The following is a 144179-nucleotide window of genomic DNA, read 5'->3' as shown; positions in this document are numbered from 1 at the left end:
GAATTATTCACAGCAGTAGATGTTCCTTCTAGGGGATGTAGAACTGCATTTTTATTGTAGACTCAGTTGGATCTCTTTGCTGCATCCTGTTAGTTTTGGTATGTATTTAAATAAATGGATAGGTACAGACAGTGCAAAGTCTTTGTAATTATCTGTACTACATAAATCTTGTAGATGATATTGTCTGCGAACCCTGTTGTCAGGCATTGTAATTTATGGGAATAAATACTCTGTTACATGCTGCAGTTTTATCTCTGGCCAGCAGGGAAAAGGTGTATTTGTGGAGCGGGGGGGGGACACAAAAAACATCCTCTAAGCTAATGGGATAACTGAATAGAAATATAATAATTTTTTTCAATCAAGATAACTGTTATAGAGTAAATAATCATAGCTGCATAAAATAAATCCTCTGAGCAATCTTTTCTTTCTTTACTATGTGAATGCATAGTGCATCTTCCTAGGGGTCCTTCCCTCCTTTAGATTCATTTGTAGTCTTTTCCCTACCTGGCAAAAAATAAGCCCTAAAATGTGAGCAACCAAAATAGAAAAATACTGTAATAGAAGTAGATTAGCTTCATTAAGGCTTTCAAATACTGTCCTGGTGAGGTGAATTGATTCTAAGAAGTCTGACTTGGAGGGGAAATAAAAATCCTGCCTATTATGACATCTACTATGTCTAGTATGTATGTGACATCAACTCTGCTCATTTTTTCTTATCACTTGTATTGTTACCCTCTATTTGCATTGTCAATATTTCTCTCAAATTAAAATGAGTATTTTAGCAGAAGTAGGGAGCAAAGTCCTTGTATCTTGAAAAACCTAAATTGGATGCTGACATCCAGCTCAAAGCAGGTAGGTTGCAACAGCCTATCTAACTGCATTTTGAACTTCTCACACTCACTTACAGAATAATGAAGTGTCAGTGCAATGCCCACAGAAATCTTAAAGTAAATGTGCTTAATCATCCATAAAGAAAGGGGCCATCCTAAGGGTATCTAAAACTCCAGCTACTTTCTGTAGAACAGGTGCAAATTCCTTTCTAGGTTGGCTTAACTTGGCATTACTTTACTTCCTCATCTAGGTAGATTCTCTTAGTGACTAATAGCTTGTAGGATTAAATCCTAATTGCAGATAGTGGTAGATTCATGGAGGCAGATACATTTGTTTCCTGTTTTGTCATTTTTATTTCGTAATAGTTGGAGACAATGAATTTGTGGAAATGTTCATCAATGTATGTGTTTCAGTCAAAAGCGTTTGCGAAGCCATTTACAATGCAGATGGCCGTATGAGAAGTAACTCCAATTAAAGATGGTTGTGTAATCCTCTTCACATTAATAGCATTTATTCACATTTTCAGGGTGACTCTCATTCTTACTTTCACCTCAGCTTTAATACTTTAGCCGAGGGGTGTTTTATACTACAATTCCCAGCACACCTAGGAAGCTGACATCTGAATAGTCTCAAAATAAATCATAATCTGTCATTTTGATGCCATTGATGGATTATGACTTTCTGATGTAAAAGAATTGATTATGACTTTATGAAGCACCTTATTATACAGTTTTATAACTCATTATACAAAATTGTATATTGTAGATTATTTCCATCTTGAGGCCTAATTATTTCATGAACTCTCTGACCTTCTCTGTCAGATGTTATGGCCTCAGTGGAATCTTCCTGCAGAATGAGAAATTTATTCTCAGTGTTGAAATGTGTCCCTGCATTATCTTCATTACGTGCAAGTGGAGTCTTACTCAGTGTCTTTGGTAGGGATTGAATTTTCAGTTTCTGATAATATCACCCTGCTTGCTTGTACCACTTTGACATTTAACAAACAGAACTTCCTGCTGAGTATCAGCAGTGATGGTCTGTTTGAAGATGATTTTTTCCCTCTCTAACAAGATGAACAAATTAAAATGAAAGTGTTGTAGTTTAGGATTCAACCATATCCAGTGCAAAGCAGAACTTTAGTCTCAAAAAATAGTGTTCTAATTCTAGAAATTATGATTTCTGAGCCGGTTTATTATTTATGCAGCATGACTTTTCTCATCAATAATTTTTAGATGCTGCTAATTATCAGAATAGAATAATTTGAATATAAAATATGTAAGGTGGCACTGATATATCATTACTTAGGGCAATGTGGTTTATACTGATGAAGAGAGCAAAATAATTTTCTGTCTCAGTTGATTGGGGAAAACAAAGTATTAGATCATTGAATTCCTGAATTCTTACACTGTACAGAAGTACTGAAGTTATGTATATTAAAGTATCCCTCAAATTTTAACTCCAGCCGTGATCTGTGCTGTTCAAACAATGAATGCTTCAAACAAGTACTTGCTTCTGTCACGTTATTCTCTTTGCAGCTACCTCTAGAAATATTTGCAGGCTCTTAGCTGGACTGGAAGTCCCCTGGAACCCCAGGCCACGCAAACTGACATCATCTGATTTTCAGGATCCTACAGAGTGAAGAGAAATGGCATGGTGGTCCTGGTAGCATGCTGTTCTTCTCCCTGCTCTACTTCCATCTCTTTCCTCAGTCTTGTGTGCATATCTCTTCCTGTAGTAGTCAGGTCCCCGTGCTCTCTCATCTTTCAGGTAAGCCAGCTTGTTTTATCTTTCTTGTTTGATCTGTAGGGATCTGCATCAGGAACACTGCAGTTTCAGTTAAGGATGTGAAGTGAATACTTTCTCATGCTCTTCTTTTAGTTTCCTGTCAAGTTTTCTGTCCTTTATCTGGTGGCTCTCCCATAGGTCTTTCCTGGTTTCCTTCTCTGTGGCTATTCCATTCAGTTGCATTGAAATCTTTGAAGTGACTTTTTTCATGTGTGTCCTCCACCCACAAACTGCTCATCTGCAATGTCCTGTGTTCCTCAGATAACTTTTCAATCTCCTTTCTTATTAATAATTCAAATGTTTATAAATAACCAGACAGAATTCTACAAAACTGGAACATATCCCAGTTGTGTATAGTTGTCCTCGGCTCTTCTTGGATTAAGATTTTTTTTTTCCCCTACTCCTTTCCTGCCCTTCCTGGTTTAGTGCTATTTCCCTTGTAGCCACAAGCCTGTCTGTGCTTGTGAACTGTCAGATTAAGACCTGTATTTAAGATCTATATAGGATACCTTCTGATAAATCTATTTGCAAATCAGTGTTGTGTCTAGAGTTTCATCTGTTCATTACTCTGTTTGAGACTGTTTATAGCAAATGCCTACGTAAGGGTTTTTAAGAATAAGGCAAATGTTTGATGATACTTCTCAGCAAGACTCTTCAAAGCTTCATTGATTTGTGTTTTGGGGATTTCTTGAGACAGAGGTGGATGTCTTTGTATTTACTAGTCCGAACAGGATATATTTCCCCCCTCCCACCACCATGAGTTTGTCTACTGTGTTTTTGACTGAATGCAGATTCTTAGGGTCCACAATATCTTGGAGCAAGAAGCTCTACAGCTGAATTACACAGTGTCTGAAGTGGTATCTCCGTTATTTGTTTCTGCACTTGCCATCTGCTAATTTCATTTAATGCTGAAATTTCCTGCGCTGAAGAAGGCTATATCCATGCTATTCACAATTTTATAGATATCTCTCAGCTCCCTCTCAGAAGCTAGTCAACATTTGACTTGCTTGCTTTTATTTCACTGTCAGAAAGAATTGGGCTGATATTTTCATAGAAAACTTGGAATCTGCTGCAGCTAACTCATTTCTGAGTGATAAATTGGTTCAGAGCTCATAACTGTGTATGTATAACTTTTCTTATGTATCTCACTTTGCCTTGAGTATATACAATAAGTCAGCAACATGCCTTTGTGGTGAGGAAAGCAGAACCACGTGTTGGGTTGTATTTGCAAGCCTATGGCCAGCAGGCTGAGGGAAGTGCTTAATCTCCTGTATTTGGCACTTGTGAGACTAGATCTGGAGTCCATGCCCAGTTTTGAGCTCCCCAGTCTGAAACAGACATTGACATATTAAAGCAAGCCCAGCAAAAAGCCACTGAGGTCGTTGGGGGCTGCAGCATATGATGTTACAAGGAAAGGCTGAGAGAACTGGGTTCAGCTTGAAGAAGAAAAGGCTCAGGTGAGGCCTTACTTGCTGTCTTCAGCTACCTACTTGAAAGATATAGAGGAGACAGAGCCAGAACCTTTTTTTATACGTGTACAGTGACAGGAAGGGAGACAACAGTCTCAAACTGAAATGCAGGACATTCCAGTTCAGTATAAGACAAATTTTTTCACAATGAGGTAGTCAAACATTCAAATAGGTTGCCCAAAGTGGTTATGAAATTGCATTGAGATACTCAGCTAGGCAAGTCCTTGACCAGCCTGATCTAGTTGGCCCTGCTGTGAGCATGGAGTTGGACTGGATAATCTCCAGAGGTTCTTTCCAGTCTAAATTGTTTCATCGTTCTGTTAGTTATCTGCTGTTTTATTGCCTGCTCACATAATATTATGAGTTCCTTTAGGAACTCTCTCCTGTTGGCACTTTCCTTTACTCTCCTGATTTAAGTTAATATTGCTGGCACACTGTATTGCACCTCTTTTTAAACATTTTCTTTTTTTCTTAGATCACTTGTGAATACATGGGACTGCACAGTATTTTTTTCCTTCATTGAGGATACTAATCTTTACCCATAGGAAAAACAGAGACAACTTTGATGTTAAAGGGGGAAAAATAGCAGACCTAGACTTTCTTCCAGACTTCACCCTGTTTTATATTGATTTTTGCTCAAAGCTGAATATACTGTAGTTGCCATTTAAGTTTTTAATACCTTGCTTTGTAATCTCAGATACTTCTCTATATTATGAGCATAGCAAATTTTGATTCTTCAGTGGTGATTGGGAAAATCCACATTCTAAAGTATTATGAAATGGCAAAACTTTCCAGATCGGTTTGAAAAACTTAATTAGTGCAATAACTCTGTAAAATGTCTGTGTTCAGTTTTTTGTGTCAGATGAAGGTCTGCATTATGAGAATGTATTTGTAACTTCTAAAACTTAGAAATATTCTACCTGCCTATCAATATGCTGATAACTTAGACATGCAAACACTTTTTTTTTTTTTTTCTGTGACTTCAACCATTTGAATTTCTCTGGGTTCTTGTTGCTTTTTTCAGAATAAAATGAGTTACAAGTAAAGGCAGGGCATTCTGAGGGATAGCTCAGTTGGGCCTGCCAGGATGCTGGAAAGGTAGAGCTGGTGGAAATGAACTATTTCTGCTCTTTGTAAGTTCCAAAGTCTTGAAATACAACTTTGTCTCAAGCTCTCATGAGAAGTCAATCTTGGAATTTCTCAGAAAGATATTTTCAGAACTATCAAAGCTGGATTTAAAAAATGAAAGTCAAAATAATAGCCTACAGGACATATGTATATATTTTTAATTTTGGTGAAAATTTTGCCTATATTGATCTATTACGGTGTTTCATGGGAATGTAGTGTTATACATTTATATACATTAAAGAGAACTTAGAAAAATTTTGACCTGCTCTGCTGTGCTCTTACTGAACTGCAAAAAGAAGGTTGGACTTAGACTTAAAACTAGGATGAGTTTTTTTTCATAACACACAGATATTTGTCTGGACAATCTTTTTTTTTTTTTAATAGTAGGGAACAGCAGAGAGGGAGATAAATTGGAAGGCATCTACAAAGAAGCTGCTAATACAGATTTTAAAACATGAATGGAAATAGTTTATAGGATAGTATTTGCTTGCTTAGCTGTATTAGTGAAATTACACTTCCTTTCAAATCCTCACAGCTGGAAATAGCTTTTGGAAGAAGAAACAATTTTCTGCAGGGTATGTTTTTACCTTTAAGAGAAATTTATTATAAAATAAAAGTCTATTTTGAAAATACAAAGCATACACTTACAAAAGTGGTTGTTTAGAAAGTTACTGCCTGGCTCAGCATGTGGCTAGAATTGCCTATAGAAGCAAAATATGAAATAATCAAATAATGAATTTGCATATCTTGAATCAGTACCTACCTCCTATGGCCTTCATCAAGTACTCATTGTGATGGTAGCATCACTGCTAGGTTTAGAGTCCTTGAGCACTGTTCAAATGCAAGAGAATTATGTGAGTGAAGGGGATGTTGAAGTAGGTAGCTCTGAAGTTTGATAGTACAATAGGACTTCCTTCAGAGGTGGAAGATGATTGCTGTGAAGCAATAAATTATGCAGTAAGTGCAACACAGTAGAGTACCCTGCTAATGTTCTGTAATTCTTGATTGTAGGAGATAATTGTGTGCATGTGTAAATAGAGCAAGGATGAAGTACTAGATGTACCTTATGTGTGCATTTTCAAAGATAATGAACCTGATGTTAAATTACTGAACAAATTATTTAACTAATACCATTTCCGGAGAAAAAAAATTATGAAAATGCTTTAATTTAGGAAGGTAAACAGGTACATGAATTTCTTTGATCAGTACTGAAGTGAAGCCTACTGGTATTGCTATGTAAAAAGTGTCTTTAATGCATTCAGTAATGCACGTTTTTTGATCTTTGCCTTGTGGGGTTGTTTATACAATGACAGTAGTAAACTGGTGGTCTGATCCTCCAACGTGTGCATGCCTGTGTCTAAGCACACAGGTTGCCTGTTGAAGTTAATGGTGCTGCTTGTTTTTTGACATTACATGCGTGTTCTCTGCTGGGTGATTCCTAAATCTTTCTACACAGTGGAACCAGTAAAGTGTTGTGGTGTGAGAGGAACTGCTTCAGTCTGGCACCTGTGCAGCAAAGGAGGTGAGCCCAATGTCTGTTTGCCAAGGTGAAACAATAAAAAGAAAATCTTTCAGGCAAAAAGTTAAAATAGATAAAACTTGAAAAGTACTTAGCATCTTTTGAAAGCAGCTGTAGATCACCTCACTTATCAAGTTCGTAATAACTTCACATTTCCTATCTTCTCTGAGTATAGGGTTTTCTGAAGCTTAAAAACAAGTCGTGAGGGCTGGAGGAAGGAAGCATGAGTATTATATGTACCTTGCTCTAAAGACAGCGCTTATACTTGGAGGCTTAGTTAAACTCAGAATCTCGTGTCACTCTTGGGCTAGAAATAAGAACAGCTAATATCTGTCCTAGTTTAGTGGAGTTTCCAATGAAAACTATTTTGTGTGGGCTCAGGACAGCTGTGCATTTGCCAGGCAAGAAATAAACTAACCCTTTTCTGCTTGGATGCATTAATCAACAGATCGCTGCCAATTGGTAGAGAACATAAAAGGCACCAATGAGCTCTTAAGTCATCAAAAAAACCCACCCTAAATTATTTTTTTAGATTAGACTTTGTTGATTTTCTAATTAACAGTGCTTTGGTAGGGTGCTGTGTTTAAATTAACATTTTACTTAGTCATTTGAATTCAAATAGTTCAAAAAGCATCATTAATCATAATGAAACTTGGTCAGTCTTTATTCAGGTCCATCTATAAAAAATATGCCATACACCCCTATGTTCTGAAAGCGCTTCTTTGAGTGGAATTAATGGTTACTAGATCTTTTTGTGTTTTAAACAAAGAAAAGCCTGTCCCCAGTGGTACACAGCTGCCTGTGGTACACACTGGCTTACTGATTTTGGGGGAAAAATATCAATGTAAGGAGTATTAAAATATTTCTAGAAACTGTTGCTGTTGTTTATAGAAATATTTTTTGAAGGAAAATTTTCTCTTTAGAGCAGAGCTAGTTTATATATTTCAAACAAAATGTTTTAGTTGAGACAGATTTGATGTTTACCTGAATTATTTCTTTCCCTGATCACCACTGACAGGATCACACCACCCTGCTTTTTCCTTACAAACTAAATGGGATTAAATATGAATTAAAAGGATTTGTAACTTTTTTTTTTTGGTATCTGGATATGCTCTTCAGCAGAATTTATTTGGTAATCTGTGCCTACTATTTATCTTTTGGTTCTAAAGAAAAAGAACTTGCCAGCCCTGGAAACTGAAGCTTATTAACACAGCTTAAGGTGACCCACCTTTGTCTTCGGCCTTACCACCATTTGGAGGGGAAGGTAGTTGTCTCTCTGCTTTTCCTGTTTGTGGCTTCTTTAGCAAGTTTGCCAGCTCATTTGCCAATTATTTCCAAGTTTGATTTTTTTTTTTTTTTTGTGATGTTGGTACTTGCCTGCAGGGATTTAGTTGTAGCGAGCTCAACAATCTTGGTTCATAGAAGTTGGTTGTTAAACTATCCTGCTATCTCCTGCAACTGTTTGGGAAACTGCAGCATGGGCTGAATTTAAACTGCATTTAAAGACAAAGATGTTTGTGTTTTCCATAACATTAATTTTCAGATCTGAGGAGGGTGTGTGTGTGTGTGTGTGTGTGTGTGTGTGTGTGTGTGTGTATGTGAAGGGAGTGTATGTGAAGGGAGTGGGGTCTGCTGCTGCCCTCATACAGAATAGGGCAAGTCTTACCTGGTAACTAAAGCATGCTGCAAATGGATGTAGCTAGAGCAACACTGTGAATATTTATCTTCTGAGGTACCCCAACAGATTTTGGTCCTCTGTGAGATGGGGAGGGAAGGTAAGTGGTACTTAGTGTTGTAATTCTTTTGGGCTTTTTCCTCAACCTTGGCCTTAGGACACCAGTGACCTGAGCTTTGTATTAGGAGTATCTGATCTGTTGCAGTAAGGCTTAATTTACATCTTATAATTTAACTACTATGTGATTGAAAGCAAGTTACATGTAATAACCTATTTATTTCTGCACAAAATGTGTGAGAAGCCACAACCCCTTCCTGGAGCCTTATAGAGAATTAATTTGTGGCAGAATCTTACTGATTGTTTTCAGTGAGGCTCCTCTACCAGTAGCAATATCAGGTTTCTTGTGACAATATACATCACATTGCAGACTTGAATTCTTTTTTTTTTTTTTAAAGTAGCTGTTCTGTTATTGTTGGTTGCTTTTCTCAGTAATCTTGTGCTGGTGACAGCTTTGCTCGGATGTGTGAAGTTGTGGGGTGTTTTAAGTGCTAGGATTTGTGTGGTCAAAATGCTAACATGTTGGCATATACCTATACTACTGTTTGCAGGGCTTTTGGCCTATCATGAACGCGCAAGTGTTTTTGTTATTGGGCACTGCAGTGCAAATGATTAACAACTTATAACCTTCTGAAAAAGACTAGATGAAAAGTCCCCCAAATACTCTTTTTATATAAAGAGATTTTCTCATAAGGCAACAACCAAACATTTTTCATTGTCTTTTTAATATTAGTAGAATTAGCCTAGAATTTAGGATTTTTTTTCTGCTTGGCTATACTTTAAAACTTTACATTTCTTTCTTTAGTAGCAGCATACAGCTTCACATTGGTGGTCACAATAATGATGGCCAATGAAGTTTGTTTCTGGAGCTCTGGGGTTCTGGAGTTTTAGTCCTGCTTTGAAGACAGTTCCTTATAATACAAAACCTGACTAATTCCTCCAGGTCACTTGTTGTTCCTCCTGAAAAAGAATCCCCACAAAGAGTCCAGCCAGTTTTTCCTTCCATTAAAAAGTTCCTGCCTGCATACCTGACCTTTAGTGCTTTATTGTGAAAGAACATGGGTGAGACTAGAGAACAGTGATAAGTAATTGTTGGAAGCCATTATTCAAGAGTTACCCCAGAATTTAAGTTGATTTCAGCTGTCAAAGAAAAATGTTTTCCCTGTCAAATCCTGCATGTTGTCTTACTTTCACTGAAAGAGTGATCTTTGTTGTGCATTGGAGGCTATTAAATCTCTAACTGCTTCTCAGACTTGTTTGTAACATTGAGCAATTTCTAGGAAAGAGCATCTAAAGTACACTGCCTCCTAAATTAGAATAACTAGCTATTTGGACAAAATACATACAAATACGCATATATATATATATGTGCATGCATTTTATACAAGTGTGTGTGTGTATACACACACGCGTATATGTATACACACACAGCAGTCGATGCTTTTCAGTGGACACTTAATGATTTTATGTGCCTGGAAATTAGGTTATGAAATACTTTTTGTGAGGAAATAGAAGGAGTAGGAGATAGAGAAACTACCAATAGTGGAGGAGGGTTGAGTTACAGATGATCTGTACAAATGGGACATATACAAGTCTATGGAACCTGATGGGATGCATGTGGTTATTCTCCCCCTCAGCCCTGGTGAGGCCACATCTGGAGTGCTGGGTCCAGTTCCGGGCTCCCCAATACAAGAGGGATGTGGCACTACTGGAGCAAATTCAGCGTAGGGCTACGAAGATGATTAGGGGACTGGAGCATCTCTCTTATGAGGAAAGACTGAGAGAGCTGGGCCTGTTCAGCCTGGAGAAGAGAAGGCTGAGAGGAGATCTTATCAATGTATACAAATATCTAAAGGGAGGCTGTCAAGAGGATGGGGCCAGACTCTTTTCAGTGGTGCCCAGCGACAGGACAAGAGGCAACAGGCACAAAGTGAAACACAGGCAGTTCCATCTGAACATGAGGAAAAACTTCTTCCCTGTGAGGGTGACAGAGCACTGGCACAGGTTGCCCAGAGAGGCTGTGGAGTCTCCTTCTCTGGAGATATTGAAAACCTGCCTGGACGCGATCCTGTGCAATGTGCTCTAGGTGACCCTGCTTGAGCAGGGGGGTTGGACTAGGCGACCTCCAGAGGTCCCTTCCAACCTCAACCATTCTGTGATTCTGTGATCTGAAGGTGCTAAGAGAGTTGACTAACATCACTGCAAAGCTCTATCACCTTTGAAAAGTCATGGAAATCGGGGAAGTCCTGAATGGCTGGGAAAGGGCAAATACTAGACCATCCACAAAAAAGAATATCCAGGAAACTACACACCAGTCAGCCTCACTTCAGACCCTGGGAAAATTATGGAACAGGTCCTCATAGAAGCTGATTTCAGGCATATGAAGGACAAGGAGGTGGCTGGGAAAAGCCAGCATGGATTTACTAAGGGTAAATCTTGTTTGTTTGCCTTCTACAATGAAACAAGTTGCACAGTGGATGAGGAAGAACTGAGAGTATCATCTAGCTTGAATTTAGCAAGGCATTTGCCATGGTCTCTCCCAGCATCCTTGCTGACAAGCTGGTAAGGTATGAACTGGACAGATGGACCACAAGATAGGTGGAAAACTGGCTAAAACCTGAAAGGGTGATGGTAATAACTCAAAGTTGAACTGATAGCCAGTCATGAATGTCATGAGTGGTGATGGTCCTCACAGATCAATACTGCCTCCAGTGCTATTCAATACCTTTATAAACAATATAGATGACAGGATTGAAAACACTCTCACCACATTTGCAGTTGACACCAAACTGGGAAAAGAAGTAAATGTTCGGAAGGATACAGGGACAAGGGAGACCTCAGCAGGCTGGAAGATTGGGCCAACAGAATTTAATGAGATTTAACAAAGATAAACATGAGGTCCTACACTTGGGACCAAATAATCCCAAGCAGCATTACAGGCTGGGGACAGACTGGCAGAAGCAGCTCTGCTGAAAATGCCCTGAGGGTCGTGCTAGGCATGAGCCAGCCATGTGCCCTGGCAGCAATGAAGGCAAACTGTGTCCTGGGCTGCATCAGCAAGAGTATAGCCCTCAGATTGGGGGTGGTGGTTATTCCAATCCACTCAGCACTTGTTAGGCCATGGCTGGAGTAGTGTGTCCAGTTTGGTGCCCCCCTGTTTGAGAGAAACATTGCCAAACCCTCTCCGATTTTTTTTTTCAGAGGGCTGATGAGGTGATTAGAGGGCTAGAGAACCTGACATGAGGAAAGGTTTAAGGAATTGGGTTTGATCAGCCTAACGAAGAGAGAAGGCCTGGAGATGTCTAATCACAGCCTTCTAATTCCTAAAAAGTAATTACAGAGAAAACAGAGGTACTCTCTTCACAAGGGTGCACAGAGACAGGAAATCACCATGGGGAAAAATTAAACATTGGAACAGGCTGACCAGAGAAGTGAATATTTGCTCTCCAGAAATATTCAAGACTGAGCTTGGTAGAGCTCTGGATAACCTAATCTAAGGCCCTGCTTTTGACAGAAGGTTGGACCAGATGATCTCCAGAGGTACCTTTCAGCATAGGCTTTTCTATGATTCGGTGATTTTGCTACTACTAACTATGCATTCTATGTGCCCTACAGTCAAGAACATAAATATCACAGTATTTTATTCTGTGTGCAACTGATACCTGTGAAAGGAAGAAAACATGTATGTTGCATTATTTCAGTAGTTAATGTCTAAATTTTCTCTTGCATTTTAAGTGTGCAGCTTAAATCTTATTGCTCTGTTCTGTTAACAATTGTTCTTATTTCTGAGTGTGTTACACGTTGTTGTAAAACAGACTATTGTTATGTTTTAATGTAGTGGAATATTGTTTATATCGTGACTTTTTTTACTTCATACAAATTAATGAATAAGACTGTTGAATAAATGAGTAAATATTCCATGGAAGTCGTTCCATATTAAGATCCACTGTTTGATTCTCCACTGCCTTGCACCTTATCTTGTCCTTTTATCCTTGCATAGAAAGGATATCAAATGATATCAGTGCAAAATGTGATGGTGGTGGTGGAGGAATGGAGGAAAGCAATATGCAAGACAAGTAAGGCCCTAATTTTTTCTTCCAATAGTAAGAAATATCATGCTCATAAATGTTTGTGATAAATCATACCTTCTGCTAAACAAAACAGTGGGATGTAGGCATGATGGATCACATCTTGGGGTTACTGATGCTGCAACAAGGTAGTGATTTATAGTTTGTCGTCTATAATCAAGAGTCCCAAGTAGAGAAGTTGATTACTCTTATGTAGCATCATGGCAATATAGCAACACCTGTACACAGTGGTTGCACAAGCATATGATTGAGATTCTCAGGACAAATGAGCTGAAGATCTAGCTCATAACTGACTTTTTTTAATGCCTTCAGACTTGAGCTTGTTTTCTCTGAGTGTAGCATGCCAAGATCAAATTAACTTCCTTATGTTACATAGTTCTAAAACTCATTTATTGACACAAACCTGTATGTTTTGCTTTGTTCTTTCATTTCCATATTGAAAGGGTTGGAAAATTTTTCTTGTCTAGTAAATTGGAAAACTGCTTTAGGAATTCTGACTTCTGCAAGATGAAGTTTTACTAACTTTGTTACCTGTGGTCTGTATCTTCAAACTTGTGTGTGATTTTTTTGTTTGTTTGTTTTTGACCGTCTTCCCGCAATTACCTGGCTGAGGTAAGCAGAAAAGTTGATTTATATTGGTGGACTGCTCTCTGCAGCTACAAATCCTAAGTTGAGTGTATGAATTTAAAAATCAGAATATTTTATTGGTTTCCTTCTAGTTTGTTGTCTTTAAGTCCATTAACTTTTGCAGTGTCTTTTTTCCTTCAAGTACCATCAACCTTCTCAAATCCTGTGATTGATAGTAATAACAAAAAAAAATTGCTCACAGACAGAAAATGATATTCATCCCTGTGAGCTTTTCAATTAAAAGCTATAAAGTACCTCACAAAATAACCTGTAGGTTTTCATGTTATTCTTGGATTTTGGTTTGTTTGTTCTTATTTTTTATTCTTTTGTTTCTTAAGGTCACAATAAACAATTTCACTTAAAATAATGAAACTGTGGGGTTATGAAGGAAAAAGCTACAAGAAATATGCTATGTAATGAAAGTGTTTTAAATAAATGATGATGGTTGATGTGAGTGAAAGTTTTCCAGATTAGTAGGATAGCATACTATTTATTTGGTATAACTTGTATTCAGAATTAACAGATTGCTACTATTCTTTATTCAGAATGAATACTGAAAAAACACTGTTTCAGAATGTTTAAATTTGCCCATATATCCAGCATAAAATTAAAGGCCTGTCATGCCTAATAAAATGGATTGATATTTTTCTGTGATTATCTGTTTGAAATTGGGTATAAACATGAATTGTTGCTGTATGAGTAGGGAAAAATCTAATTTGATTTTTTTAAATACCAAATTTTCACTTTCAAGGAAGATTCAGTTATTATTCTCTCATTTATGAGGCTTATGTAAGTGGGTTTGTTTGGATTGTGACAAATTCGCCCATCATTATTTGGATTAGTTCTCACTCTTATGAAGTTCATGCTCTTTTTCTGCACTTGGAAAGCAGCCAGAACTGAGAATTGAAGAACCGAATTAGATGATACTTTTTATTTATGGGAGACTTCCTACCTTCTGAGTACCTTTTTACACTTTTCAAAGTGTCATAGTCATAACAAATACAGTCTTTTACCCTGAGGCTTTTTAAAGGTTCTCTGTGGCTGTTAGTGACTACTATTACTGCACAACACAGAAAAGATCAGTCACAACATCTTGTTTGGAAAGGTAAAAGCTGACTTTACAAGGATGCACTTTTTTTTTTTTTTTTTTTTTTAAGAGGAGAAATGTAGGGTGGGAGCATAGAGTTCATGCAGGGCACAAGATAGGCTTAGTCTTAATGCTGTTGTTTTAAGTAAGGCAGTGGTATAAACAAAAAGGCAAAAAACAGTTTGCAAACACTGAGCCTGCTCTTTCTCTGTATTCAGCGCCTACTGGTTTAGGCTTTTAAATGCTTAAATCACAGAAGTACTTCACAGATCTTTTGCTATTCCACCCCTGCTCTACAGCAGGCCCCTGGCTAGTGTTCTCAGTCTCTCATCCTAGGTTAGGGAAAGGAAAAATCTCTGATTCATGAGTATTTTGATGAATTGAGTTCTGGCTTTGAGGACTTTGGGTTTCTGGTTTATTATAAATTGTTTTACCATGTCATTCCAAATCAGCAAAACTCAAGGAGAAATTCAGGCATACAAATCTATGTGATCGCAGGCCCCAGCCCTGCTTGCCAGCTCCCTGGCAAACATCGCTGGCCCCTTGGGGCTAAAAGCTTCTACTTTGAACCATAGAAAGAGTCTCTAACAAGACTGATCTACCAAATGATTTATCAGGAAAATAAACTCCTGGAGAATAAGGCCAGTTACTGAATTTTAAGTGCCCGAATGATATTTCACAACTTATTCCGTGTTTGTGATCTCCTTTGGCCAGCCTGGGGTTAGATTTTGCCTTGCCTCCATCTTCCTCAATCTGGCAATAAGACCAGCAATCCCTCTCAGGCCCTCCAAAGTAGAAAATTGCCAAAGCTAGTTTATTGATAGAAAGATGAAGGTTGCTAATCTGGGCATGAGCACCAGACTGGTTTGGATGGGAGCGTTTTTTGCATCTTGCTGTATAAACCACAGAAAGTAATGGCTTATCAGTGCCGCCAGCCAGTACATCTGGCATATCTGTCTCACACTCTCACTTCATTAGTTCAGAAACCCACAAGAGAGACCTTGTCTCTCAAGGTGAAATGTTTCGCAATTTGGCAGGGTATATCTGGTATCTGTTTGTATTTTTTCACTGGTAAGCGTTTTCTCAATACTTACTGTACCTCCTTGATAACTGTCACTGAGAGGAAAGTTGGGAAGGAGAGGGACTCAAGGAAGCATGCTGTATTTCTTCAAGTTTTTCTGATTAGTTTGTTACAATATTAAAGCTGGTTTGATGACATTTAGGAAATTAGTTGCAAGACTCAAAGAATGAATTATCTTTGCAACTGTCTCTCCCCCACCTTGCCTCCAACTAGCATATTAGTTATGCAGCAGGTAATAGATGTGGGTTTTCAGTTCCATAAAGTGAAAATAACTGAGAAATAAGCTATTTGACCTATCCTCCACATCATGTTTTACCATGTAGCGTATGCTTTGCATTGACATCTCCAAAATGCTGACATTTTTTCTCTGAGCTGTATGTGTTCAGCCCAAATAACAGTGTTGACATTTTGAATGGTCTTTGGTAGGGCTTGTGAAATTTGCAGGAACAAAAATAACCAAAATGTCTACAACTGAGCTAATCAAAGTCAGGGAGCACAGAACATCAGGTTTATTATGGTAGAAATTGAATTCAGAGTTGCCTTTAAAGTCTCAGTAGAGCACTTTCTACTGAGAAGTGCTTATTCAAGTTCAATTTGAAACATTTTGTGGGAAGTTTTTTTTTTAAAAAACCTTTCACAGAAAACAGTCACTGTATTAACATTGATATATATTGATATGTGTATAAAATATATGTATATGAGAGAGAGAACATTAAATCCAATATATGAAAGAGGCCTTTCAACAGGATTTAGGACAGAAGGAAGAGTCAGCATTTTGGAATGACAAAAATTGCATTTATATATTTGCCAACTCTTGCTGCGCTGTTAGGGCTCTCGCAATCGCACTGTCACCACTGGGAGTGAAACATTTCACCTCTTGCATATTTAAGACCAAGAGTCCTGTAACTGTTTTGTATTATGCCTTGATGCAGTTTTCAGCAGAAGGAAGTTTTGAAACTTTCAAAAACATTTTTCTGATATACAAAAATGTTTAGGTTGGAAGGGAGCAATGAAGATCATACAGATTAATCCCCTGTTTAAAGCAGGACTGATTTCAAAGTTAAATCACGTTGCTCAGGGCCTTGTCCTGTTGAATTTAGAATGAAGATCCCCCAGACTTCTCTGAGTGACCTGTGCTAGTACTTATCTGTGCTCATCGTGAACCTTTTTCCCCTTTATATCTAGTTGTAATTTCTAATGTTGCAACTTGTGACTTGCATCTAGTCCTTCAGTGTGCACATCTGAGAAAATTGAGGCTCCATCTTCTCTATAACCACCTGTTAGGTAGCTGAAGACAGTAATTTGGTCCCCTGTTAGCCACCTTGTCTCCAGGTTAAAGACATCCAGTTCCCTCAGCATCTCCTTGTTTATGCTCTGTGCTCTAATGCCTTAACCATGTCAGTGTCCCTCATTGACCTGGCTCCAAGTTCCCAGTGTCTGTCCTGTATGGGGGGCCTCAAACTGTTCATTAAGTGCTGCGCAGAGGGAAGTAATCACTACCCTTGAATCTGCTGCCTGTAGTCTTGCTCGTACAGCCCAGTATGTGGTTAGCCTTTGCCACTGCAAGGGCAAACTGGTGACTCATGTTCAATTTTCATCCACCAGAACCTTTTCTTCAGACCTGCTCTGCAGCCAGGTGCTCCTCAGCCTCTACTGGTGCAGGGGAATGTTCTGTCCCAGGTGTAGGACTTCACATTTGCCTCTGTTGAACTTTGTGAGGTTCTTGATGCCCCATTTCTCCAGCTTGTCAAGGTCCCTCTGAACAGCAGCCCTGCCCTTCATCTAAGCAACCCCTCCTTGTAGTATGGTGGCCTCTGTGAGCTTAATGAGGGGGCATTCAGTGCCATCATCTGAGTCACTGATTAAGGTGTTGAACAGTGTTGGCCTCTGTATCAACCCCTAGAAACATCATTTACAACCGGCCACTAGTCAGGGAAAATGACATCCACTGCTTTCTCTTTGTCCACAGAGCTGGTTGTTTCATCCTAGAAAGCAATTCGATTGGTCAGGAGCAATTTTTGCTGAAGTCCATGCAGTTTGTGCTCAATCACTTTGTTGTCCTTCATGTGATTGGAAGTGGCTTCCAGGAGGTTATATTCCTCAGGCTTCCTCTGGGCTTTTCATTCCCCAGAGCCTCCTTCTTGCCATTTTGGATGATGGGTGTAAAGTTGTCTTGTAGTCCGTGGCCTTCCCCATTGCCACAACCTTTCAAAGATGACAGACAGTGGCCCTGGCCACCTCCTTCAGCACCTTTGCATGTCTCTCATCCACAGCCCTGCAACCACACTTGACCCGCTTGAGGTCTCCCTTGGTAGTATCGTTGGTACTGCCTGGAAGAACTCGGCAATCTTTCTACACGTGTCCATGGCCTGGGCCTTGGGCAAGCAGCAGACTTCTCAAGACAGCAAGTCGAGTTGTCAGGTGACTGCTCTGTCTCCTAGAGAAGGGAGTCACTGACTGTTCCTACCTGTTGCCTCCTCTTTGTGCCCAGTGCAACCTGATGCTGGAGCCTGGCCAGCCCTGATGCCTCCCTTGCCAGAACCTGCTGGGGTCAGCCTGTTCCTGGGTCTCTCTCTGGTCTGCAACTGAGCCTCTGCAGGTGGTGTAAGAACTGCTATCCTGCTGCCAGGTCACAGACTCCCTGTGCACCCCCATTGCAGGAGACCCTGTCCTCCATGGCTTGAGCATGACCTGTTGCATCTCTCCTGTGCAATGTGCATCTTGAGCTCTTGCCTTCTTTGTGAGGAGCCTGTTGCTCTGCCTATCATTGTGGTGGATGCTGCACCATTGGCTGCCTTTCTTCCTTGGCTCCTTTGGCTCGGTGGGAAGCTCAGTGGCTGGAGCAGGGTGCGCCTCCTGCCCCCGGGCCACTGGCCCTCTGCTCCAGCCTTAGCCAGAGCACCCGGACACGCTGCAGTGCGGGCAGGGGCTTCCTGTCCTCCCACGGCAGTTCCCTCTCACTGAGGCCTCTGACGTGTTGGCGTGGTTGTACATAGGGAAGAAAGACATATGGGTAACTTTTTTTCTTCTCCACGAATAACTTCTCTAATTTACAGAAAGTAAATCAAAGTGTTTGGATGATCTACTCAAGATTGTGGAAGGTATCTGTTGCAAAGTCTTATCTGTGTTTTCTGCCTTAGCAGGTATTTTAAAAATAAGAATGGACTTCATATGTAATTCAGCAGGCTCATCGGAGTCTGTATCTCTCAGTTCACTGACTGAATCGCACTGTCACAGCCCATTCATACGAGTGGCCCATATCACCCCACACCTTCCTCCACAAAATGGAAGGTCTTCTCACTATTTTGAAACATGCTTATGCTCCTCCTCTGGAAGGAGGAAGATGTATCTGTTTATATCTGTTTGTACTTTAGCACTGTTTCAGTTGATGTCGTCTGTGTTGAACTGTATTAAATCTATGTGTTTTTGTATTTAAAATGCTTGAACCCCACCAACTGACATGCAAAATTAAATGGATAATTCTCAGAAACAGTATGTGCTGATTTTAAAATTACTTTAGTAATCTTCTAACCAAAGCAGACAGATAATGAGCAAGTCCCTAGGTATGCATTAGTACAGCAAACTTTCCCATTTCTGTATGTCTGTATGTCAAAGCACTGGAATTAACAGCACTCAGTATACTTCTTATGGAGCTGGTGCAGCTCATTCAAGGGCTTCCTTCTAAAAGGACAGTACAAGTTTGAATAGGGTGAACAGGTCACATTTTTTTTCCAAATAATATAAGCTATCAAAAGGCAAAATATTCATGCAATTTCTGTATATATTTGTTCTCCTTTAGTTTAATTTTATTTATCTTTATGAATAGTGTCAAAATGACATGTATTGTAGTGGGTTTTATTCAAAGGTATCTTAATATCTAATTTTTTCCCTATTTCCAAATATTTGTCTCCACCCCTGCCCCAGGGCTGAGCTTAGTTATGCTGTACCTCTAATAATTACTCAGATATGCTTAAGCTAAAAACCCAGTGAACAGATTTGTAGGTTTGTGTGATTTGAAGGCCCAAATAGGAAACAACCCCCCCCCCAACTCCTAAACTAGGACTAATGCTGTCCTTTTCCCTTTGTGGCAATGTTAGTAATAGTAGAACCATTGCTGATGTGTACATTTGTACATATATGCATACATATCCATAAAACAGAAGAATATTGATTGCAGCTTCAGGGGTACCAGTCTCTTAGAAAGTATTGTCCATATGCTGGGATTTTTTGCCTCTTTATTAATGAGGGTTAAAGCAAATCAAAGTGAACAAATGTCTGTTGACTCATAACTTCATAAGACTTAAAGCTGAAAGTCAACAAGAACTGAGATTTTGGTAAAAAGTGGCTGTACTTCCCTACAGTTTTTCTGGGTTTATTTTGCTAATATACTGTAATTTAAATTGTAAAAAGAAGAGTTGTAGATGAGAAAACCCCTTTATCTTTCAGGCTTGCAAAGCTTTTAAATGAAAGAAAAACTGAGCTGGTTTTAAAATTCATTTTTTCCTCGTGCTAGCGCTGGAATTGCAAACTGATACTCCGAGAGTACTCCTTGGCCTGAGAACCCAATGGTGTTTTAAACTTAAGGAAAATGCAAACTAAGGAAAAGGCATCACCTAAAATATTGCAATGTTTTTCTTTTTTGGTTTGTAACAATAATATGTTTGTCTGAAGATGTGATTTATGGATCAAGGGAAAAGGTAATATAAAAAGACTGCAAAAATAACATTTTGTGCTGAGGAGAAAAAAAGTAGTTTTTAGGTAAAACCAAAGAAGAAGGAATAAGCAGTGTCTCTATCTATCTATATCTATCTATAAAAATCGTGTGTAAGTCTTAGTCTTTGCTGCAACTAATGACTCTGTTAATTTGTAATTTTTTAACAGTATCGCTTCATGCACATTATTTCTCATGGGATCAAAGCTCCTGTCTGAATGGCCTCCATAAACAAAGGTCAGTTCATAGCTGTGTGCTGTGGTTTTGTTTTAATTGAAACTAAAACGCCCAAACCTGCCATTTTTTTTCTATTATCTCCTTCTGGTTTTCAGTGGGTAAAAAAAGTGTACATAGATTTCTTTTTAAAGTTATAAGTTCCTATGGGTTATTAAGTAGTATAATGCAGACTGGGAGATATCTCACTCCTCCTGATGTAAAGTTTTCAGGTACATACAGTACATTGTCTCTGAGAACCTGGAGCTTTGACATCTCCAAGATGAAAAGTTTGCTTCTTTTTTCTCCCCAATTTGTCCTTTATTTTTTAAAAAATCTTCTATACTCACTTTCTTCACTTTAATGTTTATATACTTTACTACTTTACTACTATTTTTGAAACTTAGTTCCTGTCAAAACAGAAATAAAACATAAGAGCTTGAAAAAGGAAAAAATACAAAGAGTTGAGACTTTTGCAAACCTTGCTTTCTTTGAGGAACTTGGTGTTTGTCCTTGGCAAGGCTGTCCCTGTGATCTGAGCACTGGGAGGGCTGCAGCTGTCAAACCCACCAGGATTTCAGGCCTTGAAAGGCACAGTGTGCAAGGTAAATTAGACAAGATGTTCCAGGCTGCTTTATAAGAAGTTTATTTTTTGCTTGACACTCTTGAATAGTTTTATTTATTAGTCACTCTCAGTTGGGGGCTACAAGTGCAGCTGCTGTAGGCACGTGCCGTTTTTGTGTGTCTCTGCGCTCGGTGCCGCTCTAAGCCTCCTGCTCAGAAAAGATTCTGTAGCAGTTTCACAAAAATTTATCTTGGAGAAAGTGGAACCGGAGGTTGCTCAGATCAGATCCTTGCCTGAGCCATGCTGTGTGGATTTATATTTATCACTATGCAAGTCGTTTGGTCTTCCACTTCCATATCAGTTATTATCACACTGAAAAGCTAGAAAAGGTTAGGGTCTTTGTTATGGCTAGGTACTGAATAAAAACCAGATAATGACTGTTTCTGACTCAAAGAGGTAATGATATAAAGGGACAGGACCCTCCTGGTCTAGGCATGACACTGAAGAACAAATACAGAATATAGAGTACAGTGGTAGGAAATGCCATGTTGCAGTTTAAAATAAGACCGGAATAAGTGTGAAGGGCACGTGTGAAGTAAAGCTGAAGTGGTGAGTATGATGGAGGGGAGAAGAAATAGTTGGAATAGACTTGAACAGAGCAGAAAAAGCTCTAGTAAAACCAGAAAGATCTGAGCCGCTGCACCTAAAGTCATAAACTGTACCATAAAATTTTCTTGATCTCACTTCTTATTGTCACCTTGTGTCCTCCACTACACCGCAAATATAAATTTCATGTTTGATTGCCTGAGCTGTCTGACTCTCTCCTCTAGCCTTTTCCTTCTTTGCCCTGTTCCTAGCCATGCACAGTTGCAGTGCTCCCCTCATCACCACTTATTTATGAGCCCTTCTCTGAGCAAAACTACATTTCATGACTGCTGTGTTGGATCAGAATGAGCCCCATCTATTCCAGGGGCTGCTTCCATCAGGGGACAGCATCAGCCCCTGATTTGGAGGAGAAATCTGCATAAGGAAATCGTGTAATCTTCAAGCAATTAGAGGTTGGCTGAACTTTGCTGAAGATGGCATGAGACTGCTCTCCAGCTGCCTTTGAGTGGTGCTGCACCACAGGGCACGGTCCAACTCCAAGGCTCCCCTGGCCCAACAGGGCCTCCAGCAGCACCTGGAGGCTGCTGCTGCCGGCCAACCTGGCTGGGGCTGGAGCTGGGCAGGGGAAGCAACCTCCTTGCTTGCAGCTGGGGGTGGCCTGGCTGAGGCACTGCAGGAGGAGGGGAGCAATCCATGGAGCATCAGGGAAGAGGAAAAATAGATTGATGTGATCTGTGCAGAAACCCTGCAGAAATTAGAGCCCCATCTCCTGACCTCCCAGGAGGAGAGGCAGCCACAGACTACGCTTGTTCAGGCAGCAAATGGAGACTCCCAAGATGGAAAGGCCAAAAACTCATGGCTTCTGGCAGTAGGACAGCTCCTTCTCCACCCACAGATCTGCAGCTGCCTCGGTAGCTGATGAGGGGGTGAAAGCCATGTCTGTGGAGGCACAGGAGCTGGCGGAGCCTGAGCCACGCAACAGCACCAGGAGGAAGGAGTGAGCAGCAGCAGTGGGAGACTCTCTGCTGCAGGAGGTGGAGGCCCCCAACTGCTGACCTCACCTGCTGTTTGGGGAGGTTTGCTGCTGCCAGGGGCTTGGGTCTGGGATGTCACAGAGAGACTGCCAGGCTTGTCCAGCCCAGCTACCTGTTGCTCATCCATGCAAGCACCAATGATAATGGCAGGGGAGACATGGCTGGCCAACATGGTGAGGAGAGCTTTAAACTGGGGACAACAGGACAGGGGAGGGAGATGACCCACAGGTAAATGAGGAAACAGTGGATGTAGTAGAAAGCAAATGATTCAAGGCGACAGGTACAAGAGAGACCTCAGCAATTGTAAGACAGGGCAAATGACATCTTCATGAAGCATATGTACACAAATGCATGCAGTCTGGGAAACAGAAGGAACTAGAGCTCTGCTTGTGGTCACAAAACCCACAGCAAGGCTGCATTAACAGTAAATCAATGGAAGTGATATTTCCCCTTTACTTGTCACCCATTAGGCCACAGCTAGAATATTGCATGCAGTTTTGGACCCCCTAATACAAGAAAGACATTGATAAATTGGAGCGAGTTTGGCAGAGGGCCACCAAGATGGTCGTAGACTGGAGCACTTACCCTGTGGGTAGCAGCTGAGGGACAGGGCTTGTTCAGCCTGGAGCAGAGATGGCTTTGGGGACACTGAACAGCAGCCCCTCAGTGCCTGTGGGGAGATTATCAGGTGAATGACCAAGCCAGGCTCCTCACAGCACTGCATAGTGGGAAGATGATAGACAATGGGTAAAAGTCAAAAAAAAAAGTTCACACTGCATATGAGGAACAACTTTTCCCCCATAAGGACAGGCCGGCAGTGGAAGAGGTGGCCAAGAGAGGCTGTGCAGTTGCTATCCTTGGAGGCTTTCAAGACCCAGCTGGACAAAGCCCTGAGCAGCCAGGTCTGACCTCAGAGCTGACCCAGTTCTGAGCATGAGGTTGGACTAGAGACCTGCTGAGGTCCATCTCAGCCTGAATTTTCTGTGATTCTGCATTGCGCCCATTAATTAGTGTCATGAAGTTACGTAAGACTGAGGATGTTATGTGTGAATTTCAGAGCAAGTTTTCCATCTTGTTAGCCGTTTTGCAGTTCAAAAAAATAAGTGTAGACAGCCAACAGTGGGAAGAAGAAGAAACTGAATAAATAAAGTAGAATAAGGTACAAGAATAAAAAGAAAAGTGTAAGCTAAAAAATTACCAGTATTTTGACATCTATTTCTTCCAGTGGAGTCTGGGTACCATAAGATTGTTGTGCACCTGATGATTTCAGCAGGCCTTGCTGGAAGAAAGTAGGTATTATCTAGAGAAGGAATATTGCTGCCCTATTTCTTAACCTGTCTCCACATGTCAGTGCCACTCACTGTAGCGCACAAGACACACTCAAACTTGACAAAACTGTGTATTTTATGAATCTGTAGTGGGCCTCGCCTTACTGTGGCTCTTCAAATACCTTTCAGTATACTCTGAATGGTTTTGTGGCTAGCTCTGATGATGAATTTTTTTGTTTTGTTTTTCATTTTAGAGTAAGCTCACTCCCCAAACCTGATCGAGTAAGAGCTTATATGAGAAAGGGTAACTGAAGCCACCTTCTGAGCATAGAGTTTTGTGCCATGTGCTGAGGCTTGCTTCTCAGTATCCAGATGCTGTTATTGTTATCTGTCCTTGACTTAGGGGGAGATTGTTTTTCTATCTGGCACTATCTCTGCTATTGGTATTTCTTTTTTCCTAAGGGAAAACACAGATTGTGTTTTGTTTTTCTTTATTGCTTTTCAGTGGGAAAACTTCAGTGGTTCTGAAGAACTGTTTTCTGCACCACATGAGCTAGGTGGCTGTCTCAGGTCTCCTGCGTATAGTGCTCTGAAAGGAAAGGCTGAAATAGTCATTCAGGGCATCTGACTATTTGAATTTTTTTGAGTGCTTTGCAAAGCAGCCACAGGTATTAGGGCATTTCTTTTGTTTTTCCAAAATCCGTATAATAGGTGTTCTGATTGAAATGTACCTATTTGATACTATCTTAATGTGCATATCAAATTCTTAACTGTCATCTCATGGGCTTTGAGGAATAATGTGTCACAAATACTTTATGGTTGCTGTTACTTTCTTATTCATATATGGAATTGTCACGGAATGTAATGCTGGTCTTTCTGAGGCCATATAATTTCCATTCATAAATCCAGTGTATCTGCTGGACCTGCTGACCTCAGTTAATACTTCAGAAGTATTCCAGTTTTTCTTGTCCAGTGTTCCATATTAGAAGAAGGTCTATAGGTGTCTTGATTCAAACAGAAGTCTGTGGAAACTGGTTCAGTGGAGGGCTCTATGCATTCTACAGAAGTTAAATTTAACTTTTGTATATATAATGGGTTTTTCTAACTGATGATTTTACTCAAGTAAGTAATAATAAACTTTTTATGCAATTATGATTTGGTTGCTAAAGCTGGTTTTTCTAGTTTGCTAAACATAATTAGAATATAGGAATTCATTGGCTAAGTACCTAAATCTGCATATCTAGAGATTTTATCTTTCAAAATAAAAAGTTTTGATTTTTTAGTAAGTGACACATATATTCCTGTTCTGGAAACAGTGCCTTGATCATGCACTTCACACAATTACCATGTAGTAAATTATTTAAAAAAATTATATGTTAACATTAGAGATGTGACAGTTCTAACTAAAACAAAACATCAATACAGACAGATTTTTTTTAAACGGTGCCTAAAGCTCTAGTTTAAAAACTTGTGGTGTTTCAGCACAAATTGTATGAGCTCCACAGAGCATTCAAACTAAGAGATTAAAAGACTGACATCACAGACTGTGTAGACCAGCAGCAAATACTATTATCTATAAGCTAGGTAGAAGCTGTGTCTGAAGTCTCGATTCTTGTGAAAGCAGGAAATGAATTTGAATTTACATTGAGAAGAGCAAAGGGTACTGGGAAGACTGGATGTGGTTGGAACAAACAGATGAGTCTACCTGGGCTGTTTTGGGTTTTAGCAGCCAGTGGATGCAGTCAAGGTTCATCTGTTTCCACGTAGGAAAATTAGTGTAGTAGAACACAGGATGAAATCTTACAGAAAGGGAAGATGATACATATTTACAAAATGTCTAAGTAAATTTTACCCACTCACATGCATTCCCTCATATATAAATTCATTTATTTGCACTCTCATACCCACATGTTCACAAGCATCAAGATCATCAGGTGGTAAGCCCAGGACAGCGGACAGAGGACAGGGTTTGCTGGGTATTAAGTTTTCACTGTCTCTCTTGGGTTTCTCTTGATTGATTTTAACAAATTAGTTTTTGGGCAGTTCTTCTATATTCTTCAGGAATTATCAGTTGTTATGGGAAGTCCTTTGCTTCAGAATCTCACTTACTTCAGCTTCACAGAATCACACAATGACAGAATGGTTGAAGTTGGAAGGGACCTCTGGAGAATATCTAAGTCCAACCCCCCTGCTCAAGCAGGGTCACCTAGAGCACATTGCACAGGATCACGTCCAGGCGGGTTTTGAATATCTCCAGAGAAGGAGACTCCACAACCTCTCTGGGCAACCTGTTCCAGTGCTCTGCCACCCTCACAGTAAAGAAGTTTTTCCTCATATTAAGATGGAACTTCTAATTACTGGAAAATTGGAAAAGTTTCTAATTATTTTTGTCTTCCTGCTTTAATGGGTCAAACTATATTTTCTGCACAAATGCTCTTACTCAGAGGGAGACAGGAGCTACCTCTGCAGGACATTTCTTGTAAGATGGAAACAGAATGATACTGAAAAGTTTTTGGGAACATACATCAATTTTTCTTTCTTCTTTCTCTTCCTTGAAGAGGAATGGAGCATGTGTTTCTATTGCAAGGTTGTTACCAGTAGCAAGGGCCATTGATCTTTATTGAGCATAAGTAAAAATGGACAATATTCATTAAATCCTTAGTATGTTAATTAGATAATAAATAGAAGTGTTTACTAATAGTCTAACTACTTGCTGAAGAGACATACAAAAGATATGTATTCAAACAGAGGCATTAACCGCAACTGTGACCTAAAGGGGAAATCTGAGGTGGCCTTTCAGAGTGCTTTAGCCCACTTTTTTATATAGGTTGCACATGACTATGTATTTTGTGATTTGTTGGAAGAATTCCTTCTATATTTTTTGACTCCTTTTGGCTGCCTTTAAGTCATGTTTTGCATGAGGTAATTGCTGCTATGCTCTTCCTAGAATTATATTTAAATAAGCAGTTTTTAAAGGGATTTACACAGTGGTTCACACATCATTTCTTTTATATTTCTTTTTTATATTTTATATTTCTTTTATCTATTTGAGGCTTAGGGTAGGTTTACAGTTGTATTATTGGTATGAAGGCTGCCTATCTGTGCATAATTACATAAGTAGGATATCAGTTCACAGATATACTGTACAGAGGCATTTTTTTTACCTGCAATTCGTCTAAATCACTTTGGTCCTATTCTTTTTTTACCACAGCTTTAGTGCTGTGACTGAAATATTGCTATGGGCTAATTAAGTGGCCCAGAGTCAGTGATCAGCCTCAGGATACCATGCAGGCCAGAGGCTCCCTGAGGCTGGGGGGCTGGTGGGGGCTGGGGCTCCCAGTGGTGCAGGTTCAGGCCTGGCCACCAGGGCCTGTCCCCCCCATCCAAAGGGAGGAGGGCTCCCCTGGGCAAGCCAGGGCAGCCCCAGCCCCGGGGGGATGTCAGGCACTGCCACAGGATGCGATGGACTGAGGCTGGGCCAGGCCGGCACCCGTGGGTTGAGGCTGGGGCCAGGGTGGGGATTGGGGCACCATGGTTGGGCAGGGGCCAGGCCGTGGCGGGAGCCGTAGTGCAGGTGGGGGTCGAGTGTGAGACCAACGGCTGAAGGCAGCTCCCAGGGCCGGGGGCAGCCCTGGCCGCAGCCTCCCTCCTCGTGGGCGGTCTGGGAGCCTCTCCCCACTGTCAGCTGCGGGATGGGGGCAGCCCATGGCTGCGATGTCTAGAAGTTGGCCCTGAACCCCAGCAGCCAGACCCCAGGAGGAGGAATGCTCTCAAGGCCCTTACATTCAAGTACCATGAAAACTGAGTGCTGTGGGACACATAATAGTTGTTTTTCTTTTGTTTTATGGATGCTCTTGTATTGATGATTCACCAAAGATCATGGTGGTGTTGTGTTGGAATTCAAAGTCAACAGTGGGTAGAAAGGCAAGTACTTGGAGATGCCACTATTCTCCTAGCTTAAGATTTGTGGATCTATATTTGAGTCCTGCCTTAGAAACAGTCATGCCTATATTCAGTGTGCTGGATTACAGACTGTATGTGTTCTGCTAATAGGAAGAAATGATTCACTGGATCACAGTGATTAATTTGGTCATCAAAACGTATGATGGCTTTGAAGCTTTTCTAACGTGCCTTTCTAGAGAACCTCTGTTTGGTCAGACATTAGTTTCAAAGCACCTCATTGAATGCCATAGAAACCAATAAAACTTGAGGTGAGTGGGTCACGATGCCCAGTAGATTGAGTGGGAGCAGGATGTCTTGAAGAACCCAGGGAGGTAGAATAATGTTTATCTAAGTCAGACAAGAACCTCTCAAAGAGGTTCACTTCCACAGTTAGTCAGGTGAAGCCTTGTGGAGGACTGTGCTGCTTGAAAACCTACATGTGTTATGGATAAGGATAAAAAATTGCCCACTGTCCTGGGAATCCTTTCAGAAGTTTAGAGATTTTGGCCTAAACTCTAGACTTGAAAACGGCTAGTGATTTCCAGGAAAGTTAAGGGAAAAGGGCTCTTGGGACCAAAATACGATATTTGGCTTTTTACTGTGCTATACTGTGTGTTACCGTCATTTTGTTTGTTCAGCCATCTTGATGTTTTAATTACTGAGCTGAAGATATTTTCAGTCCATATATAAACATCGATATACACCTTCCTGAGTCCCTTGACTTTGAGTGCTGAAAGGTTAAGTGTGTGCTTCAAAATCTTCTGGCATTGTAGCAGAATATGGATGCACAACTGGACAGAACAAGGATGATGATCTCTTTCCAAGATAATAGAAGTTTGCCTGAATAAGAAAGTGAGGAAAATTAAATCTCACCTACTGGTGCATATAAAGATCTCTGGTTAGCTTTGGATGGTAAAATGTAATCTTTCTTATGTGAAAGTGGACTGATGGCTTTGGACTGGGTCCTGTAGCATTTTGTTTCCCAGATTTGCAAGAGGAATTCTAAAGTGCAAGCACTGTGTAGATTTCCGTCTGCTTCTAAATTCTGCCTTGACAAGGTAAATCTATTATCATATTTTAAATCATTTGGAATATTTAGGTATTAGTAAGAACAACTGAGTTGGTTGTATTGATTTGTGACTGATTGATTTAGCTATTAATATTTTATTGGCAAGTAATAAACCTCATGTGGCAGAATTATATGCCTGTTTATCAGCTATGTTTGTTAATACAGACTGGTTCAGTTTTTCCTTTCTAATGAAAACTAAATGTCTAGCTAGCACAGGCTGAATAATTATTTCTGTTACAACCTCTGGCTTTCTCTCAGTTCCAATATGACACTCAACATTGGTCTGATTCTTGCCATAGAGCTGTACAGCATGAAGCTGTGTAACTGGTCAATTCGTCTGTGTAACTGGAATTTTCACTTGTTTGGCAAACCCAAGAGTAGTTTTGAAACTTCAGAACTTACTTCTGAACAAAAGGTCACATTTCTGACCAGCTGTATACTGCATGGCTATTCTGTGCACATGGCCTTCATCCAGAAAACACGATGCTCATTGCTTTTGGATACGCAAGGAGACTGAGCAAGTACATTGAGGCTGCCTGTGGATTTTCTACCTATAAGTAGATGCTTCTGAGATATTTCCTCTGCTCATAGGGTCCAGATGAGATACTTGCCTGCAGCACACTGCAGCTTTTTTTCTGGCCTGTATGTTAGAGCTTCCTTTTGATGAAAAACAGGAGATTTGGTGGTCTGAATTCTGCTTTAACAGATAGTTGAAATGTTATCAGGGTATGCATCCATATGCAGGAACCAGGAAATACTCCAAAAGTCTGCAGTGCAGTCAGGAATTACCCTAATGCATGGGCTTATAAACTTTAATTATAAACTTAAAGGTCTGTTGTTACTAACACATGTGCAAGTAATTTTGCTAATGCAGCAAGTTAATCCATTTCAGTGGGACTAATCATACTGAGCAGCTGTCTACATGTTCTCCCTTCCCTTTCAATAATCAATCTTTATTGATTATAAAGATTTGATACTGCTATTACAGGAGAAAAAGGAAAAGCAGAGAAGGTAAGTTTAAACACACAGATAGTTTATATGTCTTAGCTTTTTGCCTTTGCTGTGTTACCACATACTGCGAATCTGGCGTAGCGCGTGCTCTCTGGAGTTACTCAGCCAGAGAAGTATGGGTGTGGGTGACCAACACATGCCAGTTTCCAGCCTGCTTGCGTTCCCACTGCAGAGTTTGGGCTGATTTGGTCAGAATCAACTTGCCTTAAAACAGTTTAGCTACAGAATAATTCTGCTGAAGTTATTTCTGATTTGTATCACTGCAAATGGCATGAGAATTGAGGGCACAGAAAACCTTATGTAAATATAATAGGAAGAATGCTTTCTGTTCACACAGTGGGAAAGATTTTTAGAACCATCTATTGCAGGAGCTAAAATTGCATATTGTGAGTTTAATTATGCAGGCTATGCTGAAACTTTGATGAAACTACACAGGTTTAATTTACATGAGTTCAATGATGTTTGACTTAGTTTTAGATTGCTTGAATTTGCTGATGTCTTTAGGTGCTGCTCTTAACTCTTGATGTTAAACCATCAAGGAATAATATTACTGTGTGTGTCCTCCTTCAAATCCCCAGAGCAAACTGGATGGAAAGGGTAGCTGAGACAAGCCATCTCTGATGTATCACCAGGATGGGACGCAGGGGCAACCCAGCTCCCTGAGCAAGTTGCCCTTGCTGGGGAAGGGGCAGTCAATGCAGCTTGGAAGCAAGGACAGGCCGCAGCACAGCCCCTTTCCTTTTTTTTTTTTTTTTTTTTTTTTTTTTTTTAGAGGAAGTGATGAACACTCTGAGCTGTGAAGGTTTTAAATGAGCTCAGACCGGTATCAAATAAAACCACCCGACATTCAATTATCTTCAGCCTTTTCTACTTTTTTGAAAGCAGCGTGTGCGAAGAAGCCCCCCCGAGGTAACGGCGCCTGCGCACGAGGCCGCGCGCGCGCTGCACGGGGCAACGGCGAGGGGTGGGGCCAGCTCAGCCGAGTGGGGCTCGGGCATTTCCGTAGTCTCGCGAGAAGGGCGGGGCTACTAAAGGCGGGAAGCGTCGCGCGGGCGTGGGCAGCCGTCGCCACATGCAGGGAGGGCGGTCGGCGGCGTCCGCCGGAGGGGGGGGGGGGGGGGGGGGCGCGGGCCTGGCGGTTGGGGAGAGGGGGATGGCGGGCAGGGGGGGTGCCTCGACCCGGGGACGGCAGGTGCCTGCCCTCCGCTGGGTGTTCAGCCAGCCCCCAGTGTGCCCCGGTGGCCGGGGGGGGTGGGTGGAGCCCTGTGGGCGGGTCTGTGTGGGCGGGGGGGGGGGGGGCCGAGGGAGCTGTGTGGTTGGGATGGTCAGATCTCCCATTTTTGTTTGTGTGTGTTCTGGTCGAGGCCCCTTCCTGCCCTGTATGTGTGGGTGTGCCTTCTGGGCTCATGGGTGTTTTGGGGGTGTGTGTGTGGGGGAGGGGACTTGGTGTTGCCCATGTGGAGAAGGTATGCCTTTCCTTCAGTTTAGCGGACTTAAAAACAAACTGGAGACCAATATTTTGAATCTCACCTTGTATTCTTGTTAGTGCTGACCTATCAAAACAGAGCTTGTAATAAGTGCTAGTTGTTGAACTTCATGTGCTTTGAATTGGTTCATATCTTGTGGCTTGCAAATCTAAGGAAGGTAGTGTGAAGTTTAGAGGTCTGAAAGTTTAAATGGAGCAAATCATGTATTTGCACAGTCTCTATGACACAGTTTGCAATGCCCTAATCTGGATTGTGCTGCCAGCATGGTGAACTATTACATTGCCACTATTGCCACAGTCCATGTGACTATTCCTTCTTTTCAGTCTTAACCTTTTTTTATTGACCAGACTGACTCAATATCAAACAGTTTTTTTCCTCTAAAAATAGTAGTGTTTGTGTTGCTGTCATGTGAAGGATAACAGTTTACTTTTTAGCTGGCAGAATTGATGCAAAATGAAATCTGTTAATTGACTTGTTATTGAAATAAAGGCCTTGTCAGACACTATAGAGCTGTTCAGGAAGTGCTCTTCACTAGTTGTTTGTTGAATGCGTATAGTATTATATAGTACAGCATATATTATGTGGTACTATATAACCTATGTTATTTGGTGTAGTATTATGTGCTGCTGTCTCTAATTAGCATTTGTGTGGGAAGGTGTGTTTTTTTTCTTTTGTGTGCCTGAGTTTGCATGGCACACAAAAGAAATATTGCCCACCTATGTGCTTGTCACCTTGGAATTCCCCTCATTATACAGTGTAAAACCAAGATAGGGTATTTGCTGTGTGGTGCTGTGAATCTGTGTATCATCTTGTGGATTCCTAGCTCTTACTAGGGGTTGCACCCCCCACATAGATGAGTTGATAATAGCTTTTAATACCCTAAGCTTGCTGTTAGAGAAACTCTGTAAAAAGAAGTTTTGTCAGAATGGATAATAATTTTGAAAAATGTAGTTAGTTCAGCCTGTGTCTGAAGAGATGACTTAACAAATGCTGTGTAAACTCTTCCCCTTCTGTTAAATGTTTGCCAGCTGAAACCTGTTAGCAAATTAGTACCAAAGGCATAATCTTTATGTGATTAAGCTCTGCTTTTCTGGTTGTGAAATGTATTTTTAGTGGAGGAAAGGCCAAAACCATCTTAAGAGATAACGAAATATATGCTAATGACAGAATGGAAATGCTATCTTAAACTGGCAGTGGCACTGGCAACACATGCAAATGCATGCACATGTGCACACACTTTTTTAAAGCAGGAAGATAATGATCCCTACTGTAAGTCAGGGGTAAAACTTCCCTCTAGTGCTATTCTATGTCATTTAAGTGGGACCAGGTACTGGTCCCTGTTAAGGGATAAATAAAGTTTATTAAATTTTTTTTCCATATTTTGCTATAATTTAACTTCTGTAAGAATAGCTCCAAATTTTGTACTCTTGTATCAAAGACTGACCTAAAGAGTCCTTGAGATGCATTTCTTTTGATTCCTGTGCCAACCTTTTTCTGAAAGTTCTCTGAATACTGTAAAAGACTTCTTCTGAGGGAGGGACTTGCTCCCAGTCTATGTGTTTGGCTTTCTCAGGGCCTACTAAGCTGCACTGCAAGTTTGGGAACAAATTACAGTATGTTTCTGTAGACATTTTGTCACTCATTTGAACACATTGAGACCTCTGCATTACAGAAGTGCTGACATCTTTGAAAGAAAATGGTGCATTAGAAGTGCAATGCTAAGCCTGTACTTGTGTGACAGTTTCTGTAATGTTACAATTTTAACAACCCCTTTGTTGATTCAAATTGCTGCAGAAGTGGCATAGAATAAGGAGATGTAAAAAGATCATTAGTCTAGTTACCTGTTTTTAAGGAATTAAGCTGTTTTTCATGAAATTGTATTGTTCGGGAGTGGAGGCACTTTTGTTCAATGAACACTTTGCTGAACGCTGTTTTTCAAAAGCAAGGTTGTCTCATTTTCTCCTCTTAGAAACTTCACGTAGATGTCTGATTCAAATAGCTGGTCTTCTATAAATGAAGTGAGCAATTTCATTATAAAAAAAAAGTGTAAGGTTGTCATATTTTGAGAATATATTCGAGTATTGAACTGTTAAACTTTACATTTTATTCAAGGTTTATGTTTGAAATAGTGTAGTTGATTAGTAAATGCAGGAGTCCGCAATAGCAATTTAAAGCAGCAGATTTTGATTATTTCATGCAGATAGAGTTATCCAGCTGTGATAAAGACATGGGGGAGCTGAGCAGCAATTACTGCAGTTAACATAAAGCAAATTGTTAGTGTAGACAGACAAAGGACAAATTGCACTTCACAGAATCACAGAATCACTGAGGTTGGAAGGGACCTCTGGAGATCATCTAGTCCAACCCCCCTGCTCAAGCAGGGTCACCTAGAGCATATTGCACAGGATTGCATCCAGGCAGGTTTTGAATATCTCCAGAGAAGGAGACTCCACAGCCTCTCTGGGCAACCTGTTCCAGTGCTCTGTCACCCTCACAGTGAAGAAGTTTTTTCTCATGTTCAGATGGAACTGCCTGTGTTTCACTTTGTGCCTGTTGCCTCGCGTCCTGTCACTGGGCACCACTGAGAAGAGTCTGGTCCCATCCTCTTGACACCCTCCCTTTAGATACTTGTACACATTGATAAGATCTCCTCTCAGCCTTCTCTTCTCCAGGCTAAACAGGCCCAGCTCTCTCAGTCTTTCCTCATAAGAGAGATGCTCCAGTCCCCTAATCATCTTTGTAGCCCTCCATGGCACTTGCTCCAGTAGTGCCACATCCCTCTTGTACTGGGGAGCCCAGAACTGGATGCAGTACTCCAGATGTGGCCTCAGCAGGGCTGAGGAGAGGGGGAGGATCACCTCCCTTGACCTGCTGGCAACACTCTTCCTGATGCACCCCAGGATACCATTGGCCTTCTTGGCCACAAGGGCACATTGCTGCCTCATGCTTAACTTGTTGTCCACCAGCACTCCCAGGTCCTTCTCTGCAGGGCTGCTTTCCAGCAGGTCAACCCCCAACCTGTCCTGGTGCATGGGGTTATTCCTCCCTAGGTGAAGGATCTCTTTCTGGATGTAGAGATGCCCTTCAACTTCTACTACTGTCAGTTAAATATTCCCTTTTGCAATGCTGGATTTTCTACTGACTTGAAACAACAGGCATGAGCTATAGCATCACTCTTCATTGGTGAAGTATGCAGAACTTACAGAGAACTGGGTTTGGCTTTTAGAGGATGGCTGTGATGTTAACCTTTTTTACCTGTGGCACAGGGGCAAAATGCATGAATGTGGTTTCCTGCTTCTGAGAATAAAATATATACAGATATTCTAATAATAACTATCTAGGGCAGCTGTTTTGGTGCCTTTTTGATTTGTGCAATTAAAAAGAACAAAATTCTCTATTTAAAAGCATTTTAAAAATTTCTTGTGTGATTGTTGAGCACATACAAGCTTTTTTTTTTTGTTTGTTTTAACTTGTCTCTTGTGTATATGTTGAAGTATTGCAGCTTGTTAGATATCAAAGGAAAACATTTGATGCATAGGATCCAGTATCTGTGCTGTATGTGTAGGGAGCTTATTTCGGATGTCTCTAGTCTGATCCTGTGGATTGAGTGCCCATAAGCAGTTGTGCTTCTTCTGATTGACTTTATCTGAAAGGAATCCAGCTCATCTGCTCCAAGACCACTTTGAATTAAACCAAAGCATAGGAAGTGGGGATGCCTGCATAACTGTCTTCAAAAACAAATTTCTGAACTGAATTTAGTGGTAATGTAGACTCAGTGTAGTGCAGTGTTCTCTAGGGTTATGTAGGATGCTGTCTGGAGAGAGAAAGAGAAACAAAGAAAATCCTGTCAAATGGCTGATTTGTTGTTTGGCTTATGTTTTTTCATGAAAAATTTGGAGGGAGGAAGCGACTAGGGAGGAGAAGAAATTTCCATTGATGTTGCTTTCTGAATGTCCTTAATCACCTGCAAAAGGAAGAAAGATTGCATGTTACTGTGCTGAATGTTCTAGGAGCTGATGGACAATTTGAAGTCATTTGAGCAAGTTGCTTCTAAAGTACAAGAATCTGGCTGATTAATAGCTAGGACTATCTTCAGTGAGGTCTAACAGGGATAAACATTTCATAACTGGGTGGTCTTTCAAGTTTGTATCTGTTTCATGACTGCTGTTCCACCCACTAAGCAATCCTTTTAATTCATGTTCTGTTCTTTCAGAACTGCTTGTGGGCAAATCTTTGAGTGTTTGCTTTCAGTCTGTTCTACCTGAAGCTGCTTGGAGGAAGTTGTCCAGATCTTATAGATTGTGTTTTTTTTGTTTTTTGCCTGGTGCTGGGTGGGAACAGAGTTAGGTTGGATGTGTTGTTTTCCAAATAAAACAGTTTGTAGAATTCATGAGAGTGCAGAGAAGAGGCAAATGATGAAAAACAAAAAGGGAAATAAGGGGCCATGGTAACTGTGGAACTAGAAATTAATTGGTTTTACCTAATTTGAAACCGAAAAACTGTTGTCTGTACCAGATGTTGTGCCTATATAATGATATTTCTGTTTTACTTTGCCATTTGTTACAGAATATGTGAAACCTGCCCATCAGATTATTTTGATTTTTAGATGCAGGTTAGTTTATTTCTTAAAAGTTTATGAAGAAAAATTTTGGCCAGGACATGGTTGAATAGAATAGTCATGAAAACTGATGTGCAATGCTGCTGCTTTGAGTTAGTTACTGAGAGCTATTCCTTTTGCGCCCATAGCGCAAAAGTTGAAGAGACCTGGAGTATGAAGTGCAGGTATGGGCACCTGACTAAATAACATTGCCTACTGGGGGCTTAATGAGTTGTTGTTTCTCAGCTAAGCTGCTGTACCAGACAATGGTTAGACACATCAGCTGTCCCAAGTGTGAGGTAAAGTCATCCACTTTGACCAGTGTTTAAGTGAATTCTTTTTAATGTGTCTTGGGTAGTATCTAGAAGAAAGCTCAACAATATTTTAGGGAACAGTTCAGTTTTTATCCTAATCTATTTGTGCGTGTGGGATTTTTGGTCCATTTCATACTGAGAATTTATTTCCCTTGAGATGTCTACTTGACAGAATGAGAAGGTAAGCTTCTCAAAACTGTAACTGGTGAGGAAAATAGAGGATATGATGGAAATTGGAATGAAGAAAGGCATAAAGCATGTAAAAGAAATGAAGTTGTACTTGAGTATGAATTTGAATACAAAACATGCAGATGCACAGAAAAGCTATTTTCCTTCCATCTGTGATCCCCAAAGAGCCACACAGTGCTGTTTGAGGAGACCATCTCCATACCTGATGGATGAAAGTATATCTAATTAGCTAACATTTTACAAGATGCTTTCATCACACTGCGTGACAGAATTGCTTGCTCTTGATATCTGGAAGATACAGAGGCAGCCACGCAGTTTTTCAGGTTCACTTTTCCTGTCCTCAGTGATGCCTTGAAGAGCCTTTGACAGTTTACAATGTCTATTGGTTTGCTTAGAATAACTTTTCAGAAAAAAAAATTATAAAGGCTACAACTTGCTGATTTGTAGTTACAGACTAGTTAAGATGTAACAGAACTGAGAAAAGGCTTTTTTCAGTCCCATGTTCTAGAAAAGGTGCAGTAGTCAATGAAAGGTTCATCACTATCCCACATGATGTACTCATTGATCAAAAGGTTCTTGTATAGTTCTGCTTGTTTATGAATTAGGAGCCAACAAGGTGATATACCAAATTCTGATGACCCTGAAATGTAAGACCAGTTTTATGCAGTGAAATCAAGTTCTTAGAAATATCTAAACTTTTGGCATTTATGTGGCTTTAGAGATAATCTTGCCCTGCGCGTCAGCACTTCTGGAGGTTTTCAAGAATGTTGCTTTGTCTTGTGATACGGAAAATTTGGGGTGAGTGGTGTATGTGTCCCCCCCCCGCTTGGATTATATGAGACTATTTGGAGTGGGGCTGCTTAGATGAGACAGGGAGTAGCCATAGCAAACAGCAGGGAAACTTTACTTTCTACTTTAATCCTTTCATGTATATTGATTGCCTAGACAGTTCCATGCTTCATACTGGTTTTTGGGCAAAAATTTCTCAGAGGTGGGACTTCTGGAAAAGGCAGACTAGAACAGAGCAAATGGAATCACAAACCGTTGTATATGTGTAAGTACAAAGAAGCTAGCCTTTTCTTAAAGCAGAGGGGATGTATGTGAGAGAAGTCTCCCATATCTGTTCTCTTTTGTTGGCCAGGCAGGAAAGTGATGTTTAAGTCCCTGAAACAAGCTACTTCATGGCAGAGGAATGACAACACTGCATGCATCTTCGAAACAGTAATCTTGTTTGACACTATCTTATAAGAATCGAATACATAATAATGTACATTCAGTTTTCTTACTTTGTAAGTCATAGCCTTTTGCAAAGCTTCAAGAAGAAACATGAATGCTTTTAGTCAGATGGTCAGATTAGTAGTTTTCATTGCTCTTCGGGACACTGATATGTTCTCTATTTTTTCCAAAGAATGTGTCATTTGGAAACAAAATAAAATAATCGAATCATTGTTTCTTTTTCCTCAGCATCTCATCTGCTCAGCCTTCAGAAGCAGCTCTATGATAATGAATCTGTGTGTGTGGTAAAATAGTTCCAAAACTCTAACAAGACAGTGATTAAAAACAATTGACAGAATTGTGAGTGCTCCCTTGGCAACACTCACTGGTGTTGCATCCAAGTCAGGTCATGCAGTGGAGTGCCAACTTTATGAGCTAATATGCTGCCTGTATCTCATCTGACCTTTTCCTTACAAAAAGTCTAAGAGCAGACCAATTTCAGTGTTCCATTCAAATTCAACACTTTAACCATTCTAAAAGTAACTTATTCCCTGTTCAGACTGTTTTCTTCTTGTGGTCCATCGAGTATCTCAGTTTTTGTTTGGTTTCTGAGCTGGCTGAGAATATGGGAGTGTGAACTTTGGAAAGTGCCTAACATCTTTAAATGCCTTGCACTGCAAAAGCTTTTGCAACATCTACAAATGCACTTGGAGATTTCTCTGGTCCTCCCAAACTTTTTAGAGGGAAGAAAGTCACCCCTCAATCCTTGTTTTGAAACACAGGGTAGTATGATTTGGGCAACTGTAAACAGAGCAAGTTTAGTCTGTCTTTTAACACTAGTCATTTTTTGGGATTGTTGACCTGTATTTTTTTTATGAGATCGAGCTCTGCATTATTCTTTAAATTTGGAATATGAAGGGGTGGAGGGAAGAGGAAGCCTTCTAAATAATTCATGATTTCATAGATTCCATGAGAATTTATAGACTGCCTGAAGTCAATGGCTTGAGCTTTTTGACATTCAATCCGTAAATCCTGTATCTTCCTACATGTAAACAATAAATGTGGAGTAGTTGTACTTTACTTGAAATCAAAGTGGTCTTAAAAAAAAAAAAAGGATTTTTTCTTTTTTAACTGAATCTAACATTTGAATCACAGCTTTTTGTCCTGTTGGGAGGAATGATTCATTCATAAGCACCTCTTTCATTGTAAAGTAAAAGGTACTGAAAAATTAGATGTACATTTCAAAGACCTGTTTCTTTTATTCACCTCAGCAATGCTTTGGTATGCAAACAGCTCTCCTGATTTAAATGATGTTGTTTCTGACTAATGGTAGATGAGCATATTTAGAAAGTCAAAACATGAAACGATTGTAGAATGTGGCCTTATTATGAACAGTCAGCCAGGTGATTTGTTTGGGGCTCAGCCAGTGAATGTCATCTTCCATATCTGGAGATGTCTTTTTTCAGTAATTAAACTATGTATTTTAGTGTTAGACTATCTTAGAGCAAGGTGGCTTGCAGAGCATTTCTCCTGTTGTCTGTTTGAGAAATGGACTGTTTTTACATTTACTTCAAAATTAAATTCTATGGTTTGTGTACATAAAATTCCAGGGGAAATAAAGTTGTTTCCTTTAGTTATCTTTTATGGGCCTTTTACAAGTAGCTCATGAATGTGAGCCTAGAGCACAAAACCAATGGCCTAGGATGTAAAAACCTCTTTGCTTGTCACTGGAATAGAAATCCCACTAGAGTGAAAGATGATGGGTTTATGCTGAGCTGGACACCTTTTCAGGAATAAAGCTGTCTTAGCCAGTTGAACTTGCTGGCAGAATTTTAAATGTGTGGAGTCAAATGATCGCATTTATTACCCAAATAATATCAGAGATTAGTGTAAAAATGTGATGGGGTCAGTGATGGCAGTTTGTCAGGAACTCCTTGCTCCTTTCCTAAAGGCCTTGTTTTTATTGTGTTAAATCAAGTAGTAGGGTTGCTGGCTTAGCTGTGCCTTTGGCCTAATCCAGAAAGATATGTTATGATTAATATGCATATGATTAATTTTAAGCATGAAAGCATTCTCATTAACATGTATAGAAGAACTGAAACTCTGCAGGAAAAAGTGACAGCTATTGAATAAGAACTACTGTTTCCCCAACTGGAAAACTCCCCTGAACTTTCTTCTGAGATCTCATAGCTCATTAGTGATGAGACATTACCAAGTCTGTCTTGGGAAATCATATTGTACCAAGTGTGTGACATGCTGATACCAGTGTCCTGAATGTAGATGGCAATACTGAAAACAGGCTGTGCAGTGTATCTGCTTGGAATTTGCTGGATAGCCATTACCTGGTATGATCCTTGAGAGGTGGCAGTAAATTATTTGCTTTACCCAGGGATGGTGTCTTCTCCTGGGGCTGGGGTGAGTTGAAGGCAGCCATATTTTAGGACTAGATCTGATCTATGCCTGCAATACTGACTTGTGTCAGCTGACTAAATTGGTCAGACTGCTGTTCATGGTCTGCAATACAACTATGTTAGATGTCAGTACTATGCTGTTTTACCACCATTACTTGTTTCACTCAACAGTTGTGAAATAAGCTGTAAGAACCAACACTTATGTAGTTCTGTCTATGCTATGTATAATTTCTCAGTATTGTGTTCCTCTCTTGGTAGTGTTACTATGGCAGATGTGACTTTAGAGAAGATGATGTAAATGAGCACCAAATCGCTGTTTTATCAAAAGCACCTAAGCTAACAGGACATCTTGTCAAGGTTTGTGGTTTTTTCTTCCTGTTAGCATCCCTGTTAAGGTGTATTATGAAGCTAGATTAATCACTGCAATTTCTTGCTGATTTGGAGTATGGGGATATGTGAGCATATGTGATACTCCTTTGTAATGATGTTTTTTCCTTTAAATAATCATTTAATCCCAATTAAAAAATACTGAAATAAAGTAAATTACATGAAAGGGCAAAATCATATTTGAAGCATTGCATTCAAAGGAAGTGACATGCAGAAAATTGTGCATCTAATACAAAGTGGAGTTTTTCCAATATGAAGATACATATTAGTAGAAAAATGTTCATTGCCCACAAGTAGTGAATTGGGCCAGTGAATCTGATGCAGCTGTGCTTGGCCCTTTCCAGTCAGGGCTTTGGTGAAGGTCCTATTCCAAATTTCAGCATATGGTTGAGGTGTCAGTTGAAAATGGTTCCTGTATGAGGAAGAATATCCGAACACACTTGTATGTCGTTATATTCAACCTTTTAAGAACAATATTTATGTACACTTAAAAATTTTATAACCAAAATATAATAGGTAAAGGCTTAGGTCTCTGTTCTTTTGCAGCTGTTTGATTCCTATGAAAGTAGGATGAGGTTTTTTGCAGCTGTAATAGCTGGTATTGCATGGCATCTGGTAGCCTAGATGCTTTACAATCCAAGGATGTGGCTTCAAATTTTTTTTTAACTGGTGTGACAGGGAAGAGCCTGCCAGGGCAGAGTGCAGGAATGATAAACAAGGTTCTGTGATACACCTAAAAGCCACCATAATACAGCTGCATGAGAAAACACTTGCCTTCCTGTTAAGGAAAAAATACTGGGAATAACTAGTTACTTCCTAGACAAAAAAAGGCATTCATGATTTCTGCTCAGAGATAAAAGTAAAGCTTTCCTAGGAAAGCTTTTTAGGAAAGCTGGGCAAGCTCTTTTTTTTAAGAATTTGCTGCCTGATTGTGACATACTGTATTTGATTAAAAGAATAAACACTAATGAATTGTAGAGGAACCTGACAGTGCAGCATTTTGTGCGTTCAGACATGGCGATTGAAAGTCATTAGAAAACACCTTTGTTCTCTGCCCTATTACTGAGTAATGAACCGTTTGCTGAACAGCAATGTTAAAGCACCTGATGGCTACCAGTAGCTAGAGCAACATTGTAGACTTGAATGATAAACTCTCTTAATCCTGACTGGATGAGGAATGTTGGTCTTATTACAGTAGACTGGCTCTTGAGGAGTCTTTGTCCATTACAAAATGGTCAAATTAGTCTGTGATATTACTGGCTTGGCAGCTGCATATGACAAAGGGGTCAGACACCCAAATTATTTTCTAGGAAGTTTACCTTAGTTTTATAACTGCGCGTGCCAGGAGCTGCCTTAACCTGAACAGCTAAGGTTCTTGCCTCCCTTTAGTTTGTTCCTCTGGGAGTTCCTGTAGATGACAGCTACATTTCCACAAAAGCTCAGTCGCATATCATACCTTTTGTACCTGGACAGATTTGGGTTGGTCTCTAAAAAAAATAGCTACAAAAATACAGGTTGTAATAGCTTTTTTTTTTTTTTTTTTTTTGCCTCACACAGGAGAAGGCTTGCTTCCTTTCAAACTGAAGAGGGAGCTGAACCTCAGTCTGCATCTCCTTAGGTGAGTAATCTAAATAATAAATTTTGGTTAGCGGTTCAATGTGCAGCAAGGACTGGGGAGTAGTGTGAGGGAGATGAAGAATTCAGACAATAACAACTTAGGAGCATGGACTGGAGCTCTGGTTTCCCTTGATCCTGAGACTGAAGAGCTGATCTCCTGCTTGTTCATTACTTTTTGGATAGTGGCATTTCTTCTACAGAGTGCCGGTGAGTGTTTTCATGCCAAATAGACCAAGCATGTATTTTACTCTCCCAGTGAAGTGCTGTAAGTGTGTTTCCCTAATTGAAGGAGAGGAAGCAATCTAAGAAGCAAACCCAAAGGTTCTTGGATGTTGGGGGGAGGTTGCTGTGACTGCTAGGTATTACCTTTCTAATGAGATAACCTACACCTTCTAATGTACTACCTTTCACAAGAGGTAGATTAACCTAATGAGCAGAGAGGGTTAAATAATACATGTCTAACAGTAAATGTGTTTTCCTCTTCATTTCTGGGAAGAGGATGTGTGAATCTGTAGTATGTTAAATAGGATAAATGTTAGTTGGATGCAAAAGCAAACTCCAGTGTTTCTTCTACTACTTCACTGAAACTGAAAGTGTTTAATCCTGATTAATAAACACATTGATATATATTTCTTATTTTCCTAGACAAATGAGCTTTTCAAACAATTTTGTTATTCCCTAGAGCATGGTTTCCACTTGCCTGAGTATTGTTGTGATTAAGCAATGGTGCAGTATCCTAGTAGCTATTCTATTTAGGTAAGATATGGTGTGTCTATCACTAGTTCATAAGCTTGGCTCCTTTGTTTTTAATTAACGAAAAGGAGGTCTTTTGTTTGAAGGAATCAGAGACCAATCTGATCCTTAGTGGATACATAGTGTTTAATATCATACCAGCCAGGATAGAACAGATAGAGCTTCACCAGCTGTCTCTTGTAGCAGAGAGATTCAGTTCCACCTGAATACAGTCTATCTGTTGCCTCAATTTGCTTGGCTCAAAATAATTAAAAAAAAGTTGTTTGTTTTTTTTAATACCACCATAATCCATAATTGGCTTTCAAGACAAATCTTCAAATAACAGATTTGGTATGAATCTAGAGACACTGGGGAAGCTGAACTTCTCTGTTAAAACAGCTTGATAGATGCAGTTATCTCAAACCTACAGCTAACAGTACAGGCTGTTCTCCATATATACTATGTGACAGATTATGGGAAGGTATACTACTAATGCATTGCTGATGTTGGAGAATACAGTTTGGTTATGGATTAAAAAAAATTACTTCTGGCTTGTTAATTAAAACTACAAAGCTGAGGCTACAATGTCTGGATGCATTTTCTAACACCTGTTTGCATAAGGGGCATTGGTTTTTGCCTGGTAAAGGACATTGCTCCTTTTTCCCTCTGCTTTTGTGGCAGCCATCACCACTGTCTCTTTAAAAAAAAAAAAAAAAAAAAAAATCACACTACTAAGTTGAATACTAAATTGAAAAATAAAGTCAGAAAATCCTTGAATCATGGAATGATTAGGTTGGGAAGGACCAATGAAGATTATCTAGCCCTGGTGAACTAACTTCAAAGTTAAGTCAGGTTGCTCGTGGCCTTGTCCTATTCAATTTTGAACAGCATTCAGAGTGAAGATCTCTCTCTGGGCAACCTGTTTCAGTGCTTGTCTGTGCTTGCTGTGAACCTTTTTTTCCTTTATATCTAGTTGTAATTTCTGATGTTGCAACTTGTGACTGTTGCCTTGGGTTGTTCAGTGTGACCATCTGGGGAAAAAAGTTCCCCATCTGGGAAAGATGGAAAGCTCCATCTTCTCTATAAACCACCTGTTGGGTACTTGAAGACAGTGCTTCGGTCCCCTTAGCCTCCTTGTCTCCAAGCTTAAGACAACCAGTTCCCTCAGCCTCTCCTTTATGGCCTGCGCTAATGTTAGTGTCCTTCCACTGACCTGGCTTCAAGCTGTCAGTGTCTGTCCTGTATGGGGGGGGGCCCAGACTGGATGCTGTTCCAAGGTGCATGCTTTTAAGTGCTTATGCAGAGGGAAGTAATAACTTCTCTTGATCTGCTGGCTAGTACAGCCCAGTATGTGGTTAGTCTTTGTCACTGCAGTGTGTGCTGCTCACTTGTGTTCAGCTTGTCTGCCAGGACCCCGAGGTCCTTTTCTGCAATGAGAGACACAAACAGATATCCCTCCCTGCCCCCTTTCTTCAGATAGCTGAAGTTTCCACTTGGTCATTTAGAGGTGAAGGGAGATTTTTGGTGGAAATGCCCTATGACCAGAAGTAGCTTGGTCATAGAACCTACCTTGGCTTGGCATTTAACTCTCAAATGTTGGATCCTTCTTTCACTAACAAATAATATTTAGGATCTGAATATACTTAAAAAGCCTTTTTATTCTGTATATGCTTCTCTTGTTCAGTTGGAGATGGTGAAAAAAGCAAACTTTTTTTTCTCTCCTTGTAACCAAGTTCAGCTTTATCAGTGTCAGTATAATGTGTCAATGGATGGCTCTCAGGTTTGTTCTCCCTCTTCAGTAAGCACCTTTCTGCTTTTTATGATGCAAGTGTTTTAGAAAGGCTTTCTTTCATGCCTTTCATGCTTCTGTGACTTTTGGTTCCTTCTGAGGCTGCTAACTTCTGTGAAGCTTCATAGCTCCTATTGTGATAAACGAACATTGCACAAATAAGTTATGAATGTTCTGGGAAGGAGCTTCTCCTTCATAGCTTCTAGACCTAAATATATACTGGAGTATATCATAAAATGGATAGAGGAGTGGGGAGGTCAAGACTGCGTGCCACTGTTCAAGGTTTGTTCTGCCGTTATAATGGCTATGGAGAGAATTATTTGAAATGGAAAGTTTGCAGTCATCAACTTGCATCCATTTCTTTCATTCTTCACTGTCTTTTATTTCTGTCAGTTACCCCTTTTGAAATCAGGAAGATGGTGTTGAAAATAATGATTTCAGCTGTGGCTCTATGGAGAGCTACTGAATGTATTTTTCTTTTCAGTATAATGTTTTTCAGATGTTTAGAATAATGGCTAAAAACATCCCTGAGATGTAAACCTCATTGCTTTCAATAAGAACATCAGTATCTTCTCTTGCCTTCAACTGTGTTAAAGAAATCTCAAAGCACTCCTTCAAGATACTAATTTGTTACCCAGTGGCTTTATTAAAAAGCAAACAGTATAGTCTGTCTTAAATAACAATTTGATAGTCTATCAAATACAGCCAGACACAGACTAGAGGAAGTAAAGATACTCTGTTACTTAATGAGTTAGATTGTGTTGCCTGGCTGGTTAACTACTCCATACTAAGTTGGTCCTTGGTGTAGACCAGTCTTGCATTAGAAGAAATCCTCGTTGTTTTTTTAGTTTCCCTCAGCTTTTTGTTTTGCATGTGTGTATGCATATATATTACGTATTTTAAGGAAGCAAAACTTAGGAAGAAAGGGCCAAAAAGTATAAAGATAGAACTGCCTGTAACAGGAAGCAGGTGTCACTGAAGTATAATAAAGTCTGTTTTGTCTGGGCTAAAACTGAGTAAGAGTTGCAGAATTTAAGTATTATGCTTGCTACTTAATGATATAATTTGGTGTATTGGTTATGTACTATATATGTGCACTGCAGTAGTAACTTTCTCTCTAACTCTTAGGTCAGATTTGACCCTGATTATTTTTCATCCCTTGATGAGGGTGACTTCATTGCTTCCCTACTGTTAGGTGACTTGGGGTGTAACACCTTGTTTGATGCTTATACTGTTATGTATGGTATTGTGTGTTTCTAGTTAACTGAGCTTATTTTTTCACATAATTCCACTTGCAACAATGTTCACTTTCAGAATGATGCATTGAGTGTAACAGAATAGCCTCATGCAGTGGGTTTATATTAGTTTAAGGTTTAGTTTAAGCTGAGTAAAACTGTGTTTCCTTGTATGTGAATTAGAAGCATGATGAATGGAATCTTGTTCTCACCGAAGTTGTCAGGAGCCATGTGATGTGCTTTTATCTGATAAATTTGTTTCTGGAGCTTTCTTCTGCTGTGAAGTGTGAAATTTGGGGATTACAGAAACTTCCAGGGATTCTCCATACTTCTAGATCTTTGTGCTTCTGTTTGAACCATTGCACAAGTGCTTCTTTTCATAGTATCTTGAAGGATCTGTTTGCTTCTTTGGGTTCTATGCACCATTCCCTGCTCTGGTTATCCTGGAAGGAGAACAAGATTTTCAGATTATGGTGGTGGGGGGGAAGGGGAAAGAATGGCATAAGGCCTGCTCTGCTGGTTTTGAAGGTGAAATTTTCAGAGTGCGCTTGCCCAGCAGGCCTGGGCCTTATCTCCCCACTTGGGAGATAAGAGTGGGGAGCAGGAAGGGCTGGATGCAGAGGCCTTTCCTGATGGAGACTCCAAATGCAATGTGGGTCTGTAATTTTACTAGCTGTCTGTAGATCAGAAGGTGACTTATTAGAAATCAGAGCAACTAATCAACAGGTAACAATCTTGTTTCCCTGTCTAAAATTGAGAGAAAGATCTTGGAAATCCTGCTTGGGATCTAGAATGATACTTGCATGTTCTTTGTCTGATTTCCCTATAGCTGCTGGTTTTGGCTGTAGAACGATTTCAAGCCCACCAAACCAGCATTCTTCTATACATTTCATCTTCCATAGACTGGTTTAAGGAAGCAGTAGGAGGTGGTGGGAAGAACATTAAAGAGTTGGGTTTGACTGTAGGGGTAATTGAAGGCTTGCATAAAATTTTTATCCTTTCAAGATCAGTGTTTGTCCCTTTCAAAACTCCACCTGTGAAGTAGATTTCTTCCATTTTAAAAAAAAGGAGAGGGAGGAAAAAAAATCTGTTACATCATTTAGAATGCAATCTGTGTCTCCAATGAAGAATTTTAACTACATCTTGAAATTTAGCTCGTGCTTCTATTCCTCAAAGACCACTGTGCTAACAAAGTGGAAAAAGTCACTTAATTAAAACTACAGTGATCTATCAGAACTTCATGTTCTCGCTCTTTGGCAAACTGGCACGAGGGAGAATCATCTTTGAAAATGTTCTTGTTCTCTGTGGGTTGACTGTGTAGTTAGGGGCTAATGAAAGGACATGAGAATTTCACTGTTACTGGTAGCTGCTGATTAGGTGAAGTTAATCACTACACTGTCACAAAGGCTCTTCAGCACCACTTTTTACATCAAAAGATTTGATGTTACAGTTCTCAGTATAGTCCCTGCTCATGAAATTTAGTTCTTTTGAGATTTCTTTTCTGTGCCTGACACATTCCTGTGTACTTATATGCTGCTAGTTTTTTCACATAGTCCTGTTAAAGGAGTGTTAAATAAAACAGATGCTAAGAAATTAGATGTACCTCTAAGATCCTGGAGTTAGTCTTGATCTGAGTAGAATTGATAGGTAGTAGTGGTCAGGGATGGAGAATAGTGATTTCAGTAAATAGAGATTAAGACAGAAAAGGAGAGACATTATCTTAGTACAGAAATCTAGTAGTTGGAGATTGGTTTTTGGAATATGGACTCAAGTCCTTGCTGGACTGAAGTTCAGCTTCAGTCAAAGATTTTTAGCTTAGATTTTCCTGCTTCTGGCAAAGAGTAGATGTTTGAACTTGAGTTTCTCACATGCTGGGCCAGGATTTAAACGCTATTTTGCAAGCTTACAAAAGTCTCTCCAGTATCAGTATAGAACAAAACTTGAAAGGTTATAAGACCAAATGGCTCTTAATCAGTTTTCATGAGAAATAGCAGGAAGCATGATATTTAATAACTGTTTGCTTCCACAAAATGCACATAATGGGTATATTGATATGAGGTTTGACTTAGTCTTATATTAAAATCATATGCCCAGAAGTGAAAGCCAAGAAATAGTCTTAACACTTGGAGCTTTTTCCCCTTTTCCTTAAATGAGTGGCACTCATACTTTAATTCTATTTCTCTTAAAGAAACAGCCCTTTTCCAGTTCCATTTTGACAGAATGCCAATAGTGAGTCCAGCAAGCGAGGTGTATAAACCTATGAACTGGACACAAAATGTCAACACACAGTTGGCCTTTCCTGCCACTGCACTTTTCATTGCCAAGGGATTAAGTGACATTCAGCATTTTCTACGTTGTGTCATAGCATGCCCCATTGCAGTATCCCAGTGAGGCAGAAGGGTTACAAAATGAAAGGTGCAAAAAGCAAATGTCTTTTCTGTGAGTGGTTTCATGATGTTTTGCTTTATGTGAGGGTAACACTATGAAATAACATAGTCTAAGACAAGTAAATTAACTGCTTGTGGAAGGCTTTCTTTTAGGGTTGGAAGGTGAGAGTTTTCAGAAGAGGGGAGCATACAGAGAGGAAGGATGGGTGCTGGCGTAAATCTTGGAAACCGAGGTTCATTCAGCTCTGCTCTCTGAGAGAGACTTCATTCTTTCCTCACCTTCTCTGCTGTTTGAAGGGCATTGAAAATAGAAAACAATAAAGGCTGTGAAGAGCCCAGATGCTGAGCTATTTGAAGACCATGTTAACACTTTTAGGATTAAATTTCTGGTTTATAGTCCCAGTGTCTTGGTGGAGTTCAGAATGTCTGTGGTGTAGTATATGGTCCAAGACTTAATGGCATGCATTATACACATAAGATATTCATTAACTTTTGTATAAGTGAACAGTGCCACCTATCACTGCTTAGATATAGAATTACCTTGAAATTGGGCTAAAGAAGGGGAGGTCATTCTGTCTTGAACAAATCTGCCAATTCCAAGGCACGCAGCCTTGAACAATATGCTGGGTCATTCTATCTCGTCAGTCTTTTAGAATCGATAGTAGGTGCTAAAATGAAAGGCTCCCCTGAGCAGTGTTAATTTTGACAGAGCTGTAAATGTCGCATTGTATTCAGTCCTGCCTCAGACCAAGCTATACTGCCCTTCCTTACCTCAAACTTCGCTTCAGAATGCTAGAGCAAAAATGGGGTTGTCTTCTGAAAGTAGGTCTGCTATTTAAAAAAGATGTAAAGGTTGGTTTTTATGCTTGTGTGCACATGCACAAAATTGTTTTCACTATATCTCAGTTGTGAGATGGATGTACTTAAATTGTATTTCTAATGGAATTGGCATGTCACCCTCCTTTGGCTAGAATACCAGTGGTTCCACATGACATACTCATTGAATACTTGTTTTGTGTGCTACTTTATTCCCTGGCAAGCAAGGGAGGCATGCTTCATATTAACCTTGCTGATATCAGAAGAATGAGATTTACTTTAAAGAACTGTTAGGTAGTGCAGTGTCCTTGATCTCAGGATTTTCTGAGTGTTAGTTGTGTCTGTCACTTGTTCTGTGATATTAGAATCTGGTTTGCTGAATGCACTTTGCATTTTGTTGTTACTCTAAAAAAGAAAACAAAAACTTGTCACTCTCAACTTCACTGGAATTATTCTTGAATCAGGCTCAGCTCAACTAGAGATTGTCTCCCCTGTTCAGCTTTCTCATTTAGAATATAAAGGAAGAATCAGCCAGCCGCTTCAGCGAGATTTTTGTCAAACATGTTCTTGATGTGTAATAATGAATTACTATCATGTTATGGAAGCAGTAAAGGTGTTATTTTTCCTTGATTAGCCTTGCTGTTTACAGCATGCTCTGTATGATCCACTCCCTACAATGGGTACAGAGCTCGTGTTACAGCTTTTTTAGCATTGCCCTCTTACTTTTGTCCAGTACGTAATACAGATGTTCAGCTGTTTACAAGAGTACCTTTTTTGTATTTCAGAGATGCACTTTTTTAAAGCTCAGAAATAGACTTTTTTGTCTTGTATCTGATCTAAGTTAGTGTTTTTGTTTATTTGAACATAAAAACTGCCTGCTTTTATGCCAAAGTTTATGCATTATCTATTTTGTGTGTTTTCAGTTGTCTTACGCACATAGATTGTGACGTCACTACACTCTGAGCTTGGATTTGTGTACAACTTATATACTGATTTACAGAAATGGAGGTCTGTTTTTGCCAACTATTCCTTTCTTAAGATTTTTGTTGAAAAGCGGAAATATTTTCTTCAGTGTTAGCCTGTTGAGAGAAAGAACAATATAACTGGATTTAACTGAGCACAAGAGAACAGTTCAGTTGCTAGTTTCACTTTATTCTGACTTCTCAGAGAACAGAGGTCTGACAACAGATCTTTGATTATCTGCACTACACCTGATAAATGTTTCCGATCAGTCTCTCTGTATTATAGAAAACTGAAAACTTTTTCAGAGCCCTGGAATGTAAGGTACCATGCAGATCATATTCCTCCTTCCAATATGCAGCTGCACCTCTTGATGTCTTGTTGTGGGTTTACTTCAGGGAGAGCTTGGTCTTTTATAATGCTTGTAGATAATCCACATTAATGCTGACTTGTAATAATCCAGTTTTAAAAATGGATATACCAGTAAGTGTCTGGACTTTTAGGGAAGCATACTTAAAATCTTGTTCAATGGCCTGTTAACTGACTTTCTTTTCAGTATTTGATAAGTCCAGCTTTCAAATGTCAGAAGTTTGTGGCCAGATATCTAAATATAATCACAAGATTTTAAATACTGGATTAAATAATTTAGGGGATAAAATTGTTGGTGTTCTAAAACTTAACTGTTGTATCAGACTCATTCAAAACTATGGGAGATTGCAGAATGTTAAGCCTCTGCATTTGTGATATACTTTAGGGAAAGGGAGGAGTTGTATCTAACTTACTGGAAAAAACAGAACACTTGGCCACATACAAAACAGCTAAGGTTAAATTAGACCTTTAGAGCTGAATTAATACTGTAAATACATGCCTTCCCTGAACTCCGTAATTATCTATCTCTACTAAGATATAGAGGTTATCCTACAGTAAGGGAGAGTGTTGCTACTCTGTGGAATGGCCCCTCCTTATTTTGGTCTGTGATGCAAATGTATCTCTGCATGTGGAATGAATTGAATATGATAAATATCAGTTAGTGTGCTTTATTGGTGAAGATAATTTCTTGGCTCAGATTTGGGGGAGACCTGGCCCGTTTCTTGCTCAAATGCTAGGGAAAGAGCATTGTGCTGTTACTTGCACAGAAATATAACTGGGCAGATTCTTTTCTGACTTACTGAAATCCATTTAAGCAGCAAGGTTCACATACTGCTGAGTGAATACAGACTGAATCTGGCAGCTGTTGAAGAAAATTAGAGAGTTCAGTATGCAGGGAAGTGTGATGTTAAGCACCTGCTGTATTGCTGGTCACTTTTGGTGGTTGTATTTTAATGAAAGGGTTTGCGTGTGTGTGCATGTGCATGTGGTGTAGAGAGATGCACAGTTTGTGTATAGTTTGATATAGATGTATGGGTCATAATTTGCTTGTGGATGACTGAGGATCCTTGGGATAAAAGATGATCTGCTAATGTGCTGGTAAATTATTATTATCCAGCAGAGCAGCTATTATCCATTTTGTCAGTAGATGACGGTTCTTGGCTTATGGGTTGTTCTTTGTGTCTTGGTATTCTCATGCCTTGTCAAATCAATTCAAACAGGAGGTATCCATGTTTCAGATCTATAATACAGAAGGCACTGCAAGTATATAAAATTAATCTTTCCTTATGCAATCATTTTTCCTTGACTGCAAAACTTTGCTTTCTTGATGGGAGGCATTAATGTCTAACTGCGTTTCTTTTGTTTAAAGAACTCTATTTTTATTGAAGGACTTAAACGAGCATCACTCTGAAATAGAGAACTTGCTATATTGATTGTCCCAAGGTGCTGCACTTATGTTGCTCAACAAACTAACCCTAGTGTATAGCATGAACTGCAGAGCAAAAAAAAAAAAGGGGGGGGGGTTCTGCTCCTGGAGAGAAGTTTTCTTTGTGCAGTGTAGAGAATTCTGAATAATTAAACAAGAATGACTGAACACAGGTAAATTTCCTTGGTATTAATAATTTTGGGATTTGTTCCAAAGCTTGTGTCAATGGAACAGTCTTGCTTTTTTAGTAGCTTCTGAAACATTCAGATGTCTAGCAGTTAATTCAGTGAGCTGCGTTGCCCTAAGATCACTAATGTTTCAAATACATCATTTGAAGTTTGACAACTTTTAGCAGATACAAGTTTTGCTTGTATAGCTTGTACTCTAGTTGTGCTCCTTTGGCATTGCTAATGCATGCAGTGAATACTGGAGATACCTGAATGAATGATTCAATGAGTAAAGAGGAAGGGAGATTGTTTGCTTTGCTTTGCTTGGATGTTGCAGTATGCTCCTGTGCTTGCTTAGCTACTTATCATCTTAAACCTCTGGGAAATCTGTACTGCTCACTACATAATGTTTTAGGATTAGCTGTGAGAGGACAGACACCTACAGCAGAGTGACCAAACTGCATGTAGTATGATCCTTACCAATGCAGATTTTCCTTTTACTAGGAAAGCAGCTCCCATTCTAGTTTTTCTTCTACTGTAGAAAAGTACATACATCCACTCCTGCATTATACTCCTTTTCCTTTCTCTGGTTTGATGTGAAAAGCCATCAGCAAGGTGATCAGATCCCTCCAATACAGAATCTAGAACCAGAGCTCTTGCAACTATTGTAGTTGCATTTGACTGACTATTACAGTTCTGTTTGTGCCCCTGTGTGAATTTCTTAGGGTCACTCCAAGAGTGCAGTGACTACTATACTGGCTGCTAATGGTAGCAGTTTGTACTAGCACCCATGGCTGATGCTGGTTAGTAGACTGTTTTCCTCTCAAAGCTGTGTCTGGTTTTGGCAGTATGTTGCAACACTCAGCTGTGGACTGTTTTTATGACAGTTTGACACTTGATTAGTGATGCACTAGTAGCAGCAAGTTCCCAGAAACTTTCTTTTCTTAGTTTCCACATACAGATGCAGATTCAGGGTATTTTAAGCTTCTGAGCTGCCCAGACAGGAGAGTTGCTTCCTGCAAGGCAGAATACTTCAAATATTTGAACCACTCTGCTAAATACAGCTGCTTAGCCTGTAATGTACATTTTTTGAGAGAATATTAAAATTAACTGCTATTTCAGTCTAGTTTTAGAGGCTGGATAATCAGTCACCCGTGTTCACAACATATGTGGTTCATAACCAAAGTGAATACTACTTTATTCCCTTGTGTTTGAAATAGGCTAAGATGGCAGAGAGCAAACTGGCATTGGAGATGGGAGGGTGAGGACATAAGACTCTGCATGTTAGAAGTGACAGTGACTGCACTTCTTGTGAGTAATTCTGTTTCTATTGTAAAATCACTTAACAGGGCACCGGGGAATTTTTCTTCTTCAGAGATATTTGAGCTGAAGGCTTTTGGCTGGTTATCACTGAAAGCATGTGTCAACTATGGCTGTTTGAAATTTCTGTACAGTGAAAACTGAAGCAGGTTGTTACTATAATAGTCCCACTGGAAACTACTTTTCTGCTGGAGTGTTTACCTAACTGAAGAGGATGATTAGTAATACTCATATTCAGAGCTATACATGTAGAGACAATATTAAATTTGATTGCTGATTTTGGAAGATCTTTGTATGGAGGTGGCATTTCTATAATTATACTGGTGACTTGTTTGGAAACTCTAGCTGAGTACCAGGACCTCTGTGTGTAGTAGGTACTAAATAATGTTGAATTCTCCCTGAAGTGCCTACAAAAAATGGACCCTTATATACTGAATATTCCTCTCTCCCCCATATATGCATGTATACAAATTAGTGCTGAATGCAGATGACAAAGAATACAGTAGAATGTCATGCCAAAGTGTGAGTTTTATCTGTCCTTTTAGCTAGTTTTATTATAAACTTTTCTGCTATTTTCCCCAAGTCTTGGTAGACACTTCTGGTTAAAAACCCTTCATGGAAAGTATCATGTGTCATATGTGTAGTATTATAACTTTGGTGAGAAGGGACCTCCAGAGAGGTCATCTATTCCCCCCCTGCTCAAAATGTCTAACTATATCAGGTTGCTCATGGCTCTGTCCAGCTGACTCTTGAACACCTCCAAGGATGGGGATTCCACAACCTCCGGGCAACTTTTTCCAGTATTTAACTGCCCTTATGGATTTAAAAACACCCCCCCCTTCCCCAGACGACAACACAACCTAGTGTCTGAATGGCATTTCCCATATTCCACCTTGTCTGTTGCTTCTTGTCCTATGCCTGTACACCTCCAAGAGTTTGGAGTCTGGCTCCATTTCTGTGTCTTCTGATCAGGTAGTTGCAGGCAGCAGTAAGGTCTCTCCTGAAGTTGTCTCTTTAAGATGAACAAGACCAATTCTCTTGTATGTCCTGTTCTCCAGCCCCTGACCATCTTGGTTGCCCTCTGCTGGACTGACTCCAGTGTGTCGCTATCCTCCTTGTACTGGGGAACCCAAAGCTGGATGCAGTACTCCAGATGAGGTCTTACAAGTGCCAAATAGATGGGAAGGATCACTTTCCTGGGTCTGCTGGCTACATGCTCACTGGTACAGCCCAGGATATGCTTGGTGCCTTTGCTGCCAGGGCATGCTGCTGACTCCTCTTCAGCTTGTTGTCCACTAGGACTCCCAGGGCCTTTTCTGCAGAGCTGCTTCTAGATAGTGCCCAGCCTGCATCATGGCATGGGGTTATTCCATCCCAGGGGCAAGACCTTTGTTTGCTCTTGTTGACCTTCATGAGGTTCTTGTCAGCCCATTTCTCCAACCTGTCCAGGTTCCTTTGAATAGCAACCCTGCCCTCCAACATACTGACTGCTCCCCCAATTTGGTGTCACCAGCAAACTTGCTGAGAGTGGTCTCCAGCCATCATTCAGGTTGTCAATGAAGATATGAAACAGTTTTTGTCCCAGTACTGATTCCTGACAGACACGGCTAGCTACTGGATGCCAGCTGGATGTTGCACCACTGATCACAAATCTTTGAGCCCAGCAGTTCATCCAGTTTTCCACCCAGCTTATCCACCACTTATCACCAAATTGGTGGGACATGGCTGGATAAGGAGGCTATGGGAGACTCAAAGGCCTTGCCAAAATCAAGGTGTACAACATGCACTTCTCTTCCCTTGCCCACAGCACCGATTACCCTCTCACAGAAAGCAGTGGAGTTGGTCAGGTGTGACTTGCTCTTGGTAATTCTTTGCTGGCTTCTCCTAGTCAACTTGTCCCTCATGTTTAGAAATGGCTTATAGAGGATTTATTCCATCACCTTTCTGGGGACTGAGGTGAGGCTGACTGGCCTGTAGTTACCTGAATCTCTTTCTTGCCCTTGATGACGGATGTGACACTTGCCTTTTTCCAGTCATCAGGAACCTCCACAGACTGCCATGACCTTTCAAAGATGCTAGAGAGCTGCCTAGCAATGACATTGGCCAGTTTCTTCAGCGCCCTTGGATGCATCCCATCTGGTCCAATGGTCATATGTGTGTCCTTGCGTGTTAAGTGTTCCCTGACTTTGTCTTCCTCTACTGTGGATACTGTTTCACTTTCCCAGACTCTGCTGGGAGGCTCAGGAACCTGGAAGGCTTCAGGACAAGTCTTATCAGTGAAAACAAAGGTTTAAAAAAAAGATGCCGAGTACCTCAGCCTTTCCCATGTTCCTTGTTGCTAGGCCTCCTGCCCCACTGAGCAAGACACTTGTACTCAATCTTCCTTTTGCTGTTGCTCTGCCTGTGTTGCCCTTTGCCTCCTGACGGGCGAGTGAAGAGTTAACAGGACTGAAGTTTGTCAACTGATCTGCAGAAGAACTGAGAGCACAAGAGCTGACATGCACAAAGCTGTTGAACAGAGGACTTAACAGGACTAAAGTCGTCTGCCAACCGATATGCGCAAGGATTGATATGTGCAAGGCTGTGGAATGGCAGCATTAACAAGACTGAAGAAGTCTGCCACCTGGAATCTGCACGGACCCCCGGGGAGGGAAGAAACAATACGGAGCTGTTGGGGTCTTGCCTCGCTAGCAGGGTCCTCCCAGCAGACAAACAAACAGTCCTGTCATTGTGAAACTTGCTAAAAGTCAGCAAAAGCAGTGTTTGCCCAGAGCCCCAGCTGTATAAAAAGAGACTTGGGAGCTAGGAGAGTTTGAGCAGGGACAGGAACGTGACCTGATCATCTTCTCCGGCTGGACCGTGAGTATTCCCCCCCTCCCCTTTTCCTGGGACGCTGGGTTAAGGTAACTCCTCGAGGTTGAGAGCCCTCTCACTAGGAGAGTGAACAAGAAAGCTTTCAAGTAGGGATAAGCAGTCCTTCCAATTAATGACGCAGTAATCGACAGTTTCAGGTTATCCTTTCTAAACTAGTAACTGATGGTTTTGTGTTATCCTTCCTAAATTAGTAATTGCATTATTTTAATGGATGTTACTAATCCAAGAACTTGTGTGAGGACATAAACATCTTTTTTATTATTATTATATTACTGTCTCAGTCATTGCTATCGAACCTTCATAGCATGACAGTGTGACACCTCCCTTGCTAGTTTCGGCTCCAGCTGAGCTTTGGCTTTCCTGACTCTTTCCTGGGTGTGCAGGCAATGTCTCTATTCCTCCCAAGTAGTCTGTCCCTGCTTCTACTTTCTGTGTACTTCCTTTTGTGTTTGAGCTCAGTCAGGAGCTCCATGTTCATCCACGCTGGCCTTCTTCAGTAATTGTCTTCTGCACATTGGAATGGACTATTCTTGTGCTTGGAGGAGGCTGTCCTAGAAAATGAGCCAGCTCTCCTGGGCCCCTTTGCCCTCCAGGGAAGTTTCCCAGAAGCTCTTATGCCAAAGAGGTCCTTGAAAAGGCCAAAGTCTGCTGTTCTGATGTCTGGTGTTGTAATTCTGCTGTTTGTCTTGCTTGCTTCTCTCCAGATTTTAAATTCCAGTCTCATGGTTGCTTCTGCCAAGGCAGACCTTGACCTTTGTATCATCCAATAGTTCTTCCTTGTGTGGAAAACAGTGTTTCCTGTAATCAGTTTCTTTATTGCCTGTATCAAGAAACCCAGAAATCTCCTGGATTGCTTGTGCCCAACTGTATTGGTCTTGCAGCAGATATTGAGCTGGTTAAAGTTGCCCGAGAGTACTGTGACTGTGAGGCTTTTTCCACCTGCCTGAAAGAGGCTTCATGTGCCTTTTCTTGATCAGGTCTGTAACAGACACCTACATCACCACCTCTGTTGGTCTGCCCTCTGATTCTTACTCCCAGGCTCTTTACTTCCTTGCATGCCCCAAGGCAAAGCTCCATCCACTCAAGACACCCATTTCTGTAGAGTGCAGCCCCTCCTCTGTGCCTGCCCACCCTGTCTGTCTTAAACTGTATCCCTCCATAGGAACTATCTCACAATGTCTCTATAATCCCAATGATGTCAGCTCTGCAACTGAGCATGGGCTTATGAATCCTGCTTGTTCCCCATGCTGTATGCATTGATGTGATGGGCCTCAGATCATGCTGCTTTTATAAGAAAAGTATGAGAGCACTTTCATGCTGTCCACAAGACTCATCTGCTCTACACCTTGTGCTCTCACTTCTCTTCATGTTATGGTAGCACTCTCCTGGCATACCTAGTTTAAAGCTTATTTCTTTTGGTTGACTTAGGAGGTTTCAGTAAGATCAGAGGGCAGATGGGAAGTTTTTTTCCCTCTCCATAGTTTTCTGTATTCCTTGATTTAAAAGAAGGAAAAACTGAGCATCTGCTCCCTGAGACTGGTGGAGGTTAGGTGAGATCGTGCAGATGTTGATATCTCTTGCAGTTGGGGATTAACCTTGCAAAAAGTTGTTCTCTTCTTTGAAGACCTGAGGAAAAATACATTCTTCCAGTTCCTATTTTCTTTATGCATGTTGAGTTGCATGTGGAATTAATTAAAAAAGTTAGAAGAGGTTATCTTAGTGTACCAACACTCTCGTGTAAGAGACCATTTGGATAAGTTTCCTGTCCTGCTCAAGCTCAACAACCCAAGGTGCTGTTTGTAGTAGTTAATCCTGTACAGACTTAAAGAAGCCTGCCTTTGCTGTCTGGGCCTACCAAGCAATTGACCAAATGAAGTGTATGAATTCCTAGTGAAATCGTTCACAATGATATAATTGTGTTGTGAAAATGCTATTTTGTTATAACAGTATAATACTTCTGGATCACCAGGATCACCATAAATATTTGTGTTATTTTTCTCCTCCTTCCCTCCCACCCCCTCTTTTATTCCATTTATTTTTCTTAAATAGTTTTTAATTATTTGTTTGCTGACTGGTGTATTTTTTCCACAATCTTCTTATAATATTAGTAATTAACTTTTTCTACAGTATTCATGGTGTAATATCTGTATAGAGAGGGATAAAAACCTTTTTGGTTTACAGTTGTTTATCCTTAAAATCCTGTGCAATTCCTTGAAAAACAAACTTTTTAATGACATTCTCCCAGATACTGTATTAATCTGCCTGGTGCACTGATGCCCACCTTCAGGATTAGACTGTGTGAATATTTGTGTGTGCCAGACAGAAAATTCCTGCTTTCTGGAATCCTCATCTTCTGGTTGAACACCTGATTCTTCACACACTCAATTCTTCACTCCCTATCCCTGCTGCTAGGTTTAATGTGCTTTATGTATATTTGTAAGGGGGAGAAAGGTTGTGGGGATATGGATATAAAAGGTGGAGACCCAGAGAGTTCAAGACCCCCCAAAAAAGAAAGATCAGTTGATAGTGGTGGAAGAATAGAGCTGAAAATGGAAAAAGACTTGACTTCAAGAAAATGATTCCAAAATCTGCAGTGATGGAGAGCTCAGGGTTATTCTGTTCTGAAGGTTTATTATGCGCTACTATAATGAAAACTTTTTCAGGGTACTAGGAATTGCAGGAGTGTGACCAGAATAGAACCATCTCTGATCTGAATAAGAATAACTTTGGAAAATTTGGGAAGAGTGACAGCAAGCAGAAGCTACAGAGCTGAATACTGAACCCCACTGTTGAGGCATATTGTGCCACCTCATGGAGGTGTACTTGGTCACCTTGGTCAATGTTTAATCCTTAAGGCAACTTTAAAGTTTGCAGAGGGAGAAATTAATGAGCTGTACAGATTGGGGAGGGGGGAGATGAGGACACGTAGTGCAAACAGTTGATTTATTCAGTCATTGAATCTTTCAAAGCAAAGTCTCATAGCACTGTCAGAAATAAATTCCAATAGAAAGAAGTGAAAATTGAGATATGTGGTGCCTCCTTTTCCTCTCCCCTGGAGCTTTTTGAATTCATAAGGAGGTCATTTCTGATATTAATTCCTGTCTCATTACAGGTCAGGAGGTTGTTCTTATGGAGTGATGGTAAGCTATAGGCTGTATCTATGGTTCTGTCTGTAATTATCAGCCTTCTAAAAATTGTGCAGAACAAAAGCTCACCACTTTACAATCATTTAACAAATGGACAATGAATGTTTGCAGGCTGCTATATTTGGATAAAAGCCATTTGGAGCAAATAGTTACCATGACTGACAGTGAGTTGTCACAGGCTGTTGCAGTTGAGTGCTTTGTTTCCCCAGTTGTTACTGCTACAAACTAAAAGAATGGCAGAGGTAAAAGGAAGGAGGTGTTTCCTGTAGAATGGGTTAGGATAGCAAGTAGTCTCGTGTTGCTGCCAGGTTTGCTTATCTAATGCTATTTTAAGCTAATGAAAGCATTGTTTCATCTTTGAATCTAGGTATATTTTTATGTTTTTTTGGGAAGATTGACAGGGTAATTGATGTACTGCCAAAACTGCAGAGAGGATACAAATAGATTCCTGTGTGGGCTGGAGTAGATCTCATAGTAATTTAGTAGCTATTGTGTGTAGGAGGAATATTTAGTCCCCTTTTTCTGAGGCAAAAAGAATCCATTGGTAATGTAGTTCTTGAGGAACGTAGATGTTGCCTTTTTGAATAGGCCCAGGCCTTGTGTTTTGTTTATGAGGCTAAAACTTCAGGAGAAGGTGCAAGAATTCCTGAATTAGAGCTCTTACTGATGATAATCTGGACTGGCTTCTCCATACATCTGCATATGACTGTTATATTTTGGCCCTTTGACATGAAGAAAGCAAGGGAGCAGTGAAGCCCTGGGTCTTGCTCTGATGTAAACTTACACAGTCATGGCATGCCTCTCTAACTGGGAGCTCAAACATGTTTCTAGGTCCCTCAGTTTAGATATAAGCAAGTAGCTTTGTGTAATTGGCAAAGCCATTTTGTGTTAAATTATACTGTCCAATGGTGCTTCTAATAATTACGGAGTTAGGAAGGACTACCAAAGGTGCTGAATATTATCAGGTGTTTTGCTGGGTTAACAAATCGTTATGCTTCTAATATCAAAGAAATTAGTACTCCTCGTGGCATTCTCCATTTAAGTCATGTCCTTTGTACTCTTGACCCTAGAAAATTCTTGGTTATGTGCAAGACAGAGGCATGATTACTTTTTAATAATGAATTTTAAAGTGTCTACTGAGTTTTTTATTTTGGGCAACTTCATGTTATGTTTCTGAAGCTGAGTATATGTGAATAAATGCCCCTTACAAGCAGAAGTGATGGCATCTTGTGATGTGTCAGAGAAGCAGGAGAAAAACTGGCTCAATGTTTTTTCTAATGAAGAATAGTGTGGGTGCTGCAGGCAGGAGCAGGGGGAGACTTTGAGCCCACTAAAATAAAGGCAAGGACATGGAAGTGGGTGTAAATGACCTAAAAGAATAAAGAAAAGCCTACTGTGTTCAGTGACAGTTTCCAAAGATTATTTTATTTTTGGTGTTCCTCTTGCTGTACAGTTTAAAACACACCCATTCTCCATTTTTTTCTAAACTTCTCTAAAAGCTGCAAAGTACTGAGAGATTGTGTTGCTTGGGGAAAGCCTGTCAGTGATCTGTTACTGCTATCATAGTCCAGTAATTAGTCACTGATGTTACTGATGCAATGAATGTATATTAGAATGGTTGAGGTTGGAAGGGACCTCTGGAGATCATCTAGTCCAATCCCCTGCTCAAGCAGGGTCACCTAGAGCACGTTGCACAGGATCGTGTCCAGGCGGGTTTTGAATATCTCCAGAGAAGGAGACTCCACAACCTCTCTGGGCAACCTGTTCCAGTGCTCTGTCACCCTCACAGTGAAGAAGTTTTTCCTCATGTTCAGATGGAATTGTCTGTGTTTCAGTTTGTGCCCGTTGCCTCTTGTCCTGTCACTGGGCACCGCTGAAAAGTCTGGCCCCATCCTCTTGACACCCTCCCTTTAGATATTTGTGCACATTGATAAGATCCCCCTCGGTCTTCTCTTCTCTAGGCTGAACAGGCCCAGCTCTCTCAGTCTTTCCTCATAAGAGAGATGCTCCAGTCCCCTAATCATCTTTGTAGCCCTTTGTTGGACTTTCTCCAGTAGTGCCATGTCTCTCTTGTACTGGGGAGCCCAGAACTGGATGCAGTACTCCAGATGTGGCCTCAGCAGGGCTGAGCAGAGGGGGAGGATCACCTCCCTTGACCTGCTGGCAACACTCTTCCTGATGCACCCCAGGATACCATTGGCCTTCTTGGCCACAAGGGCACATTGCTGCCTCATGCTTAACTTGGTGTCCACCAGCACTCCCAGGTCCTTCTCTGCAGAGCTGCTTTCCAGCAGGTCAGCCTCCAGCCTGTACTGGTGCATGGGGCTATTCCTCCCCAGGTGCAGGACCCTGCACTTCCCTTTGTTGAACTTCATGAGGTTCCTCTCTGACCAGCTCTCCAGCCTGTCCAGGTCTCTCTGAATGGCAGCACAGCCCTCTGGTGTATCGGCCACTCCTCCCAGTTCTGTATCATCAGCAAACTTGCTGAGGGTGCACCCTGTCCCTTCATCCAGGTCACTGATGAAGAAGTTGAACAAGACTGGACCCAGTACTGACCCCAGGGGACACTGCTAGCTACAGGCCTCCAACTAGACTGCGCCACTGAGGACAACCCTCTGAGCTCTGCCATTCAGCCAGTTCTCAGTCCACCTTACTGTCCACTCATCTAGTCTTCACTTCCTGAGCTTGTCTATGAGGATGTTCTGGGAGACAGTGTCAAAAGCCTTGCTGAAGTCAAGGGAGACAACAATCCCTGCTCTTCCCTCATCTACCTAGCCAGTCCATCCCACTGTAGAAGGCTATCTAAGCATGATTTCCCCTTGGTGAAGCCATGCTGACTACTCCTGATCACCTTTTCTTCCACATGCTTGGAGATGACCTCCAGGATGAGCTGCTCCATCACCTTTCCAGGGATGGAGGTGAGGCTGAGTGGCCTGTAGTTGCCTGGGTCCTCCTTCTTGCCCTTTTTGAAGACTGGGGTGACATGTGCTTTCTTCCAGTCATCAGGCACCTCTCCTGTTCTCCATGACCTTTCAAAGATGATGGAGAGTGGCCTAGCAATAACATCCACCAGCTCTCTCAGTGCTTGTGGGTGCATTCCATCAGGGCCTATGGATTTGTGGGTGTCAAGTTTGCTTAAATGATCTCTAACCTGATCCTCCTTGACCAAGGGAAAGCCTTCCTCTCTCCAGACTTTCTCTCTTGCCTCTAGGGTCTGGGATTCCTGAAGGCTGGCCTGAGCAGCAAAGACTGAAGCAAAGGCGGCATTCAGTAACTCTGCCTTCTCTGCATCCTTTGTCACCAGGGCACCCACCCCATTCAGCAAAGGCCCCACATTTTCCCTAGTCTTCCTCTTGCTACTGATGTGTTTGAAGAAGCCCTTCTTGCTGTCCTTGACATCTCTTGCCAGATTTAATTCCAAATGGGCCTTAGCCTTCCTCGTCGCATCCCTGCATATTCTGACAATGTTCCTATATTCCTCCTGAGTGGCCTGTCCCCCTTTCCACTTTCTGTAGACTTCCTTCTTCTGGTTGAGTTTTGCCAGGAGCTCCTTGCTCATCCATGCAGGTCTCCTGCCTCCTTTGCTAGACTTCCTACTCATAGGGATGCACCGCTCTTGAGCCTGGAGGAAGTGATGTTTGAATATTAACCAGCTCTCTTGGACCTCCCTTCCTTCTAGGGCCCTAACCCATGGGATTCCTCCAAGTAGGTCCCTGAAGAGGCCAAAGTTTGCTCTCCTGAAGTCCAGGGTTGCGATCCTACTTGGTGCCCTGCTGCCTCCTCGCAGGATGCTGAACTCCACCATCTCATGGTCACTGCAGCCAAGGCAGCCCCCGACCTTCACATCTTCCACCAGTCCTTCTTTGTTTGTTAGTACGAGGTCCAGCAGCACACCTCTCCTTGTTGGCTCCTCCACCACCTGTGTCAAGAAGTTGTCACCAATGCTCTGCAGAAGCCTCTGGGACTGTTTGTGCCTAGCTGTGTTGTCTTTCCAGCAGATATCAGGGTGGTTGAAGTCCGCCATGAGAACCAGGGCCTGGGGTAGTGAGGCTACTTCCAGCTGTCTGTAGAAGGCCTCATTGACTTCCTCTTCCTGATCAGGTGGCCTGTAGTAAACACCCACAACAGTGTCACCCATGCTAGCCTGCCCTTTAATCCTTACCCATAAGCTCTCGATTTGCTCTTCATCCACCCCTAGGCACAGCTCAATACATTCCAGTTGCTCCTTCCCATAAAGAGCAACTCCACCACCTTGCTTTCCTGGCCTGTCTTTCCTAAAAAGCACGTAGCCATCCATGACGGCACTCCAGTCATGCGAGCTATCCCACCATGTCTCTGTGATGGCAATGAGATCATGGCCCTGCGACCGCACACAGATCTCTAGTTCTTCCTGTTTGTTCCCCATGCTGCGTGCATTGGTGTACAGGCATTTCAGGGAGGTGATCGAGCATGCAGGTTTCCCAGGAGGGATACAAGAGGGTCCTCCATAGCCACATCCCATGCGCGCTTCCCTGGCTGCATTCACCTGCTGGAGGTGTCCTGACTTGAGCTGTCTTTTGTCAACTACCCTGGCACTATAACTCTCCCCTTCCCCCATCTTTCCTAGTTTAAAGCCCTCCTTACCAGGTTGGCCAACCTGTTGGCAAAGACACATGTGCCCTGCTTAGTGAGGTGGATCCCATCTCTCGCCATCAGTTGCCGATCTTCAAACAGGGTCCCATGGTCGTAGAAACCAAAACCCTGTTGCCAACACCAGTGGCGCAGCCAGTCGTTAACTTGGAAAGTCCGTCTCCTCCTCCTCTCATCCATCCCCTTCACTGGCAGGATTGAGGAGATGACCTGGGCTCCCAGACCCTTGACCACCATCCCCAGAGCTCTGAAATCCTGCTTGATGGTCTCCAGTTTGCCCTTGGTGTTATTGGCGCCCACATGGAAGAGCAGCAGTGGGTAATAGTCCGAAGCATGGACAAGCCTTGGCAGCCTTTGCATGACATCTCTCACACGAGCCCCTGGCAGGCCACAAACCTCTCTAGACATGAGGTCAGGCTGGCAGATAGATGCCTCCGTCCCCTGCAGCAGGGAGTCCCCCACAACAATCACCCGCCGCTTTTTCCGGGCGTTCCGGCAGGGCACAGGGTCTGTTGTCCCAGGTACTTCCCTTGCAGCCATGCCCATCTCCTCCTCATCCTGGAGGGCACTAAACCTGTTCTTCAGCTGCAAGTCTTCGGGAGGAGTAGGAGCCTTTCTCCTCCCACGAGCAGTGACCAGTTTCCAGCCCTCTTCCACAGTGGTATGATGTACCGTTTCACATGGCACAGAGCCCTCTGGCAACTCCACTGCTGCGGGGGGTTGGGACTCCTGGAGCTGCACAGTCTCTGAGAATACCCTGTCTATCTCTTGCTCCGCTTCCCGGATGCTGCGCAGCCTACTGACCTCCTCCTGTAACTCCCTTACCTGATGACACAGCTCGTCAACAGCAGCACACCTCCTGCAGGAGAGCTGGCTGCCAGCCCAGGCCTCCCGGAGAGGCCCCAAGCACTCCCTGCAGCCCGAGACCTGTAGAGCCGCATCTACTGTCAGAGGGTCGGTCTGGGTCCCAGCCTCTGACAGCCGATGCAGCAACTCCAACAGCCACTGGGGAATGTGCTCTGCGGTGTGTCATGACCATACCTGAGGAAGCGTACACTACAGGGATCAGAAACAAAGGTGCCTTCGTGCAGCCTTCTGCACAAACTGCTGTGCAAACTGCTGCCTCTGTTTGCTGCGCTCTAGGCCTGGCTCTTATATAGGCCTCTCCCTAGCGCTGACTCCCAGGGTGCTTGACCTGCCCTGATCAAAGGCCCCAACTCCCTCTGGTCAGGGGCAACCAAGAGAGCTCGTTAGCAGCAGCCACTCCTAGCTAGAGCTTCTCCCAAGAGAAGTCAAGGCCTCCTGCAGTTGTCCTTGCTTAGCTTCCCTTTCCTGCTCGCAGCAATCACCTGGTTCCTCGGGAGTCCTCAGAAAGCCCACAACTTCCGACAAGATCCTCAAGTTCTAGTCAGAGCCCAAACACTGCTGCGCAAACTGCTGCCTCTGTTTGCTGCCTCTGTTAGCTGCGCCCAGATATGTTGACTGTTGTAGGCTAGATGGTACGCAGATGACTTGCTTTTTTCACGCTGCCTTTTTGTCATGAGTATGAATTGTGAGCTTTAAATGCATGAAGTACAAATAAGAGTGATAATTTCCTTGGCTATCCCAGTTACCATGCCAACCATCTAGATATGTTTTCTCATGTGATTTTTAACTATTCAAAGCTTAGTTATTGTCATCCTGCTTTGTTTTCTTCTTCTGCTTGTTCCCTCTGTCTGCCCAGGATAATGTTCCAGTGTATGGAAATACTTAGGTGTCTTTCAGATCCTTCTTGTTTGTTTTATTTTCTTTTTGTGAGGGCCAGGTACTACTAATGCTTTTAATCATTGAACTAAGACAGTAGGTTTGGCTTTCTTTTGATTTGGGTACCCTTTCCCAATTGAGGTGAAGGCACACTAATAGCTAAATTAAGTCTGAAAATAGATTTGCTTTTCTTATTGATTTTTATGAACCTCACAGAAATTGCTTGTGATCCTTCAAGGGTTGTTAGATGATTGAGAACCACTGAAGTATCAAAATTTATATGCGTGAGGAATCTATTAAAAAAAATTGTAAGGTTCTGCCAGTAGATGGTGCAGTTAGTAAAAATATGCTGTGGAGACTTCAGAATCAAGAAACAAATTTTGAGTTCTGGGGCTTTTGAGACAAGGTCTTTGGCATGTGAGACAAATGAACTGGTTTGTCTGATCTGTTATTTTGCTGTGTTGTAGTTAATTTTGTAACATGGTAATCTCTACTATAGAATAGAGGAATATTTAACTCCTGTAGTACTCAAGATTGAGTTTGGAAGTAAATTTGCAGTTATTCTGCTTAACTGTTGAATATGCTGTTACTTTAAATCTTCTCTACTTTGTATGGTGAATCTGAATAGTATGATGAATCGAGCCTTTCATGCTTGGAGAGAACTCTTTTTGAAGCTTTCCAAGGGCACCTGCAGCTAGATCTGTTTGTGACAGCAGCATGCTGCAACTTGATTGTTCTGTAAATTAGAGATTTCCAAATGTAAGGAGTAACAGACTACAGTCAGTTTGAATGTTTCCTGAGGACTGATATGTTCCTTAGAGATATTGTGAAAAATCACTGCAGAAAACACTCTTTAGCATGGGTTTCACTGATAAGCTACAGATTTTTAATGTGGCTTCTAGAGGCTATGCTTGGAAACCTTTGTTGTAAAGGATCAATTTCTGCAATACACTTCAAAAAAGAGGTGGTACTGTGAAGGTCTAAGACATCTTCAGTCTTCCAAAATTTGAGCTTGTTAACAATGCTAATGATGGCCATAATTAAATTAAAGTTGTTGTGGAGATTTTTTGTAGAGTTCTAAATTGACAGGAATAAAAATAGTATGTAGACCTCTGAGTCTGTATAAAGCTGAAAGCATGGATCTTGGGTATGAATTGACTGTTTATTCAAATGGATACGTACTCAAATTAGTGACTCCTTGTGATTACACAGATTTCACAGCATTTAAGAGCATTTTGTGATGACTTATATTAGTCTTTTGGCCCCTGAAGTATGGGGCATGCTATTGACTATGGAGCAATCAAAGTAAAACCCCTTTTTTAGTTCTCAAGCGCAATTTAAAAATTGTAAAGACAAAATCACTAGCTGTCCCACTACTGCGGTTTTGTTTGAGTAACTCTGGGTAGTGCTAACTGTGTGTTTTGGGAGTGTTGCGGACAAGGTAAGAGAAGGAATTAGGAATAGAAGGGAACAACAGGATGGTAAAATGAGTGCACTTTTGTAAATTTGGCTAAATTGAAGAATATACATGACTATCCTGATGGGTTGGTTATTTCAGTGAGTGCTAAGGCCAGTATTTTCAAAAGCAGTTAGCAAAGTCGGATCAATTTTTTGCACCAGATGAGGCACCTTTATTGCAGTTTCTGCTCTCCAGAAATACTAAATGACTGCTCTACCTCTGAAAGAGACCTGTTTTTTAAGATGATGCTAACTAAGTATCTAAAAACTAAGCCACTCAGTATTAGTAGTATATGGTGAATTAGGCCAAACTTGAGAAAAAGCTGCTATTGATCATTTTTGGAACAAAGTGACTAGGAATAAAATACTGTAACGCCACTGCTCCATTTTTTAGGAAGCTGAGCTACTTTAGGACAGAGTCATCCAGCTTTTAAACCCACTTACAGGTTGGGCAAAGATATTAAAAACAAAGCTTTTCCTGCTGCCTCTGCATAAAATTGTCATGTCCAGTTCTTGAGTTAACAAATGCTGTATTTAAAGTCTAAGCAGTGGACCCAGTTCTGCTGCCAGCACTGATCTTGCTTCCTGGATTCCTGGCCTCCTCCTGTGAACAGCCTTGCTGGCAGCCCAAGCTTATCAGCAAATCAAGTGATCCTGAGACTTTTCTGACAGCTGTTGGCAAGATCCAAGTAAAAACTTTTAATTGGTAAGCATCTGTGTGCTGATATTGTGAGTCCTGATATGTAACACCTAAAATAATAGATGTTACCTTGTGAAGTATTAGCTTCTCCCATCTGATACTGGGGTTGTAAAATTTGCATTTCACTGTAGTTCTGTCACTGTTTGATGTTCCAAGGCTGGGGGTGATTTCCAAGTGTTGTTTGCTAGCCAAGGTTATGTTGGACAATTTACTGATGTCTTAATAAAACGCATGTTAGTTCTTTTGCTCATGTTGCTTCTGTCATTGTTCCAAAGGAAGCAAGAGATGATGTGCTCTTAATCTTGAGTCTTCTCAGCTCTCCACAAGAAGTAGATGTGCTGTTAAGCTCACACAGCTTTTTTAATTAGGTAATTAGCAAAGCAATGATAGTGAATGCTAAGAAATCAGGAGTAGGAAAAATAATAGACTTGCCAGGCCTTAACAGTCCATCAGTTACTGCAGTAATCTTTTAGTCTCATTTCTTTATGATCTGATTTCCTTAGTGGTACTGTCATGTCTATAATTCTGTCCCTGTCAATGAATCTGTATAGCCAAATAGATCTGTCCCAGGTAAGCAGTTTTCACACTGCAGAACATAGATGCTTTGGCTACTCAATGGTCCATGTCAGCTATTAAGTACTTGATGGTCTTCTCTGAATAGCCTCTTAGAGAACAGCTTATCCCAGTTAGCTTGTGTAGTGCAACTGTAATGGTTTTTTGTTGTTGTGTGGGTTTCTTGGTTGCTTTTATTTTTCAGAAATGCTTTCTAATATTCAGTATTGATTCAGGCAGTACCTTGCAAATGTATATTGGGTCAAAAAACATGTCCTTGCATAATATAACTTCTTGAGAAATTGGTGTGCAAACTGACTTGCTATTAGCTATTCATTCTTCTACTTAAGGAATGTACTTATTGTCCAATATGTTTTTCCAGCTGGGAAAAGTTCTGAAGATAGTTTCAGAGTTCATCACTACTTTTTAGCTTTTTTCTTTCTTTTTTTCATAATGAGGAAAACAGTAAAATGTAGCATTTGCTTTTATGAAGTGCATTCTTTGACTTTTTCCAGCCTGCTGTGTTGTTAAGATGATTAATTGCTCAGGCTACAAGACAACTCTTTTCAGAGAGTCCTCTTTATCTGATAGAGGCTAAACTCATTGGGGGAAGAGGAGGAAAATACGTTGGCACTGGCTTATAAAGTGGTTTGTGTAATTTAGAGGCAAAGTTTTTTTTAAGAAAATAGTTCTAAGAGAAGAAAGATGCAAGAGAAACAACAGGAAATGCTGGTACTGGTGCTATGCATAGTTTTGTGAGGACAAAGACTAATTTTAAATGGGCTTAAAAGTGCGCAGTTACAGTAATGTGTTATTTCCACAAATATTTGTAAAGCAGCTTGGCTACTTTGTAGCTTCAAAGACAAGCTAAACAAAGATGAGAAATCCTATTTAATATTTAGGAGGTATTAGGCTGAGCTGCTTGTCAATGGGAAGTGTTAATTCAGTGTGTCTGCATGGAAGACCTAATTATGCTTTTATGATAGGGTATTCACTTGCAAGTGAAGCCTCTGGACCCCTTGAACACCACCTCAGCACAAAGTCTTCCACTGTTGTATGAAAATCTGTAGGAGAGGGAGTCTTCGGGAAAACTGTTTCTAGGGAAGCCTTCTTGGTTTGTCTTACTGGGGAGGTGGACTTGATGTCCAGTTCCAGGGGAAAGATTGCGATGTCCTTCTGTGGCTCCAGCTGGCTGCTAGGGCTCTCATGAGGACAGGACTGTGACTGTGGGGTGTCCCATGCCTGCCTGGGGAGTCTGAGGAGCGGCTGCTGGTGACCCAGAACAAATTCCCACAAATGATAGTACCTCCTGTAGATGGAGGACTCTGCTGCTCCTGGTGGGGGGTGTACAGGCAGTCTTGGGGAAAGCACTGCTGTTTGCACTTGCTGTTCACTCTTCTGAGCTTAGATGCTGTCTTGATCCTTGAGTAACAATTGCCACTTGTTGAGGATATGCTTGAATCTAGGGATGCAGTGGACAGCAAAATCTCTCAATGGGCATATTGACCTGTGTGACAATGGTGATAAATACAGGATCAGAAGCTCATTCTGGTTAGCTTTGTGGGATCAAGACATGTATCAACTTTTTCTTATTCTCCTTGTCCTTGAAAGGATGGCCTGTGTGGATTCGTAGTCTTTCCTCCCAGTATTTCACTGTCCAGGTCCTTTTGTAGTGAGTGTTGAGCAGATGGGGTGGGCTGGCATAGGCTCTTCTGTCACACAAAATGGACAGGGCTCCATCTTCTTTAGCAACTATGAGAATACCTCTTCTATAGTGCTGACAAAATTGTGTTCATCTAAAGGATCTCATCTAAATAGAAACTTAGGCTGACTTAATTCTTCTCAAAAGCCAGTCCCATTTTCTTTTTGTGCCACAGTGAATGGACAGATAGCTGTATACTGCTGCCTAAAGCTGCATGCCTTAATGTTTATCTCTAGGCTAGTGTGAGCCAAGCCTCTGTTTACTCCCTTTCATGGTTGCATGTGGCAGAGTTCAGAGCTGATCTAAATTCAGGTAATTTTGTTGACTGTAGGATTTTTGATTGGGGAGGGGGAAATCCTTTTCCTTTTATTTCTCTTTCCATCTCTCTCTCTTACCCATCAACTTTATGAGAGAAAACTTGTAGCTTATAGGTCTGTTTTTTCCAAAATAATTGTATGTAAACAGGTGTCAAGTATATGGGAATTTCTCATATGCAGTACGGGTGTTTATACCAGTATGCATATAAACATGTTATATTTTGTCCCCATCTGAATACCATAAGGTAGGAACTTTCTGAACTTGACTGTTTGCTAGTAAGTACAGCACAGTTATCAGACTAACAGTTGTATCTAAGGGGAAAACAAGCAATGGTAATAGAATAAAAGATGCTTCGATAACAAAAGAGCTGAAATCCTCCATCAGTTCTTTTACTCCTGTTGAGCAATTGGATCAGAAAAGTCAGTGGGACCTTGTATATGCGACAAAGTACAGAGCATTGCTGTCTGGGGGGCCCAGCTGGAAAGTAATGTTATGGCATGTTTTTTCCTGCCAGCAGTATCTTGTCAGCAGAATTGTCATCATTAATCTACTTCTTCTGGGTTGCAAAGCAGTTGTGAGAATAGCTGAATTGGCCCCATTGTCATGGTCATACAGTATTGCTTGGCTGAAGTTAACTGATGGCAAAGACTGTATATTGTAATGGTTTTGAAAATAAGGTTATACAAATGTGTTCTGTGACATATTAATGCTTTTAAACTATATATCATATTTTGTCCTGCTTTCCTATATACTCTACAGCTTTAGGTGGTAGCTTGGGCAGCTGCTTACTGTTTGTGCTGTGAACAGTAATATGGGAGCATGAACACTACCAGAAGCTTCTAGTAGGCTTGGAAAACCTAAAATATACCATTAATACTTTTATTGAATTTATTTAACTTTTTACATAAATAACTAGCTCTTTTGGATGTATAGAACTGAGGTAGATGTTTTGTGCAAACAAACTACCTGAAATTCCTTCCTGTGCTTTATGCTTCCAGGTTTGGCCAGAAATATTATATAAAAAGTCTTCTGCCTCTGAAACTTCAAAATGGTAAGAGGCCTGTAAAACAGGAGATCATTTGGGGTGGGGGGGAAGTACTCACTTTAATTCATCACAGGGAAAAGCTTGAATCAGAGCGTGATGTTATTTTTTGAAAGGTACTCAATTGTGCTGCTTTTAGGTCCTAGAGAAATTGATTGTTCTCTTGCCTTCAAAACAGATCATTTTATTTAAAGGCAATGTTTATATTCTTAATCCTGGAGCCATAACTAGATATTACTTGCGGATCTGGAAGCTGATTTTGGAAAAGAATTATTTTGTGGTGACGAAGGGTTCCTTTGCCTTCTGTCTAGAACCGTTCAGTTGGAAGCATCCTTTTTATATGCCGGATTTTGGGAATTCTGAACTTCTAGCATTGTTGCACTTTGACACCATTTTAAAAATGAACTAGGTGATTCCTAGAGTATACTTGAGAAAGTTTTTCTGTATATAGTGCTTTGATTTGTATTGGAGGAAGGAGGTAAGGAGAAGAAAAATCTGAATATTAGGTTTATCGGGAGGGGGGACATACTAAGTTTTAGTGAGTTATCTGGAGCATGAAAGGAAACAGGCACAGAATCAGAAGATTTGATATTGTAGCATGAAATGGGAGCAATACTACCATAGTGTTTGAGCCTAGGGAAGGATGGCAGGATGTTGTTTTAACATTACTGGAAAGTAAAGCACAAGTCCTTGATGAAAGATGTAGTAATAATTGAGTCAAATGCTGATCTCAAAGGTGCTTATGTTACAGAAGATGAACGTGCCCAAGTAAATGTGGTGAAGCTGAAGGATATAGGTGATATTATACTTGCAAAATAGAAACATGAATAAATCACTGGCCTTGACTACTTTATGCTTTCAGCATATCATTAACTGAATCTTTAAGGCTTATGTGTTTTGTCTGTGCCTATGATTGTGCAAGCTTTGTAACAGTTTGTAATCAGAAATAACTGATATTCATTTCCATTATTTGAAAAGGGTGGGGGAGAAGATATAGACCTAGAATTGATAAAACATTTGCCTAATCACAAGTACAGGTATACTAACTTTTCTGAAATGACTTTTTTGGAAGGGGGGGGAGGGAGAGGAAAATGAGTTACCTGCCTCATGTATTATCCCTCTGTATCTCATACTAGACAGGTGAAGTGAAAGGAGATGGTCAAGATAAAACTTCAAGAATAAGAAAGTAGAAGCATCTTGTCCAAGTACTTTTACCATGTTATCACCCACGTGTGGCTTTTGCTTGTCATGTAATCCAAAGTAGGCCAAACTGCAAATGTACCTGGTATGCTGCAAAGCCTCTTTTTTGACAGGGACCTGAAGGGAGATGGTATACTGACAGATAAGGAACTGTTAGTTTTGTCTGTCTCTGTGCTTGGTAATTATTTGAGCAAGAATATTTTGACTCCCCCCCCCCCCCAACTTTGGTCTCATACCTGCTAATCTGCATGTAAATTCTTTCAGTGTTCTGCAGACCTGTTGCAGGGACCAGCATGGTTAGGTGGTGTTCTGTTTCTGCTTGAGGGATGTTTCTCCCATGCCCCATTAGAGGTCGAAAAGGAAATGTGCATGATGACAAATGATTGCAGTTACTGACTCATAGAGGGGCCATGCAGACGAAAATGAATGCCTCTATATACAGCCTTTAAACTTAAGTTTTGAGTCAGAAATAAGTTGCCCATTCATCTGAATTATTTTTAAAAATAAATGCAGTACAAAAAGCCTTCAGAAGTAATGATGAGTTCTCTGTGTTCTTGCAATTCAGGCTGTTTTTAAGGGGGTTCACTTGAGATTTTATGCCTTAACTTTAATCACATAGATGGTCTTTCTCCTGAGGTGGATACATCTGACTAGGGGCTGGACAACGTCATCATAATGATGCCTTGATTCATCAGAACTATTAAACCTGTTCTTAAGTCTTGCTGTGTCAGTAAGGTTGCACTTAGGTATTTTCCTAAAGAGGCTTGCTCTGAACCAAGGCCTGAAAGTGCCTTAAAGGGATGTAATTTTTCCTACTAATGGAGTGGTGAACCTTGATCTTTCCAAGTTTTATTTTCTAGAGTTTTGACAAGCTTTCCTGCTCAATATTTGTTGCAAGTGTTGTACATCCAAAGAACAAAAAGCACTACTTGACCAATCACAAATAAGCAATGCAGTCCACTTTTGCCATGAATAAATGTTTCACAGAAAAATCTGTGAGAACAAAGATGTGAAAAGCTAATTGTTTAAGTAGCTTCTAATGAGATATGATAGCAGCACTCATGATTTCTTCTATCAGAGAAGAGATACTGGCTATGCCTAATTATTGGTTCAGATCAGGTTTTCTTCATGTCTTGATATTTATTTTAGTAATACTCTGTCCCTGTGAATATATTTGGCATCCTGTAGAAAGCAGCTTAAACTGTGTGCAGAGAGGTGCTGTTGAAGACTCCTGATGGAATATTTCAGGACTGGAGAGATTTGTGTTCAGAATGAAAAGACCTGCATTTGTATATAGAGGCTAACATCATGATACGCTTGGCTACTGCATGGATTAATCAGTGCTCTTTTTGTCAGGCCCAGTGGTAGCATAATAGTATTTTGAGAGCTGGCTAGTGAGTATATTTAGACTAGTGGATATTTATTGTTAGTAATGAAACACTTCTAAAAAATGCAAAACATCAGCAGCATTGCAACACTTCCTTGCATATATTGGACAAAATCCCACAGTTCTTAAGACCTATCTACCTCAAACAAATTGTGTTTAAGCAAACATTACTCCATTATATACAGGAATGGAAATATAGTACGTCATTGCTAGCCTGCATGTGGCCATGGTAAGTGGTAGGATGCGGTTTGCTTTCCACACTCCCCCGTAGAAAGGATGTTGTAATGAAGTGTTTGGTGGTAGCTGCAAACTGCACATCTCTTATGCAGGATTCAAGAGCAACTGCAGTCTTTTTTGTGTTAAAATGTTTCCTTTAGTTCAGGGACTGCAGAATAAAGAGCCAGTTTGGACTCTTTCCAGAAAATCATTGAAATGACACACCTTATTTTTTGGTAACTGTATTCACTGAGTTGAATGAGTAGGTATCCTTGATAAAATGGAGCTTGTGTATTTAAAAAGGTGTCTTATCTTGGTACAGTTTAAATAAACAGCCCTTTAAAAATATGTTATGGGTATGGTATCTACCACTTTTGCCCTGATCCTATGCTGCTTTTTTCTTGCCAGCCAAGGTCTTACTGGTCAATTTTGATTTCAATAGCATCTTTCACATGGGCTTTCAAATGTTTCACACATCAAAAGTTTGAAGGAAGATACTGACTGCTTCACAGTTTCTGGCACTGATACTTAAGTGTGTCCTTTTTGGGGAGAGGGTGGGTTGGTATTTTGTCTATATGCAAGAGAAAGTTCTGGATAAAGGCAGTTGCTATTTTCCTGGTGAAGAGTTGTTCTCACTAGAAACATCATCATCATATGAAAAATAGATACCTCTCTGTCTAAAGCTTCATGATAGTTGTGTGTTGCACTGAGTTTTTCATTTCTTGGATAAACTGGAATTTGTTTTTATAAAGGAGGTACAAATGCTAGTGTGACCATACCATGCAGACCACAGTATTCTTCACCTGTACGTGAGGCCTATATTCAGGTTTTTCCTCTGCTTGAATCACACTGGTCATCTGAACCAGACGAGTGCCCAGATACCAAGATATTAGTAGTTTTGGGGTGGGTCTCATTTCTCCTGTTGAAGCTATTTTTTCATGCGCATGCTGGTATAAACATACAGTAATTGGGCTTAAGTGAAGGCAGGTAAGAGAACTAAAATTACTAGCTTTATGGTGATGTTTGCATTATGTTTATGACTAGGTCTTGGATGTCTAGAACAACAGTGTCAGAATAACTTTGCTGTATCTCAGATGCCTATGGGAAAGACAGTTCCTGCAGAGTTCTCTAGGCTAGTCACTGGGATCAGGATGTGTCTTTAATTTACATACACTACAGATACATAAAGGAGAAGAGTAAAGCTTTACAGAAAATGCCTTATAGCTAAGGTTGGATAGGATTAAAGAAAAGTTGCATCATTGTGTAACTGTCTGGGGGAGGACTTGAGAACCTTCATGCTCAGTGATGATTGGGCCTGCAACTTGGTTTTGCATAGCCAAAGGCCAAATGCTTACTTTTTTTGTTGTTTTTGTCATACTGTTGTTGAATATTGCAAAGGTCAGTATAGCTAGCCAAAGACGTTTCAAAGCCATAGTTATCCCTCAGCAAGGGTAAAGGTATCTCACTTTTATTCTACGATTTCTGTGGATTATATCTGACTGCTTGCATTCTGTTTTATCCCTAAAAATCCATAGCATTGACCCGTCTCCCTTGCGGTATCTTTCCATAGGGGAAGATTTTCCAGATGCACTTAACTGACCTGGTGCCTTCAGTACAGCGAACTTATTAACCACTAAGCCAACATAAAACTCATAAGTGCAGCTGCTGCAGAAATGGACAGTGAACAAACACAAAAATTGCCTCAGGACAGAAGAATAAATAACAGTATTGTGTTAATTACCTTCTGTAGGTATTGCATGGTGGGAGTCATCAGAAATTTATTTAGTGTCTGCCTCTCCCTTTGTCAATGATACGAGTCTCCCTCATCCCCCTACGGCAGTCTGTCTGCAACCTTTTAGAGAAGTTCTCGGGATTATGGGTGCAATGTCGGGAGTAATTAGGCAAAGCGCTGCTGTAAGTTTCTGTGGCAAAAAACGCATCTAGTAATTACCTTAGCTGTGTTCTGTCCAAACTTAGGTTCTTCCATATATAAGCAATTTGATTAAACAGTTGGGTAAATTTTCCTTTATCTAATTCTAGGTAGGACAAAGGTAACAAACTAAAATGAGTCGGTAATCCAAAAGCTGTCAGTCCACCACTGATTTGTTTAATTCTGGTCAAATACCTTATCCTCTGCACGAAATGCTGAACACTCGGTTCTTTGTCTGACCTTGTCAGATTGAGGGGCCTTTCTGGAGAAAGGTTGGGCTTTTAAGTCAGTGATAGGTTGTTGCTGATATGAGTCAGGACTGGATGAAGTCCTAATGCATGTGTGTGCAAGTGTCGGTTGGCATCCTTTTCAGGGTCAAAGAGTGGAAGATCAGTAGTGCAGATGAAACCAATAGGCACTGCAAATGCCTATCATAGTCATAAGTGACACAACCTGGTGACTCAAGCTTGGGATCCAACTTCAAATTTGTGATTGTTTGCAAAAAATTCAGCTTAAAGAGTTGTGTAAGCATTATACAACTGAATCTTCATTGAGAGTAAAAATAAGAAATCAGAAATCAAGGTTTTGGAATGGAGTAAGTCATAGGAATTACAGAAAACTCAAATGACTAAGCAAAGCTATTGAATTTGATGCTCCATCAAGATGTAAGAGTGCATTTGGTGTGACTGTGACTCAGCACTCGTGGGTGAGTCATTCCTCATACAAGGACCCCAGTACTGTTAGTCTTCTGGCTGACAAAGAAGAGAGGGAGTGGGAGGAGAGTTAAACCTACACAGAATTATTAAACTTCACAAATACAAAAGAGGGGGAGGTTTTACCCCCACTTAAGACTGTTTTTCTTGCAAGAGTCTTTATTTTTAACTTGTGTAAGGAATTTTCAGTGCAGCAAGATGATTTTTCACAGGAATTTAATTTTTTTGCAAAATAGAATATGAAAAGCCTCCACTATAATCTGCGACTACACTGAGCTTTAAAAAGAAAGCTTTAAAGCAATGCAGTATACTTTGTTCATGACTAGCTTTCATACAGGTGTGTTTAAAATACTTCACATCATTAACTCATTTGTAAGGAGACAATAGTGGAGGGGAATGCAAATCAGTAAGTGCAAACAGAATAAAGGTTTGAGGATATACAAACACTTAATGAAATATGCATGCCTATGAAACTGCAAAATTAGGGTCTTTTCAACGGTGACAATCTGAGAAGGTGAGGAATAGAGATGAAATGAGAGGAGAAAAGCAGTGAGATCCTCACCTCAACTCTGTCTGCATGTGCACCTTTTAAAAGGATAATAATGGAATAAGAGTCTTGAAATGGGTCCTAAAGCCTCTATCCAACCCCAGAAAGGGTCCCTTGGCTGCAGGCATAGTAATGTTAGCCTAGACCTCAGAGTTTCACTCTAAGCTTAGTTACGTGGGGAATACTAGCATTAGGGTCCTGGTCCCTGGTACGTTTGGGTGTCCTTGAACATGTTCCTTCTTTTGATCACCTTGGTGTTTTGTCAAGGGGAACTTGCATTTGGGAGAAAAACCCTGAGGGGGCATGAAACATGGACATCATGCACAACATGGTGCTGCAGCATAGTCCAGTGCATTGACATGCTGGAATTCAGGAAACTAGGATGTTTGTTTCCTGCAAGTCAGGACCGCACTAGACCAGCTGCCTATATAATGACTATATGTAGCTGTGTGCAGTGTTCACAACTGAACCAATGCTTCCAAAGTATGCTGTTTAATGTGAGTGTAGTTAAGTCTGTTATTTCCTGCTTATACGTCTGTCTGGATGTGAAATTTAGGAGCCACAAACTCCAGTGCTGGGTAAGTTAAGTGCAGCCCTTCATAATTTCCAAATCAAAATCAAAGTTTTCATCTTGATGCTTATTGTGGCTGGTGAGGGATGATAATGTTAAATTTCTCCTGAAGCTTTGAACTTCTCTCCTAGTAGAGACAGGTGGCTGCTTGGTGTGTTGCTACCCCATGGGCCTGGCTGGTGTGCGCTGGTGTGTTAACCTGTTGTACCAGATCTGGGGATCAGGTATGAAAATCCTTTTTCCTCCCATGTTCTATTAACCAAGTTTGGCAGAGACCATGTGAAGCTTTAGCTTTTGTTTCAATGTACAGCATGGTTAGCTTCTTGGAGTCACCGGGAAACCCTAAGGAACAAGTTTTTTGCACTCCGAGGGAGCCAGGACATTGGGAGAGCTAGTGATTTTCCTCCTTTTTCCTGTGCCAGTTGTTGTGGGTTTTGGTCCTTTTATTACAGATCTCAAATGTTTCAAGGTTAGAGGAAGTTTTTTGTGGCTGTTGGGTGCAAGTGTCTGGAGCAGACATGAGTGGTCTGGACTGAATGACTGTGGCGTGGTATTGTCTAACCGGAGAGGCTGGATGTGATGACCTAGTTTGACCCGTGTATGGTAGTAGGTGTACTTGCAAAGAAATTCCAGGAGCAGCATCAATTCAAAAAGGTTGTAGTTTTGCTTGTGAATCCATTTTTTTTGTTCTCTAAATTCAGCTATGTAAACCATTTGCTGAGTGTGATGTGTTGTAAAATACCTGCAGTGTCTGTCAGGTTACCTTATTTTTTCCCACACAACATATTAAAATTGCTGTATGGGGCAAAGAGACTATATGTACTCAGTGCCTATTTTGATCTCCAAACTTCCAAACAGAGCTAGGGTTTCAAATGTGAGCCCCTCTGATAGTATTTTCAAATCTCTCATGGGTATGTGGTTAGGTACTTCAGGTACAAAAGCACTCCAGTGTCAACCAGTGTATGCAGGGAAGGAGGCTTTTACCATCTGGCAGTGTTACATTAAGGAATGTAAAAGGAGATTAGACACAGACAAGATCTGTGAAATAAATCTGGAGGATTTAATAAATTAGGATGGCAATTTTTAAGAAATCTGTCACTCTTCTCTTGCCCATACATACTCTTTCAGTGCTATGGAGAATTGCTGCTGTTTGATTTTCATTGAGTGACAATATTTCTTACTGTTGTTTTCTTATTGCATATACCTGATACTTTTCTAAAGCATTAGGTAGCTATGTTTAAGCAGTGGCTGAGTTGACATGGAGTTTGGCTTAAGTCCGAAGAAATAGGTATATGGAAAACTAGTAAGGCCTCATTCAAAATGTTTCACTTTGGAAAGCCCAAGTCTTATGCAAATTACAAAGGAAGAAGACCTCATAAAGCAAGAAGAAACAAAGAAATGAAATCTCAAGTTAATACTTCCTTTCATTCTTATTTTGTTACAGCACATTGGCTCAATGATGTCTGTAGTGTAAGAGCATCTTTGTGTGTGAGTCCACCCTCTGCTTCTACATCCTCAGAACATGCTGGTTTCCTATTTTCAAATAAGCCCATGTAGCTTGGGCTTGTAGGTCCTATTTTAAAATGCAGTCTAAGCTCTGAGAATTAAAAGCAATTGAAAGTAACTTTGAATTATGAAATCTGTAGTGAAAAATAAGCAGCAAAGTCTCTTCATTTTTTCAGAAATGCTGATAAAGTAGCTCAAATGTCAGTGTGTATTGCAGGCTGTTGAGTATCTTGAGTATTTTGGAGAACTAGATCTGTTGTCAAAGTCCCTAATTTTATGAATGAGAATCCTTATTAAAATGACCAGAGAGAATGGTTGTATTTCTCATGAGTTTTTGAGATTTCAAGTTGTGACTTTTTTCCACATTAGAACAAAACCTGAGTGTTTTGATGATACTGCAGAACAGAATTACACTGAAGTTGCCCCTTTTCCATTTTAAAAGGTCAGGGTTTTAATTTTGGTCTCTCTAGGCAGAACAAGATCTCAATGCATCCTGAATATCTTCCAGATGAAAACTTTGACCTGTTTCACTAGAAATGTTCTAGTTCCAGTCTTAACTTTGGGGTGTTGTGTGGTTTTTTTTTTTTTTTTTTTTTTTTTAAATAAGAACAGAAAGCAAACTGTTAGCAAATCTGAGACAGTATGAAAAGAATTGAACCAAAAGAATTTAGAGGCAAGAAGTTAGGGTTTATACTAGAGCCAGCTTAGCCTAGAAGTCCCATTGATTTGCATAAGGCATTCCTGAGTTCTTTTCACTTGTTTCTCTAATTCAAAACATTGCAGTATTGTTTATTACCAGAAACTTTTCTCTCTGCAGTTGTTCCAAATGCCGCCTTCACTTTCTAAATGCTTCTGCTGACTTGAAAGCCTGTGGTAAAATACTTCCATAGGTGGTCCGCTTAATACAGTTTTATTCAGATTCTGATGGGAGGAAAGCTACTTCAGCAATAGATACAAAGCAGTAGGGAATAAGGATGAGATGTTGAGTTGTCTTGTCAGGTAAGGCTTTTGATCTTCCATAAGTGACCAACCTCAAAGTAATGTTTTCAGTGTCTTTGGCTGCAGAACTATGTTTGTAAGTAAGGACTCTAATTACTATTTGGAAGGCAGAGCTCAGGAGGAAAGCTAAGCCATATTCTTCACTTGAAAGACAATGGAAGAGAAGAGGTGATATTTGGTTAAAGCACAGACATCTTTACATTCTGCTCAGGTTTCTTCATCCTCTCTTTTGCTATCATTCTTTTAAGACTAAGATAGAAGGCAAGGGATGCTATTTAGTCTGCAGACATTGAAATGTGAAAATCTTTTCTCTGCCTAAAAGTAGGAGTAGATAACACTGAAAGAAAGTGGATTATTTTTAGGTTGGAGAAACTTTTTCCTCGAGAAAAGGCCATATAGGTGTTAATATTCCCTCTCCTCAATTTACCAGCTGCATCACTATCCAGCTCTACTTCTGCAGTCCCTTAGCAGGTGGTGTTTGGAGCCTTTAAGAGTAACTGCAATGAAGGATAAGCTGTGGATGAGCTTTCCCATGGTGTTTTTATTTTTTTCTTGGGAGGAGACCTTGCAGCAGTATTTTCTTGTGTGGTATCCTCTCTTACATTACTGAAGCAGTAAATGGGTGTAAAAGACAGCTGGGTTTTATTTGTCTGTGTCCCATGTATAATACATTAGGTCATAGCTGTCCTCATTGAGTAGTGCTGAAAATCTGATAAAGATGGAAGTTGTCATCCAGTTACATGAAGATCTTTGTTAATTTACTATGTTCTTGCTAGTAAAGAGATATTGAAAACATTTTCATTGCCTTCAATGTTAATGTTTGCAGGTTATTATATTTTATATTGCCTATGCAGCCAGGCAGGTATTGCTATTAGTTTCATTGTTACTAGTCACTATGAGAAACTGAGAGGCTCCTGGAAGCCTTTTGTACTCCTGACTTCCAGAAGTGCATGCTTGTTTTTATCAACAGTAAAACCTGTGCATATAATCAAATAACCATGCTTTTCCATTGATCCCACCCATTCAGTTTATAGTCAGCGTAATCAATTGCCTTATTGCATGGAAAACAAATTTCCTTTATTGTTCATAGACATTGGATTTGGCATGGAATGCTACGTACTGATTATTAGGCAACAATAAAATGTAATGCTATTTACAAGGATTTCTGTAGCTGTTCTGTAGCCTCTCTCTGATGGGGGCATATTAGGTTTCTTTAATCTTTGTGTAGGCCTTGAGACTTGAAGTGTAAAGCAGCAAAACTGAAATACAATGGCAAAGACTGACCAAATCGGAATGATTTTTGCCTTCATTTATTTTGCACAGCCCCTTATCTGATACCTGACTTGGCTTTCAAATAAACGTTTTTCTTGTCAGTCTTCCTCAATAATAGTTACTCATTTGGTATTTGAATAGTTCTTAAACCCAGTTATTTCCTTTCCAAGAAAGCTTAGTAATTATTATTCTCTTTCTGTGAGAATTTGTAATTTTTGGCTGTTGAAACATATGTATTGTTTTTTCAAATGCTTTCATGAATGTAACTGCTATGCACTAGATTGACCTCGGTGTAGGTATTTTGTGTGTGAATCAATGGGGAACTTGGAGATAACTGATTAGTTACAGAAGTCAAGGTGGAAGAATACACTGTATTTCAAAGCATTTTAAGACTTGTCTTCAGTTAGCGTCAACTCAGTATTTGGTGCATTCTGCTTATAAATGGACCCACTGTTCTTTTTCTCCCTATATTTGCTTGTATACCCATGGAAGTTGGTTGCTTCGTCCTTACATGGTCCGCTTATCAAATTTGCAAGGGCAGAAGAGTAATCTGGGCACAGGGTCTTGTATTCTTGCCTCATCTCCTTGGGGCTACATCAGTAAAGAAAGGTGGTGTTGCTACACCATTGCTGGCTGACATAGGACAGAAGCAGGCTATTATCAGGGAAGCTTTGAGTGATCCTTAACATAGTGGGCTCTGGTAGAGTTGTGGCCTCACTTTTGTAAATGTTTAAATAGAATTATCGTTGGTTATTTCTGGAATATTAAACTGTTGTACTGCAAAAGCCTTGCCTATATACAAGAACAGTTTGAAATCATTTAGTGGTTCTTTATACTATTATAGTTAATATTGATCAGTTGGTGATCAGCAGGATAAGCTGATCAACTCGCACTAAAATTAAAGGGTGATATTGATTCCTCTCAATACAGGCATATGATTTTCTCATGTATTTTTACTAAAACAAAACAAAAAAACCCCATGCATACACAGAAATTAATTGATTAACTCTCTGCTTCAGATGATTTGCTTAGCTACTATTCTGAGATTTTTGGTGACTTTTGCGTAGTTGCCAAGATGAATGTGGGCATAAAAGTAGCCTGGTTACAACTGGAGAAAGCATGGAGGGAATTGCTGCTTAAGTGATGATTTTGATGCACGGAATAAAATCTGCAGAAGACAAGCAAGATGAAAAATCAACTACCAAAAATACTCCCAAAGAACAGATTTTAGAAAACAGTTTGAGTTGCATGTGTCTGTGTAGCGACTTAATATAGAGGAAAACCTTCAGGGATTAGGTGAATAAAAAAGAAATTACTAGGTAATACCAAAATTCAGTGCTGACTTTAATTAGTATACTACTTGCCACAAGTAAATGAAATGAGTTAATGACTAAAATATTAAGTGAAATGCATAGGCTCTCTTGCATGATGGGAAGTATTTGAACTTTCAAGATTAGAAAACAGATTGATAGCTTTCTTGGGCAAGATGCCTCTTGAGCCATTAATTTCTAATTATTACTGATTTCAGCTCAGACAAAAATATTACTCAAGGTACAGTAGGATACCATCTAGGATCTCAGTTCCATGTAAGAAGCATTGAGTGAAGCTTCTCACTCATTGGCACTAAAATGTATCCATCAAGGAAAAAACAAAAGAAAGGTCTGAATCAAAAATCTTCTCAGGACAGAGAAAGTTTTTCTTGGTAGTTTCAGGTGCAGCTGATTCTCTTTTGATCCAGTTGTAGAGTTAAAATTTGATGAAGAATACTGTATTTAGTGGGATGCTTACTCACTTGTATCTTTATGGCTGGTCACAGTTGTACATGCTGTCTGTATATGTTCTGTCAGAGCCCCAGCACTGACTTCCTTGGTCTCCTGCAGAGGCAAAGAGAGGTGGATGGAAGTATGAAAGGGACTCGGTGTGTTCTCCATGTCTTTGAGCTCGCAGACATCCACTACTGAAAACTTATGGCTTTGCTTGGAGATGGAGTGTGTTAGCCCTTCCGTTGGTGCCTGTGCTGGTAGGGCACAAGTTTGTGCCTGCTGAAATGAGCCCTACCTCAGAGCAGGTAGCGCAGTCCTAAAATTAATCCTTTGCAGACTGAAGTACTCTGTGCATGTGGGTTCCTGTACAGGAATGCATCTTGAAGGTGCTGTGCCGTGGCAGTTGCTCGAATACCTTGCTTTATCCTGATCTGTTGCCCCTGTGAAAACACTATGATCCAAAATTTTTGGTTTTGTTTAAATCCATGTTGGTTTGTGGACATACTTTAATGTTGTGCCTTTGCTATTTCATTCTGATTTAAGTCAGACTTTTATTTAGACATTTGTAAACAGTTACAAGTGATGCAAACAAAATGCAGTCCTTGTCTTACACTTAAGCAAGAAGATACCTTCCTGTTTGTTTTGGTATTTCTTGCCTGTAATGCTTTCTCCTGAGTTTGAAATCCGTGTGGTCCCTAAGGAGTGCTAACAATCTCCAGTTTCTTCCATGTGCAGGAGACCAGAACAGATACTGCACTTTTGAGCCCATAGGGTAAGGTCTTATAACTGGAGACTAGGAAGACCAATTTCATGCAAGTGGTCCTGTCCTATATTGATTCTTGTAGTAGAAGTTTTGGTTTTAGAAAAGCATGTTTTGCAAGGTATGTTAATGTTACAAAAGTGAGAAGTAGATGCCCACTTGGTCACTCAGGAATGACTGGGAACAGGATCTGGGAGCTGAAGTATAGTAGTAAATCGGATGAAGTTGTGTGTTAGCAAAAGCAATGTTGATGCTAGGCACACCTTGATACTTCACATCATGTGAATTCTATTAATGCATGCATTGTCTCAGGAAGCGTTTCTGGCAGTGGCAGGGTCTTCGTCAAGCACGTCAGTGCTCCACAGGCCTAATATGAATGTAGGGGGTAATGGATTTATCAGTGTTACTGTAATTGTTGTATTGCAGCTATATTTTTATAAAATTTTCCACTGTAACCTGCCATCAGCAGACAAGTAGCCACTCTGATCAACTCATTGTAGACAACTGTAAGAGCAATGAAAAAGCATGATTTCTCCGAGTTCTTATTCTGGCTTTCTTTGTTTTGCTTCACTTGGGGTTTCTGTAGCTACCGTGTTTTTTTGCGTTCTGTATGGAGAAACCTGACACTTGACACAGAATAAATACTACAGCATTCAGTACTGAAAATGCAGATGGATACAACAATGCCTTGCTATCTTTCCTGTGTCAGAAATAGAAGGCATTCACATTTCCCTCTGCCTGGCTTTTTATAGACAGAGAATTAGATGGCACTAGAAGTGCAGAGAGGTGCAGCAGCGCATTCCTGAGGCCAGCTGTAGCTCAGCTTTATGGATCCAGCTGTGCCTGGATGGTCCGGCAGAGGCAGAACCAGCACATTTCTTTTGCAGACCTTGGTAAATGTTGAGCTGACCTGCACTAAGCTATGGTTCAAAATGTCTACTATCAGAAATGAATTGGCTGAAGTACTGGGAAGAACACAAAATGATATGTGATAATAGCTCATTAATTTTTCACACCTCCTAATTCCTTCTAGTGCTGGTCATCCTTGAAACTAGATACTAGTGTCTAGTACCTGTAAAAAGAAATTGAGCAAAGTAAATGCTCTGTTCTCCAAGGGAAGCATTCTTGTAGATTCTTGTTCCCACAGATTCATCTGTGTGCAGGGAGCTTGAATAAGACCGAAGTTGTACAAAAAACAGGAAAAGGAAGAGCTGCACATTTATACTGAGGAAAAAAAAAACCCTTTGAAATAGTGTGTCTTTATTTTACAGGGGAATAATGCTCCTTCTGTATGGAAAAAAAATTCTGTGTGTCAGTGCTATAGAAGTGTTATGTCCTTTTCCACTCAGGCAGAGTAAAACTTGTAGTATGAAAGACTTCAATAAAAGTGAATGCTGTTTAAGTATGTTTCTGCAAAGTGAAACTCAAAGCAAACAAAGGGGTTTGGTTAAGCTGAATTATAAAACAAAGATCTGAGTGGGAACCTTTAAGGAAAAGTTAACATGGGTAATATACAGTGGGGCAATCAAGAAATCCCCGCTGAGTCAACAGCCAGCCATGCCCTGAGGATGATATGAGTGATAACCGAGTGTGAGGATGCATGGAAAGAGCATATAAAAATGATCATAACAGCACATTAATGAAGTGAGTGTACTCTTAGAAACATTGCCATGGGATTTGCAATCCCATAAGTGTTTGAAACTTTTATTTATTTTTTCATCAAAGGCAGCATCTTCTGCAGTCCAGTGTCCTCATTAGTGTAGCATGGTGCTTGCTGCAGTACTGATGCTCAGGTAATGATATCGCCCTCCTACCGTTTATTATGGCAGCAGGGTTATCCTCAGGCAGTACTTTAGCCTGAAACCCCCTCAGAGCTTAAATGCTCATAGAATGAGGTGGGTGACAGGTCTGCAAGATAAAATACTGGGTCACTTCATGGTAGAGTGGTGTTTTATTCTTTTTAAAAAAAAAAAAAAAAGCATTAATCAATGTTTTGAATAGAAATGATTTGTTTAGAAGGAAATAGAGGGATGCTCTGTGAAAACCAGTGGAACAAAGCTATTTCCTTGCTGTAGTGGAAAGAAGCCAGGGAGCAACTAAGTTGTTTACAAAAACTGGAACTGCTCCATGGAGTTCTGAGGTGCTGGGCAGAGTGGCAATATGCCATGTTCTGATCACGTCCATGGGTTTAAAGTTTGTTTTCATTCCACAGTGAAATTGAGAAGAGCTTTCAAATGTTCTGTGAATTGTATCAGAAAGTTAGGTTTTTATTTCAGGTCTCTTTCACCTGAGACCAGACCCCAGTGCACAGAGATTGTCTTGCCAAAAACATTGCAGTCGGTCCATCTGTGTAAGTTTCAGCTTTGACGAAGGTGCATTTCTGAACACAAACAAAGGATTTTATCAAATGCTCAGATCAGTGGTACTTTTTTAATATTCCTAACAAACAGCTTGTACTCAATTACAGTGAAGAGAGATTTGAATCCTTTTGCCTGGTCATAACTGGCACTGAATCCAATGCAACCTTTTATCCTTTCAGTTAATGGTATAGTATCAAAAGTGGACTGTACTTTCTGCCCTGATAAAGTGAAAGCTGAAAGGAAACATTTTACTTAACTGACTCAGCTCATCTCTGCTTTCTCTTTTCCAGGTATTGTTGAACTGTATCAAAAATCAGGTTGAGGCTGTGCCAACAGCTGTGTAGTTTGTGACAACAGTCATTGTAGTACGGCCTGTGCTCTGAGGGCATGCAGCTTCTTGGTCTCCCTACGGATATTGAAAAGATCAAGCGGTTTCTCATCCATTTCCCTTTTTTCTCATGTCTGACCAAAACATTGAGTTTGACTGTAGGAGAGACTGCCTGTGGTGTGCTAGCCCTGATCTGCCTTCATACTCAAAGGGAGGCAGTGATAATAATGATGAAAAATTCCCTGGGGTGGCATGTAAGAGCAAGAGGTTACACTGCAAGCTCAGCCACTGCCTGTTTGTAATCCTTGCTGTGTGATAGAGGTGAAAAGGTACGTAGTGTTACTGTTTGTGCTTCTTAAAATCAAGCAGTATCTATTCTTTCATTTCCAAAATTGAATAGACAGATGTGTAAAGATGTTTTTAAAAGGACCAGTCTGTATCTGATTTGATAAAGTGTCGGAGTGGGAGACGGACCCGGAGTAACGATGAGTCTCAATATGAGTATGGTCGTTCTCCCTTTATTAGAGCTTACACAGAGTATATATAGACAAGCAATAAGCATGCACTAGCAATAGCTGTATGATTGGTTTACAGTCTCTGTTCACGCGCCTAAAGCGAATACACGATTGGTGCAAAGTTGCTGTTCACGTGGAGGGGCTTATCAGCCCCCTACTTTACTTGTTTACCACTACTTATCTTCCCCTTCTGTAATGGTCTAGCGTGGAGGGGCTTATCAGCCCCCTCCTTTACTTGTTTACCACTACTTATCTTCCCCTTCTGTAATGGTCTAGGAATGCTCAAGGACAGTTCACATAGCCGCAGGGATCCTCCCTCTATTGTGAAGACAGGATTGCTCACTTCTAAGAGATCATGCCCCTTTTCACTTAACCATTCTTCCACAATAAAGCATTTTCAGTAAATGTATTTTAGGCAGTTAAATCAGTTAATGGAAGTATCAAAAGGAAATAGGGGACTGACTTTGTATATGCCCATATTTTTGGCTAGGATTCCTTAACTGTAAAGAGTGTTGCTATATAATTCTCCCTTTGGCAAGGTCTGTGCATCACCATGATGCATCTATAAACAGAGTGTGAAACTATCCTGCTTTGTTAGATGAAGCCAGTAATTCACTACGAACTCAGACCTGTACTGAACTCTCCTTCAGGACACACTGTATGTTCCCCTGTTCAAACTGGGGGAAACAAGGCACTCGATACCCCAATGAATGTGTTGCTTTGCACACTGAAGGTCTACAAGACCACCCAGCAGTAATACATGCTAATTTGCATGAAGTGGACAGGACCTCTCCCTGTGTATATTGCGCTCTGGTGTATTTTCAACATGCCTGCTGGAAACTACTTGTACTGCTCAGCAGATGCTCTGTCCTGCTGAAATGTGTAAACAAATTGCTGTGGTTAATGATTATAGCTGTTAAATGCTTGCTTCTAGTAACTTCTGCAATATGCCAAATATGCCATTTTTTACAAAATATAGAAGATGTTTCATATCCCATTCAAAAAGCATTTAAAATTTTCAAGAATTTCCATTTTAGGTTTAACTGCTTCAGGCTGGATCTGGCTAATAGGGGATAGGATTTTGGAAGTCAGGCATTGGGAGAGTGAATTTCTATTGAGGTAATCCCAACCTTAGGAACCTTTGAAAAATGATATTCTGATTATTTCAGCCAGGAGAGATCTCTTTATATAACATCTTCAAATGAGGTAAATACAAAACTGCGCGATGTTCTTTATATTCTTATAACTTTAAAATCTTGTTTAATACACTGGAAAAGTGCACACTGATACTTCATAAATCTAAAATGGTGCCTAGTGAAAGCTTTTATATTTTGACAGAGAAGGATTACTGTTAGTTTAAAAACAGAATGGTAGAGAACCCAGATTTATTTAAAGATTTTCTGTGCCAGTGAAGTAATTATTTTTGGAAATTACAGAAGGCTTTTTAGTGTAGTTAGCACACATCCTAATTAGCATATTCCCATAATTATGAGACTTACGATACTATCTTAAGTTTTCTGCAAAAGGAAAAATTCTTTCTTTTAGCAGAACTGAACTTTTAGGAAGAATCTGAAATAATGACATGACAATCACTGTGGTTTTGTTCTTAGTTCTGTTTTTTTATTTACTGTAAAAGCGGTGTGTGCTTCATCTATCAGTGAGTTTATCATGCTCTTTCAAAATCTGATGTGTAACCTCATTCTACATACTTTGTCTTCTTTTTAAATGTCTTTTTTTATTTTGTACTTTTATTGTAATATATTAAAAAGGTCAAAAGTTCCTTCCTTTTATGTGTTAACATGTTTTCTTTCACATAAAATTTGTAGAGTGGAATCCAGTATATATTAATGTTACTTCTGTGCTGTGTTACTCAGTTGTCTGAGCTCCTAGGTTGAGTTACACACCTGGTAATACTGCATGGTCTTCTCTCTTTTATGGCAAGATAGCAAGAAATGACACAATTCCTTTCTCTTTTCATGTATATGATCTTTCCTTTTTCTATGAAAAATCCAGTCTTTGCTTTATTCACTCTTTGGATCAGTCTGAAAAGCTTCAACACAGCCTTAACTGGAGGGACAGGTTACCAGCTTGCCTAGACTGTATCATGTTATTGACCTTTCCTTTACTGAACAGACTCAACTAGTGGCTGTTCAGTGAGACTATAAGTAAAGTTCACTGTGTGATTCACTCTCCATCACTTAGTTATGTCTGTCCCACTCTCTGCTGGTAGATTTCAGTTCACCGTGTGGCATCTTTTGTTTCATGTTAATTAATAAACTTTTCTGCAAGGGTGAGTAAATTTACACACAATTTACCTGTGTAAATTGTCAAAGAACCCTAGATTAAACTTACATCAATTGAGAACCATCTCCTTATTTCTGTCTGATGTACATGATCATTGTGGCTGTTGAACAGTTTTTATTGCCCAAACTAGTTGTTTTTTATTAGAGTATTTGAACACCTTTTTCCTTGAAATTTAAAAATATTGCTAACTTTATTTAAATATCATACCTCACTAGTGTGTACAATGCAGCTTTTTAAAACTGTCTGATACAAAGATCTTTCAATCTTGAAGGATTTCCAGAGTGCTTTCGAAGTAGGACAGAGGTATGACTAGACTCCCTTGAAGTCAAAGGCAATACTTTTAATTGATATAAATAGATGAAAAAAAAAAATGTTCAGGGATGGTTTCTCCCACCACTGAACTGAACCCCTTCTGAGAGTGAGGGCTGATCTGTTTCACCAGTTTTCTGGCTGTGTAAATTTATTGATTTCCATTGCATAATTGTGACACCTGAAATGGAGCAGAGAATCAGGCCCTAGATATGGGGATTGCATAGTAAGCTTCATGAAGTACTTCAAGGTGAGAAGTGGAAAAGGAACTATGTGCTGTCAACACCTTTGCAACCTGAGCCCTGTCACAGCTGAGTGTCAATCCTCTCTTCATATATGCCAGTTACTGGTGTCTTAATCACTTTGTAAAAGATGCAGGATAGGAGAGAATTGGGCACCTGGTATCCAAGTGCAACTGAAGGGGAGTGGGGAGATGGATCTAGACTGTATTGTGTGGTTTTTCTATGCTCGAGAAGGGAGCTGGCTCCTATGTTCTGAAAGAAAGCAGCAATAGTCTTTGACTGCCACTCGTCAACCTGATTTTGGATCCAAGCAGAGTCCGTGTCCTAATATTGAATTTAGGAAAAGGAAGGAAATTTTGGAGCTCATCTCACTGCTCTGGAGATCAGTTAGAGCTTTAGTGTTGACCTGAACATGATGTGCTATTGAAAATCAAGTGCTACTGAATTGTCAGCACAGCTGCAGGCAGTCTATGACTATTTGTGAAGGTCTTCTTTCTAAGTCTTCATGAGCCTTATATATGAGCTTTGATTTAGCTGATCTGAGAAGACTTCACCATGCTATGATACAGCTGCAAATGTACCATTCTTTAAAGTATATTTATTCATTGCTGGTAGCTCAGCACTACTTTTGTCTCCATATTAAATAAATATATTTGAGTCAGTAAGACCTGAGAGTGTACAAGGTTGAGTGACTAGATTAATTTTTGCACACAGCCCTGTCTGTGCTGGGTACATCACTTCGACTTAGGTAAAATGCAGACTTTGCTCTTTGAGCAAGACAACTTAAGGGGTTCCCTTCTAGGGTAGAGATAGAAACTTTTCACTTTAGGGGCTGTGCCCTTCAGATAGGTTTTGGGAGAGCTCCAGTCCGTGCACTTATGTGAGAGTACTGCCTACTATTTAAATTTGAAACCTCATGAAAGGAAGCTTACAGAATTTGGTGGATAGGGTGGTGTGGAGGGTGACAGTGGTGCGGATGGTGGTGGTTCCTCATCCATGTTCGTGTAAGTTGTTCCTCATCATGGAGCCATGCTGTTTAGTTTAAGGAGCTCTCAGTAGAGGCACAACAAAATCCAAGAATTTCTGTGCCCCAGGTGTTAGAAAATAATTTCTTGGGCAAACTTGACTCAGCTATAGGAGCATATCATGTCACAGAGGGCAGTATAATGGCTCCAATTCCATGCATTGTACCTAATGTCCAGTCATGTCCCATAAATAACGAAGACAATATTTTCATTGCCATATAGGACATACTAATCAAGTAAAATTGCAGATTTTTGTCCCTAGAGATTTGTAACTGTTAAATCAAGACAAGCTTTACCTTACCTACTGAAAATACCTGATCTTAAAACAGAGCTATTTATTATTCCACTGTCCATTTAATTTTCTAAACCATGTATTTAATCAGTGTGCACTATAACATAGAAAGCAGTTGCTTGTCCAGAGAGTGTTGTTTTTACTGATAACGTTACACAACAAATGATGGGAACAGCCTCAATATATCTTGAAATGCATGACAGTGTCTGTCATGAAATCTTACTTGAAAAATTCAGATTGGCTTGAATAGGAGAGCGGTATCATATGAGATGCAAGCAATGTAATACATTCTGTGAAAAGGCATTGAAATGCAGGAAAGGTCAAGTTAAAAGGACAAGTCCCTTCTGCAGATACATGCTAGAATTAATCTTAACTTCAGTCTTACTGCTTCTTTTCTTGTTTAGCAAGAAGTGAAAGTAAGTTTATAATTACTCAAAGAGGGGAAGTTAGCACTTCTGGCCTGATTTGGGCCTAATTTTCCCATGGCCTGATAGGCAAGCAATGCCATGTTTGCCTGTGGCTGACTGGAGTCTTGGAGTCCAAATAAGTGTGTCATGGGCTGAGGTGCCTTTCTGTCAGGTGGTAAAACCTCCAAGGAGCTGCTAGAGCAGGCAGAGGTGAGCTGGAGTGCGGGAGTGCAATGACATGCCCTCCTTCCTGGAGATCTAGTGAGGAAGGTTGGGTGCTTTTAAGCTGGGTAGGTCCCGTTCAAGGATTCCTTGCGTACTACAGAGTACTAGCCGGACCAGATGTCAGTTTGGCTGCAGTGCCAAAATGCCAGTAAAGGAACTTAATTGGGGGTGAGCATTTGGTCTGCAGCCTGTGCTGACAGCTTTGTATTACTGTTGTTAGACTGTGACTGTTTTCGATCAAGTTGAAATCGTGTAATGATCATGTAATGCTTTGCAGCTGGATAGCTTCAGTAACCAAGAATCTCAGAGCACATTACAAATAATTAGTCAGATGTGGGAGGTGCAGTATTTGTCTCCAGCTGGGCATTCTTTCAAGGCTTGGGAATAAGGAAGGATTTTGGTCTAGGTACTGGTTTGGTTCAGAGTGACGTCTTTACTTGTTCCCATCATAATGTCTGGCCCCATGAAATACTCATTTACTGTTCATCATGCATCTTTTTAAAAATGAACTCGTTACAGGCATACAGCAAATAAAGAATTAAGTTTGTTTGCCCACAGTGGGTTGCAGTGATAGAAGCAGAATAATCTTTGTGTGTTAATTCTCTCAGCTGCTCCACGTGTTAGTATTCTCATCTCATAGCATCCCTGCACTCCCATAGGTACTGGCTGCAACCAGTGTAATGACGATGGCTTTACTAAAAGGAAATCCTCTATTTATAGCAGTTACCTGCAGTCTCAAGCCAGTGTCTAAATCTGAGCCCTCATGTGTGGGGGAGAAGTCAATTTTGTGAACTGCAGGTAGTACAGATGGTCCTGAGGTACCTCTGCTTGATTATGCATCCACGTCCTCTGAAAGAAGGCAGAGGTGGTGGTACAGAAACAGAAAGGAGTGTGAAAATGGTGTGAGCTGATTCAGTGCTGATTTTTGAATGAGACTAGTGAGAACTTTTTGGCACTTTATGCTCAGTGGACAGTATGACCTTATGAATAACTTCCTGCATTTTTCTTTCTCATAGCTGTACTAGTAGCTCTAGTGGCTCAGCTTCTGTTGTGACCAGTAAGAGTGAGCCTTAGCTAGCTCTGCCCTGGGGCTCCATTGGTCTCATACAGGTCTGGTAAGATGGAGTATTTGTTGACAGAGGCCATCATATGTGCGTCAAGAAAACATCTTTCTCCGCAGATGAGAGGATCTTACTCATGCAGTGAGTCCTCTTTCTGGTCCAGGAAACCATGAAGCACTGTTTACAAAGTGGCACAGCTTCATCTGGAAGATGAACTTTCTCAGGCCAGTCAGCCTGTGTATGCTTAAGATGTTCTTTTTGCAGGGAAATACGTAGGTTTGAACCCCCTTAGGGAGAAGGAAGCTACATTGTGTAGCTCTCTCCTAAACAAGTGAGCTACAAACTGAGCTACTGGATAGAAAAGTACTATGTAGTGCTACAGCCACTGATGAGCAGATATAACTGTGGTTGTAATGTTTTAGCATGCCTAATTCTAGAGCTGCATGGGAGGCACGCTCTGTGCATACCTCTTGGATTGAATCCTTCCAGGGAGCTAGGAGGAACAATTCATCCTGTATGAGTTCTAATCAGAATTGAACGCTTAATGTGCTAAGCTGCTTAAACCTGCCCCAAACCATGGGATCTATGTTTGTGTTTCTCAACCTCAGCTAAGAAGCATTAAAACCAGGATGATATGCATTATTTTATGCGGGAACATCATTTATAAGATCCTCCTAACACGTTTCTATACGGTGTGGGAGTAAATCACCTAGTGAGTTACCCCTGCCTGATTCTTCCTTCGCCTGTGGGTTGGGAAATTTAAATGGAAGTAAGGATCCAGCTCCCTTGTTCCAGATAAGTGGATTAAGAAGCCAGACAGGAGTTACTAGTTAGACCAAAGGTGTTAAATGAATATGGGGGAAAAATGAGAGAATATTTGAGGGAGAGCTTTGTGCATAGAAATTATCTTAAATTTAACTAGAAAATGGGATACTTTGAAGTAAACATTTCACAGCTGTGTTTTTATATATTATTTGTAATTTTCTGGATTGGAAAACATGAAACACTGTGTCCAGTATTTTTGCAACAAAATGAATGTTTGCAACAAAATGAAAGTTAGTTTCAATATATAAATTCAAAAACAATATTTTAATATGTCAAGATATTTTACTGAAAGATATACATGTCAAATTTGTGACTTGAAATTTTCTGAGATTTTCTACTTTTATGAAATTTGGCTGTATTGGGACACTTTTCTCTTCTGGAACAAATTAATTTAGGAGTACGGCTGATCCTTATAATGCTTTGTACAATACTAGTAGCTTGAAATTCTGATACTGTCAAGGAAGAAAAAATGACCATTGCTAGTGATTTTATTCTTCAAGTCAACACTTTATTTGCCTTACTGCTATTAGTAAATAAGTACATGCACTTACTCCTTTACAAACCTTTCTTTGTAACAAATACTGAATTGGATTAGAAGGAAAATAGATTTGTTATGCCTTTTTCAGCTATTGTATTGATGTTTGTGTTAGTCATAACTTCTTCATACACGATAAAATTTTACAGTAGCTGTTACTGAATCAATCCCATGGATGAATGCAGTGTGACATGTTTAAATCAGCTGCAGAAAATGAAAGCTCTGAAAAAACTTCCAAATGTGCAGATAGATACACAATTAACTAGCATTCCTATATGCACATAAATATGGAGACTTAAACATTATATGTAAGCAGCTGCTCTTTGAAGTTTTGTAGGCTCATCATTGAAGGCTGGTTTTTATATGTGCTCCCCTGGTGAGTTGGGCACGGCAGTTTTTGCATACTAGATAAACTTAACCTTTGCTTACTAAATACTTTGAGTATACTCAGGTGAGCAAGAACAAAAAAGGTTTTTTAAATTTGCTGTCAGCAGGAGTGTGTATGTGTATGGGAGAAAAAGAACATTTGTTCTTGAGATTGTATTCACTGGGAATAAGTTAGCTGGACTCTCTTTTTGTGTTGATGGTGGCTAGAAGTAAGAGAACTTTCTTCTCTGTCAAGTTTAGGAAAAAAAAAAAAAAGGAGATTCAAATACCCCTGGAGAGTTTCCATTTGAGTCTGCTGATAGATATCAAGTACTGTTTACCAAGCAAACTGAAATTCTCTTTTGTGTCTTCACAGGGTCAACAAGTACGAGAGCATGTTTGCTTTCTTGCAGCACTGCAGGAGACTATAGGATTGTAGTAGATATGGTCTTACGCTGTTTCTCCCTCGAAACCCTTTTGGCTTAACTTCTTTGGTTTTGGCTTTTCTTTCTTTGTTCTCTACTCCATCTCATTGCCCTATTTCATCAACTTAAAATAGCTCAATATAAGCCTTGCAAGCAAATTGGTAGTTAATACAGAGCTAAGTTTGCTCAGCTACAAATCTTGCTAGCCTAATCACACAACACCTGGAGTGTATTGCTGTATGACAAATTTAAAGTTCACAGAAATAATTGTTTTTTCCTGAAACTGAGCAAGAATTCTTAAACCAACCCCTAATACCATTCTTAAATATTTTTACTTTTTGTGGCAGTACTGCTGCTTTGTCTTTCACAACTTTTTTTGATTGCCTTTTGGAGTAGTATTTGAAAGAATACATTTCTGTTGCCTCCGCCTGCTGTAAAGTGTTTAGCAAGAATGAACATAACGGTAGTGAATAGAAACAGATGAGTCAGTGTTTTAGTCAGGCATATTAAAGTAGTCATTTAGTGTTGAAGCAACTTTTGTATAGTTTATTTTGACAAATCTGAGAAGCATGGACTTAACAGGTGAAAGGGAAACTTCCAAAGACAGTATGGTCTGGGCAGAAATTAGTCCATCAAGATCTAAGGAAAATATTCTTTTGCTTTAGAAGACTTATAATGAATCTCAGTGCAAGTATAAATGCATGTGGATTGGTGAACCAGATGAATCTGCAGTTGCTTGTTCTGTAGTGCGTTGGTTTCTCCTGTGTGAAAGCCCTGTGCAACAAAAGGAAGCATGAATGTTTTCAGAGCAGTAACTAAAAGACTTGGAGCCAAGCTGAGGAAGTAAAAAGCAAAATTCCTGCCTTTCACCTTCTGCAAGAACTGGGAGGGTAACAGAACCAGAATAAGGAGGTTCACTTTAATATGTATCTTGGTGAAACAAAGGAGATGCCAAGAAAGGACTGACAAACAGGCCTGAAACATGGTTGTGTTGCTTGAGTTGTGGTGTTGTGGTTAAGAGGCCTTTATAATAAAAGGGAAAAAGTTAGTTGTAGGTCAGCTAACTCTCATCTAAATGTGCAAAGGTAAAAACCTAGAAAAGAGAGAAGAAAGGCACAGTAGGCTGTCAGTCTCCTGTGGAATGTGTGTGACTGAAGACGTTACCAAAAAGTTTCCTGTGAGCTGAGAGACCGTTTCTTTTTCAACATAATAGACATGTTTCTAAGGCCTGAAATAACAAAATAATTGTTGGTAAAGCTGTGAGAATTAGAGAAGCTTTGGATGTAAGGTATGGCTAGTGGAAGCTGCTAGCGGGAAAGGCAGCATGAGGCATGGGTTGCACACTGATGAACACCTGGCTGAGACAATTCGCACTAACAGATCAGTGCTGCCTAAATCAAGCCTTGCTATCTATAGAAGACTTAATAAGCCTCAAACTGTGAATGATGGTTACTGGAGTGAAGGGAAAGCTGGCCTAACAGTTGCTTCCCCAGAGGGAAAGACTCTGAAATTTTATGGCTTTAGTTATACTTTAGGAATTAATTCTTGCTATTCTGTTTACTTTATTTTCTTTTCTCCTTTTTAATGAAAATGTGTTAAACTACTTGACTTACATTTGGAGGTGAGAAGTGGTGCCCTCGAGTGTTAGGAAACTTAGTATAATTTCCCCAGATCTCTGGGCAGGTCTTCAAACAAGTGTTTGTCTAGGAAGTCCCTTAAATTTGAATGCAGCTTTGCTTTTGTCAGTCAAGTCCCGGCAGAAAGGTTACACTGAGAAGTAGTTTAATACATGATCAGCAGAAGCAGTGACAGATTGATTCCCTGGAATAAGGGGTCATATGAATACATCAAATCAATGCTGAATTAAGGCTTGGTTTGAGATGTCTGCAGGAAGGATAGATAGTTTATCTGTACAAAGATGTACATAATCCATATGCATTTCTGGACAGAAGATGAGCTGGGACTCTTATATGTGTATATCCTGTTTTAGGGTATGTTATGGTAATTATATCTGGGGTGAAAGGCTCTCTCCCTTCCCTGGCAAATCTGTTAGTGATCTTTTTTTATTCCTTAGAAAACAAGTGATTATAGGAACCCACCAAGAGCAGGTAGCTGAAGAATCACATGCTTTCAACATTCATAACCCTTATATGCGAGCAAGTGCTGCCTCTGGTAACAGAGCTGTTATGGTAACCAGGAATTTAGGAGACTGCACACAGAAGCTCCTTCCAATACAGTGGATTAAAAAACCATTAGTTGTAGTTGCTGAGGCCCCTTGTCTGATGCATTTTTAGGTGATGGCATTTTGACTGTTGTTTTAACAAATGTAACTGAGTTTCTCATCAGTGCAGAATAAGTTTCTCTGGTTCTGCTGTCATCTCAGTTTCATTAAACACATACCTAAAGAGCCATTGGGATGGAGTCTTTATTTTTAGGGAATATTGTTCTCTAACTGTTGAGAATTTGATTTAAATCCATCATATTTAAAGTCTTGCCTCAGGTTTAAAAAAAATTAGTGTTATTAATGTTGCTTTTACTATTGTTTGGTCTTAAAGAACCCTGCTCATTTCGGTTTGGAAGGCTTTAGAAATTCTTGTGATATGGCAGTATTTTTCTGAAACATGCCTGAAGTTGTCAGCTTGGTTCTCTTAGGGCTGTAAATCATTTAGCAGTGCTTACTGCAGATGGGTCAAACCTCATGCACTGTGCATAGGTTCATTTGGTCCCTGTCTCTGGCTCATGTATTTTCAACAGCTCTGTAACCTGTCTTCCATTCTTTGAACACAGATATTTAAGGCAATTGCTGATCAAATAGTCAGAAGAAGTCAGAAGAAAGTTGGGAGTCTGCTGTGGTGATGACAAAAAACAAGCTTTGCTGGTTAACTTAAAGCTAATGGTTTTGTTTATAGTGGGGAAAAGCGTTTGTTTCCTGTATTGATTTTTTCCTTAGGCTTGCTAAGTTACTACCTACTTCTTTCACAACAAAAGATCATATGCAATGTAGGGACAGGCTATTTTAGATTATTACTGAAATGGCTTTGTTTTATCCATTCTTTCCATCCTGTCCGATCCACTTATTCTGCCCTGCCTGTTACTTGGAGCCTTAATGTTCAGCACAAGCTATACCTGCACTCCAATGCAGAGGCCATTCAGTTAGTTACCTGATGTTCTTTCTAGTCAGAGAACTGTCTGAGAATAGGTTTAATTCACTGCTGGTGTCATTTTGATATCAAATGTTAATGTGCTCTGTAAATATGGTGCTTTGTAACAACAAAAATCCTGGGCCATTCTTAATTCCCTACAAGTAGCATCTTGTTCTTCAGGGTTTCTTGGTTTGTCAGTGAATGCACATCCACTTTTTACTGTGTGCAGTGATTTTGTCATATCTCAGATATACTGGACTTGCCATGTACACCTAGTATGCAAAGTATTAATTTCAAGTGGGAAAAGAAGGGTATGCCCAGGAAAGTCCAAATACATGGCAGCTCCTCCTGAAGTGACAAGGACAGGAGGCTGCTGAATAAGCCAGTGAAAAATGGTGGGCAAAAGAAATTCAATCCATAGCTTGTATTTTGTGTTGGGGAGGTAGAGGAGGAATCTTCTATATTAGCATCCAAGGAATGGAATATGAACTTAGCCCTGTCAATTGACATCTTGAGGCATCAATGAGACTTCCATGGCTTTTTTCATTACTAGTGACTTATGTATTCTGACTGCTATTACCTACTCCTGTAGTCACCTCCTTGCTTTCCTGGGCAGCTCATTGTAAGTTTACATGCACAAGTAAGAAGCTACTAAAAAGGAGCTGAATGGCTGTTTTGAGTGTTTTGGTGCATTGCTGGATGGTTAGTCTGTTTTAGACTTGAGTTGTGAATATAATAGGATTTGCCAGGGTGTTTACCTTTAGTCTTGCAATAGTGGTTTTTAAGTGTTACTTGGGTTAAAATTGCACACAACAAAATTGGGGTATGGTGTCAGAATTTCATAATTGTAGCTCATCTTTGGCTTTTTTCTAAATTTCTTTAAGATGTGAAGTTTGATACGGTTGTGATACTGTTTCCCTAAACAATAAAACTGGACTCAAGTGCGCTATTAGAGCTGTGGTTATAAATCCAGTCTGTGCTCATAGTATACAGTGATTAACTAGTTCTTGCAACTGCATAGATCTCTACTGATAGCCATAGCCTGCAAGGTGAAGCAATTGCTCATAACTACTGAGCAGTTATCCCCATACATCACTGCATGAAGACATCAATCCTTGTCAAGGTTAAAAGGACATTTCTCAAAAGCTGGCATTACTGCAGTTCACAAAGGCAATAATACAAGCAAGTTGTTCTTCAACAGCTTTATTGCTGTTAGGATTTCTTAAGTTTGAGGATAGACATTTTAAGGGTGCTGACCATTGCTGCAGAAGAAATCAATATGTGGCATAATTACAAAATACATTTGTCTTCTGAGCTCATCTTTTCTTCCCGAGTTTTCAAAAGGAGAAGACTATATTTGTTCAGATGCACAAACATGGCTGTCCCCTCTATCTACTTTCCTTTTGGACTAATCCTCTATTTCAAATGGAAATGAAATGTCTGTCTTGCTGTATGTATATCTTGGGTGTTTCTGGCCAGATAATACTGCAGAATGCTTACATATGATCTTTTTTTCCAAATGCTTTTCTGATATCATGGATATGTTATAAAGAAAACAAGGTCTACTGATGATGCAAGTTCCTGGCTGGATATGGGTTAGATCCTTTCTGGGGCTGTTCCTATGCAATTATGGAGACTTACTGCATGTGAAGAATTCATTATTGCATCAGCTGTGGTCATCTCCATCCCTACCAGGAAGGAGAACTGATTTCATAAATGAGACACCTACATTTGAACGTGGGCTCAGTTTTCAGTGGTGCAAAAATATTTTGTGACCTTGGGTAAGTCACTTCATCTCTGAAGTAGCTCTTTCTCTGTAAAATGGCAGTTTATATTTCCGTCTTAGAGCTATTTGGGGAGAACAAATCCGTTGGTATAAGTAGGAAGCTCAGAAACTACATTGTCAAGAGTTATGAAAATCTAGACAAATAATAAAAACTTTTCTGGATGAAAAAATTGGAAAGCTACAGGATTTGGTTCTTTTCTCTCTTCTGCTTTTATTTTGCTAATTCTCTATTATCTAGATAAATTCTGTAACTTCAGAACAGAACCTAGCATTACCCCTGAGGAGAAAAGCATGTAAAACAAAAATAAATCACATTGTTCATAGTGTTAAAGGTGGCTGGAGTGCACTTCAAGCAAGGATTCGGTTTCTTCATATTGTAAGAATGTAGCATTTCCTACCCAAGATCACATCGTGTACTTCTAGATGCACAAGGAGCTTTCCTAGAATTTACAAGAAAACCCATTTATTATTTTGACTTAAAATCAATTTAAACACAGTCCCTTTTAGGGCATTAGTAGTTCTGTCAGACTGTTTTTATGTCACTAGTGATTCTAATGGAGTATCAGAAACTCTTAAAACTCACCTAGGTCTTTGTTCAGCTTTATTTGCAGATGATTTTTTTTAAATGTAGGAATAATGCTATCTCTTTGCCATCATTCTCCATAATTGAAGAATCTTCTTTAGTAGAGGGAGAAATTACTCTTCCATAGAGAATTCCACAGATAGATAACATAAAGCTGTACAGGCATGTTAACAACACATTTTCACAACTAATGTGCCTATAATCTAGCAAACTTAGTACTTGTTTACAGAGATGGAATTTATATCCTTAAAAAACCTGTACTCTTAATTATTTAATATGTCCAGTTAATACGAACTTCGACACAATTTTTATTTGGAAGTGTATTTAGAGCCACAGTTGCAAAAGTGTGTCGGGGTCTGTTTTGGCACTAATACATCTGAAAAAGGTGTGTGGAAAATGCATATAAATCATGTGGTAGTTATGTAGTGCCTTCTGAGCTCAAAGGGAGCACTCTTCAGGAGGCTGTAGATCAAGCTGTAAATGACCAAGTTAAAACAAAAGTATTCAAGACTGATGTTTCTTTACTACTCCTGTGTACATGGATGCTTAGGTAAAAGTGGGTGCGTGCACACTAGGAAGCGTGGACAGAATTCTCCCTACAGACTATTGTTTGGCTTGACTGTTTGCATGGTATCAGTACGTGTGAAGAGAAAGTAGGATATTTAGCACAATTTTATACTTATTAATGGTGCAACCCTCCTGCCCCAACCTCAAACTTCTAGAATATTTTGAGTGATGTCCATATTACTTGTTTTTGAAGTTGCACATTTCTGGTATTTTGAGACATACCATAAAAAGCAAATTTTCAACTTTGTGAATATTAAGCATTAGGTGTTAACATCTTTTTGGGCTCTGTACATGCAAAATATTTCAAGACATGCTAATATGTCTATTGTCACTTTTTGGAAGGGAAAATGCATTTGATGGCACAATTACAGTTTTGATGGGATCAATTTTTTTATTTTCTTAATCTTATATTTTTATATTAACTTCTCACCAGATTCAGTGCATAAAGAATTAAGGCATCTGTTTTGCTGTATGCAGGTGTTATGAGAATTTAGGTATAAATCTGTAAATAAAAAGCAATCATATATGTATTTTCTCTTGGACTTTGGAGTTAAAGTAAATGCCCAAGAATTGGTAACTGTGGTCTCTCAAATTGTCTATTAATAAGGCTAATTGACTTGTGCAATTAGCTATAGATTTTGATAATCATTAAGACTTAAAGGGGCAAATTTGGCTTGCTCTATAGCAAGTTTTTGGAGGCCAAGATCATATTATCTGACTAAATGTTGTTCTTCCCTTTAAAAGCCAATTTAAAGTATAAATAAAAATATTTTTAGCTTAAAATAGCTTGTGTGCAGCTGGTCAACTGTAAGATTGAAATAGTTTACTGGAGGATAGGTTTGCATGAATTCTTTGTTTTAGCAAAATGCCTGCTGGAACTGTATGTGGACTAAATAATAGATGGAGGAGCTAGCTGCAGCATAAAAGGTAATTGATCTTAAGAGCAGACAAAGGAAAAAAACAACTGTTTGTAATCTGGAGGCAAGTGGAGGTGGTCAATGCAAAGGATACATGCTGTATTAATTTTAAACCATACATTTCCATGCAAGTGAGAGAACACAATGTGGAAGAAATGGCTCAATGGAAATAAGACAGTCTGTGCTCTTCAGCGTAGCAAGGTAAACCTTTCTGTGTGTTCCTCTGAGAAGTCACTGCTGCTGCTTGGATGTAATGGGCTAACCAGTGGGTTTTAAGGAAACAAGCAGTTGTATGAGCAAGCTGCTTTTGGCAGAGAGCAGAGTATGACAGGTTGGGTCCTGAAAAAGAGGCGTGAGTTAACATATCTAAAACTTTTCACCCCTTTACTGGAGTAAATGTTGCCAGAACTATGCAGTAGAGCTGGGAGAATAATAGCTTAAAATAATAGCATCCTGGAAGAGGGTCCTTTAGGTCACAGGTATGTCTTAATAATCTTGTCGTTTTGGATTTTATTAAAATGTGAAATTGGATGTTGCTTTGACCTAGAAAAAGCTATTTTTGTACTCAAGAGTTTAAGGATTTTTTGGTGAAAATGTCTTAGTGCCACCATGCAAAATAAGTGTTTTTTCCATGTTTATATTATGGTAACTTATATAACTTTGCAAATTGATATGCATAGTTGGATTGAATTAATGAAAATGGTTTGAAAATCTGATCAGTTATCATTGGTTAAATTACTTGTTTTCATCTATGCAATATGATGCTTCTCTAATCTGGAATTTTTCTTGCACTAAGTAATGCACTAACACATCGGAGAGGCTGAGTATTTACTGCTGTTGCTTGCTAAGCTGACTTAGAACTGCTCAAAGAGGCACCATATTGCTTGTGATCCAACTTTAGTTTGACTGTCTCTTGGAACACAAACATTTGAACTTTATTCCCATTGCAACTGTTGATATAATGTTCAGTAACAGTCCACTAAAATTATTAGACCTGAGATGTTCTTATTGGTCTCCTTTGTCTTTTTAGCTTAATAGTGTTATTTTGTCCTCTTTCTATTCCTATATTTTTCAAATTGTGTTTGAAAAATAGCCTTGAACTACATCAACACTAAAAATGTTTCAGTAAGTAACTCGTACTCCTTCAGCTGACCTTGCCGCGCTTCCTTTAATCTTCCTCCTTTCTTCCAGAATCCCCTGTAGAACTCTGCTCTGACTGAGTTTTAGAAACATGGTGTTGAGGCTCTGATTGCTTTAGGCAGAAACACACTGAGATCTAGCATGGGATAATAGATTAAATAACAGCCAGTGTGTTATATGAGTGTATTTTATAATTTACCTAACTAAATTAACATACTAGGTAGGATAACTGGAAATATTTTCAATTTGCAATTCTTACTATCTCAAGTGGTTTTAGAACTCATGTGGCCACAAACAAGCAAAAAATCCTTAAGAATGACTTAGAAAGCATTTTATTGAAATACTTGCCTTTTTAAACAAAAAAGTACTTTTTTATACTTTTATACAAAAAAATACTGCTTTTATGAACACTTATATTAACAAAGTCAGTGCTAAATTATTCATGAAAAACAAATATGAAAAGGTTAGAAACATAGTATAACTAAAATTTGTGGCTGAATATTCAGGAAATATTTTCCTGCTGTAATCGCAGTCTTAATTTGAACACTACAGTGGAGACCATAGATCAAATCTACTCTGAAGTAAATAGCATGGAATAACATTAAAATTTAAGAAGCTCTAAAAATTCAGACCAAGGTAAACATTTTCAGTGATGCTTTTACTTTTGCTCAGGGAAGTCTCTCTGGAAGGGAGTGAGAAAGGCAGAAAATGAGGAGGAAGATCCTGTGAAGAATTTGCCTGTGCCAGCTTCTACCTAGTAAGGTATGCAGGAGCATGTGTAGCTTTAATGATGTCGGAATGTCTTCTAACATGTGATTACCTGGCATGAAATCATATAGTGCAGCCGTATGGCAAAGTAGCTATAGATGAGCACATATATCAATATTTTATAAGTAAAAGTGATTCCTGGGATTTAGTGATTACCTTAAAGAAATTGGTTACAATTGCATGAAATTTAGCATTAACTCTAGAGTGGCAAAAGAAAAATGAAACCTAAAGGTCATTTTTAGATGAATAAAACACTCACAAGTGCTTAATTTTGCCGTGTAGTAAAAAATATGGTTTCAGTTCAGGCATTTTGACATATGTAATCTGAGATTAGGTTAAAATGGTTTTTAAAATGAATTGTTTTTCTTTTTTAATGATGCTTGATGTCAGGTAGATGGACAGAAGTGTTTTCCTGGCCCGTTAACTCTACCTGACGCATACTCTGCAGAAGGACATGGCTGAGATTGAGAATGTCTTTCAAGGAAACTCCAGAAGCAATCGAGCATGCCACCTGGTCCATATCTGTCTTTCACACTTAGCTTTTAGTAATTAATTGTCACAAGTACAGTAAGTATAGAGCCTTACATCAGAGAACTATTACCTTATAAATGGGAAGCATGTCAAATTATCTGCACGTGACCTGAATATTTTGCAAAATTTATCTGTTGGCTCAAACTAGCCTATGAAATGATGTTGAGGCTTGCTTTCTAAAACTTGTTTAACTTTCAGAGGTTTAAAGCTTTTAATTTGACGTTTACCCCTTCATTGCACTTGCCTCACCTTTGTGCCTATTGCAAAGCCTTTGAGCATGCCTGTTGCAATGCCTTATGAGAGTCTGCTTTAACTGTTGATACACATGTATGTCTGTAGTGTCACTGGATACTCTTTTGTTTGGATATTAGGTGTGTTGGGATGCCAATAGTTTAAAACACATAACTCACTATTGACCTGATTTTACATTCTGAGGATAAGAGATATTTGTGAATCAGGAGGCCTGCACAGAGATTATTTCAGAAGTAGATGTTCACTCATTTTCTTAATCTGTTTTGTACATCGGTAGCTGAAATCCAAAAGGTTGGACCAGGTTACAAAGATGTAGGTAAAATATATCATTTATTTTCAGTGCAACTTACAACACAGTATTGATTAAAAAAACTTCATAACGTAGGAAGTTCATTATGAGGATTTTCTGGGAGGAGTATGACAGGGCTTAAAACACTGGATTTTGTCATTATCTCTTCCTCCTTGTAAGCTCTCTAATACTTCCCAATCCTTGCCACAGAGTGACCTTTGCTGAGAGTTGGATGACAGTCCTTGACAGAGCCTTGCCGTCAGAACACAGTAACGGTTGCTGAAAAATCACCCATAAATCAGGCAAGCTAGAAAATAAAAAGGAGGGCAGTGTGGAAGAGAAGAAACTGGATATTCTTTTTTTTTTTTTTTTTACCCCCCTTTTCTTTGCTTTTGGGTGTCAACTTGAAAATGAGTTTTCAGATATGTTAAAATATAAAGGCAGAAGACATAGGCCTATTAAAAAAAAAAAAAATTATTAAAGATTTTTAGAACCAAATCTGGTCTTGGCATGTTTTCAGCTAGACTTTTCTCACTGTTCTGTAAGTCTGTACCAAATACATATGGCAGCATAATGGTGGTGGCTGTGGCCATGTGGGTTAGTTCTAAACTTAGAAAGAATCCTGAGTGTGTGTGTTTTTTGGTTTTTTTGTTTTGTTTTGTTTTAAACTTAACCTCAGTTTCAAAAGCAGACAGCAGTTGTCTTCGCTTCCATGATGGCTGACTCTCATAAGGAGTATATCTAACTGTATAGAACCAGTGTAATATGAATAATAAATATATTTTGACCCTTTTTGATATACATCATTTCTTTGAGTTTGCTTAGCATTTTGTTTTTAATTTTCACAACCACAAAACTGAAAAGCAAAGGAAAAATGCATTTGACACTGCTCTTATCAGGGTCAATTGTATCTACTTCTAAGGATAGTATCTGGTGGATTTAAAGTTCTGTAAGTCCTAGATAAGCTTTTGGGAGAATTGGATTAAGGAACACATACAGAATATCTGTTGTATATAGACATACATATGCATATAGATGCTAAGAAGGTAGATACAATCATTAAATTGATATGTAGCTCCTAAATTTACAAACTTGTGGTGTTAAATAGGTGGATGTTGAAACATATTGTAGCTAGCACTTTGATCTGCGAGTGAAAGTACTTTTTCTTAAAAGATAAGAGTATTTAGTGAGCTCAGCATCTTGCCTCTGTTACTAATGTGTGGCTTTCATGACTTTGGAAATGAGTATACAGTGATTTAGATGAGTATCAGATGTTTAAAGTGGGATTTAACTCTCTAAAACATAAGGGAAAACTAGTCAAGATCAAAAACTACATGGAACAGATCCTCAGTAATAGATTCTGCCAAGTTATGGTGTGGTATGAAAGCTCTTTGAGAGAGGTTGTAGCCAATTCCTTCCCCAAAACCAATTCAAGAGAGTAGTGTGTGGCATGTTCTTGCTCCAGGTAGGTCCAGAGATAATGTGATCATTTACACTGTGGTCATTTAACAATGATTAAGTCTTTAAAATTGTCTTTAAAAAGATCTAGTCATCTTGGCTTCCTCTGTGATTGACAAAGTCTGGCAACTCCTTAGTATGTACCTAAATAGAAGGATGTATCAGCCTCTGGGATGATAGCCTTTCTCCATTGCCTAGGAAAGTATACTGGATGATTGACTTAACTTGACCCTTGATTTGGTTGCGTAAAACTAAGGGAGATAAATTTTACCCTTTAGGACTAGTAAGAGTTCTATAAACTAGAATAAACTCTAAACTACTGTCTTAAACTGAAGCTCAAGGTATTACAGTTCCAAAACAGCACAGAGAGCGAGATTGGTTATTTCCTAATCCTGTCTGATAAGAGCAAGCTTATTACAGTATCCATTTGTAGTGTTCAGTTCATAGAATTTTCTATGAATATGTATTTCCCTGTTGGGAAAATGTGTGCTTTAGATACTTGTAATGAAGGTTTTCGTCATTTTAGTCAAATGGGTGATGAGCCAGGATTCACAGAAAGTATGAATCAGGTGGTATGCAAGGTATTTAGTTTGGTTTGAGTCTAAAGCAAAAGGATAATACTTCTATACTTTCCTATCTTCGAAGATGATACATGTATATGGGAACATTTATAAACATCCCTGGAATCAAAACATGGACTGTATATAGGTAGAAAACTGTCAACTTCTTTTCCTGGAAACGGATTTTAATTTTTGTCTTCAATAAACATGGATTTTTTTTCTCCTTCCTTAAGAGAAAGGCATCCTTTAGGTGTGTGGCAGAAGATAGGCAGCAGAAATTGAAATGCAAGTTTTGGGAAAATGTCTGGACGAGTGGTAAACTCTTTCAAAGAAGTATGGCCATGAATCCAAATTTGAACACAAAAGAAAATCAGGTAACTTGATTTTCCAAATGATTAGCATTTTCAATCAATGCCAGATTTTCCTTCAGTTGAATAAGACTAGGTAGTGATTTGACCGTAGAGATTTTTTTGGAATCATTGGATAATTTAAGTTGGAAGAGACAAGGCAGAGCTGATTTGAATCAGGTTGCTCAGGGTTGTGTCCAGTTAAGTTCTGAGTATCTCCAAGGATGGAGATTATACAACTGCTCTGGGCTCCAGCTCAGTGTTTGACCGCAATCATGGTGAAAAAGCTTTACCTGAAACCTTATCGGAATTTTCCATGTTGCAATGTGTATGTGTTGCTGCTCATTCTGTCCTGGTGCACTCTTTAAGAGGAGCCTGGGTCCATCTTCAACTATACTTTTCATTAGGGTATATTGGAAGACAGAGGTAAGATACTTTCTTCCTGTCCTGTGCGTCCCACCCCCCCCCCCCCCAAAAAAAAAAAAAAAAGTTTACCATAACCTTTGTTTGAATAAAGTAAATTATGGTCTTGAAAAAGGTGATTGTGTCAAGAACTACCTCTAGGTTCAGTGTCATTCTGAGAAAGCAAAAGCCTCTGGGTATCTTGTATTTGCTCTGTGTATGATAGACACTTTAATTCTCTGCTCCACGGCTTCACTCTGGAAAGAATGGCGTTATGATTCTCTGGTAGAGCGATGATTGAAGCATAGGTTATGTCATATGATTAGACTAAGGCTTAGGTGAAAGGATTATAGAAAAATGCAGTAGAAATATTACTATTGGTATAAATAAAGTATGAATGGGAATGTATGGGTGTGAAAGCAGCAGAGGAAATTGAAAGAAGGGATAAAAGAATGATATGTGTTGATGGCATCTAGGTCAGTACATTATTGAAATCACAGCTCATCTACATGCAGCTTCTCAATAACATTCAGCTGAGGAGGGAGAGGGGGGAAGACAGCCTAAAACAAAGGACAGGCTATACTCAGCAAAAGAGATGCAAAGGGCGAATATATCAGCGGTATTGCTTAATGACTCAGAGGGGGCACAGGATTAAGAGACACAAGACTGCAGTCACTGTAAAGTCGTAAAATGTACAAAAAGCACGTCCAAAAGCCAACAGATTGCCAGCCAAAGAGGGGCCTAGAACACATGATAAGGACTCAGTAGCTGTTGTTTCTTGTCCTCCATGTCACCACAACTGATCCTAAATGGGCTACTTGGTCATGTGCATCTGGTTCTTGTGAGTATTTGGGTATGAGAAAATGAGTGTGAGTGCAATATTTCTTAAAAATAAAACCATCTTCTCATCCTATAGGATCTTGCACTGAACTCTGGTATAGTAGTTGAGCTTTGCATGCTTCAGTACTATTCACTGCACTTACAAAGTTTATTTAAAAAAAAAAAAGCTAACAGTAGTAGCACCTAGAAAACTTTACATGCATTTCCTCTTGGAAAGTGGAAGAGGAGGAGGAGGGGAGATCCATCTGACATGCAGCAGTTCTCTCTGCTGCTGCAATGCAGAAAGAGGCTAAGATGTAATGCGTGTAAGAATCTGAGTGTCAATATATCTTGGGTAAAAAGAATACAGTGGCAATTATATATAGGAACTTAAATTCTTTTAGTAGTAACCTTTCTGTTTATTTTTAAAATCCCTCAACTTTACTATAATGTCTAGAGGAAATGATAAAAATATAGCAAACCTACTTTTCAAAAATTGTGACAATATCAAAAGCTGTTGTTAGATGAGGGAAAACAGTATTTTTACTTGCAGCTACTGAATTTTGTTCCTGCTCACGTTTCTATTAGAAATTTCTATGAACATATTTACAATCAAGACTTTATGGCAAAAAAATCAGATATGTTGTGAGTTATTTTTGTTCTGCTATTTGGTGGGAACTTTTTTGTCCCTTGAAATAATACTTAGCTGCTATCTTGGGAGAAGAGAAACTGAAGAGACTATGCATGTTACTATGATAGAGACTGTGTAAAAAAAACATGTGAGTGGTGACTTTTTTCTGGTTCCTAACCATCCCACAGTAAATTCTAAAGTGTAGTCAGAATTTACTGATGCCCTTGGCCTGGACAATACATCTTTAAGAAATCTAAAGACCCTGTTGTTCTCCTTTAGCTCCTCCATCTGGTATGTCATGTGAGTTTTCATGGATAAGTATCCTAGCTGTTCACTTTCATGTAGTTCAGTGCTAGAGTAGGGAAAGAAGTGATTCACTGAGGGTTTTTTCCCTCATTTTTTGACTGTTTGCTGGCTGCTGCTCCATTTACCTTCCCACAGCTCTCCTTAGCGCTCCATTAATATCCCAGCTGCTCTGCTTCTTCAGTACCTAAGATGCTATAGAGAAAAAGAAACTAACTTAGAAATCAACAGAATAAACTTTCTGGCAATGGAAAGGAACAGAAGGTTGTGGAAGCCAGAAGTGAAGGCCTTGTAGAAACAATTTGCAAATCCTTAAAACTTGGGTGATCTCTCCAGAAATGGGCAGGGCATTCTTGCAGTCAAAAGAACACTTGTTTCTTTTGGTCACCAACAAACATGTTTTTCCACTCTTATCCGCGCATTTTGTCTTGCTGCATAAATACCCTGTCTGAAAAGGGGGCATTTGTTCAGTGAAGTACTACACAAGAAATAAAGACAACAAAATTTGGCTGTATGTAGTTTTGAGTACCTGTGGTGATTTCTCAGCTAATCAAAATGTATTGCTGAGAAACTCATGGTGTTTTTTCTTTAATAACCCTATTTGGAAAGTAACAAAACCTAACGCTTCTGGTCCCACAAGGGCTGCAAGTTCTAGCTTATTTGGCAGCTCTGTTACTCACCTGTCTAAAGGAAGCCATGTGTCAGACCCATGGTCTGAAATCTTTGTTTTGAAAGACTATCACCTTAACAAAACCTGCTGCTGTGAGTCTAGGACAGGATGGAGTAATTTCAAAGGTGTTCTTGCACCTGGTCAAAGGTGTCCGAATTGCCAAAAGAATGGGAGTAAATACTGCTACTGTGTATTGTTTTTGCTGATTATTTTATGATTCATATCAGACAATGACTAAAAGCAAACAAGCCCTGATAAATAATTATTTCTTAACACAATAGATGAACTGTTGATGAATGTGATTGTAGTATAAAGCATATCTGTAGAAAACTTGCCCTCGCAGCATATTTAGAATGATTCTCTTGCTTTTTGTACCATGCAGTGCGGATAGGTACTGTGTATTGAGGAATAATGCCCTTTGTCTTAAAATGCTACCTTGATGTCTACTTTGAACATCCATTCAAACATTTGCTGAACGTTTGATTTCATAATGTTTTTTTGGGGGGGGAGGGAGGACAAGTTTGAGGTATAAGTAGAAAGGAATATTTAGCAAACCACTTTAAATTAGAGTAGACTTTAAATTACCTGTAATTTGAAAACCTCTTGAACAGTTTTCTTTAACCTGTCCAAAAGCATTCTTTTATTGCTGAACGGATAAATCTGATGCTTTTGCCCAAAGTTGTAAATGTGTTTCAACAAGAAGTTCTGTAAAACAAAGTGGTTGTAAAGTATGTTGATGCATTGACTTCCACGCTGTAAAATTGTAGTAAAACAAGACTGGAACTTTGCCCTCTGTTCTGTTCAATTTGATGGGAATTATGTCAAAATGGAGAGTTCTCAGCCAGAAACACTTTCAGAGTTAAACTATGTACGACTAATACAATAGGTAATCAGTGATATGAAAAAAAGAAAATTGCCTAGGGTGCAATGATAAGGAAAATCAGTCTATCCCAAGGATAAGAGAAGTTTACCTATTAATTGTAGTGTCACCTTTACAAGAAAATAGACTTTATTGCATTAAGTTCAGGAGCTAGCGATTATGGTATTTCTTTACAGGAATTTTTCATCAAACTGTCTTGTAAATAAAAAATAAAGTTCAGGTTAGTGCATTAGTCCTTGCATGCTATGTTCATATTGTTTAAAATGCAATTATTTTACTGAGAAACAACAGTTAGCCATTGGTCTAAAGTGGATCTGTTTTTCCTTTCAGTGAGTTTCTGAAAAAATACCGAAAGGATAAAGCTTTGAACAGCCTGGTCTGAATTTAGTGTTGAGTTTGCTTGGAGCAGGATATTAGACTAAATACCTCCTGAGGTCCTTCCAGCCTGAACTGTATGATTCTAAAAATAATTTTTAGAAAAGCTTTTTTAAAATAATTAAATTTGAAATAAAAGTTTTTTTTAAAAAAGGTTTTTAGTAGGGTCTTACTTGTCAAAAGAGCAGGTAAGAAAAAGATTTTTCTCAATTTTCTTTCTTTTTTGCCTGCCATCTCTGGAAAGAAAGGACCTATCTGTGAGGTTCAGTGTATTTTGTGTTGCAGTAAAGTCTGCGTGTTCCCCTCTGGTCTCCAGGCTGCCAGGAAGGCCTGGTTGTGTTCATGTTTCCTGTTGCTTTCAGGAATCTCTCAATCTTGTTACTATGGTGAAGGGTTTTTCCATGTTCAGTCTCCTTCTCTGCCTCTTCTCATCTCAAACTCTGCCTGTCTCATCCTGATCTAAAAAGCTTTTCTCCTTGAGCCTGTTCCCTAGCGCAAGGGTAATCCCCCACCTCCTTCCAGAGGTTGCCCCTATCAATCCCATACTGAGGGAATAGAGTTCCAAACTGAGAACAAAACAGATGCTGTCCATTGTATTTTTTCTACACTAGTATTTCTGTACTCTAAAGACAAATATCTTAATTACATTTTATCCTTTTTCCTTATGTATGAAGATTTATTTGGTCTTTATAGCACTTCTTAAAATGGGCAAGACACACCTCAAGTGTATAAAAGCTTTTCAAGGTGTCAGATGTAGAGGAAAACAGTATTTAAGTGAAACATAGTAATATAGACTGCAGTCTCAACAGAAGCCCTTATTGCTAGAAGTATGACGTGGATTAGGCTGTTTCATCCCATCTCCATTTTACCCTATGTACATCTAATATTTCTTTTGCAACTTACTTCAGAATTTTCTCTCCATCTCAGCTGGGTAAACATTGTATTGACTGTAAGGGGAAAGGAGCAATGGGGAAAAGCATGCGTTTGCAAAAGCTCTTTTCATTTTAATAAGTTGTTGTAACTGCTCCTGACTGGACAGAAAAGTCTAGCTAATCCCAGTAGAAAAAAATCAAGAGATGCAGCCCATGCTGAAAAGCTTTGGAGATAGGAAAACAATGTCCTGTTGGTCACTATCCTGTTGGGCATCTGGGAGAGAGCAGTAGTTCACTACTATTCTCTCTGAACAGTTTTAACCATTCTTTCCTACATGCTGCAGAAGTATCTTTGTCCATCATCTCTCTTGGTCTCTCTAGTGTTGCAGGTAGTGACTTGTTTGGAGGGTGTAGTGGGTGTGACAGATTGTCTGGTTTTAGTGTCTGGAAGGAATTTTTTCTCTGCTGTATCATATTATTCTTGGGGGCATTTTGTAGTCAGGTTGAGCTAGTTAGGGTAAAAGAGTAGGATTTTGGAAAAGATAGAGGGGAAAAATAGCTTATATACTTTATTGTAATACTTCTGTGTAGATAAAGACAGAGAGGACAGCTATCAAGGTACTGGAAGACTGGGATTTTACCAGTGGGCTTTGTGCCCATTGGGGAGGTGATGGCCTGAAGCCTTTACAGCATGAAGTTATGGGTCAGTCCTTTCTACTGCAGTTTTGGCAGGGGGAATGATTAGACCTCTCAAACTGCTTAATTGCATGCTAAGAGTAAACTGAGGTGTCTGCTTAATAGGTGCTGGGGGGAGGGGGGGCTCTTTGACCATTCACTGTCGTGTTGGTAGTGGTTTGCCACTTCTATCTTGTAGTAATGACTGCTTTGGAGCTAAAAAGTCTATTCTGATACTTGTTTATCATTCATCTGTGTCTTGAGAAAGTCACAGGACTTGCACTTTTTTGGGTATTTCTGTGTTGCTAGTGTTTTGAACTCTCATTTTTGGTTTGATGCCTTCTTGTTGGTAGGCTGTAAGGAACTGGAAAAAGTGGATAAGTAATACTGCAGTGGGGAAGGTGGTATAACAGTTGTCTGGTAAATGACCTGTGCATGTCTGAGGAGGGAGGAAGGGGCAGGTTCAATGAAATATTTAAATCCATTTGAATATGATTACATTCCCATAAACTGAAAGAGGATTTCCTGTTGGAGCCTAATCATGAAAATTTCTGCAATGTTTTCATGCTGGTGTGACTCCTCTTTTAGTAACTTAGCATAAATATATGTATTCTAGAGAGGAAATATAAGCAACAATGCTACATCCTATTTATTTTCAGTACTTCAGTCAAGTACACGGTAAGTTAGTCAAGACCACTCTAAAACATAAAATGGTGTACTGTCATAAAACCCATTGAATTCCTAGAGATAACTTGCTTTATAATTGGCTTTGAATAACTTCCTAAGGGAATAATTACCTTGTAGGGTCACAGAATTGGGGTGCAACCTCAGAAGTTGTTATTAATACTAATTCTACCACAGTGTAACTCCAGGTAGTGATACTTGTGATCTGTAGTAAAGGAAGGGAAGTGAGAAGCAAGCCTAGCCTTGCAAGCGTCTACCCATTTGTTTTTGATGGGCAAGTGAAGAAGTACTACTCTAATAATCTTTGCAGTGGTAGGAAGAATAGTTTGTACTTAGTCTGTAAAACTTCATGACAATATTGCCAGGCAGAGCAGGCCAGCTTCACTCTGCATGGTAACTCCTGGCAGAAGCAATGTTGTGTTTGACATGGAACAGAGCCATCATCCTTGGGAAGTCAGGTGCGTTTGAGTGTGCTGGTGGGGAAGGAAAGAGAGAGAAAATCAGGGAAGAGGGGAAGACTAAGTCTATAAAGGCAAGCAATTCTGACTGTGGAAGCTGTGTTAGATCATAGGGTAGAGAGTTGTATGCTACCTTGAATTGAATTGGTGATGCGCAAGAGATTGGTAGTGCTTAAAAACACTGTTCACATCTTGTTCTTTGCTAAAGAAATACCTAGAATAGAAAATACAGAAATAAAGGGAATCAGCAACTCAGTATTTTATTTTTTTCCCCCTTTCTGGTAATGAGGGTATCTTGAACTGGCAGTCTGCCTGTTGTTAGAAGTACTATGATCATTTTCTGAACTGAATAAAATAGGCCCTAAAATCTTGGCCATATCACTTTTTAATCTCTTTTTTCATTAAATCATGCTTCTTTCTTTGGTTAAGAGCAAAGTGTATTTTGGTTTGAGAAAACTGCTGTCACTGGTCACAGACTCCAAAGAGAACAGCAAGGTGTACCAAACCCTGTCAGACCTGCAAGATGAAAAATGTTAATATCCAGGCAGTCAGGGGTTTTGTTCAAAAGGGGAGAGATGTGTGGTCACACCTGGGGAGGGGGCGCAGAACATCAAAGTGATAGCGTGGAAGATTCTGTTAAACGGAAGAAAAAATAGTGGGATGGCAAAGCTGTGGTATACGCTGGCAGAACTGTTGAGATTTGGTTTCTGAAAGGCTCTAAAAAAAAAAAAAGAGGTGTTTAAGACAAAACCCTGTGTTTAGGAATAGTTGATTCTGTTTTGCGGCAGGGGAATGACCTTTGTGATGTCCAGGTGTTATTTCCAGTCCCACAGTTTTATGGAATATCTGAAAGTCTAGGATACAGGTAGTCCAAAAATTCTGCAAAACAAAATAAACGTTCAGCAGGTCTTCTATGCTGGATACCCCATAATGCACTTGAATGCAATCTTTAACTTTGATTTTACTTTAAATGCAGCAGTATTTTTCAAGTTTTCATGCTTGCACTAAAATTCATATTAAGTCAAGCCTTGAAAACTCCAGGTTGATTTAAATAAGAACTTTTCTTAGAGTGCTTGAAGGACTTCATTTTAAAGCAGCATAGACATTCTCTTTCACTTCATCCATACATATTACTCAACAGGCAAACCAGTTACAGTGTGCAAAAGTCCTTTTATTTCCGTTTTCTGTTAAGTTCAGTTTTTTGGTCAGGTCAAGGTAACCACATTGCTTCTCCAAAACAAATTATTTTCCCTTTTCCTAAACTGGCCTACTGTGTGTAACTATTGGTTTTCATAGCAGCAAAAGAGGAAAGGTTTCCTCCAGTTCCTGAATAGCTTCTCTCTCTCTTCAGATTTCTCAGGTCTGTTCCATCTACATTACTCCGTTAGGATCATAACTGACCAAGGTGCCTTGGGTTTTTGTGTTGTTTGCATCCATTCTGCAGGTCCTAGGAGGTGTAGATGTTTACCCTGTCTTGGGGCTATCCACATAGACTGTCATTATCCCTCTGTGGTAAATGAGGCATGGTTCTTCTTTGCCTTGACTGTGACTCATCTTCACTGTGTTAGGGCAGCAGTGAGCCCCTCCAGCCCTGATGGAGTGGCTGCAGAACAAGCAGAAGCGCCAAGTCCAGCCTGATGAAACTTTTGCTGTAGCCCCCGTGGATGTGGCTGAGAGGAAGGGGTCCTGTATGGTGCCGTTTGAGCCTGTATGTGTGATTAGCTGCCCTGCCAGGGGGGAGGTAATTCACTTCTGTTAAATGCCTCTCTAGCTGTTCAACTGAGAGAGGAAAAAAAAAAAGTGAATGTGGACAAAAAGAGGAGAAAGCTTGCTTTTTTGTAGCTTTATTTACAAGTGGGGAAGACTGTCTACCCTGGAAGTTGACACACATCTGCTCCCCCGCCCCACCTTTCAAATAAATTTTTAGAAAACTTGCTTCCCAGCACACAGCCCAGGGAGGTGTTGGCAACACTTTGCGTGGTGGGAGCGTTACCCTGCCAGTTGGTACTGGTGCACGGTGCTGGGGCTGTGCTGTATGTGAGATCTGTGCATTCTCCCAGCAGTTCTTATGTCTATGAAGGTACCTCACCAGGAGGTAGTGCACCTTGCTTGGTGACCTAGGGCTGTTGGAAAGAGAAGATGCTTGTAGGGAATGGGTGACTTCCTGATGCAGAATCGAAAAGATTCCATAAAGATGTAAGGGTAAGCTTTTTTTGTGTGTGTTTGTGAGCATCACTTCCAGTTAAGTGTGTTTATGTTGTGTTTAATTATTGTCTCTAATAAATGCAAAGTATCAGCTCTTCAGTCCTTGTAAATTGGTTAGGTTTATTGATTACTATGGGGTTTTATAGATTTCAGGGTGAAGAAAATGAACGGATCATTGCAGTGTGTCATGGGATCTGGAATATTTGTGAGGAATCTTGTTATGTTCAGATCTGTCTAGTGCTGTCATTCAGAGAAATTATACTGGAATTAGAGCTGTCTTCAAGATGTGCCTGTAGGGATTCTTGTTTAAAAATCCTTATGGAACAAGGTTTTTACTATAACACTGAAAATCTGTATGGTGCAATGTGCCATTAGACATTGACAGATGATGCAGAGTACTGGTATGTACTCCTGAAAGGCTGTGAGATGGATGCAGTGTGGCTGCAGAGGTAGCTCAGTGCACCATATGCATGTGTATGGTGAAGCTGTGCCCCATACCGCAAGGCTGCATCTGCATCACTGTGTGAAAACCTTTGGGGATGGTCTGAAGGAAAGTAGGTTGAGATAGAGATAGATCCAGCACTGTGCTGTGGGCCAGTGTTAGCCCCTTGCTAAGGAGACATTACAGCCACTGAGTTGCCATTGTGACTGTGGTGATACTCTGTAAGCTTGAAGAAGGTTTTCTTTCATACAGAAAATGTTTCTAGCCATTCAAGGAGGTTTTGCTCAAAACATTTGACACCAGTAAGAGATCCAACTAAGTTGTAGTATTTCTTTATTTAGCCTTTAAAGATCTTTTGTCTTTGCTGTCCCACAGAATGGTCATTACTCACAAGAGGTGTCCCTTCATAGCGGTTTGACAGTGTCAGCCTTGCAAGGTTTAGTACTACAATCGGTTTACTAGTAACAGAAGCATTTAGTTAGTGAAATAACTTCGGTGTTCAATTAGTGAGTAACTTCAGTGTTTCAAAACAGAAAATGCTAAGATGTTATGCGTGTATGAAAGTGCTGTGGCATCCATCAGCTTCTTCCAGTTCTTGTGCTATCATAGCTGAAATAACTTCTAACCTCGTGAGAGTTGCTGTCTGTTTAAAATTTTTCATCAGAAAAGAAAAGCCTTTCAAAAACTTGAACTGAGAGATCAAGGGAGAATGTTTCTGGATTCAAGACAAATTTCTGCAGCTGATAGCTTGTTATGGAATCACAATTCAGCTTTAACCATAGATGCACAAATGAGTGTAATAGTGATGCATGTGTAATAACAGTGAGGTGGTTTGCAATGAGATTTAATGCAGCTGAGAGATTTGACCTTGTACTACAGACAGTTTTTAAAGGGTCTAGGATAATGGTGCTTATAAAAGCTTCTGGACAATAATGGACACACCGGGCAAGAATATAACTAGCTATAGGAAAGTAATGTAATTCCATCTCTTGCCTAGCTGCTGCATTTGCTTAAAGGGATAATTCTTGCCAAATGCTTTAACTGTGGCCAACTGAAATCAAGTAGATTCTGGGGAATCCCTCACCACCTCATAAAAATGGATATTTCAGGCAGACTTGCAAGTTTTAAAAAAAAAAGAAAAAGAAAAAGCAGGGATTGTTGTAGTAGCCAGTTCCAGATTAAATATAATTTGCTAGGTTTAATGTTTTTAATTGTTCTTGAATAATCAACTCTGAGTACCATATCATGATGTGCTGTTACAAGTCCTTTTAATTGGCACTGGTTTCAACACCATAATATAATTGATAGACTCCTATGTCAGAAATCACTAGGCAGCCAAATAAACAATATGTCCTTCTGCCTGTTGAGTAGTGTAACGTTCAGAAAAATTGATGCCCCGTGCCAGCTAAAGCCATAGTGAGGATAATACCAAATGAACTAAAAGCTGCTTCAATATTTCATCTATTACCTAAAGAATTGTAAAGTTAGTAACATATGGACCTTGTTGGGACATGCGAAAACCTACTGCCATCAGTGCTGCACAGTATTTTCAAGTGGCTGCTCTTCATGGCGGGGGGGAGGATATTTAGGCTGTCTACCACTGGGTTGGTTTTTGTTTGTGGTGTGTGTCTGTTTTTTGTGTGTGGGTTTTTTTTTTCTCTCTGATTTAAATGTGAATACTTGGCAGTAAGGCATAAAAGTCATCTTAAATGAGGATGGTGAAAGTGTGGTGTTGCCCATGATTTTGATGCTATAAAAAATTCAGCAGCTTTTGGTCCCTTTAGCTCCCAGCTTCAGTTCCAGAATTAGCTGAACGCTTAACAGAAGTGTTTTAGGCTTGGTGCAGGAGATTGCCAGGAAATAATGAAGTGCAGATCATCTAGCTTCCCTGCACATGCTTAAAATCTCTCCCACTGATGGGGATTTTCATTTTCATTGAACTTCATTTCAGTTATGGGGAGTTTATTCCATACTAATCATGGATTTAAAAAGAGAGTTGGAGACTATAATGTAGAATGACTACTGAGCCATAAAACTGAAAAAGATTAAAAAGCCCTCCATGAAACAACTACATTTAAAAATTAAAGTACACCACTGTTTAGATCATTGCTGTGCCAAAAGAACATCTAATAAAACTAGTAAAATGTAGTTTGGTATATGTTAAACATTAAGTAGTTTCAAGAAAATAAGCAGATGGATAAGCTGGTAATGGAAGTCATTCTTGACTCATTGCTTTGATTGTATTAGTGTTATGCAGTCCTGCAAATACTGATTGGAGCAAAGAATATCTGATTATGTTTTTGCTAGTAAACAAAATAGGTCCTAGGTATGGGCTTTGAGGATTGGCATTTATTCTGTTCATCATCCTGCTTTTTGCTTCCTGCTGACTAGCGCGCTCTGAACTGTTGCCTGGGCATGGTTCCTGTGAGAGCATGTGAGGGATTATCAACGTGAAGCTGGGATGCGGCCCTCCTAGTCTGAGGGGAAGACAGTTTAGCCATGTGTATGTAAACTGATCTGTGCTGCCCTTTTTGGCTCGTAGGGCAAGAGGAGTCCTGGCCTGCTTTATTTAGTAGTGTAGTGGTAACCTTTGTGGCTTGCAAGATGTTCTTTGTAAGCCTTTTAAAAACTTTTTGGAATGAATTGGTAAAATAATCTTACTTTACATCTTTCTCTTTATTGAAACATTTAATAAATTGTTCATGGAAAGCTATGTAGCACCCCTAAGATGGTTGTCAGATGTTCAAAGCAAGACAAGGTTCTTGCTGTTACTTTGAACTATATCATTTGCTTTTACACTTGAGTTGGATTGCAAATGATTTTATAAAAATATCCTTATCTGATTCCTGACTCATGATTCTTTGATAGGCTTTTGATTCCCTGCTGTCATTAATCCTCCTTCGCATATCCCCATCTCTATTAAGAGACGCCTCCAGTGTCATGTACAGTACAATAATGTAGCCATACCAGGCCCTACAGACTGAGTTCTGACAGCCAAGAGACAGCATAAGTCAAACTTTGGGTTCATATTACAAAGCTCTTCGTAAAGTTCGTTCTCTTTTAACATAGCTCACATCTCAATCCAAATACTGTTAATAGGAGAGCAGGTTTTTGGACTGTTCTAAGAAGTGCCTGACTTCTCCCATAAGCTGCATCTTTTGAATTGGCCGAGATCATAAATGATCACTAAAATTAAATTTCAGAAAACTGTCTCTAAAGTTATGTAACTATGAACAGTTTTTCTTTTCAGTACCATTAACAGAAAAATACACAGCCAAGCTGGCACATAGTATAACCTTCAAATTTGAAATTGTTGATCAGGAGATACTGAGAATATGCCTCATCACCTTGGCAGTTCAGCTGACTTGCAAGGAAAGGTTGTTCTGCTGTGAATACTAAACAAACATTGAGAAACAGAACACCTTGAAATCTTCCTACTTAGCTGGCAGAAGTCTCAATTCCTTTAGCCCTATCAATTTCTGGCATGTTTTCAATGCTGGGTTTTCCATCTGGAAGTATTTAGATGGAACAGAGTTGCTACAATTAGTTCTGAATGATAGAAATACATTGTCTGGAGGACAGTCTTGAGTAAATCTGAAGCAATAGCCTGGATGTGCCCCATACTGATGTCAAGATTCTATCTGAATTGTTTAGTACATATACACGTGTATATTTAGGCTTGACTTTTCATTTTAAAACTTTCAGTTTTTTTGTTTAAACTGAGCCATGAAACCCTTTGATTAACTTGCTCCCCTGACACACTCTTTCTGTAGTGAAATTTCCTAGGAATCCAAGTGTAGTAAGATGCAGAATGATGGAGTGATTGCAGCCTGTCGTTTTAGCTTGAGATTGAGGAAAAGCTGATCTATCCTATGCTTTGTAGGTAAAGGTTGGGATAAAAGGTTGTAAAACAGCTTCTTGAAAAGATTCTCATATTACTATGTGTCTTTCTTTTTTTATTCAGAAAGAACACATGCATCAAACTGCTAGCCTTCTGCATACTGTGCTTTTGGGCAGTCTGTAGTACAGTTTGCATTTTACTGGAAAATATCTGAATCATTAATTTAGACCTATATATAAAGAAAAGGTGTTGGGGCATAAATGTTATACCATTGTTTGAAATAAAGCTCAACGCAAGCCTTGCAGTAATGGATGCATGCTGCATGCATGCTTTGTTTTCTTCATATTTACCAATAAGGGTTACTGTTGCAGTGATTATTGTGATGGTTCCTGGGAGCTATGTAGATGACTTCCACGATCGTGCTGTGAATTTACTGTCAGGGAATTTACTATTTACTTAGTGAAATAAAGTCCATTACTTTCAAACAGATGGGTTTTATTCCTGGCTTTGGATTAGAATTGATGGGGTGTTCTGACTACTTGTTTTTCTGAATTACTGCACCTCTTAAAGGGCAGTAATGCTTACTTTGGTTGAACCAGTATGATACTTCTATACAACTTTTCAGAAAGTTCAACCCCTATTTAATGACATTTCTGTCTTAATGTCAGCAATTTCATACTGATGATTCCATTATAACTTAGCAAAGAAACATGTAACATTGATATCAAGTGACTGTCCACTGCAGCAGTGACTGGGAAACGGGTCTTGATACATCCAAGCTGGTTCTATCACATGACTGCTCCCATGGAAACTGTTAAAATAGTAATAGAATAGAGTAAAACCAAGTAAAGGGATTACATTAAATAAAATCATTTAGAATCCTTTAAAGCTCTACCAACATTTTGGGAGGCACAAATCTAGGAAGGTATTCTGGAAGGGAAAAAAAAGAAAAATAGTCTGACTACTCAATTTTTTTCATTTAAATCTCTTGTTTCCTGTTTTTAGTATGTAATGCAAATTCTTGGGGAAAAGGCATTAACTTCTGAGAAATTTGCACGAATATGGCAAGTGATAAATTAAAAGATGGATTCTTCTTGAGTTGACATTACTTGGTAAGAGCTGTGTATTGATAACAAGAGTCGAAAGTGATCTTGTTAGGGGATGAAATCTGCTCAAGTCAATGTTCTTTCAAGAGATGTCAGGAGAAAGGAACTATGGATCTTGGTTTCCCTCTCCAGCCTTCCCCTGATTTATCTGAACTTCATTTACTTTAAAGATGAATGATGTGTTTTCTGAAATGAATTGGGGCAAAGTTTGACTTACTAGAATAAGACTTATTTTTTTCCATGGATCCTATAAACTAAGTTTTTACTTCAGTTACCGCTGTAGATTTGGATAACTCTGAAAATCATACTTTCATATTTAGGCATAATGGAGGTGATGGTAAAAAGTTCAGAACACTTTGTTTCGTATGAAGAAAACAAAGTGTTTGTAATATTTTCAATGCACTCTGAAATGTTTTAAAGCCTGCTGAAAATAAGGTGCTGGTCCTTGTACCTTGTTTCGGTTCCAGTGCAAGGACTTGTATGTTGCTGTTTTGCTAGGTTATTCCTTACTTAGTTATCCTTTATCTCGAGCATAGCAGTAAAGTTTCCTTGTGTTGTTAAATGCTTGATCCTCCTTCTTTCCAAAGAGAATTGTCCACCAGTGGTGATTGTTTATAGTCTGGGCATTACATTTTAATTTCTGACAATAGCATTAAACAGTTGATATTCTTAACAGTTGCTGAGTTGGTGATATTTCTTCAACCATATTTCCAGAAGGGTGGTTTCACTTGATGTTAATTCTAAGGATATTTAAATAGCTGTTTGAAATAAGAAATCTTAACTTGCAATTTATGGCATAGTGCTGAGCAGGCCATGTTTTTACCTGCCGTAAGGAGTGTCTACATTTTGGTACTAATTGCAGTGGAGTTGAGCTTATCCATCTGTGTATATACAGATATATTTAAAAAAAAAAAAAATCCAGTTGCAGTGGAGTTGATAGATATTTCCCCCCTACCGCCATCCACAAAATTCTATTACAAAGATTTTTGTTTCAACCTTTAAAAAAGGCAAAAGTGTGTATGCAGAGGGAAGGAAAATCTTAAAAAGTATTAAAATCAGTAGGCATTCATCACTCACTTTAAATTTTGGGCTTTGACAGTGTTACTAAAACTATGGAATACTGATCTTGCTCGTACCAAAACCTGTGCTCAAACTCCTTTTATCCTATCAGTGGGTGAGATATTAGTGCAGGGGATTCTGAGAATCCCACAGGAACATTCCCATCTGCCAAACACACAAGATAAGGGAAGGAGTGCAAAAGAGAGAGTGGAGATAAAATATCTACCACTGTTTCCTCATGTCCTCAGAAGTCCACCTATAAAATTGAGGTTTCAGAGCTTGGGATTTGTGGTAGTAAGAGGAAAGGAGGGTAATGGTACATAAGGATCAGCATTTAGGACTGACGCGGGAAAGTACGAAATGGGGCAGCACATGAGGATGTGAGATGGATGGGGATTCAAGGAGAGCAGTTGCTGGAGGGGCAGGAGGACCTCCGAGGGTGGTTGGTGGTGCCAGGGGAATCATGCCTTGACCTCAGCCTCGTTGCTCAACTGCTGCTGCAGTAGTTGGCCGTAAGCACCACATCGTGGACAGCCTAGGAAGGGAGGAGAAGAACAGGCTGCTGGAGGAATTGAAGTAGTAAACACCATCCCAGCTTTGAGATCGAGGGTTTTTAAACTACTAGGTGAGAGGAGGAAGGGAAAGCTTGACTTTGCCTGCTATGAGAGCTGATGGATCAGGCTACTACTTATCAGGAATACCAGCTTTCTGACTTTCTACCAGGAACTGGCCTGCAACTTGAGCATTTTCTGTGCAGATCCATAGGAGTTCTGAAAATCTGTAGATTATGGAAAATGGTAAGATTTGAACATGCAACATAAAACGTAGGTTTAAAATACTTTTAAAGGCTGTCGTGATTTATTTTCTTCTACATTTTCTAGCAACAGTGTGACACTGCATTAAATCTCATTTTAATGTTCTGGGATTCAAGAAGTATTTGTCAGCATTATTTGTTTCACTTTAGTGTGCATACAACATTTTAGAAATATATTGTTTGGAAGGATAGGATATTTGCAAGCATAACTTGCTTTACTACTTTTTTTCAAAATTAATTTTGAGCAACCTAGAACCACTTCTAAACATAACAGTGTAGCAGAGCAGGAGAGGAAGAAGTACTTGTTACAACATTCTTCACCTTCAAGTAATTTACTGTTTATCTGCTTGCCAGTTAAAAGGTAGTAAAAGCCAAGCTAGAGCAATATTGGTGCTTGGCCAGGCTCTTACTGGGTGACTTCTAACTATGCAAGTGGATATCTGAATGTAAAATTCAAGTGAATAAGAATAGTGTTGTTTCCATATATGTACTCATTTTTGTGCAAAGACGTGATAATTCTATAGAAAGTTGTGTATGCAATTTGTGAGAAAACAGACTGGTATGCAACTCTGGTCCTATGTTGATGGCAGGCTGATATTTCTCTCCTACAAAATGCTTGCTTTCCAGTAGTTTTATATAGGCTTGTATATCCAAGCCTTCTATGTATAAACTTTTTTGCAAGAAACTTTTGTTGGTGAAAGTGGCATCTGAAACTTTAGAAATTATATTTCATAGTGTTATTGAAGAAGCAAAGCCCAGAATAAGTAGACAATTCCTTTGCTGTTAGAAGAGATTATGTATTGGGATAATGGATAGCTAAAATACCTAATTAGAGTTATTTAAGATCGAATACACTCAGTTGCAAGGATTCAGATCTGGGGATTGGGTAAGAGTGTATAGCATTTGGTACAAATGTTAACATGCATTTGTACTGTTCACATGCATTTCAACTATATAAAGAGAAATTAATGAGCTTCTAATGATAAACAGGACTACTTTCAGAGGTTGGTTTATACAGTTTGAGGGATTATGCGAGTAACAGTTGCAGGATCAGACCTTATATCTTAATTCTGTTTATACAGTGGAATGTGGTAAAATTGTTTGAAAGAGGTCCAAACAGATGCACAAAAAAGCATTGAGAAAATATTTTGACACGTTTTTGAAGTGTTTCTATCACTCCACTTTGGGAGCTGTGCAAATATGACCACTCTATTGCAGAATGTAATGATGCACAATGAGGGTACAAGAGCAGACTTTTCATCTTTGAGACTGTTCTGCAAAAAATAGATTGTGTTATTCTGTTGTGTACATGGTAATGATAAGAACAGCCTCTAAGTAAGTTAGACTGATGTTAGAACACTGTTGTTCTGTTTTCAGAAACCATTCCACTGCAGTGTGGAAATTCAAGCCCTATCTGAAGTCAAGGATTTGCTGGTGGCTCTGAACTATGCTTTTCTGCAACCTCTATGCCCCCATCTGTTCTGAAGAAGGGAAGCCACTTTGCCACTACATCTTCTGGCTGAGGATGTTCAGCAAGCCTCAATTTTGTATATTGAAATTTGACCACATGTTCTGGTTCACTTAATGAACAGTAGAGAGACAGGCTTGCATAAGGCACTGTGTGCTGTGCTGAGTTACTGTGCAAGTGATAAAACTTAATTTCAGTATAAATTCAGAAGTGTTTTTCATATTCAGTTATAGACCACAGTAAGCCTTTCCCTGGGGAAAAGTTTAGTGAGACAAAGACGACTTCCATGCTTCTTTAAGAAAAGAGGCTGTGCTTTGTGCTCTAATGTATCAGAGGAAGGGTTCATTATTATGTGAAAATTGATCCCTTACTGTTCCTAGGGCCAACATTAGCATGTAGAAAACTTTCATGCAGTTACAAATTTTCAGCTTTCATTGTCTGTCCTTTCCTGTATTATCCCATTGAATTCTGCCATGTAGGCACAGTGCATTGTTTGTGTACAGAGCTTGGTAAAACTCAGGAGGGAGAGAGCAAGAGCACTATTGTGTGTTGGCTCCAAGTGGCTGTGGCCAGGGCATGTCCAAAGATTTGCTGAACTGTGCTCCTGCTACCATGTGGCAGAAGAAACACAGAAGAGCAAGTGTAACAGATCTTTAAACTACTGCCACGATGTTGCTGTACGTAGTCCTTCGGCTTCTCAGAGATTTTTCCTTGTATCTAGTGCATCTAGGCTGTTGCTCCAGCTGGACGCTAGTCAGGGAAGAATATGGGAAGTGCAGGGGTATCTGCAAGGAAAATATGGGCTGATGACACTGCTTTAGAGCTGCTGAATAAATTGTGCCATCATTCGTTAGGATCTATAAAAAGGAAACATGTACCACCTTCCCATTTACTTTAAAAGTATAATTCCCTTATCACAGAGCTTGGGTTCTGCATATACTGTTATGCTTGCAGTACCCCTATAGAAGTATTATTAGTCTCACTTTGCAGATGAACATAGTCCCACTTTCCAGAATGACTGTGTTGGCCTAGGCCATGTATGAAGTCTGTGGCTGAAAAGGGAGATGAAGTTGCAGCTGTTTGCAGCTCACCTCAGTGAACAGTCCTTTGTACCCCAGCTACATAAGCTGAATAGTTGGAATATTCCTAATAACTGCAGTGTATTCATGGTGCTACTGTCTTTGCTTTTTAAGGGTTTTGCAGACAGGAGAAAATAGGTCTATGTAAAAAATAGTAACGTTGTTATCTGTGTGTGATTTGCTCTGCCAACTGCCTCAGATGTGGTCAGATCCAACAGCTATATTGCAGCCCTTCGCAGCACCCTTAGGAGGCCCTTCAGCACTTGTCTTCCTTCCAAGTTTTGTACCATGGGCATGTTGTGACCTACCCACTATTATTCATTGTGCTGCAGGATTTGTATTACTGACTACTCGCACCTTCTAGCAAAGAGCTGTCCCTAACACAGGCCAAAGGTCTCAGCCAGCAGCCTTCAGCGTGCTCCCAAGAATCCATGTTTGCCGTCAGACTTGACAACTCACATTCAGCACTTGGTCCAGCTAGGTATTTGCACAGAGCAGACTGGCCCCTTTGCCAACGCTTCAGATGTAAGGCACGTTACTGTCCCTGCCTGGTGTCTTCCCTCCCCTTCCAGTATCTCTTAATGATTAGAGCCTGGATCCCTGCTTTATCAAGAGAGCTTCCAAACCTGTAGACAAAGATCACTAGCTTCTAGTTACGTGGCACAAGGTGCCTGGAAGTGAGTATGGACCCATCTTGGAGTTTGTGTGTATATTTGAATGTATGTGGATTTAGGCTGCTTTCCAGGACACAGGGAGGTGTATGTGTTGCTAAGCGAGGCGTACTTTTGTTCCCAGCAGCAGGCTTCCTCTGTCTGAACTGACAGATTTAGGCTTGAAGATCAGGCCCCCTCATTTCAGAGTCTCAACAAAGAACATGACATGATCTGTCCTTCCAGACTGGCTGTTAGATTAAGAGGGAGGTCTCACAGCTGATTTGGAGGGAACTTTGGAGCATCAAAAGGGAAACCCCAAAGAAGCAGCAGTGTATCTAAACTCTCCATATGGCTCCACCTTCCTGGTAATAATTTTCAGGACTCAGACTCTTAGTCCATCTCAGTTCTGGATCTGTGGAGGGAGCTGTATTTGAAGGTGATTCCAGACAGGTGTGTGAATACCTTGTCTTGGATGTATGTGTGAGCTGAGTACAGTGAGCAGTCATTTCAGTCATCTCCAAACCCACTGAACTTGACTTCCAGGAAAATTTGTTCAACATCAGACTTAGCTACTGAGTGACGAATATGTCAGTTGTTTAGATGGAGTTCAACAACCATTGCTGGCTTTGAATGGGAGGCACTTGTAAAGCTGATTTGGGTCCACTGCTGTTTAGCCTGGAGAAGAGAAGGCTCAGGGGATCTTCTCAATGTTTGTAAATATCTGATGGGAGGGTGTAAAACAGACAGCCAGACTTCTCTCAGTGGTGCCCAGTGACAGGATGAGAAGCAATGGGCATAAACTGAAACACAGGAAATTCTATCTGAATATAAGAAAGCACTTCTTCACTGTGAGGGTGGCTGAATGCTGGAGCAGGTTGTCCAGAGAGGTTGTAGAATCTCCATCCTTGGAGATATTCAAAAGCTGTCTGGACAGTGTCCTGGGTAACTTGCTCTAGGTGACCATGTTTGAGCAGAGGGTTGGACCAGATGATCGCCAGAGATCCCTACCAACCCCACTATTCTGTGATTCTAATACTGGTCTCTGTCACCTACAATATCAGGTGAGGGTTACTGGATGCAAAGTATCTGTGTACAAAAAAACAGAGGACAGATGTCAGTGCAACAACTGGCTGCATTGTATTTTTTCCAAAGCCTGTTTTCTTCAGTATGAGATTAAGTTTTTCTTTTGGGTGTAATAGGGCTCTGTCAAGGTACCTTAAGAGGGCCCCTAAAGGCAGCATGATGCATGAGGACCTGGTGGATAGACAGAGACCTTGAAAGAACCTGTTGGGAACACTGTATCGAGGTAGGATAGATGCAGTCAGGAGTACTGATTCAGAACTGTCACTTTGGGATCAAAGTTTTGTAGGAATTTCTTTCTTCTGCTGCAGTGGTATACACACATGTCCATGTGTTGCCCTTCTCTTCTTTCCTCAAGTTCTCTGAATTTGGTCATTTTCTTTGTGTATTTGAGCTATATAGAATCTTTCCATCAAAGCTTTTCCGGTATAAAATTGCAAAACTGAAGCATTTCAAGTGAAGTCTGATTACAAGAACCATTTGTTTCCTTTTATGTCTTTGCGTATTATTCTAGACCTGTAATAAGCTCTTCCCCTCCCAAATTAACTATATACAACATTAAATTGAAACAAAACTTAAATTCATTGTCATTAGTGGTTTTAAACTACATGCTTTTCTTTTTTCCCATCCCATAGTGTTCTCCTTTGATGTTTCTTCAGAAATCAGACTTGTGTGAAAAGTAAAATAGAATAAGAACAGCGTATGTGCTCACAGGGGTGTGCCTTGTGCAAGCAGAATGAAAGAAGTTGCCACAGGAGAAGATAACATTTTCGTTTTCCTCTGAGAGCAATATTTGCTCACTTGTGGTGCTGGCAGGTTGGATCACTCTTGAACAGGGTTCTGCATGTAATGTTATGTATTTGATAATAAATTGACAATTAAGAGAGCTATAATAGCACGCACCTGTGAATAGCAGCTTGATCAAAGAGGCAAGTAAAATGTCAGAATAAATCAGAGAGCCCAATGCTATATGACTTTGAAATAGGAGGAGAAGACACAAGCTCACATCTGCAAGTGATGCGTGAGGGTTTTTTGAAAAAGAATATGTTCAGTTATACACAGCTGTGAAAAACAGGAAGCAAGATGTCCAGTCCAAGGAGGCAGATGTACAAAAATGCATCAGAGGTATAGGCAAGTATAAGGCTAAGACAGGTGATCCTTAGAAAGAAAAGTAAGAGATGTATAATGTGTCACTTCTCACGCACTATGTGACAGATAAATTTTCTGACCAGGGCAGCTACCTGGTAATCTTAACCTGAAGCAGCTGAGCCCAAAGTAATGAAATCTTTCTTATGTGGGCTTACAGAGGCATAAATCTAGCATTGTGCTACTTGTTCTGCCTCTTGTCCATCATTACCTTTCCTCATTGGATTCTTGCTAACCTTAGAAGCACTCAAAGTTAAGGACTTCAAATAAATGCTTCAGGTTTTCCTAATGACCTTGGATTTATGAAGCCCTGCTCTTGGGCATCCTCTTGACTGCTTTAAACTATGCCTCTCTCATTCCTAAACTCCAGCAGAAACAAGAAACTAGGTTCTAACCTACCTGTCTGATCTAAGGGAAATTTACTGGGTATGGCTCAACCTAGCGTGCAGAAGCATGACTGATCTCCGAGTTACATTAGCTCCTGTTTGATTTTAATGTAACTGTGTAAATAAAGTGATTGGGATTTGGCCCCATGTTAATTTTAAAATAATGAAAACTAGGTTCAGCATAAGGGGGGCAGATACAGGTAATACCATGGAAAATCATTCATGTTCACACAGATATAAATCCACACAGTTTGGATATGCGTTCAGACTTGTGAACGCATTTGTGGACCTATTTTCTGAATATTGTGGTTGAAAACCACATTGTACATTTGGAATCTATAAATTTTCATTTGTTGATCTGTGTTCCATCTTACTTTCAACATATTGCTGTGTAGTTAAAACACTGAATAATAAAATTAGGAAATGGTTGTATGCACTATGTCAGAATTAACTATAACCTTGCTTTGGTTGAAAGTCACATAGCATAGATACTGCAGAACCAAATGATAGATGAAGGCAACCTAATATGTTTAATATTTCAGGACAGACTATTTGAATTATTAGTTTTTTGGAGACGGGTTATTGCTTGATTATTTTCTATATAATTTGTTGCTAAATAAGCTTTTAAAAGCATAATTCTGGAATGGAGCCAGTGTGAATCTGATCCATATTGACAGCATAAAACCTTCTTCACTTATGCATTAGTGCCTAGCCTTGTTTGCTGTGCTTTAATGGAACTGTGTAGAATGGCTTGGATTAATCCAAATAATAAATTTTACCAAGAGTAGTTCAGTATTTCTGGAGTCTGTAGTTTATAATGGGAAAGGGGCTGGGAAACTGGAGCCTGGCCAGTTTTACCCATACTGATTAATTAGAGAGTTAATAGAATTACCCTGTGTGTGGTACTAACAGAGGAGCTTCTGGGCCTGCTAGGAGAGGAGGTTTTTCCAAGTTAGACATAGCAAAACCCCACACCTCTACCAATTACATGACTGTTAATTTTATGATTAATGTTCCTTCTGGCCAAGCAATTTGGCCTAGATCCAAGGAGTTAAAAATAGCGATGGCAAGGCTGGTGATTTGGTGAGGCATGGTGATTTGACCATGAAGTGAATCAGGCCCGAAGGCTCCTTTGATCAGATCAGAAAACCCATGACTGCATAATGATAAGTGCCGATGAGCTTACTGTGCTGGTTCATATTTGTTCAAAATACTTTGGTAGGTTAACTATGTACTGAAGGCTTTAAACTGGATCTGCTATCATTTTTTCCATGCTGATTTGTCTTTATGATGTATCTGATACCATCTTTTTTCCTGCAGGTGACACAAGAAGGCATGCAGCTTGCAGGAATCATAACAGGGGGTATAGCAGTTTCACTAAAAAGGCAGTTTTATGCCTGTACCAAATCCAGATCAGATGTATACTTTTAGCTGGTCTGACAGTGTAAAGCTCTGGTATTGATGATGATGGAACTGTCACCTGAATATTGCCGTGTGGCGGATTAAGACACGGACTCAAGAAGTGGTGCATCTTGAGACATTTATTGTTTATTCTAACGCATATTTATACTAAAAAGTTAGCTACTTCAGTGATTTCACAGATACACTTTGCTAAGCCAATCATTATGCAGATTATGTCACAGGTAGCCAGTCATTGTACCGATCACGCACGCAGCGGTCATGCCTTGTACTTCGCTGTTTGCTTCTTTGTTGGAGAAACGCTGTCTTGTTCTTAACCTTGGTTCCCACTGGCTTTTGCTGGTTTATCTGTACTTTCTCAGGATGTATCATTCCCAGCTGCACCGGTGTCCTTGGGTATGTTTGTCTGAGGCTCCTGTTGAGACGACTCCTTGTCTGAGCTGGTAACAGTTCCCCCATTCACCTTTTCCCATGGCTTGCTACTTGCAATTCCCCTTCAACTTAACTCTATCATGACCCTCCACATTGCTGTACCTGACTTGCACGCTATGTGCCAGAGAAACTAGCAACTAGTAATAGAATTTCAGTTGTAATGCATCTTCATGCTTAGGAAGGTACAGATTTTTTTAGGGTATAGTGTCAGTCAATAGGCCATTCTAAAAAACGGTTATAGAAATAGGATTTATAAAACCTTGCATGTTGTATGAAGGAATGCTTAAGGCAATGAAAGAGAAATGCTGAAGTAAAGGCTTGGGCCCTCTCCAGATAATGCAAGCACAGGTGAGAAACAAGACTTCTTCTCCCAAGGTAACAAGCTCAACACCAGGCTTCAGTGTCATGTTCTTTTTAGCTTGTTCTTTCTTGCTGTAACATGCAGTTTTGAGTTATTGCGAAGGGACAGGACAAAGATGAAGTTAGATTCTCAATAGCACTTTGTTTAGTGATTGGGGCGTATGGAGAAATTGATTTGATCTCTAGCATGCTAAATGTTTAAAAGGCTCCTGGAGAAATCATATGCAAGTTGTTTAAGGGACTTAGAGATAGCATGTAAACCCCATAAAGCCCTTGGTGTGATGGCAATTCAGCAGCAGAACCAGAAATGATTTCTAAGCAAATCTTCTGATCCAAGACATGCTATGGAGCATGAGGACTGAGCTACCCAGGCTGGTTTTGGCTGACCAGTAGCCATACTGGTGTAGTAGCGCTCAAATTTCTTTAGCTCTGCATGAGGCTATAGTGCTTATAAGAACTGATGAAGCAGGGCTGTGCTATTTTCAAGACCTGAACCAATACTGTGATACTCTGAAACTGGAATATACCATCTTGTGCACTGCAGCTCTGGTTTTGTGAATGCTTTTTGCATGAGGTTAATGTGATCGCAGACAACCTTGGCCTGGGCTGGCTAAGAAATTAGGCAAAATTTTGTGGATTGCTCACTTGAATATACACTCTTGCATATTAATGTTTGATCCATATATGTTAATAACATTTAATTAAAACTAATTTACTTGAAATTCTGTGTAATTTGCTGTACAGTGACCTTCTGGAGAACTTGTGCATCTTGCTGTTTATTCTGAAGTCCTTACTTTCTTAGCTATCATGTTACTTTAGCTTGCAAACTGAGATTAGTATATATAAATCTAGAAGGTACAGGCTGTTGTCTTATGATATCATGAACCTCAAAACAAAGCAGGATACAGGAGTGTTGTTATTTAGTTTTACAGTATGTTGTTTGAAGTCTTGTATTATAAACAGTATATTCTCATTTGGCTACACAGTATCCACTCATCAATCAAAATTCAGGTGGTGTAAGCATAAAGCTTAGTGATTTTGCTGTTTCATAATACTGAATATTATGATGCTAGTTATCTTGTGTAATCAAAAGTAGCACATGCCTCTCTTAACTAGGTCTCAATTGTTTCAAACTCCAGAAGCTCAGTAATTCTTGCAATTTGTTTTTCTCCTTTGTAGTTATGGCTAGATAAGAATGCTCTTCCCAGCTAGCACTGGCACAATTCCCATAAAACAGGTAATTAGATTGACGCTTTAAAGTACAATGACTTAAAAGTATATAGCTGGGTACATTCTATTTTTACTTCAAAGTATACAATTTTCTACATCTTTCTCTTTCATGGATTTCTCTGTATGTCTCTGTAATCGCTTTAAAAGCTTTATGCTAAAGTGATAAAGGTATCTTTTTTTCTTGGGTGTTTTATATACTTCAGACAGAAAACCCAAAAGAAAACAAAATGGATTCCTAGTAATTTCTGAGTGCATACTGTCTCAGAAAATTGTGAACTCATTTGATGGGCAGAGGAATGGAGAAAGCAGCAGTGAATAACCTTGAATCACCCTGAACAACTTATTTTTTTAAACCTTTAAAAAAAGACATTCCAGTGAGCTGTTGACCCATGCAGTATGGTGAATTTTCTAGAGTGCAAGTATGTGCAAGGAGTGAAACTTGTATGTTTGAGACTAGCTTCTTAATTTTATTTGTGCTGAAGCTTGGCTACTGCACTTGGGCTCCCTCCTTCTCCTCTCTTAACTCTCTGTCCTCGTGTTATGGTCTCAGCAAGGAAGGGGCACATACAAAGGTAGAGGTTGGTGCTCTTCCCAGAACCAGTGGAGACTGGATGAAACTCTTGAATCTCTGTACCTCACGCCTGCTTTATTTGCTATCTTCTCGTACATTTTCTCTAAAGTTAGCAAGTGTGAAGATATCTGAAAAGGGATAAAAACAGCTTTACTTTTAAAATAATGCTGCATTCTTCCAGCTTTACATCATTAGCAAGTTCCTCTCCATTTGAATCTGTTTGCACCTGCTGAGTTGAGTATACAGCATCTAGCCAAGTATCTCCTATGGAAGTATCCTACCAGCCGGTTAAGGAAGGAAATTGGAATATATTGGACAGAATGGTCTTTAGTCAAAGTTCAGCCAAATCTGTTTACAGTGACCTATGTGAAATCACCCAGTGATACCGTATGTTTGTTTCTTTATTAATGTAGTCAGTGGCAGTAACAGTGACCACAGAATGAACAGTGTAGAGAACTGACTGATCTCTTCATTGTAAGAGGTGGATGTTTTCCAAAACAAGACTATGGCACACTGGTACAGCTGTATAGATTGAAACTTGCACTGCTACTTATTAATATTATTTACTACTCTATTAGGATAGTGGCTTGAGGTCTTAGCTGGCTATTCCTAGAAAGCACACAGCCATGACAGGTCTTGTTGATACTGTCCAGTTCAGTACTGCATTTTTTTTCTGCTGTAATGAGATTATTGAAGTAATCTTTTATTAGCCAGGATGCTGTCTGTGCAGCTGTGGTGAAGAATCTGGGAGATGGGCAAAAAAGCCATTTCCACTTGTCAGGTAATCTTGAAATATCTGCAAACAACCTACTTATCTAGGAATACTTACAAGCACCAAGCTGGTTACTAGTTTTCTGTCAAATTATGTAGTGTTTGGTGTTCATCATAGTTGGACAGACTGTCAAACACTTAATCAGGAAGTTATTTTTTCCTGCATTTTCCTATGTTCCAGTCTAGTTTCTAATATTAATTTTTGGTTTTTTGTTTGGGATTTTTTTTGAGTTGCAGGTATCTCAGGCAATGTACCTGTCCAATCTCTGGTATATATTAAGGCTTGTTTATCAAATTCTAATCTTTATGTAAACAGCCAATCAATTCTTTCAGTAATGTCCCTTATAGCTCTTTCACAAGAAGAGTTTGGGGTTAATGTTGTAACAATCAGAGAAGTACAATTTTAACTGTTAGATGCTTTGTAAACTAGATGGATTTTATTTCTGTTGCCAAAATTTGTTTTTCTATTTAGGTATTGCTTTTAGTAATCTACTGATGGGGCAAAGGTTTTTCAACCACTTTCCTTATAATACCAATTATCTTTGAATTGAGGGTGTTAGTGTGTTAAGTCTAAATTCTTCTGGTTAGTTAATTTTTTCTTTTTATTAGCGTAGCAAGATGTGGAACAAAATTGTTGCTGATGTTGAGAGGCAGAAGCATGAGGTTAGTGAATTTTAGGATAATAGAGGACATTTCATTGAAGTGAGTCTGTCAGGTCAAACATATATAACTGCATAGAGCTTTTTGTACAATTTATACTGAACTGACACTGTCTAATATTAACAGCACTGTAAAAATTGTACAAGAAATCTTGTATAGTTAATCCATGGCCCTGAAGAGCTTAGCAACTAAGACAGGAGCATAGACACCTGGTGCCCCTAAAAGCTCAGGAAGGGAAATATGTAAGTTGATTGGCTAAAATTGTTATTGGTAATTCTAATGCAATTAGTGGGTTGGATTATTTCCATAATGCTAAACCCGTTCCACACTGCTCCTCAAAGCCTGGGCATGCTGTACTCCCCGTTCCTGTGCATTCCTCAGCCATTTAACTCTTACAGCTACGGTTGTGTTAAAGTGGTTAACAGTTTTAGTCTGTAGTTCTAAGGACAGACAGTTTGCAGACTACACGTTAGCTGAGGTGCTGATATATCTGAATAGGGATCAAAATGTGGAAATGTAGCCAGGGACACGCACCTTTGAGCTGTAGACAGTTTATACTGAGAAACTTTCCAAAGTTGTCAAATGCCTTTGCCTGTATGGAGAGCCATTGTGTCTGTTCCTAAAACAGGAGTAAATGTGGAGCCATTTGCCATTCTTCTGAACCAGAATTGGAGCTCTCTGCTATTTAGGGCCTAAAATTGGATGTAAAAAAGTGTTTTACTGCCCCAGGTTTGCTTAAAGTTGTTCAAGTTTCCTGATAAGGCATCACAACATGAAGCTAAAGAGCTACTGGGGGAGAGAAGCTCAAGTATATAAATGGCCTTATGCAAATACTGTTTTTCAAAGGAACTGAATCTGGTTGGCACGATTTGATAGATTTGCATCACTTGACTTGCTAAAATGTACAAAAAATAAGATGTGGGATGTGAGAAAAATCTAAAATCCTAAACATCTCAGTTATGATAATTTTACTGAATTATTTTGGTATAAGGTCTCCTTCCACTCAGACTTCATTATGTGTTAAAGGAAATACTACTGTCTCAAGTTTTCTCAGGGATCCTTTTTACTCTAAAAGTTAGATGCATTCTGAGACATCTGTTTGTCTTATTTCTAAATCTGATGAGAATAAAGCTAAGCAAAGCTGCTCTGTTTTGGTTTTTTTTTGCTTACTTCATGAAAAAAGAAAATGTTGAAACAGGCATTTGGGCATCAAAGCTTTACTGTTTTACTGTATTTAAATTTCATTAAGTTATGTAAAGCCATTTAAAAAGCTGGCAACAAATGTGCTGAATCATTTTGTGTGTGCATTTTTTCCCTGACTCCCTTAGCAGTGCTTTTGGACTGTTTTTATGCAATCATTTATTTTGTTGTCTTTATGACCAGGGTATATTAAATTAACATGACATCTGTTAAAAGGCTGCAGTTTAATTTTTGCACAAATATTTGGAAACAAAAAAGCCCTGTTTGGTAAGCAATGAGAAGCTCAGAAGCAGAGAATAAATGAAGTTCTATACTGACCAGTGGTGCTTCCCTTTGGAATTGCCACTTCTTTTCTTCTGTGACTTTTTTTAGGCCTAAAAGTTTCCATATCTCCTGGCATGTTACAGGATTATAATTGCATTGTTCCAATCTGTATTGCAAGCATATTTTTCTTTGCCATGAAACTTACTGGTCAGTACAAGAAAGGGGTTTAGCAGAAATCATTATTACATGGAAATTAAAAATATTATGCAGTACCTGAGCTAAACACAACTTGAACAGGATTTATTCATTAGAGATGCATCTGATACTATAAACCTTTATCAAATTAAACTTCAGGGATGTATGATATGAGGCTAGCTGCCATGGTTTTAGTCTAGTTAAGGTACAAATCCTTTTGAGAGGAGAGTGAATTGAGCCTTGAGGTTTGGAAAGCTTTCTAGTCTCTTGGTCTTGATTCTAAAAGGATGAATACCATCCGAAAGCAAGTCTAGGACCTGAAATTCATGATTCTGCTGGGTACTAAGTTTTATGACACAGTATAATCGTTTTCACCCACTACCTTTTGTATGGAGTCTGTCTTTAGGAGATAACAAACCATAGCATGATCTTTCTCTCTCTGTGTTCCTGTTACCCACTGTGACCAATGTGCTCTTCTCTGAGGTGGTTTAACTGTGACTCAGGTGAAAACTAAAAGGAATTATGCTGAACTTATATTCAGTTTTGGAATTTGCTGCTTCTGCTTTAGGTTTAGAGAGCTCATGTGCCCCAAAACTTATCTGCTTTTTCCAACTATGCTACCCAGCTTAATAGAAAAACAATATTACTTCTACGTGCAAATCTAGCCTTGGTAGAAACAACAAACGTTTAGGTGAATTAATTTGTAATACTACTTTTACTTTGTCTTTGCAAGTTTGGAAGCAAGTGAAAGTGAATACATTTGTTCCACTTTTTTAAACAGATAAACTCCCATTACAGGTAGTGTGCAGCATATTATGCCTGGATGCTGAACTGGTGACTGAATTGTGTATTAAATCTAGAAATTCAGCATCCTGTTCTCTCTGTCAATGCTGCATGTCCTTAAGAAAAACCATGTCCTGTATGTAATAGATTCCACAACAAATAAACCTGAAATGTTGTTGATATGATGCCAAAATGTGCCGGGCTTCAAAAGAGCTGCTCTGTTTTGAGGGGCATCTTAAATATCATGCACTTGAAATATGCACTGGAGTTTGAGTGCTGAATGACTTTAAAAAAAGTAGTGGTTTAGTTCTTTTAAAATCTAGTCCTTTTATACCAGTTATGAAGGCAATGGAAAGCTGAGTTGCTAAATGAAGATTTACAAATCTTCCAACTATATCAGTGGTTGAAATGCAAAATCTGAGGAAACATTGGTTTGTCACACACCTGTCATTTCTGAAAGGGATTTCATTCAGCCTGTGAATCAAGTAATGACTTGAATAGATTTTAAATACACAGTTCATACACTTTTTGATACTTTCAAAGTAACTCAGTACAGCTGACTACTTTCCATGTATTATCTGTATAGTAGTTTTCATAGGTTATTGTGAAAATAAATGGAGATGTATGAACATGAGGATATAGCCTGAAGATGAGACTGGGTTTGTATCCCCACAGATCATTGAGAAGTATGCTCCAAATACGTCCTGTGATTCAGATCCTGGAGCAGACGTCTCAGCTGATTTCTGGGACAAAGCCTGTGCAAGTAGTAGTATTGTGCATCATGTTTTAGAAGGAAACCAGTATGTTCAGGTAAGAAAAGTGAGGTGCTCTTCCACAGCATTGGGTGATCAAGAGATCAGAGCTGTAGGATGCACCTCAGAGCATGTGGCATGGAGATATGGATAAAATTGTTAGTGAGACGTATATGTGCAGGGACTTTGAGTGTCTGGGCCTAGCTATATAGGCCTGAAGAATGTGTGAATGAATTATATCCTGAGTAAACATATTTAGAGGCAGCTCCAAATAAATAGTTTGAGAATGAATAGGCAAAGTATATAACTAATGATGATCTGCCACAATTGTATTTTTATTTCTATATACAACTGTGGTGTAAGGTGGGAAGAAATCTTGGTACTTGCATAAAAACAGCAATAAAGAATATTCCAATTATTATTTATACTAGAAAAACTTTCCTGTCTGGTTTTGTAACAACAATTTTTGGACATTTTAGTTGTCTGATACAGAGGAAGAAAACCCTCCAACAGTCATCTTTCTCTGTAACACACATGGCTTTTATCATTTATAATGTGGAGATTATATGACTTTGAGCAAGCTCCTCTATTGCGAGAGGTTCCAATAGCCTGATGCAGCTCATTGTTCACATAATTGTGCCAAAAAGTAGCAGTGTGTATATTGGCATGGCTTGTTGTTCTGCGTGCACACTCACAGATGTTCAGAGTTTGTATATGGGACAGATTTGCATGTTCATATGTACAATTATGTGAATCCATAAAAATGGGAAGGAGTCTCAGCTTGAATGTTATGAGTAAGACAGTAAAAACCCAATTTTATTGTAATTTGAAATCCCAATTTATTTTATCACATAGATTGAGTGATAGCTAAGCTGTTTTACTTGCAGTTATATTCCTTTTACCTCTCTTATTTAGAAACATTCTTTTCTAGTGACATTCGTGCTAACCTAATAAATTTACAGCGTATATATAATAAAGCTATAGTTTTCAGAAGGGAGTTGCTTCAAACTGCTGATGATAAGAGGTGATGGCACTTAACATACAAAAGAGTGCACAGATACGATGATGGCAGCAGAAGTTGAATGTGCCACGCTGTGTAGTGGGAAAAGATGCCTTTGGAGATTGGCTAACAAGAGAGAATGGCTTAAATGATGGTAATAAATAAATGGCAAATGGGATAAGTATTTTTCCCTGAAAGCACTGCTTTGCCAACAGAGATTTTGTTGTTGACCTTGCATTCAGTCTAAACTGTTCTCGTGGGTCGACTTGTGTTGCTTGGAGGTGAATTGCTGTGAACAGAAGGAATGTGTGGACTGTAAGCAGTGCTGTGACAAGAAAAAGGACACAGAAAATGCATAAGATCTGTTGCAGTCAAATATCTGTTTTCTTCGTTGAAAAAAAGTTGAAGCAAATGTGGCATTATTATCTGTAGAGACTTACTGTGTACTTCACAGAAGCATGGTCAGTAGTTCTCAGCAGCTGCTTTAGAGCCAAAGATCATGAGAGCCTGCCCTTGGATATTCAGACTCTGAATCTGCGATCTCAAGCAAAGATGCTCTGGGAAAAAGAAAAGAAAAAATCAGGTCTGTATGAAGCAAAACCTATAGAAACAAAGGATAGGTGTCCTGAGTAGGAAAAAAGGCTTATAACAATCTTGGTGGAGGAATATATGACTTGAGGTGGGGTGAGGGAACATTAAGTAAAGAAATAGGAACAACTTTCATACCCTTTATGCTCTGTCATTACAGGCTGTGTCCAGGTTGCTTCCTGCAATCTCCCCCTGCAAACTCCTGTCTGCCTGCAAGCAGGTATGTACTCCTGTCATCTAGATTGGAGGGCTTGTTGAAAAGCGGTATGGCTTTTTGCCTGCCTCAGTTTTCTTTGGGGAGGGTGGGAACCCAGGGCATATGATGTGATGGTGTCAGTCTTGATGTTGGCTGAAGCTTCTAGTCAGAGAGGAGGCCTGCAGGGCAGACTGTGGTTGTTGTCCCTGCTCTGTCCATAATGTGGGCATCGCCCTGGGAGTTGGGGGTGGATTCTGCTTTTGGGATCCAAGTCTTGAAAACTTGTGCTTTCTTCTTCAGCAGATGCTTTTGAGAATACAAGGAAATATGAGATGTCAGTAGATTGCATGTTTTATGCCTTATACACAGTGCTGGGGTGTTGAAGAGAACACAAGGGTGAATTCAGAGTCTTTCTATAAAGAAATGTAGATTACTTCCTTTAAGGGGCTCTGCAGCAAAGTCTTTAGGTGCTTTCTAACCCTATAGATTTGACTATTCCAGAATAGCACTTACAATTTTATTAATATTTATATTAACACTGGGAAGACTGTTTCATCAGCTATACCTATCTGTAAAGACTTGGCTCTGCCAGTGTGGTGGTGTGAAGGAGGGGGGGTATAATAATTGGGGAGCGAGAGAGATTCAGACAGCTAGAAAGCAGTGGAGTGCCAAATGCCTTATAAGTATGGTAGCAATAAGATGATATTCTTCTCTTTTGCAAAGAGAATATTTCAGTTGTGTCCTATTTATTCAATTCCAGCATTTGGATAAGGATGTTATTCAATGTTTTTGATCTTATGAAATAAAAGACCATTCTGTGGCGCTCTGTGAGATTTTGGATGGTAACAGGCTCAGCTATATATCATGCAGTCATTGCAGAACTAATATTTTTACCACATTGACTCAGTTCGAAGTACTTGTTGCCTGATTTCTCAACTTTGTCTTGAGCACCTTGATTGGCCTTCTTGATTAGAAGGCAACATTAGAATCAAAGTAAGTACAGGCTTGACAGCTACTGACTTCTAAGAAACCAGTCTTGAAATGTAACAGCAAATTGTTCAACAGTTATAGAAAGTCATGCAATAAATGTAGTAATCTAATGCTGTATCAAAAGTTTTGCTTTACTACTTTTTACAGGGTAGAAGCTGGATTTTAGCACAGTTCCAAATTGCAGTTCAAGGTGAATGACAAGAGAATATTGTATGTTACTGTTGAAGGCGTCTGCACTACACTTCACGGAATCACAGAATGGTTGAGATTGGAAGGGACCTCTGGAGATCATCTAGTCCAACCCCCCTGCTCAAGCAGGGTCACCTAGAGCACATTGCACAGGATCACGTCCAGGCGGATTGTGAATATCTCCAGAGAAGGAGACTCCACAACCTCTCTGGGCAACCTGTTCCAGTGCTCTGTCACCCTCACAGTAAAGTTTTTCCTCATATGCAGATGGAACTTCCTGTGTTTCAGTTTGTGCCTGTCACCTCTTGTCCTGTTGCTGGACACCACTGAAAAGAGTCTGGCCCCATCCTCTTGACACTCTCCCTTTAGATATTTGTACACATTGATAAGATCTCCTCTCAGCCTTTTTTTCTCCAGGCTAAACAGGCCCAGCTCTCTCAGTCTTTCCTCATAGGAGAGATGCTCCAGTCCCCTAATCATCTTAGTAGCCCTCTGCTGGACTTGCTCTGGTAGTTCCATGTCTCTCTTGTACTGGGGAGCCCAGAACTGGATGCAGTACTCCAGATGTGGCCTCAGCAGGGCTGAGCAGAGGGGGAGGATCACCTCCCTTGACCTGCTGGCAACACTCTTCCTGATGCACCCCAGGATACCATTGGCCTTCTTGGCCACAAGGGCACATTGCTGCCTCATGCTTAACTTGGTGTCCACCAGCACTCCCAGGTCCTTCTCTGCAGAGCTGCTTTCCAGCAGGTCAGCCTCCAGCCTGTACTGGTGCATGGGGCTATTCCTCCCCAGGTGCAGGACCCTGCACTTCCCTTTGTTGAACTTCATGAGGTTCCTCTCTGACCAGCTCTCCAGCCTGTCCAGGTCTCTCTGAATGGCAGCACAGCCCTCTGGTGTATCGGCCACTCCTCCCAGTTCTGTATCATCAGCAAACTTGCTGAGGGTGCACCCTGTCCCTTCATCCAGGTCACTGATGAAGAAGTTGAACAAGACTGGACCCAGTACTGACCCCAGGGGACACTGCTAGCTACAGGCCTCCAACTAGACTGCGCCACTGAGGACAACCCTCTGAGCTCTGCCATTCAGCCAGTTCTCAGTCCACCTTACTGTCCACTCATCTAGTCTTCACTTCCTGAGCTTGTCTATGAGGATGTTCTGGGAGACAGTGTCAAAAGCCTTGCTGAAGTCAAGGGAGACAACAATCCCTGCTCTTCCCTCATCTACCTAGCCAGTCCATCCCACTGTAGAAGGCTATCTAAGCATGATTTCCCCTTGGTGAAGCCATGCTGACTACTCCTGATCACCTTTTCTTCCACATGCTTGGAGATGACCTCCAGGATGAGCTGCTCCATCACCTTTCCAGGGATGGAGGTGAGGCTGAGTGGCCTGTAGTTGCCTGGGTCCTCCTTCTTGCCCTTTTTGAAGACTGGGGTGACATGTGCTTTCTTCCAGTCATCAGGCACCTCTCCTGTTCTCCATGACCTTTCAAAGATGATGGAGAGTGGCCTAGCAATAACATCCGCCAGCTCTCTCAGCGCTTGTGGGTGCATTCCATCAGGGCCTATGGATTTGTGGGTGTCAAGTTTGCTTAAATGATCTCTAACCTGATCCTCCTTGACCAAGGGAAAGCCTTCCTTTCTCCAAACTTTCTCTCTTGTCTCCAGAGTCTGGAATTTGAGGGTGAATACTTCATGTTTTCCAAGTTAAACGTTTGTTGGAAAATGGAAAAGAATCATGCAGATAAATTGGAAATCTGCCTAATTGACCTCAGACTTTGTTTGACATATTCTAACTGTGTATTGGTGAAAACATCTCTGTTAATTCTTGTTCAAAGAGCGACAGGTGATTGTTGTTAGAACCTTAGGCACTAGAAATTATAAAAAAAGGTACCGTACAGGTCAATCATTACAGGTTCTGTTTTTGCTTGAGAATTAATGCTTTGCATATCCAGTCACTCAGTAGAGTTGAAGAGTCAGGTAGCCAGTAAACTTGTATATTCTAGTGCAGTATTGCAGTATTTTTTGAGGCAAAAAGACATCTGGGACTACTGTTACAGATAATGAGTAGAGGAGAGCTCTAAGGTTCAAGGATGAAAGCCGTAGAAACTTACATCATGAAGGTTGAGAGGGAGGGAATCTTGAACATCAGAAAGCAACATGGGCAGGTAAAGTATTGTACTCCTATGAACACAAACCTCTTGCAGTTAAAATATGAATTTCTGTGAACTTGGACAGGAATATGCCTCTTCATTTATAAACCATCTGAGGTTTAGACTGCCTTTCAGTCAGTATTGACATCATTGTAAGTACATACTGTGCTGCTCTGTGTGTGGTTCAGAGTAACTTTATTAGTGAAGAAGGAGAGAGGGTTAGGGTTCAGGTGAAAAGAAGAGAGTAAATTATTGTAGCTGTGTCAAGGCTGGGTCAGCCACTAAAATGCAACCTGGTCAGTAATCCTGAATCTTTCTCAAAAAAATTGAACATAAAACTTGTTCTAAAAGAAAAATAAACTTTTTTGTTTTTTTAATTCTTCTAGACCTTTTTCCAGTTTAGGGTGTGGAAGCTGAAGTAGAGGAAGGAACTCTGCTTGAAATATTTATGGCTCAGATGAAAACAAAGAACATATATGAGATTTCTTCTATGACCGTGTTTTGCTTAGGTTTCCAGTTCAATCGTGTCTACTTGGTAAGCTTTGTAGGCTACAGTTTTCTTGCATTCAGTTTGTCTTGGCCATGCAATCTCACTATGGTCAGTCAT

The 144179-nt window shown here is 39.8% G+C and overlaps 2 long non-coding RNA genes across 2 annotated transcripts; both read left to right on the top strand.

Moving 5' to 3' along the window:
* The first annotated feature begins 40252 nt into the window (after window positions 1-40252).
* On the top strand, window positions 40253-104315 carry LOC106482764 (uncharacterized). Its single transcript, XR_001292226.2, has 3 exons — window positions 40253-40336; window positions 41924-41984; window positions 104240-104315. It is a non-coding gene; the product is annotated as an uncharacterized lncRNA (long non-coding RNA).
* Window positions 104316-104737: 422 nt separating this feature from the next.
* Window positions 104738-141436, top strand: LOC106482773 (uncharacterized). The gene is made up of 4 exons (XR_001292228.2): window positions 104738-104902; window positions 138381-138515; window positions 140206-140265; window positions 141379-141436. It is a non-coding gene; the product is annotated as an uncharacterized lncRNA (long non-coding RNA).
* Window positions 141437-144179: the final 2743 nt, after the last annotated feature.

The sequence above is a fragment of the Apteryx mantelli genome, chromosome 2 (genome assembly GCF_036417845.1).
Source record: "Apteryx mantelli isolate bAptMan1 chromosome 2, bAptMan1.hap1, whole genome shotgun sequence".
Classification (NCBI taxonomy): Eukaryota; Metazoa; Chordata; class Aves; order Apterygiformes; family Apterygidae; genus Apteryx; species Apteryx mantelli.
Note: the sequence above shows the minus strand (reverse complement) of the source record. Positions and strands in the feature narration are given on the sequence as shown.